At 34.7% G+C, this 144,179-nt stretch overlaps 6 protein-coding genes across 8 annotated transcripts in view; 3 read left to right on the top strand and 3 right to left on the bottom strand.

Annotated features, from left to right (window-relative positions):
• Window positions 1-49,332: 49,332 nt before the first annotated feature.
• MS3_00003876 (uncharacterized protein) lies at window positions 49,333-67,209 on the bottom strand. Its single transcript, XM_051211743.1, has 8 exons — window positions 65,426-67,209; window positions 65,270-65,391; window positions 65,188-65,231; window positions 63,853-63,889; window positions 59,840-59,894; window positions 54,697-55,118; window positions 52,793-53,288; window positions 49,333-49,404 (listed from the first exon to the last, which is right to left on the bottom strand). The coding sequence occupies exons 1-7, from the start codon at window positions 65,555-65,557 to the stop codon at window positions 53,021-53,023; spliced, it is 1,080 nt and encodes a 359-aa protein (XP_051071841.1). The 5' UTR covers window positions 65,558-67,209; the 3' UTR covers window positions 49,333-49,404; window positions 52,793-53,020.
• Window positions 67,210-71,088: 3,879 nt separating this feature from the next.
• Window positions 71,089-72,088, top strand: MS3_00001202 (uncharacterized protein; the record flags this gene model as incomplete). The annotated part of the gene is made up of 1 exon (XM_051208686.1): window positions 71,089-72,088. One exon carries the CDS (start codon window positions 71,089-71,091, stop codon window positions 71,722-71,724), a length of 636 nt encoding a protein of 211 aa, XP_051071840.1. The 3' UTR covers window positions 71,725-72,088.
• Window positions 72,089-74,464: 2,376 nt separating this feature from the next.
• MS3_00003875 (uncharacterized protein) lies at window positions 74,465-75,712 on the top strand (the record flags this gene model as incomplete). Its single annotated transcript, XM_012941706.2, has 1 exon — window positions 74,465-75,712. Exon 1 carries the CDS (start codon window positions 74,477-74,479, stop codon window positions 75,710-75,712), a length of 1,236 nt encoding a protein of 411 aa, XP_012797160.2. The 5' UTR covers window positions 74,465-74,476.
• A 4,070-nt stretch (window positions 75,713-79,782) lies between these two features.
• GEI-8_1 (Gei-8p) lies at window positions 79,783-121,842 on the bottom strand (the record flags this gene model as incomplete). 2 transcript variants are annotated; one of them, XM_051211742.1, is made up of 22 exons in its annotated part: window positions 79,783-81,514; window positions 82,055-82,395; window positions 83,801-83,927; window positions 84,601-84,777; window positions 86,128-86,676; window positions 86,817-87,010; window positions 89,413-89,553; window positions 92,954-93,299; window positions 93,774-94,006; window positions 95,042-95,105; window positions 97,888-98,043; window positions 98,348-98,415; window positions 99,569-99,785; window positions 101,404-101,973; window positions 103,543-103,622; window positions 104,759-104,921; window positions 105,415-105,672; window positions 106,023-106,349; window positions 113,468-114,313; window positions 115,381-115,580; window positions 117,608-118,006; window positions 121,262-121,842. In XM_051211742.1, the coding sequence occupies 22 exons, from the start codon at window positions 121,563-121,565 to the stop codon at window positions 81,260-81,262; spliced, it is 6,015 nt and encodes a 2,004-aa protein (XP_051071839.1). In that variant the 3' UTR covers window positions 79,783-81,259. The 2 variants fall into 2 exon arrangements, with proteins under 2 accessions (XP_051071839.1, XP_035586561.2); XM_035729460.2 differs by having other exon boundaries at window positions 97,888-98,087; window positions 98,344-98,415; window positions 121,262-121,565.
• Window positions 121,843-134,239: 12,397 nt separating this feature from the next.
• On the top strand, window positions 134,240-139,100 carry MS3_00003873 (uncharacterized protein). Its single transcript, XM_051211741.1, has 3 exons — window positions 134,240-134,451; window positions 134,487-134,823; window positions 137,419-139,100. The coding sequence occupies exon 3, from the start codon at window positions 137,825-137,827 to the stop codon at window positions 138,992-138,994; it is 1,170 nt and encodes a 389-aa protein (XP_051071838.1). The 5' UTR covers window positions 134,240-134,451; window positions 134,487-134,823; window positions 137,419-137,824; the 3' UTR covers window positions 138,995-139,100.
• A 2,822-nt stretch (window positions 139,101-141,922) lies between these two features.
• Window positions 141,923-144,179, bottom strand: part of MS3_00003872 (uncharacterized protein) — a gene marked incomplete at its 5' end in the record, with an annotated part of 5,296 nt that continues 3,039 nt past the window's right edge. The window contains one exon of one of the 2 annotated variants that reach the window (XM_051211740.1): window positions 141,923-143,600. In XM_051211740.1, the coding sequence (XP_051071837.1) occupies window positions 142,461-143,234 (774 nt within the window). In that variant the 3' untranslated portion in view covers window positions 141,923-142,460. The remainder of the gene's footprint in view (window positions 143,601-144,179) is intronic. The other variant, XM_012946589.3, reaches the window with a different exon arrangement.

The following is a 144,179-nucleotide window of genomic DNA, read 5'->3' as shown; positions in this document are numbered from 1 at the left end:
AATATAATAAATATATGATTAATATATTATTGTAATGATACATAGTTTTCAAATAAATGTCATAAACTATAATTTTTCTAGGGTATCAGAATAACTAAAAACTATCTAGAAAATAGCCAGTATTAAATGTGTCGGGAAATAAATGATTAAGATTTACAGAAAACATTAGTTTGAATAAAATGAAAATAAGTTGTAAATATGAGTCGATCATGATATGGTGATCAGATATTTTAAGTGTAATGATTTTACCAGACGATATTATTCCTTCAAATCATGGAAGCTGGTTGAAGATTTGCGAAACAAATTGAATTCAATTAACAATGTGGAAATTTGTGGAGATTATAGTATTTTCATAGTTTAAATCAAGGTTTCAAAATACATCTTACTTTTGATTCCGATGAAGTATAATGTTAATAAGGTTTTACCCATTAATAACTAAAATCTCTAATAATATGTAATTCTCACCGTTTAAGGAGTATTTAAAAATAATTAACTTTGAATAAGTATTGACCTTTTTGTCTCATTTCTTTATCTCACTGACCGTAAGGCTTGAAAAGTGTCTAGTCAACTTCAAAGTCGAAAAGCAAATATTCTTCAGAAAGCAGTCCAAGACTGAGTTCAGATGTTAATTTCTTAAGTATTGTTTCTGAGCTCTCATTTGAACTAAACCTTTATGAATTTTAGTCACTCTTTAAGTTATCCGCCTAGAAATAGCTCACTATGATTTTGTCAGTTAGAAACCACAATTTATCAGAACATTTATAGTATTACTTCAGTCTTTTATGTTTATCATCGGTTGCTCTCTTCGTTTAATCGATTTTTGTCTATTCCTATTAACACGTATATCTCATTAGCTTCATCTGTTTTTCGTATACATAACTAATGATAGTAGTTACAGATTTTTGAATCTTTTCTTTATTAATTAAGGATTTAACTTTAAACCATATCTTAGTGCTCTCAGTGCTTGAACTCTTCCGAAATATGTCATACTGGATATAGAGAAAAACAAAGTAGAAAGATCTCTAAGAACTTAACTAAGATTGAAAATATTAAAGATGTGTTCAAATAAAAGTTGAACAGACAAATAATGAAGTAAAAGATAGCTTTTCATAACTTACAATCTACTGTGCAAGCAACAGTAGATGAATATTGGAAATGTAAAAATGGGGTTGAAAAAGAACAGTGGATCTTGACAGTTTCTTTTCAACTAAAAAATTACCTGGAAACTCATTCTTATCAGACTTTGAAAATTAGGAAGAGTTTAATCAACCTAAATTCACGTTAACATATAGTCATTAACACACTTTTTCAAAGAGCTAAAAATTACAAAAATAGATAAATAATATAACCGGTCTAGAACTCAGCACAAACCATATATCAACCCTAGTTACTACACTAATTGAACATCGAAAACGAATTCAAAAATACGAAGAACAATAATAGTTACATCAATAATACAATCAGATTACGGTATGAAAAGAAGATATATACGATAGGACATTAAATCTCAAGATTAAGAAGAAAATATAATGAATGGATCTTCACCATTGTAACTAATCCTGAGCCATGTTGCTTAACGTCTACAACCAGTGATCACGATTATCTGATATACACGAAACATAGTGGACAAGGAAAATTTGTATACAACACAGTTACTAAATATTGAGAACGTTATGGATAAACTTATTCCTATCCAGTGCTCTTTAAATTTAAACGGCTAACTAGTAGATATAAGTTCATTCTGAAAACCATTTATTAAACCGATAGTCCTTGTTATCAATCAAACTTTGTAGTTGATATAAAGAGTTCTTCGTAAAAACTATGACATTTTAGGATACTAAATACTGAAAAAGTACTCGTATTAGTGTTAGAGAACTTGGTAATAAATGTACATCATTAAGTGAACATGTCTGTAAATTAACTGTAAAAGATACATGTAGAAATCTTATTTAAATATTATTATCCTTTTACCTAGATGCAGTACAATAATACAATAAATGTATGATGTACTAACCATAATATATGTATATCACTAATATTTGTATATTAGTGCATATATAAATTACTTTAACGTCTAATTACCATTTAACTTATATTCATAGTATAGACTAAATAATTAACCTACTGTATTTATACATGTGCTAATATGTAACTCATACGTCGGTATACAAATAAATGACATTTTGATACATACACTTACAAACCGGAAGTAACAGTATTAAATTCAATGATTTTTTTCTCTCTCATTTTATGCTACTTAGTACATAATCATCATAAATTTGTGCAGATTATAGCCAGGGTATATGATAAGTAATCGATAATAACAATAATAATATCATTATTATTATCGTTTATACTGGTAATACTTATACAGTGTGATTCCAACGAATGTGGGTGGTGAAATAAACTTAGTTTTCTTGAATCATATAATGTGATGATTCAACCAGCCCTGGTACAACCGAGGGTGGAGAGAGTCCGCTCTTCCTTTCGAAATACTCTCACATGGCAACGCGTAAACGGCCACTGTCAGGGAATTCCTAAACACTGCCTTCTCGTGACGGGAGTGTTGTTCACGAAATTGAGAAGACGAAAAGTGAATATCTGAGGCTTTAACCGGGTTGGTGGATATGGAGGATTCATCTAGGGCAGTTGGAAAACCTTGATTCCAAACCAATGGTGCACATGGACTCTAGGATTCTGAAGGAACAAATGGTGTATGAAGTAATTATTGGCCAGAGGCTATTATGCGGCTACATCTCCTGTCGTTGCTCCATTACCTTGTGAATCAGACCTTTGGATCAAAGGATCCGGGCGTGGCCCCCTAAAAAATTACCTGCTTTGGTTTGGGCACCCAAGCAGTATCACAGACCACACACAAATCAAGTGACTTATGTGGCGCAAATGTATTCGGTGCCCCCTTGTACCAATATTTATGTGTTTAAATAAATAAATAAGTCTGAATACCTAAACAGCAATTCTTTTTTTAATTTGTCGGAATTTTATACTGATAATCTTGGAGAACGTTTCAAAATGTTTTTAGCATAATTTTTAAAACAAATGGATTGTGGGTAGCAGTGAAATACAGGACATACGGATTGTCCTATTCGAGATTCTTCATCTAGATATACTTGTATCTCAGTGTCAATTTTCGTAACGGAACTCACTTCAAATCCCAATTCATAATTCACTGAGGTATTGAAATCAAATCTCTATTAATTTGTCCAATTAATATGGTGTTTATTTATCAAGGTTTAAATTTATCTGATTATTATAAACGTTGGTTTTAATGTGATATAAGCTTTAAGAAAATCTGAAGTAATCACATTGAACAGATCATTTATACTATTCAAGAAAATTGAGACTAATTCTAGTTTATATTCAAATTCTAAGCAGTAGTTTTTAGAAAGCGTAACTGAATTTATTTACAATTTTCATGTAAGATTCTTTGACATCCTAACTGTGTAGTAGATAGATCTTGGCATTCTACTCATTTCCCATACACAAAACCAACTGATGTTTTTTTTCTTTTGTATTTTGGCCAACAGTAGAATCTAGAATGAACAGTTCAGCCCATCTAAAACATATTAAATAAAAACACTTGTATACCAGTGCTCATATGCCCAATTACAATCAAACATTATAACTACCACTTCTACTAGATTACTGATGCACAACAGTCATTAAACATGTATACCAACCTAGATTTGTCAAGTTTAACTCTTAATATCAAAACGGGAAAATACAAATATGATTGTTAACGTATCTAAAATTTGAATATATCATCCCTATTCTATTTTCCTTTCTACTTACCCAATCACTGGAAGGAACAAGGCAAAATTATTGTAACAATTTCTTACAAAACGTAACTGTTACGTTCTTGACCTGTCTGCAAAGATAGCTTATCTGAATCTAGATTAAGACCTTGACAAGATGGTTGACTGGTTTAACATCGAGTTCGAAGTGAGACTAACTGCTTGGGGTAGAAAGATTAAGACTGTTCCATCATCTGATTGACTGATAAGGGCGTGTGAGAGAGAGTGATGAGTTAACTCGATTTATTCCCGATTTCAATTCGCGTTCTGATAGGGTTCCCAATTCAGATTAGTGTAAAAAGATACATGAATAAATAGATGACTAACCAGACCACAACGCACAAACAATTAGGAAAATACAATTATGTCTAAAACTAGGGACTGGGGTAGAAAATAGAGTACAAAAGACTACGTTTAAATTGCAATAGCTTTAGTGTACAAAAGGCTATGGCAGTAAATCATACATCAAATGAAAGCTTATGGTCGGTAGAATAAACTGAAGACAAAAAATATGTTAGTGTTTTACAATCTTTGAATTAAATTAAGTCCCTAAGAATAAATTTCATTGTTTGTCAAGGCCTTACGTTTCTCTGTTCATATCAGTAACATTTCTTACATTATTCCACGTAATAAATATGTAGCCAAGGTAATAAGTGTCCTATTATTGAATATTCAACTACTGAATATTAATAATAAAAAGTACAACCTTGTATCAACTAAATTCAAAAAATCGTTTCTTCATTTTTAACTCCAAAAAGAACATTAAAACCAAGGTTTATCTTGAAAATAAACTTATCCATTGATTGATCTTTATTTGTTTTAATTTATATGAAGTCTGCTACAATTCAAATATTTAAGACTATATTAGCAAATTTCTTTTTAGCGTAGAAATAAGAAACTTTTTTTTAAACAGAATCTAATTAAATTATAAACATTTCACTTGGTTTACAGAGTTTTCTATTGATATCATCTATTGATTTCTACATTTCAAATGATGTCATATTTGAATTTTCAGGATCATATTCAACAATCAGATCTGTATAAATATCCTAAAATACGTAATAATAATAATAAAGACGTAACAGAATTGGAAGTACTCTTGGGTGAGACTATAATTTATAGACGAACCAGTCACGTATAAGATAATAGACCTTGGATTTTGGCGCGAAATTCACTCAGCCATTTGGATAAATAGAGTTTTGGGCATCATAACTGATATCAGTTCGTGATGAAAACCCTAAATCTAATTTCTTACCTTACCCATCAACTGTAAATGATAATGATAATTCCTCACACCGGTTTATAACCCTCATTTGGTTGTTAAGTGGACACTCTCAAGGTCAGTCTAGCGTTGCTCAAATGTCGTCCATAAATTATAGTCTCACCGTAACCTTGTTTAATAAAGTAAAAATTACTACAGGTATGATCTGGTAAATTTTTCTGGGTTCTCTTTAATTTACGACTGTTAACGTTTTTTTTTAAAGTTTGTCTTTTCGATTGGATTTCAACTATAAGAATGTGTTTTTGTATTTGTCCACTTGATAAAAATTATATTGTACTGTTTCATTGAAAAATTGTAGAATTAGGATATATTTGGACCAACTGAAAGGACAGTCACTTCTTTTTAATTCCAATATATACGGTTTAATTACTTTCATATAATTAGTGAAGAACTATTTTATTCTAGATTATATTTGTCACAAACTGACTACAGATATGGTACCATTAAAAACCAAAGAGGATTCTACAGTTGTTTTGTTCTAGTATGCAGTAGTGTGCACCTACGACTTTTTAGAGTATTCATATCTCGTCTTGAGAACTTAGACATTAACACACCGATCAAAAGTGAAATGCCTGTCAGTAGAAGGTTAAGATCAAAAAGAAGAGGACAAGAACAGAGAATGATTGGTATAGAAACGAAGGAACAATCAAGTCTGGGACAATTAATTGACATTTTGCAAATGAGGTATTTATTGTATGACTCTCAGAATTTAGTAAGCGATTCTGTAATTTTGTATTAAAATACATTTAGTCGTCCACAGTTGTGTTCGCACTCACTGCAATACGACGATTTAAGTTCAGAGTGTGATAAATATCACCTACAAATATTCTGTTCATCTTTTTAAGAAAGGATCATGACATCAATTTATAATCAGCATTCAACATAACTATTTTGATATTTGGCAGAATAAGATCTGCAAAAACTTGGTTGAGACTATAATTTATGGACGACATTTGAGCAACGCTAGACTGACCTTGAGAGTGTCCACTTAACAACCAAATGAGGGTTATAAACCGGTGTGAGGAATTATCATTATCATTTACAGTTGATGGGTAAGGTAAGAAATTAGATTTAGGGTTTTCATCACGAACTGATATCAGTTATGATGCCCAAAACTCTATTTATCCAAATGGCTGAGTGAATTTCGCGCCAAAATCCAAGGTCTATTATCTTATACGTGACTGGTTCGTCCATAAACTATAATCTCGTCAAAACTTGTTTAACATTCACCATGTACCCAACACGTTATAGTAATACGTTGAAACAAAAGTGAGTTCATATACATATCTAATTAACTAACTAAATAGTTTAGACTATTTAATAAGATTTAAAAATATTTGAATATTTAACTTGTTTTCTGGAAAAAAATTCAATCTACTAAATACAGCATTATCTCAATCATCGCTTAGTACAAAGAAGAAATTTCATCTACATAATTCAATAACCGAAAAAAATTATTAAGATTTTTATAATTTACGTCACGGACTGACTTTAGTTAGACGACTATTTAAAAACAGGAAGCGCTAAGCAGTTATCTCATTCTAGTATTAAACTTTTTCGTAGTGAATATCTATGACACCATCTCTGATCTGCAAGTCTAACAGTGACCACTTAACATTCAGACCTCTGAGCTAACGTCCAATGGTTTACGTTTCTAACTTGAACTACTTCATGATTAAAACTATCTTATGGTCATTATCTTTACATTCATCAAAATCACACATCTTCCTTCTTCTTTTTCTTTTAATGTTCATTATCATCAGTATCAATCGCGTTAGCATAATACATTTCATCTATTCCACATAATCACCATTTCTATCAATCACAATGACATTTTCATCAACATCCATAAAAATAATTTTACTTCATTCTCCTTTCTTCCCTTCACTTTTCACATCGTTACATTCTTAATTTTTTTTACCCAAAATAGGAAAGAAAAGTTTTTCTTTCATAAAAATTATCACCTTGGGGACAGTTTATCTCTACTTATTTAAAGTAGATGTTTTATTAAACTTGTAACAAATATAACTATATCGGTAAGTGGGTTTATTTATTCCGATGCTTAGTTTTGTGTATTTTCTTTTTAATATTAATTCATAGGTATAGAAAATGTTATATATATCTATAATCATAATTATTTTTTATTTTTCAAATATAGAAGACTTCTTAAAGTGTAGGTTTTAGAATTCAAAGATCATAGTGATGTATATGTCAATAATATTATATCCATCTTTGTATTCTTTTTCATTATCATCACCGTCACTTAGTTTGTGTGATTTTATTTGTATGTGAATATGTGTAATGTTGATTTCTTCTATCATTATAGAGAAGGATTGGTAGTTAGTGTATAGGTGAATATATATATGTTTCTTCTCTAATATTTGGACAGAAGACTAAAATGACTTCGTTGAACATATAGTGCAGCAGACAAAATATAAAATAGGATAGAGATTGATTACTTATTTAAGTGAAAAAATAAATCGGTTTATTATCATTATTATTATTATTATTATTATTATTATTATTATCCCCATTAGTAACCTTGCCACCACTATCAACAGCATTGTGATTGTATATGGCAGACATCATAAGGGAAGTAGCCAGTCATCCGTATGTATGTATGTATGTATGTATGTATGTATGTATGTATGTATGTATGTATGTATGTATGTATGTATGTATGTATGTATGTATGTATGTATGTATGTATGTATGTATGTATGTATGTATGCATATCTCCTTTGTTGCTGCAAGGTAGAGGTTTAAAGAGAAAGAAAAAAAACAGAGTGGAGTAACGAAGGTTGTTATTTGGTTGCTTGTCTATTTATTACTATCACCCAACATCCGTAAGTAGTATTATAATCACTAAGATGAAAAAGAAAACCAATCTAAGAAGAGCTCCTAATGCAAATAAATTTAATGCTTATGATTTTTTTTGGTTTTTAGCGATTTTCTCCTCTATTGTTATTGTCTTCCTTTTCTCTATCAGTTGTATCTTTTTATTCATTCCTTCTAAGGGTTTTATATGCAAATTTTCCTCTCACATTCTTTCCTCATTTCAACAAACCTATAAAATTTGTGTCAAATGAATACTAAAGAAAAATAAAAACACATTTATGGTAGCACAAGAGTATCTACAGTGAGAGAAGATGGAATCTTTTACTTCATCCCACCTATTTTTATCATCATTATCACAAGTGAATTTCTCTTAGAGAAAAATATTATTCTTTTAGTCAGATATTCATTCATCTACTTATCTATCTATCTATCTATCTGTCTACTTAGATATATAATATTTTTCTAGATAAACATGAATGAAATATGCACCTTATGGGTATAGTATAATTTTGAACAGTTTTTTCTGTTTTTCTTTCCTTCGTTTTTTTTATCCATATTGAAATTTCTGTTATTCTTCTCACTTTATTCAATTCTGCCTAAAATAATTCTGTGTGTAATACAGTGTGATGTGTCTAAGACTAATAATAATAATAATTATTATTATTATTATTACAATAACGTATTCTGAAAAGAGATATAGTTAGTTGACAGTCATTTCTATATTTGGATAATAGATTGCATGTATTGAAATATGGTGGAGTATGCTATTATTATTATTATTATTATTATTATTATTATTATTATTATTATTATTATTAGTTTAAAGAAGAGACAATAAACTAGGAACCGAAAAGATGTATACAAAATAAGATTTTGCACTCATATGTCTAATTATATTTATATAAAGCTAAAACAGAATAATTTTTGTATTACAATGATAGATTCAAACAAGTTGTATATGTGAATTTGTTTCTGAAGTTTCTTCCGAATTTTTCTATACATACACAAAATGTTTGTATGTGTGGGTGTGTGTACTAAAGAAAAACTTTTTGTGATGTTTTTTTTTGTTGAACATTTATCTGAGTATTTTCATGTAATATACACTGTGAATATATATCTGCTTGTCAGTGTAGTCATGTATGTGTACATGATAACATGGGGAAAAAATAGTGATAAAAAGATTTATAAGGTGACAGTGAAGATGCCAAATTATTTTAAATACAATAGATAATAGAATGTTATTATGCCTACTTACTGCACTAACTATTCACCTACCCAATCCTTCCAAACTGATATGAATAGATTAGTGATAGGAACTGTAGGAAGAGAGAGAGAGGGTAGGAATAATAATAACTAGTCAGGTACATGAAAAAAACAATATCATTAAACGACTATCATTACAAAATAATCAGAAAATCTTATATAGATTATAAAAATAAAGATGACGAAAGAAGTCTATATTTAGTAAAATCAAAAACGAAACATTTTCTAATATCAATCCAATAATTGTTTATCGTATATTATTCATGGGTAAAAGTAAAGTACGACATATGACTCGAGCAACTCTCATGATGATCGTATAATTTTGAAGCCATTACTCAGCTAATTAATACCAAGTCTACATGAATCGAATGTATTCTGCAACTAACGTAATGAAACCTGTTAAAACGTTTGTTGTAAATAGAGATCTTGAACCGATCGATGTTAGAACACTATCGAAAACCTGAAAATACTGGACTGCCGTTTCGTCCTATTGTGGGACTCCTCAACAGTGTGCATATACGACCCCACTCGCGGGATTCGAACCCAGGGCTCTCAGTCTCGCGCACGAACGCCTAACCTACTGGACTACCGAGCCGGTATTCAACAGTGTTAATGTCTAACCAATGTGTGTTCGTTTCTTACGGCTTCTTTGGAATTTTGTAGAAATATCATTACATAATGTCACTTGTTTGACTTCAAATATATTTGCACAAAAAGTTCTCTTTGATCTTCCTCATAGTAATAACTAGTTATATAGAGGGAATTTATCATCTCACATAAGATCTTTATTAACAAGATTTAGCAAGTTGGAGTATGGGTAAGTAATCAATTTTATCATTCCGAATTCATGTAGTGAACAGCTAATTAATACTTTTTTGCTAGTTTACTATAAACTGAATAAATATAGACAAAAACTGGTCGATTCACTTGTTATGTGAAGAATATACATGTGTCATGTATGCTACTCATGTCGATAGACATAAGTAGTATGTAACACCAGTTAGAAGTGGAAAACCTGGCAAAAGAAGGCTAAAAAGATCGAGTTGAAGAGAATAGAGAAGAAAATAGAAAGGAATAGTGGACTAAAAGAATCATATAGAATGCGAAGGATAAATGATGGAAGTTTGTAAGTGAAGTATTCAGTGTATGGTTCTCATGTTTTACCAAAATAGTCTTCAATTTTTTATTTAGATACATTGGATGTACCACCTGTGTTCTCGTTCATTACATAGGTATAGAAAAGTAAGAGCACTATCATCTTCACCCTATGAATGTCGGAAGAATTTATTCTAACGATTTTAAGCATTATGAGCAATTTTACGTGATTATCTTTATCGTGTACATGTACTGAAAGATATATCATTGATTTCTGAATTTCATGCCAAATTCCTAATACAGGTTTCTTTATTCTAACTAACTTGTTCCTATAACATATTTATCTTAACCTGTCACATTTTCATCACAGAATTAATTCGAATTACACAGTATAATAATAAATCGGTGGCAAATAAATCTTTACCTTGAATTTCCCATTGTCTTTTTTCTGGATTATTTCTTGTGAATTATCAAATTGTCTGTGAATAGAACATAACGTTACATTGAAATACAAACTCGAAGTCAAGATACTGATGGTTATTTTACAGATGTAATATGTAGTGTTTCACTCTTTTGTTTACTGATTTATATTTCAACAGTTATGAACAGTCTTATGATAAACTCCGGCCGATAAATATTACTCCAGTTATTTCTAGGATTATGGAAAAAATTATAAGTGATGAATTCTCCAACCATTTACTTGCGGGAAAATTTATCAATGATACTGAACATGGATTTCTTAAAAAACGTTCTTGCATGACATTTCATTTTGACTTCTTTAACTCAGTCTATTCTCTACATAGCCAAGGATATCTAGTCTTAGTGCTATATCTGGACATTTCTAAAGCCTTTGACATGGTTAGCCATTAACTTCTTATAGGTAAGCCCGCATCTTATGGGGTTCAAAATCCTTTGCTTGCTTGGTTTGATTTCTTTCTCGGCAATCGACATCAAATAGTTAGAATTAATTCTTCATTGTCTAACGCTGTCCCTGTTATAAGTGGTGTAATACAAGGTAGTGTCTTAGGTCCTTTGCTCTTTTTAGTGTTTATCAATGATATTTGTGAAAGTTTTTGTGTCGGTAGCCCCCTTTTATATGCAGATTATCTTAAAGTAATGTATTCATGAGCAGAAAAATATGCAAAATTGCATTAGCATGGAGCTTAACAAGGTAGCACAGTGGTGTTTAAAATGGCAACTCGAGCTCAATACGGCTAAATGTGGATGGATATGCTTCGGCGATACATCACTCAACCTAGACATTACCATAAATGGAGAAGTGTTATCTAGGTTACATACAGTAGTAGACTTAGGACTTAGATACTCCCAAGACTTGTCGTTTACAGAACAGATATTAAAACAGACCTCTAAGTCTCAACGTCTAATATGTTACATAACTCGAAATCTTTACAACACTGAGTCACGTATTCTAATGTACAAAGTTTGTGCTCGACCTCTTCTAGAATATTGCACGTTTATTCTTAGCAGTGCGCGCATAAAGGATAAATTAAGGCTGGAATCAGTACAGAGACGATTTACACTTCGTATTTTTGGAGCTGATTGTACCTTAACTTATAACTCGAGATATAATAAACTTGGGCTAGACCCTTTATGGAGGAGGAGAGTAAAACTAAATCCTATCTTTTGCTTCAAACTACTTTATGAACTATCCTTTACATCCAACCACGTGATTCAATATGCAGAAACTTCTCATTACGACATCCGTAATTCCTTGGCACTAGTGAAACAAACTCATTCTAAATCATCTCTTTGTATGAATTACTTCACCTGGAATAACCTACCACAATCTATCTGTACGATAAAATCACTCCCATTATTTGTTTGCTGCATCGATGCAAGTGTATTTCATTCCACAAGTAGTATTATAGGATCTTTAAATGTTCAGTCATTTTTATTAGTGCATTCCCTAAGTAAAACCACCTAGTTGCTGTCACTTTATGTTAACACCGTCCCTAGCAACTTTAACTAAGTTGAATAATATCTAACATCAACAGTATATCACTGTGTCACATGACACACGCATTTAGGTAGACCTGATTCATATATTTTGGTAATTACTGCTTTGTTGTTCCTTGCTCTCTGTTTTCGTTTTAGTTTCTCGAGTTGTGGATAATTATCATTAATTCGATCTGGCACACGAAATGATCTTAATTACTCTGTTCATAAATCAACGGGCTGTCCATTTAAGAAAAAATAGAAGTTCCCTGTTAATGCATTGGATCGCTGTAATACATGTACTACCTAAATAATTACTGAACTAGTATACTTAAAACTTTCTTCTATCACATGTTTGTTCTGTACATCTAATGTTACTATTTACATCAAATTGATCATGTCTGTAAACTGGAGTGAATTCTGCAATTATTATTTTCAGAATATAAAATTATTATTATTATCTTAAACTGGATTGAGGTAAAATATTTATATTTTGATGTGTATTATCATCAATACCTGTCTAATACCAATTTAAAACTATATTTTATCTAATAATAACATATAATCGATTGACTAATGTCAACTAGAAAATTGTCTACCTCATCTCAAGATACCTTTTGTTATAGAAGTTGGTTGAAAAAAAGATAGAAGCCAGACCAAGAAAAACATCAGTTCGTAAAGTCATTAACTGTCAAGCTGAGCCTTGTATCTAGGTGAAAACTACCTCTTTTGAGACAGTGATGATAGAAACCAATGACTGGAGACGTTGTATGACAAAAGTTAGGATAAGTTTCATTGGTCTTGTCTTACCTTAGATCCTATTCATTACTAAATTTGTGTCAATTTTCCTGTAATTGTTCTGCAAAATCCTAATCGGTAGGATTTATCCGTGTTTCGGAATTGTGATAGATATTATCGATACTGATAACTGATGAATATTTGTTAAATAATGTTGAAGTATGAACTAGTTACTTCCCAAACAGATGTATTGTGCAATGTATTCATTATGAGAGAACTAAAAATTCTTACTTTAATCTCATACGAGGTTACAGAATGTACATTGTTATGGAATGCGAAGCTGAGTCGGAATACACAACTACTTTTGGTTGAATTCTAATATTATTTTCGATCCGATACAAGTTTATCTTAAAATGAAACTAATCTGCTCTTTATAAATTAAACAATTAATCATCATGTGAGTGAAAGTGTTTCTTAATGATCATAACTTGGTAAATCTATGTTTTTGTTCACAAGACAATATCATTAGGACGTGTGATGTCATTAATATGAATGTGTAACATATGATTTGATTATACTTATAAATTCCATACGTTACATACTGATATCAGATGAAAAGTTTATAATCTTGAAATTCCATAGCACTAAAACAAATTATTTTCTTACTTATGCCTGTTACCCCTGGTGGAGGATGATAGAGTGACGACCACGATTTTCCAACCAACTCTGTCCACAGTTGTCCTTTCAAGTACTTGTCAAGTGCTACTGATTCTTTTGATGTCTGCCACCAGTTGCCAGAGAAACATGTTCCTTGGTCCACCTCTTTTCATTCGCCCTTTAGGATCCCAGGTTAGGGCTTGACTCATGATGTGGTTTGATGACTTCCGTAATGTGTGTCTTATCCATCTCAAACGTCTTTTCCTAGTTTCCTCTTCAGTTGGGAAATGGTTTGTTCTCTTCCACAGTAGGTAGCTCCTGATGGTTTCCGTTCACTGAATATGTAATATCTACGATAGAGAACTGTTTATAAATACGGGTACTTTTTTATTATGGTTGTGGTAGTTCTCAAAATCTCCATACGATAGAACTGTCTGGACGTCTTAACTGAGGATTCTGACTTTGATGTAGGCTGTCAGCTGCTTTGAGTTTCGTATGTTCTTCAATTACTGGAATGCTCCACTTGTTTTGTTAATCCTTGTCTTCACCTTTGCATCGGATATTCCATGTTTTTTGATTATGCTGTTCAGGTACGTAAAAGTTTCCACTTCTTTCAGAGCTCGTCCATTAGGCGTGATCGGGTTGGTTCAGGTTGTGTTGTATTTCAGGAGCTTGCTACACTGTCTTCATTTGCATTAAAACTCAGCCTGTAGCCTTTCTTGTGTTACTGCTGGTCCCAATACCAGATGAAGAATGAAGTTTGAGGTGGGGCTAGCAACCCCATCCCGTAGAAAACAGCTTTGCTAAAAAATGCTAGCCAGAAAACCAATATGCGTTTAGTAATAAGATTTCTTGCAAAATAAACAATCAAAAGATATAGTTCCTGTCACTTTTAATTGACAAGAAATGATGTATAAACTCCATACTTGATATGTTCTACATATTACCTATGTGAAATCACTGAGGATGTTCAAAACTTAAAATGTTTTACCAGTCATATTTAAACATATACTACCTTTATTTTACTACATATCTCTTAGCTCCTTTTGCCTATACTGCGTTCTAGTTCTATACTTCTGAAATAAGCTGATAATTATGTTTCTTTTAAGTTAACAATTTTTACAAGCAAATTACAAGTTGTCCTTAAGATGGAGTTTATATTAAATCAAGATATTAGTCGCCCTCTTCAAGTTTTCCAAAAAACACATTTCAACAACAAAGTTGGTTGGAATAAGGATAGTTATCCAGATGAATAAATCAGAGTATTATTTCATACTGAGTTATGGAGATAGAAAATGTCAAGAATTTAGTCTTAACCTATCATCTGATAGATTCTTATAAGATGGAACTAAATTGATTAAACTGTAACAAAAGTGTTAAAACCTACTTTCAATTTCCTACGAAATAAGTATAGAACATTCATACCTAAATTGAATGATCATTAAGTAGTAATTAGTGCTCATTGAGTTCTGTCTATCACACTTCTATTTTATTTACTAGTTTTAATGATTCACTATCGTATCCTCTGTGTCTTGATGTCAAATGATTGAATGCAGAACTCACCAATTACATTCAATCATCTATTACCATACAATTTATAAGAATAGATGTACGACCGATTTGGTTGAAGCATAACAAAAGGTCGATTTACTGAGTTTTTTCTAGGTCTCCTCGGGGTTTTACACCGACAACCTCATCAAGAATCCAGTTAAATTTCTGTGAAATATAATGTAAAACAGATTATTTATTCGAAAATTCTGGTTGATTTTGTTACGACAGTCTTAGTTCAAGTATACTAAAGTAATAATATCAGTAAGAATAATATTGTTAGCAGAAGTAATAATCTATCCACAGAGTTTTGTAACTTGGTGGGTACTGATATGCATTCATATTTATAAATATATATGTATATATAGTAATTCTCATTTAATTATGGATATCTTTCCTATGTAAACAAAATATAATTTTCATTTTACGGTATTTAATCCGTAGACTAACTTTATGGAAGCTATAAAATTGTAATTATTGTTATTATGGCAATAAAACAAATGTAGAATTTGAATGACAAAAAAGCCAATATAACGAGTCAAAAGAAGAAGCATTTCTCCCTTTTTTCCATCTTAACATAGTAATAAAAAAAGAGAAAAGGAAGTTGAAAGGACACAAATGTAGAAGTAAAATATTTATTCAGTAGATAAAAAAGTTGTTTCATTTTGGTAATAATAAAATCAGTTTGAATCATTTGGCGAATCTGTCATTTATATTTGTCATAAATTAATCTAATTTAGGGTACCACTGAAAAATGGGGAGCACTGGACAACAGCTTCGTTCCATATTCGGACTTCATGAATTGAACTCAGGAGCTACTTGTCTTCTAATATATCTTTGTTTATTAGGACTAAATAACTATCAGTTGCTTTTTAGTTTTTAATATTATCCTAACAGAATTCAATCCGTGAAGAATATTACTTACAAAAAAATGATCATCGGAAATCACTTTATATAAATTGCGGAATCTCTGAAAACAAAGGTGGACTGTATGACTGTTTCATCTGAGTTTAGTTGAACGTAACTTGCATCATATTGAACAGTTTTCACAAAACCCTCAGCTTGATGGTAATAGTAACATTGTTAATGAAACCTATATCAATATTTTTCAATGGTAATTTTAATTATAGTTAATATATGCTCAATTATTCCTAGGTTGTATAACCCAACAGTCAATATATGGATCTTATTTTCAGTTAATTATCAAAGCACATGAATTGTCACACTTTATTGAGATATATGTATTTCTATCCGGAAAAAACCTAAACAGTAATATTGAACTTTCAACAATATGTTTGATTACTGTAAATATTTAAATACTAAAGAGTTACCCTACTTCAATAGTTGAAATCATGAGTCAATTGAAGCTAGACCACCATGGAAAACCTGGAAACAGTGGACGGCCGGCTCAGTGGTCTAATAATTAAGAGCTCGTGTGCGAGAGTGATAGGTTCTTGGTTAGAATCTCGAGAGGCGGGATCGTGGATGCGCAGTGCCGAGGAGTCCCATACTAGAACGAAACGGCCAGCCAGTGTTTCCAGGTTTTCCATGGCATTCTAACTTCAATTGACTCATGATTTCAACTACTGAAGTTACCCTATTATTAAATTACTTTTGACAAATATAGATTTAACCTGTAAGTTCTCATGTATTTCAAACAACTTTGATTTATTACTTTTCTTCTACGTATGTTTATTGTAGTCAGTTCACTGAATTTAATATGTAAAATCTAAACATTAATATTGATTCATATTATTAACATAAATGAACTGATTAAAAAAAACAAATGATGTTATTGGTGTGTAGATTAATTCTTAATGTCAGTAATAATGATAACAATATTAATGATTAAGTGACCATTAAATATACATTCAACTACACTTGATGACGTAACTGACAAGTCATTTTTTCAATAATGAATGGCAGTATAAATGAGGAATAAATCAAAGTTAATTTAATATTTATTTTTGTATTATATGAATACAAATGATATAATTGAAAATAAGTTAATTCAATTTCATCTGTTATCTGATTCAATAAGCAATTAAGGAATTTATGAGTCGATCTAAGCTAAAACTACCATGGAAAACCTAGAAGCATTGGATAAGTGCTTAGTCATAGTATGGTACTCCTCAAAAGTGAACATCTATGGGTTTGAGTCCTGCACTGCTTATGACTCTCATACTAGGACGAAACGACCATTCAGTGCTTCCAGGTTTTCAACGGCTGTCTAACTTAAATCAACTCATGAATTCGAATAATATAATTACTACAATCTCCATTGACCTCTACTATGATAAGGGAAAAGAAATTAGACTTAATCAATGAAGAAACTGTTTGTATCATTGATACTTATGACAAATATGGATTCATGCAGTAAAGGGAGATTATCAATTCCTTTACAGATACCTTTTTTGTTTTATAAAAACTACTGGTTGACTGCTCAACTACGATAAATGTTTAAATTATTCTTCAGTCCTTTACGATGTATCAGGTGGAATTAAGTATTTTCAGTAATCATTACAATAGATAAAATACAAAGCTTAATGTATAAAAGTTTTACTCAAATATCAACTAATAGTAATTTTTATTTGATATCCTTATAAAATTCAAGAGTTTCAAAGTGAAGATTGAGTTTTGTATGGTCTTAAAAATGTAACAGATGAACATAAATTTAAGATGTAGAATGTGTGTAAACAATCTTCCAACTAATATCATATTTGAATTATGGTTAGCAGTAAAATCTAGAACCTCTGTTGGATGTTTCTTTATTTCTATGTCAATGTTCCTAGTGATACACGAGACTAGTATCTGTCATTTTCAATTTTAATGAGTTATTCAGTAAGCTACCAAGCCCAGATACTCGTTGACTTGTTCAACGAATATGATGTTTATTCGTTATAGTTTAAATTTTGGTGTTATTGATAAGTAGGACTAAATTTTTATCAGTCTTCTTTGATTTTGATTCATCCTAAGTGAACTGCCTCGATATGAACTTTTATATGCAAATTTTGATGTATTTAAGTCGTTTCAAAATGAAAGAAATAAGCTTTTTAGATCTTACTATCAACCATAATTCAAATATACTAGAACATTAAACAAAAAAATATATCATAGGGTCAACTTGGGGTACACATATCCAATCAGCTTAAGGCCATAATTATTTTAAAAGAGGTTGACATTATTATTCAGCTGTCTAAATTGTAGGTAGTAAAGCAAGGTTTGAATCTGTAACCTAGTGGTTGAAGGAGTATTGCTTTAACCATCAAATTAAAATTCTAATGTGTATAGAAATTAAGGTTTATAGGTGAACTTCTATTGTCTAGTAGTTATTTACCGGCTGAAGATTATTGTTTGCCGTTTCGAGCTTCACGACTTACATAAATGTATTATCAAGCAACAGTGAAAATATTTGATATGCTGACGTCTGAGCCTGAAGTTATTATAAGAATGTACTGTGATGAATTACTAACTTTCCATGCAATTTATGAAATATGTTTTCTTTTCAACATCCATAGATGTACACAAGGATTCTTATCATTTCTGTAGGTTTTATGTTAATTGGCACTCGTTAGTAAAGCAGTACCGTTAGGTGGAATTTAATTAGCTAAAAAGGTCAAATAAACATTACGTTGGATCTGCGGTGATAGAAAATATTTACTCTGCGAATGGATAATTCTGTTGATAACAGAATTAGATTGTTGATTATTCATTGAACAATTAAGGTGAACATCTCAGTTCTGTAGGAATCCAAAGTTGCAGATACACAAAACGTGACTTCATAGCCTTCTGTCATTTATATTCAACCCCATTCCATCGAAAATATCTTCAGAAATTTACAATATAAGTAATTCAGATACAATTTTGCATAATCACGTACGTCAATCATTTATATACATTATATTTTATCTTCTCAATTAACTACTTACGTATCATATATATTATAGAACATTCGGCATTATCACTAGTCGTGATGATATTCGATTAACACTGGTAAAATACAAAAAAATTTCATGTATAGAACTAATTTGCAATACACATTGTGACAATCATTAGTTCGACAATACTAAAATGATCAAGTATTAATTATTCTTCTACACACATTAATTTCAATTGATATCGTGAATGGATGAATGTTAGATCATCATTGAAAATCTAGAAGCACTGGACGGCCGTTTCCTCTTAGTATGGGACTTCTTAGCTGTGTGCATCCATGATCCCACCTCATAAGATTTGAACCCAGGACCTGTCGATCTCGCACGCGAACATTTAACCTCCTAAATCATTAAACTGGCAATCAGTGGTATTAATGTTTAGCTTCAACAAATCTACGATATCGCGCGACCGTTCACCATTGTCTTCAGTTAGTAACTCCATTGATCACAGTTTCTTACTAGAACTCCAAGAAACTCATCTTAAAGCTAATCACTAGTAAGTATTCATCCATTCATGTTACCAACTGAAACTCAACAATCTCAACAACCCTATACTGATACATTAATTTGTTTACACAAACACTTAGATGCATGTGCTTACTTGAATTGAATCAAATAATTTTTCCTTAAAAAAATAATAAATAAATCTGTATTAATAAAAATGAGTCAACAGAAGAAGAAAAAAATGTCTAAGCGTATATACACAAAAAGAAAACCCTTAATTATAAACATTTTAATACATTCATTTATTAATCTTACCCCCCCCTCTCTTTTCTCTCTCTCTTTTCTTATTGGTGGTATTTTGAAGAGAGAAAAATAAAAAATCACTAGTGACCACATTAATTTGATAAAACACAAAGAGAAAAAGGAAAACAAAACAAAAGAAAAGTTGAAAAGACAAAATTGATGTTTATATAAAAATACTTTACTTCTTATAGAATACAAAATGTACATAGGTTGAATGAAGTTAACATAAAAAAGGAAAATTGAAGGATGAATTAGTTCGTATGTATACGTATATGCATGTATTTATGTTTAATTGACTAAATAAGGGTTTCAAGAATGAATGATTCAGTTGATAATTTCAATTACTGTATTCAACAGAAGAATCCATTTGTTTATAGTCACTTATCATATCAACAGCTGAACTATTGTGCTATTAACTTACACAAATTTCTTTTTCATTATCATTTTTCTTAAAAAAATTTTAATATTCATTTTAATATGCAAATAAAACACATTTTGATTTCTTCACAAAAGATTATTGTTTGTTATTGAATAGATATATACTACTTATTTCAATAGTTTTTTTTCACGTTTAGAAAATAGATGAATTAAATCAATGAAACGTTATCACTTTAAAAATTCTTTTTAATATATATATATATCAAAAATGGTGTGTGATAACTCTTCTGACTGAACACTTGATTCGGTTCTGTAAGCTTTTCTAACAACCCATCAACCTGAATCTACACTACAATTTGAACACATGAAAAAAGGCATGAAGTATAGAAAGAACTCTTTATTCCAAGGTTAATTTATGTACAGAAATTTAAGGGTATTTACAGCATTTCAGGTGGCTTTGGACTTCTGGAAGGTTCTGATACCCTACTAAACATAGTAGCAGAATAGGTAATCACAAAATCGGAAATATGACACGTGACTTTTCACTTTCTTCATCTTTCCGAGAAATTTCTACTCAATGCTGATTGAATAAGATGTTTTCCAGTGTTTTCAGGGCTCCAATAGTATGATATAACTAAATTTAAAAACTATGAAATATAATTTTTTATAAGTGACCCTAAATTCATGTTTTCGATTTTAATTTTAGTATGATCACAATAAAAATAACTATCCTTAGAGGTTTTTTGTGAAAGTTGATACATTTTTTAAAAGTATATGCTGCAGAATGATCGATCGGTTTGCGTTGTTGACTATCTTCAGAATCAGTCCTTAGAAGTTCTAGTTCTAAGTTATAACTTCAAATGTATTCTTAAAAGTGTGAATGGAAATGCATACATACATACATACACACACATACACTAATGATAATAGATAAGTAAGCTTTATCATAAACCACTTAAAGATTAAAAATATGAATCAATGATTACAACCAAATAAATGAATTTTTACATGTCTACTATGCGTTTTGTTGATTAAACTTAAACTTCATATCTCTTCAATGATATCCAGTTCTGCTGGTTACTAAATCACAATGTAACACTTTTTCAGTACATATTTCTTATTTATCGATTAGTTATAAATGATTTAAAACAATTAGTTCTTTCAATAGTTGAGATCATGAGTCATTTAAAGTTGAACTACCATGGAAAACCTGAGGGCACTGGACGATCGTTTCGTCCTAGTATGGGACTCCTCAGCATTGCGCATCCACAATCCCGCCTTCTGCGAGATTCGAACCCAGAACCTATCACTGTCGCGCGCGAGGGTTTAAGCACTAGACCACTGAGCCGGCATCCAACGGTGTTAATGTATAACTTCAACCAATCCACGAAATCGAACCACTGCACACGTTTGTCATCAGTGAGTTAATATTTCTGATATTGAAATTATTACAATCTGCACAAAACCCCTTCTGATACGATTAGTTCTGTTGATAAATTGGGATAACACAATGAGAAGGCAAAGATTATCAGAACTATATGATATATTAGTGTAATACAGTTCGAACAATCTGGTCACATATGTCTGGTGAGCAGCCTATACTCCTCCGCGAGAGGTAACAGGCGTAAGTAAATAAGGTCACACATGTGCTTAATATGAATATTTATCTATGAAAAATCAAGAATCATTTAGACAAATAAAGTCTTTTTGTGAAAATGCAAATCCTAATGATGAATTTCAACGTTTGATATTTACATGTCGTTAAAATATTTTTTTCAAACATTTCTATTAAGTACATTATCCTAGTCAATGTCTTTTCTGAAAGAATATCTTATTATTATTATTATGTAGATAATCAGTTTGATCCCATATACTACTATCACTATGATTATTAATAGTATAACGTATGAAATATTAGTAAATAGTTTAAGAAAATTTTAACAATTATTCTGTCATCTCATATCCTTTACTTGTTTATCTTCGAAAATAAAGAAAATTTAGTTCATTTGTTGACAGTCTACTGTTTAACACATCCGGTTTGAAAAAAATGGAGAAAAAAACAACGGAATGTAAAACATGTTAATTAACTCTTTACGACACCGATGACAATAATATTCATTATTATTATCATTACTATTAGTTATAATAATTATCAATATATTAGCACGTGCTTATTTCCCCATATTCCATGTTTTCTATGCGTACACAAAAATAACCGAACTAACACAGCTGTTCATTATTAAAGTTTCTGACAGGAAGTGGATATATATATATATATATATATATATATATATACATTCTTCTCAGTATGATCTTGTTCTAGTACTTTTACACAAATGTACGTGAACATTTACAAATGAACTACTGTACCAGGTGGAAAAAAATTGTATAGATCTAGTTATTTTATTTCATTACTAAAGATTTTATCATAAAACTACAATTAACAAATTATTCTTATTAAAATATAAGACATATGTTAGCTTTTTCAACGTTTATTTGTCTATAAGAATATTTGCTTTCATCATCAGTCAATGATTAAAAATAGTAATAATAAAAGTTGAAAAATGCAGTTTTTTCTAATCCCTATATGCAATGTATTTATCAGTAAATCTAAGCTTTTTAGTAGTTGAATTTATGAGTCGATTGAAGCTAGACCATCATGGAAAACTTGGAAACACTGGACGAACGTTTCATCTCAGTGTGAAAGTTGTGAGCAGTGGACATACATGATCCCACACGCGGGACCCAAATCCACAACCTTCGGTCTCGCGCATGAACGTTTAACCTCTGTGACCACTGAGACAGCATCCAACAGTGTTAATGTCTAACTTCAACTAATCCACATTCTCTCGCGACACTGATAGGTTTTGGGTTTGAAACTCGCGAGGTTGGATCGTAGGTGCCCACTGCTGAGGAGTCCCATACTAAAACGAGACGGCCGTCTAGTGCTTCCAGGTTTCCCATGGTGGTCTAGCTTCAGTAGACTCATGAATTCAACTATGAAATTACTATAATATCCACAACACCCCTTTCTGACAATAATCATCATATGTTCACTACTGACTAGCTTCCTGGAGTTCCAGTAAGAAAAATTGATCAATGGAGTTCAATCGGGTCTGTTGTGAGATAGTAACTCACTGAAGACAATCGTGGATGTGTCACTGAATTTCGTAGATTAGTTGAAGTTAAGCATGAACACCGTTGGATGCCAGCACAGTGGTCTCGATGTTACACATTCGCGCGAGATCAGTACGTCCTGTGTTTGAGTCCCGCAGGGCGAGATTGTAGATGTGCAGTGCAGGGGAGTCTCATACTAAAACGAGATGGCCGTCCAGTGCTTCTATGTTTTCCATGGTTGTCTAACTTCAATTGACTCATGATCTCTACTAAATGCTTTTTGTGAATTAGCGATTTGTATTTGTCATTACAAATTTTTTCAGTTTATCATCGCCTATAATTTAATACTTTGAATGTTTAATATACTTGAGGGAATAATTCGTGTCAGTACAATGTTTGATTTGATGATATTTAAATATTTCATTCATCAGTCATTATGAAAAATGATAAATCTTAAACTGTATTATTTGTATAATTAGTAACTAGTTGGCCTGAAGATTTGAGTTAAACACCCAAGAAACATGTTAGCCCCAGTCATAAATTTATTCCCATTATACGGTGATTTGATACGATATATAAGTTGTATAATTAATCCACAATTAATGAATATTAGTCAAACTTAGGTTTAAACTACGTCATGAAATAACTTTTGATAAATGTAATCACTGGTTACAATTAATTTATACTTATTTTTGCTAACTTTAATTTTATTAAGGAGTAGTTGCTATGTTAATAATATTATGTCATGCCTTAAATTCACTTATTTAATATACACTACTAATTTACTGTTTGCTATAATTCTACACAGATAAACTAAAAATGAATAATGTTATGTATACTCCTGGTTTATATGTCACAGAATATTTTAATCTCTAAGATATCTTAATAAACTCTACTTTGAGCCCCACTAAAGTACTTCTGGCTTTAAGCCCAGTTAAAGAAGCCGAGTTAGACGTAGGATTGTCAACTTCTTATCATAGAATAGACTCCACTACAAAATAATTGATTAGAATAAACTCTGCTTTGAGAGTTGAAATATCTTCATACAGAAAAGTTATAATCCATCATATTGAAAGCTCTGATTCTTCGGAAATAACAAGTCTGATGTCGTTTCTGACAATACATATTTATGAAAGAAAACATTGACTGGTGGTTTCTGTTTGAACTCAAACTTTTTACTTATCAATTTAAACTACTACATACAGACTGTAACTTCATTTTTACAATTTAACATCTCATTTATCTGTTATGTAATTAAGAAATATCTGACTGTTTATTTCTTAACACTGAATTCAATTATGACTGACAAAAAAATATTTCACAGATTGAAATCATGAGTCAGTTGAAGCTCGACCACCATTGAGAACCTGGAAGCACTGGACGGCCGTTTCGCCCTAGTATGGGACTCCTCAGTAGTGCGCATCCACGATAACCTTCCCAATTGATTTTAAATACTTAACATCAACATTTAGAAACATAATTATGTAAAAAGAGAGATCAAACTAAAATTTGTAAAACTCATTTACATGATTAATGAAATAATCATAGTGCATATTTAGCTTTCCAAACTTAAAACATATTTGTCAGGATAATTTATCCATATGATCCAAAATCGATTTCCGTTTGTATCCTATAAATATTTGTCAACAGATTTTATGAACCAACTTCATATAGCTTCTATGTAAACTGGCTAATAAATGAATAATTGATTATTGATGGACAGGATACTCAATGACCAATGTTCAAATCTGGTGTTAGTAATAATACATGATAAGAGTGAACTATCATTAACATGATATAATCAAGGGTTAATAATAAAAAGGCGAAAAGATAATAAATCTTAGTCGATGAAGTTGTTATCTACATGAGACAATTGATTGTAGATAGTTGCATTCTTTTAGTGTCATTTGTACTTTGAAATGATAAAGCTAAGTGAATTTCTTAATGATGAAATATTCTTTGGAATTAGTAACAAAGCAATTGAAAGGTAACAGCAATTTTTTTTCTCAAAAGATTAACGCAAAAAATTATTACACCTTGAACATTATTGTTTCTTATTAAAATATCGATTATCCTTATTAATTCATTTTTGTATTGTTTATTTGAATCTACTTATTAGTATTTAGGACTGTAATCGGTCAGTCTCTTATTGGCTAGTGGCTATCAAGACTCAGTAGCTAAGTAGATAATGTGATGGCCTTTTTAAAAAATGGTACTGGGTCCGAATCCTGTAGTAAACATCAACTATGGGATGCAGATACACCCAGCTGATGAGTCTCGGATAGGACGAAACACTGGTCCTGAATTTCACTGCTAGACACCATCTATCTATGCTTATATTTTGATTAATATTTTGCCCGTAGATTTTTTATTTAATGAAGAGAACTTTACATTTATGTACTGATGCTTAAAGGAAAGAAAATTATCTTATAAGCCGTGTTTTTGTGAGTTCTTGTGCTAAGCTATCGCTTTTTTCAATTCGAACCGTTGGAAGATATTCTCTAACTTGTTAAACTATAGTTCGGATGAGATTTTGAGGAATATTGACATTATTATTCTAATCGCTCGATAAGATAAATTTGGTCTGTGTTCTGTTTTATTGGTTTCCACTTAAATGTTATTACAGTAAGATGATAAAAAATTTTCATGATTTATAGAATATGATGGATTGTAGTTAGAAGTGAAATCAAGGACTACCGTTTAATTCTATTTAGGACATATCACTTGAGTTTCAGGTGAATTATAGTAAATAAATGAATTCTAAATAGAATACTAAATATGTATTAATTTTATTTGTCTATTGCATTCTGAACTGAGTGCTTTAATTATGAAGCTCTTATTATTGATCATGGTAACAACACTAGTGCTTACTTCATGTAGAAGTGAACTGTTTAATTGATCCACCAGAGTCAAATCAACCTGATTTTATGGTGTTGTCTGCGAACGGTTACTTCTGGAAGTTATGTTAGCTTTATTTATCATTGTGTTTATAATGAGCATTTCATTCTGGTGATCTCTGGTCACATAATTTGTTCACCTTTTCCTGAAAGGTTGATATTAACCTCGAAACTGGAAAACAATGACATATCGTTCTTTAGCATCTCTACAAAGTATTCCTGAAGATACTATAGTCATTTCTTAAATCATTTTTTAGACATTTTAAAAGACTGTCATTCATAACATATTTATTTTATTAAGAAAAAGTCAATCAAATATTGAATCCGATAACAGCATATTACTACAATTAAGGGAATACTTCCTATCCCAATTTAAAAATTTACAATCAGTAAATTGAATAAATAATCGAGTAGTAATTAAATTATGAGGTTAATACTAATCACTGAATATCAGCTAAGTAATCTAAAGGTAAAGCACCCACACCAAAACCTGAAATCCCTTGGTCCTATATTCTCCTCCCCATGTTTTCTCGGATGTACACTGCAGATATGAGGATAAAAAAGATGTCCTGTTTGTTTTTAATGATTGTCTGATTGAAATCATACCGCACAATCAATCCTTTTATCGAAGCAATAAGCTTATCAACATGTAATAAGGTTGTAAAGTCAGTAATGGAAAATTGGTATCGTTGTTTTACAATTAGTAAATATTTATTACGAATAATAAATTGTTAATGGTATATAGTAATATAAAAAGCTTATGGAAAAGCACACACAGCAGCATGTCATTATTTTTTTAATATTTCTATCTTATTATTAATAAAACTAGTTTATCATAGTTAAGCGTCCGCGTACGAGACCGAAGATCTCGGGTTCGAATCTCACATGTGAATCGTGGATGAGCACTGCTGAAGAGTCCCATCTTGTGCTTCTACGCTTCTAATAGTGATCTACCTCACATCAACTCAGGAATTCGACTATTACAATTAATACAATCTAGATAAAACCTACATCCTAATAATAAAAATATTTGTTGGTTAGTCAAAGAAAATTTTGTTTGAATTTATCATGTCTTATTCAAGTATTTGTATGCTTGCTATCTATAATCTATTGTACACGTTTATTAGATAAAATGTCATGGAAAATTGCCTAAATACAGTGCATATATTATCACTAAAATACAGATTAGTAAAAGAATTTTGTGAAAATAGTTTGAACTAGACAGGATCCGAATACGCACAGAAGTTATCAAAATGATCACTGAGCGTAAAAAACGATTGAAAATCAATCTTGATATATATATATATATATATATATAATTGTATTCGAATAATGCAGATAATCAATTCTGAATTGTACTTACCTAAGTAATTTCTAGCTTAAGACAAAAAAAACTCGTTTACACTTTGATTTCCAGTGATTCTCTTATTTATCACCCTATTAAAACTGAGACGGACTAGTGCTAACTATATGACGTTCGAAGCAGCAACAAAAAAACGCCGTTTGAATCCCAGTCTGAATATTATTACTTATATCGAACAGATGAGTCTTGCATTCTATCACTGTTTATACTCTATCTGTCCCAATAAGTTACAACAAGCTCAATATGTTGTATAATCTTTTAAAATCTGTTACAGTAATCTTATTGAAAGAACTGATAGTAGTATGTAGGTATCATTACCAAGGTTTGATTTGATAATTCCGAATAGATTGAGCATTGGTTGTTCTGTTGTACTACTTAAACTTGGATTAATTTTAATTTGGTTATTTATTCTCTGAAGAAGTAGCTTACACTAAGTCAAGAAACGTCAGAAAATCTCATTTTTCTATCCATCGGTATATTACAAATATATTATTTATTTATTTATGATAGTAGTATGCTTTATACACCTTGAATAAGTTATGATTACTGTTATTTATTATTATTATTATTATTGATAAATAATCGTTCGAATGAAAAACTACTAGTTCACAGACTAACTGAATAGTTCAAAATTAAACTTTTAAAAAGCTTGTGACTTAAGGTTACATTGAGGCAATCCGCACAGAATGCACATATGCCAATATGAGACTGATCAATTACAGTCCTAAATAACGATAGGAAGGTACAATTAAAACAACACCAAGTGAATTTAAACTTTTAACTATCTATACTATGTACCAAAAATTTTACATTTCATTAGTATTCTATTCTTAGTAAAATGAGTTGAGTGAAAATTATAGACATGTTAGAAGTATAAAATATGCTTTTATTAAACCTATTTACGAAAACTAGTTTTGTAAATATAGTACTTATTATATATATATATATATATATATATATATATATATATCAGACGATGATGCACGTGAATACAAATTTACTAATTCTTTTAAATCAAGTGATATACACATGGATGATTGAAATGGACAGAATTTTATCCAATACAGACAACTTCCTGTATTACAATACTTGACTAATTATTCATTTAATTTATGAGCTAGAAATATATTTATGTGACTGCCTTATTCGAATAATTGATCACTTCCGTTTTTGACGTTTAAATAATTAAGTATATATTAATGTGTATGTGTGTATTAGAAAGAGGACGGAGAGATGAAGAGGTAAATAAGGAGGAGCGGTTAATTTTCATTAAAATTATAAGTTGAATTATTGACTAAGTAACTAATTTTAGTTGATATGAGTGATAGTCTCCTTTAGCTAAATCAATTTCTAGATGTAATATACAAATAAATATTATTTATGTATATATGAAATCATCATGTAAACATTTATCTAATATGAGCTCTTTAGTTGTGTTCTTTATCTTTGAACAGAATAAAAATATCATTCATTTTGTATAAATACATGATTTGTCGTAAAAAAAATTTTAACTAAAGGCTAATGAACTATCACATGACCTTACTTTGATATAGTGATTACGTAACATGATTAGCATAGAATTTCATTAAATTCTTGTTGTTTAGATAGAGCATAATATTAAGACAATGATGTAATGAATAGAATTAATATAAACAAATATTCTATTAGATGAAATCATATTTTCATAGTTAGTGAATACAGTATTCATTATCTTAAACTTTAAATTAGATGGTGATTGGAGGTAGTCAACAGGAGACCCTGGACCCGGGTTTCGTGTTAATTGGCACTCGTCAGCAAGGTGTACCTATAATCTTGAGGGAGCTGGTGCTCCTTGACGGATTCCATCCCGTGTCACCCAGCTCCGCAGTCAGAGATGTTACCACTGAGCTATCCGGGCCGCGATCGACCTCCTGTATGACCGAAATGTAATCACAATTGACTGATCACTTGGTGGTGATCAATGTCATGTGTGTCAAGTCCTTCTTAGTGCAGATCAAATGCTATTGACCAAGTAGGTTAATCTAAATTAACATCGAACAATTGAATTATCAGTTATGGGAAAGTCAAGATACTGACCAGTTTTATATTATTCTAATATCATTATGACAAGTGATAGGATGTCAGAATGCTGGCAAATTATGTCTATGTTTTCGAGAAGTGGTATTTTTGTAAACAGTGATGTCACATCAAAGGAAACCAGCAGTATTTATGTTGTTCATGCTGTTAGCAAATCTTAATTAGTCCTTTAATGTATATGTGGCTAATCGTTGACGAACTGGTTCTAACTTATCCGCCAACCATCATGCAACTTTGTGGTAGGGTGAACTGACCATTGACTGAATAGGTCTAAATGGAATACCTTGTTTATGTATTTTTGGTAAATCATACATGTGGGGCAAGCGAGACCCACGAGGTCGTAGGTTATTGTAAATGCAATTATCGATCATCTTCTTTACTATTTATTATACGATTTATTTAACTAATTATTCTGTTCAAAAACCGAACTATATTTATCGATAATTTGGATATTTCATGATTAAAGAAAAAATCAATAAGAATTCGTTATTGAATATACACTTACAGAAAACAGCATGATTGTAATGATTGACAGATTAACTGTCATATGATTCTTGTATTATTTATTGATTTGTATTTATTATACTTGAAAGGTTAAACTGTATACCACATCAACTTAATGACTTTGTTTATATTAGTAGTAATTCATAGACGAAGTTTACATAGTCACTCAGTTTTCGTATACCTAAATTGCATGAATACTGATAAAATTAATAATAGTTTAGATTGATATCATGAATGAATCAATGTTTGACCATCATCGGAAACCTAAAACCACTAGACGACCGCTTCGTTCTAATATGGAACTCAATAATCTCCACAAACCTTTACTGATAGTTATTAAATTATCAGGAATTAGTGGAAAGAAATAATACACTTATTAGGTAATATTAAATATGGTTCATATGTTGCATACTTGGTTTTAAGATAAAACTAGTGTTAATGATCGACTTATTATATTTCAGAGAATCATTAAGAAATATTGAGTGCCATATCAATACGTACTTACAACCTACGAGGTGATTGAAAGCTAAACTGTAAGGATAGTCTATGAGTAATTTGCCATTGAATCAATAACCAAGAATCTGTTTGTTAACCTCTTTGATGTTCAATTCGATTTGTGATTGAAAACTTGGAGGCACCAGACGGCCGTTTCCTCCTTGTATGAAACTCCTCAGCAGTGCGCTTTCACGATCCCACCCGAGGGGTCCGAACCCGAGACCATCAGTGGACGCTTAACACCTACACCATTGAGTGGGGATCCAACGATGTTACTATCGTTTTTAATTGATATGTACCTGTTCTCATTTCAAAATTTATTTGATTCAATAAATTATTACTTTCGGATGAAATAAAGAAACACTGTAAAAATAACCAGGAATTAAATAGGTAATATTCATTTTATGCAAAATGTAGAAGCTTCCAGTCACAAGCTACAAATCTTAAAGTTCAGTCTGATCTATGATATGCATACCAGAAGTTATGGACTAATTGAACGGTAATTTCTAATAACAGCTAACATCTAATGAACAATAGGTGATCATATTAACTTAGTAACAAAACAATATAGAGCTCGAGAATATTTATAGTTGTAACTGTTAGATTGGTATTCCAAATGAAAAGCTAACAGATCAAATCATACGTATATCATTCACATGATATTTCATTAGAATTGAATCAAATTCATATTCTTTGTTTCTACTACCGACTAGTAACAAATTATATTCATTTTTTGTAGCTTATCATTTAACAATACACACATAAGTATATACTAACTCACTTCCGGTATTATTTTCTTAATAGAATTACTCTAAAGTTTTAATTGGAACTTGACAAATCTCTATAATTAGTAAAATATTAACTCCCCACACACCTCCCAAGAAAAACAATATCTTAATTATTAAAGAATTAAACATGTAAGAGGTTGAATAAGTAAAAGTATGGAGAGTAAAAGAATTTTTAAAGAACAGAAAGGTATTAAAAAAATATAACACCAATGTATCTTGTTAAACATAGCAACAGTGGTAATACAGACATCATGATTTATGTATTTTCATATTACAGACCAAAAATTAATAGATTGAATTTTTATAGATTTTTCATTAATTATTGTCAAATAAATGTATGAACATGACCTTCATTGGTATTAGCCTATATATATATATATATATATCATCATGATTGTACTATTTAGTGTGGTACTTTCCTAGTACACTTGTTATATATATACAAGCTTAAAAAACGACTGAGCGGAAATATGAAAGGAAGATACATATATACTATCGTTATATAAATGGATATTGAAGAAATAATTGGAAGAAGATGACTAAGATTCCATGAGAATCTGACATATACTATGAAAAGTTATCAGATTTTTCATTGTAGCTGTATATGATGATATGCATGTGAGTGTATATTTAAACCTTTTGGTAAATATTTGACAATAGTTATTTTTAATCCTTAAATTTATCCAATCCTTTAAATTTAGTGATATTATGTACAGGTATTAGGATATTTAAATTTAGAAGGGGTTTTGTGGAGATTTTAGTAATTTGAAAACATGAGTCAATTGAAGCTAGACCACCATGGAAAACCTGGAAGCACTGGACGACTCATGATTTCAACTATTAAAATTACTAAAATCTCCACGAAACCCCTTCTGATAATAATCATCTGCTCACTAGTGACTAACTTCAAGAGGCGTTTCCTGGAGTTCTAGTGAGAAGCATTGACCAGTGAAGTTCAATCAGGTCTGTTGTGAGATATCAGCTCACTGAAGACAATCGATTGGTTAAAATTATACATTAACACCGTTGGATGCCGGCCAGCTCAGTGGTCTAGTGGTTAAGCGCTCGCTTGCGAGACTGATAGGTCCTGGGTTCGAATCTCGCGGGGGGCGGGGTCGTGGATGCGCACTAGTGAGGGGTCCCATACTAGAACGAAACGGCCCTTCAATGCTTCCAGGTTTTCCATGGTGATCTAGATTCAATTAACTCATGATTTCAACTACTGAGATTTGAATTCATTTTGTATTGTTTATTTGAATCTTCTTATTAATGTTTAGGACTGTAACTGATCAGTCTCTTATCGGCCAGTGGCTATCTGGACTTAATAGCTAAGTGGATAACGTGATGACTTTCTTAGAGAACGGCAGTGGGTTCGAATCCTGCAGTAAACATCAACTATGAGATGCAGATACATACAGTTGATGAATCCCAAATAGAACGAAACGCATGTCCTGAATTCTACTGCTAGCCATTATCCAGATTTGTTTGTAAATAATGTACATAATTATAATAAATATTAATTCGGTGCATTGCGATTTTTATTCATTCTATAAATTAACATTAAGCATGATTACTGTAACAATAAAAACAAAGCAAAAAAAAACAAGAAAAGCAGAAACCATAAAAATTAATCAACACAAACAACACTTAAAAAGAAAAATTAAACGCAATACAATCATTGAGACATTCAAATTGTTAATTGGAAATAATGGAAATATGCACAAAACGTATAAAAGAAAAGAAAATGTTAATTTGTATCATTAAAATCACAATATAATTACCTTTAAAGCTTTTTTTCTATACTGTGTTCTATTGTTAGAATTACTACTTTGTATTCATCGGGTTTCTCTCCATCTCTTTCTCTTTCCCTCTCTCTCTCGTTCTCGTTTTTGATCACATTATAATAATACTAATGATAGTACATTGTAATACATGAAAACATACATGCTTACAACATATAAACACTTATGTAGTTACCATTCTTTTTATGCACATAAATACACTATATATATTAATATTATATTTTGTATATTTGTAATCACTTTTGGTTGACAAAAAAAGAAACCCAACTAATAGGGACTAATTATTATTACTATTATTATTATTCATCATTATTAATATTATTATTATTGCTGTATAATAAAAATAAGTTTTTGCCCGACATTTAATTAAGCATAATACAACGGAACAATTCACTTGTTTCTATTCATTAATTACTTAAATATTCAAAGAAAATAAAGGCAAAAAGTATAGAAATATTATTAAAAAAGAAACTACAATTTCTTTCCTCTATTTTTGTTTTGCTCATAGATTTTCGTTTGATTTTGTACATAGAAATATGAATCAACTTTCTTTTTCTTGCATAGATATATGTCTTGTATTTGTATGTAAAGATGTAACAGTCTATATGTGTATATGTGTAAGTTAAATGTTCGTCTGTCGATAATAATATAAAATATCAAGATATGCTAAATTAAGTTGTTCTTAATCAAAGAGAAGTACCTTTTACATAGGGACATTTCAATTTACTTGGCGCCATTGATGTCATATATATTCCCGTATAAAATGATTGATTGGAAAATGTTTAATTTCGACATTTTCACCTGTAAACTTTATTATTATAATAATTCGTTTTTGTCTCCTTTAAATGTTGGTTAATTTTCTCTTCCATGAATTAGTATTATTGTATATGTGTAAGAAAACAAACTATAGATATTAGTTACTATCTATGTGATTACTAATAGATAGATAGTGTTAGTCAAAAAGTATATTTCCTTTTGACATTTTTTTCCATAAGGTAGAGGTATTCATTAAAGGAAAAATATGATTCATTTAATGGAAACACTCCTACTTGTCACCCATTCTCTTGTTCATTCATTCAATCCTCCGTTCATTCTTTCACTGGATTAAGACAAGTTTCTTTCTACCACTGTAATAATAATAATAATAATAATAATAAGTGCTACTATCACTAAATATTATTACTTGGATTATTATTGTCATTATTAGAAAGCTTCATTATACTTAAAAACGATTAATAGTAGCATAATAGTATTAAGTACTAAGTTATATCTCATGAAACAATTAAATGCAGATAGCCGAAATAAATAATGAGACCAAAAAGCGATTATATATATTTATATATACATGTACCCTAGGAACTAAATAAAAGATAATAATGTATATGTTTAAAGGGTGAAGAGAGAGAAGTAAAAAAGAAACGAAAACCAAAGGTAAACTAACGAGAAAGAAGAAAGTAATCTACATGGTAACTGACCAGTATGATATTTTCCGTTTTCTAACAATACATATTAATTAATTAATTTACTTTCTACTTGTTGTTGAATCCATGCTACCTTATAGGATTTATAACTACACCAAAATATGATTGTTTTCATTAAATATCCTAAATCAGTTACAATGTACATGCAGTATAATTTCTGTAAAACATCTTCAAACAATTGGAAAACTTTACAAAAGGACTATAATATTCAAAAGTCTCAAGTATTACTTAAGTAGACTTTCATATTAATATTCTAGTTTACAGATGACCTCATATTTCAAGACTCATTTACTTCTAGATGAAGAATCTTATCGGTCGAATACAGATGTAAATGAGAGGAATATAACACCTTTGTTACTGACTTTCATTAGTCATCTGATATTGTTCTTTGAATTCTAGAAGAGCAGTCTGTAGTTAATAAATAATATTTTCTCAAACTGGAGAAAACTTTAAACAAATCATTCAGCTAAATTTTGATCTTGAAGTCCTCTCAATTCATTTCAAATTCTGAATGAAAAAAATTAACGAAAGATCTGGGCGAAATTTATAAATAATATGTTTATAGATTGTCATAGCAGAACAAAATTATATATCTGTATTGATGTCCAACTGATCATTTGAATTGATGTAAAAAGTGTAACTACATGATAATTACTTAACAAAACGCAGTTCATTCAAAATAATCAAACATGTTAAAACACCACTTAAAACAAAAATACATTTTCTGCTTTGCCACAATATACCACCGATATATAATAATATGACCGATGACTGAGAGCATACTACCATTAGACTAGATACTCGATCAATAGACTACATAAGAAATGGTATGACATTATAACAGATACACGATTCATGACAAAATATCGGAAACCAGAGTATAGTGGATTCGATCTCTTTATTCAGCACAAATACAAGTAGATTACACTCAGTGAGTTGATAGTAGAAATCAATGATAGGATAGGAATTACACATTAAATCGTAGGTAAGCTGAGTGTCAGTTTGTCCACTTTCAGTGACTAATCAAACTTTACTGTCATTGGTCACATATCAGGTATAAACTCTGAATACTACTTATTATCATTCCAGATCTATACCCAGTTGCTGAGCTAAATTCTTTCCGGATGTACGACAGCTGCATCCTTTTCTATAACTGTAGCTCGATCGTCCTTTGCAATAATTAGGTTTTATAAGCCCAATAAAACAGTTAAAATCTATTCTATTTACATTCTAGGAAACTATTCCGTGTCATCTTTCTTACACAACAATATGAACGTCCCTCCTCTATATTTCGAAAAATATACTAGTTAGGATTGCTGTATGCTTATTATCACCATTAAGGACTTAGTTAACGATACCATCGATTTCATGTAGGGATGTGACGGTACAGCTTGACAGTAAACATGTCGAAATAAAGATCACTTCAGTTGAATTTCCTGTTGTTAATATTATAATGTCAAACTACCCTATCATTATTGCGCTGACTGGGTTTTATCAATCGGTCTAAGTTCATGCAAGACTACTGATAGAATTTTGTGAACAAGTGTAAACTAGAATGAGAATTAGACTCATGGTTCCCTACTGAACACTTCAAGTCACCTCACCACACTCAACGGAATAAATATGTAATTTTCAAAAATAACCTAGTCTATTAAAACAAATCCTATTTGTCGTCAATAAACAAAGACAATCAATAAGATTGTACAATAGTAGACATAAAAGTTTTGTCATGTAACAACTTATCGGAGATTATTCATGGTAGCAGAATAAATCGGCACAAAAAATACAATAATCTCTTAATTAAACAATATATACATGTAAACAGTTGAAGTGAATATTCACGATACCGGAAGTGGAACTAACTAACCAACACAAAAATCGTCAACATCATCTTCGTCATTATCTTCAGTATCAGTACGATAACTTATCGAAGTAATATTGACAGTATGAATTGATTAGAATAATACTGTGCTTACTATTGGTAGTAGTAATATTAATCATGGATCATAGATTCTGTATTTAGTTACTGGGGCCATAAACTATTTGATTTTTTGCGAGTTAAAAAATTGCACCATTACTACGTTTGTTTATAAATGTGTCTATATAAATCTGTACGTGTGCATGTATGTATACCACATAATGGTATATGGATATTTTCGTGAGTGTCATTATCATAGTTTTTTTCTCATATTAATATAGATAAGTTTAAAAAAATAGAATAAAATAAGTCCTTAGCAGACATAATTGTCAAGCTTAAGTTATATAAATACAATCTCATCTGAAAATTAAAAAAACACTCAGTTAAGTTTATTTCCAGGGTGAATGATTGCATCCGCACACCTGCATACACACATATATATACGTATGCACAACTATGTCTTAAAGTATCATGCTTTGTGTATATGCATTTCATGGTGTGTTGGTGACTGTACTTCTATTTCTTTTAATCAAATTGAATAGGTTGGTGATTAAATTTATCACTATTGAAGTGTTATCCGAAGTGTGTACATATTCGTGGTGGTGGCAGAGGTACTTGTGGGGGTGGATAAGATAATAGAGACAGCACCAGTAATGACAATTTCAAGCGCTTAGTGTGTGTGTCTATGTATATATGAACGATAGCTCTCTATAAACATCTACAATAGACCCTATGAAATGAGTTTGTGATCAAAATTAATGCATTAATTTTTTTAGTCAATTATAGATTCTCATTAATCTAACCAGTAATGTGACCATTAAATTTATTCACAAAATTTTGTCATGTTCAAGTTAGAAGCAATATCATTAGTTGCTATAGTAATGAATGACTTTTCATTACACCCTTCTCTTCTTCATCCTTTGATAATACTTTGAATCTATTTAACTTTCCCATGATTAAAAAAGGTTTTCATATTTTTGATTTATATGATATTTAGTATTCTCCTAATCGATTTATAAGAGACAAATAAAGTTGTCTTGCATATCTAGCTTCATAAGTATAATGGATTTGTGAAACCTGTTGAATTTTACAGTTTACACAACAGACTGACCTAAATTAGACAATCACTGAAAAGCAGGGAGCACTGAAAAGTTTTTTATTCTGATAGCAATCAAAACCAGGACCTGTCACTCTCTCGATGTGCGTTTAATATTAGCACCCAACAGTTTCCACATCTAATTTGAATCGATTCATGACACTGCAAAATCATCTTCTAATGCTACTGATTAGTATATGCTTCACATCAGTCTTACATTTAATTTTATGGATTTTATGACGATAATTATGTTAGTTATACTTACTAATTAAGAACAGTTTCAAATTTAGTTTCTATTGTTGTTGGATATTAACTAGAAGTTGTTGGAAACTATGGAACATTCGATAATTGTGATGATACTTTTGTATAAAATGAAAACTTACACACTTTGGGTATTCTAATAAACATAATGCTATTGAGCCAATGAATCAAAATACATTGATCGTTATCCTAAATTTTCATCAACTCATAATCATACATAAGCAGTATGTCATAGTAATTGGTTGGTAACTGAATGAGCACCAAGTTGATTGGCTTTACATATCATAGATTTTCATTACAATCAGTATAATTCAATGTTTACATGAATCATTTTAAAAACAGCATAGTTTCATTGAAAACGTGTTTTTATCACTGATAAACGTCAACACTAAAGAACTACTCAGATAGAATGAACAAAGAATCTCAGTGAGATCATGGATTGATCTAAGTTAGACTACCATTGAAAAAGGTGGAAGAATTGTCCCACTATGGAATTCCTCTGAAGCGTGTGTTCACGGCCATGTATTCAGGACTACAACCCAGAAAATTCGGTCGTGCATGAGAACGTTTAACCGCAATCGGCATCCAAGAGTGTTAATGTCTAACTTCAATCAACCCACGACATTGAGCGACGATCTTTGTTTGTATGTTTTATTCAGATGTCGAATTCATTGACAATAAGCAATTTTAAGTCAATATAGCGATAAATATTATTTCAAAAATAAGTGAAATCAATAGGAAAAGCTAATAAAAATGGATGAGTCGAGTGACCGAAAATAATGGATTATATAGCATTTGATTCAAGGGACCTTATGAACACGTAGGAATTAATGATACATGTTGAAGCGATTTATACAAAATATTTGATTAATAACTTCAAGTTATTCTCAGAAACTATATTCAGTAAGATGATAATTCTTAGTAGATGAAATAAATCATTTGAAGTCCTAGAATAAAGCTTGGTGCTTCAGATATTCATGTAAACTTTTTCTCCCTAACAGACGTGTGAGTAAAAGAAATGCATGAAGTTGATACATGTTTATTTTTTTGAATTATATAAGTTTCCAGAAATATTTTCAAAGGATTAAATAGTATGATAATGATAAATTTCCAATGACATTTTCGTGTGCTTTCTTAAATTGATATTGCTTATTGACAGGTCAGTTTTCAGAGTTTATCCACATTAAACCTATCTTAAACTGGTCTTGTATTTTTTTGCTGTACAGTTAGATGTATTGCATATCCACACACCTAAACTTACCTAGCACTAATTAGCTAACAACAATGAGGAAGTATTAAATAATAGATCAGTATTAACTCTGTATAAAAACACAGTAAAAAACATCTCAGTTTAGTGAGTATAACTCCGCCTTGAGCCCCTCTGGGGCTACTGCCGGTCCCAAGCTCGGATAAAGGAGAAAGGTTGGGCATGGGGTTAGCGACCCCATCCCGTAAAAAACCAACTCGTTAAAAAACGCTAACCAGAAAAAAGGAGTGAATATAAAACAGTTTCGTGGTAGTTAATATTTAACATCGTAGCGTTACTTCAACCTTGGGAGAATTGATTTTCCCTGTGGGAGTTAAGGAACACAAGTTCAAATCCTTAAAACGAATATCATTTCTCTGAAAATCGTAGGTACACCTTAATCTTAAATAAAATCTATCATGAAATTTGTATTCAGGGTTTCTTCCTGACTATCTTTACCCACCTTAAATGAAAATATAATAAAATCAATGTTCAATCATTTAGACTAATGGGACATATTACGAATTTATCTATAAAATTCATTCGTCACTAAAGATTAGGACAATCATGACATCGATCACTACCTAGTGATTAATCATTAGAAAATGTCACACCATCGAAAAAAGATCGTAGATATTTAAATGGATTAGAAATCAATAATAATCAATGAGATCACCAATATATTTAAAAAAAACTAAAATTAACTTTTATTTTCAAAACTTATTTTAAATTTAATTTGTTTATTTTTTGAACTAATGAATTTATTGCTTTTGTTGTGTTTTATTTATTTATTATTTTTCTTAATTTACATAAATAATATTTGGTTCAGTTAGGTAGATATTAGATTAACATTAATTAAACGATGTATATTTATGAAGCTATCTTACTACTACTACTTACGCCTGTTACTCCTCGTGGAGGAGCAGAGGCCGCTCACCAGCACTCCACCCAACCCTGTCCTGAGCAATCCTTTCCAGCTCTTTCCACTTGTTATTCATCCTTTGCATATCTGCTTCTATCTCTCGACCTAATGTGTTCTTTGGTCTTCCTCTTCTCCACTTCCCTTCAGGATCCTAAGTTAGGGCCAGCTTCGTGATGCAGTTTGATGATTTGCGTAATGTATGTCCTATCCATTTTCATCGTCTTTTCCCAATTTCCTCCTCAGATGGAAGCTGGTTTGTTCTCTCCCACAAAAGGCTGTTGCTGATAGTATCCGGCCAATGAATGTTGAATATCTTGCCTAGACAACCGTTTATAAATGTTTGTACCTTCTTGATGATGGTTGTTGTAGTTCTCGAAGTTTCAGCTCCATACAGTAGAACTGCCTTGACGTTGTTATTGAAGATTCTCACTTTGATATTGCTTAACAGTTGTTTTGAGTTCCATATGTTCTTCAATTGTAGGAATGCGGCGCTTGCTTTGCCAATCCTCACCTTTACGTCTGCATTTGATCCTCCCTAACCATCGATGATGCTTCCCAGGTATGTGAAGGATTCCACGTTTTCTCGAGTTTTGCCATCAAGTCTGATTTGTTTGTTGTTCTCCGTGTTGTATTTGAGGATCTCGCTTTTCCCTTTGTGTATGTTGAGGCCTACTTATTCAGAGGCTGCTGCTTCACTAGTTGTCCTCATCTGCATTTGTCCGTGTGTATGGGATAGGACGGCTAGGTCATCTGCGAAGTCCAAATCGTCTAATTCGTTCTGAAACTACGTAACTATTGATTTGAATTTTATGAAAAACTGACTTAATATCATTGAATAGACTAATCAAATAAGTTCATTATCAAGTGGATTATTTAATGTCAAAATAGGGTGTGTGTGTGCAGAATATAGTACTGTAAAAATTGAATGTATGAGTTGATTTAAGTTAGATCATTTAGAATTGCTTCGTCCTAGTATGGGGCTCTTCAGCACTGCGCATCCACGATCTCGCCCCCGCGAGACTCGAACCCAGGACTTATCAGGTTCGCGCGCGAGTGCTTAACCACTAGACCAATGAGCCGGCACCCAACGGTGTTAATGTCCAACTTCAACTAATCTACGAAATTGCACCACTGTACACCATTTTCTTCAGTGAGCGGGAGGCGGGATCGTGGATGCGCACTTCTGAGAAGTCCCATACTAAGACGAAATGGCAGTTCAGTGCTTCCAGGTTTTCTATGGTGGTCTGGCTTCAATTGACTCATGATTTCAACTATTGAAATTAATAACATCTCCACAAAACCCATTCCGATTATTTTTTATTAATAATTTATCAACAGGTAAACATGCTTACGTTTCAGTTTAGTCCGTCGACCAATATTATATATATATATATATATATATATATATATATATATTAAAGTGTTCTGAAGTATTTTCCAAGGTATGGTCAACTTCAAAACAAATCATCTTCGAACTAAATTCTTCCATTCCATTGCATTTAGTTGAAAATGTTGTTTTTTCTCTTCTAGATAAACATATTGTACAAAATTATAATTATTACTTATTATAATGTAATAGAAACTTACTGTACCCTTGACCCATATTATTTTTTCTTTAAAAAAAATAATAATTTGGTTAAGGAAGATGACAGAAATGAATAAAGGGAATCTTCTTTGAAAATATATATAAAACAAGTGTGAAAATAATCGCTGATCAATCTCTTTTAATATGATATGATATATTTTAATTCGACTTTTGTTTATATGATAATAAAAAAAACACTTTCCACAGCAGGTGTTCTTAATACATTAAGTTGCCACGGTCACATCATATATATTCGTCATTTAATATTTAATAGATAGAAATGAAATTTCACTAGTACATTATCCACTTGAATGAATTTTCTGAAAGTAAACACACAAGCATACACACACATACACATGTACACACTCTTTCAGTAAAAGAACGAAATAGAATGAGACCTCACAATTTCTTCTTTTAACATCTTCATATCTGCTTTCTTATTATTGGTTTTTTTGTTAATACGTAGAAGACAAAAAGAAATTTATATAGACAAATGTCAAATACCAAAAGAAAAAATTGTTATCCTAGTTTCTAACGTATGCTCTTGTAGTTATCTGTCTGTAAATATGCTATAGATGATAATAAATAAACACATGGATATGAGCTTATGCCTGTGAATGTATGTATATATGTGTGTGTACATTTTCAGATAGATAACTGAATTTCAATAAAAATTGTTTATGCATATAATTATAACACTATCTAAATATCATTATATCTATTAGCTGAAATCAAGTGTGAATTGAAATATATACTATGATGCATTAAGCTGACCACTTAAATAACTGTAGTAGGCAAGCAATATTCAAAAAAAACAAATCAAATAACAATATTTACTGACTGACAAAGACTCCCTCTTACTAAGTACATTAATTTTATTATTAGACAATAAGTGACAGATGATTAGAATTCCATTGATCTAGGTTTCATTTTGGTGTTTTTGGCACTGAAGGGTTCGAACCTATGTCATTGCTGTTAGGGAAGTTAATAGTTTACGTCGACCCTTTTAATACGATCTCGTTCTTAATATTGGTAAAATCCCATCAGTTAAATGTCATCATAGTCTTTTATTTTTTAATTAAATACAGATCCAGTCTAGATAGTGGTTGGACGTTTCGTGCTATTTGGCACTCGTCAACAAGGTGTACCTATAATCTTGAGGAAACTGGTGCCCCCTGATGGATTCGATCTAGTGTCATCCTGCTTTACAGTCAGAGACGTTACCGCTGGGCTATCCGGGTCGCGACTGACCTCTTACAGGACTGAGTTGTAATCACAATCGATTGATCACTGGGTGGTGATCAATGACATGTGTGTCAATTCCTTCTTCGTGCAGATCGAATGCACGAAACCCGAGTTCAGGGTTTCCTGTTGACTGCCTCCAACCATCATCTAATCTCAACATAGTACACGCAATGTCGAGTTACCTAGACTAGTGTCCACATTGCAACTTGGTCGATAGCATTCGATCTGCACTAAGAAGGACTTGACACATATGACATTGATCACCACCCAGTGACCAATTAGTTGTGACAGATATAGTCTTCCCGTTGAAATAGTTTTTACAATGATTCTTCAGCAGAAGACATTATAAGCTTCAGAAATATTAAGTATATAAAACAATAACCAAACAATTATTCGGTACTCTTCAATTGTCAATTATTCTCTAGTTATTATCAGCTTATAATAATTATTAGCTTTTAACTATTGGTGAAAACTTCACTTTATTCTACATTAGAAATCTTTTATTTCTTTAACGTTTAGACAGTTTATCTCTAAATACGTAAGTAGTATATGTGCATTAAACAATAAAAAACATGATGCTTTGTTCAACATCGTTATGACAATATTAAGTAACAATTTCAATCACAAGATATCTGGGATTTAATTCAGTTTATGATTCAACAAAATAGTTGACAATATGAGATAAAGTATTTTTAGAAAAATAAATTCAAGCTTGTTTCGTGAAATGATGAAAGTTTTATCATTGACTCATTTAAACAAAAAAAAACATAGTGCCTAATAAAAACAAACTTTTGAACCTATCCTAAAGTATTCTAATTAGAAAAGGGTTTTACAGATATTATAGTAATTTAATAGTTAAATTCATGAGTCAATTGAAGCTAGATTATCATGGAAAACTTGGAAGCATTGAATGTTCATTTCACTCTAGTATAAGACTGATGAATTCAGGTATTAAAATAAAGCATTCTAACGGAAATATCAAATAACATCTAATTTTATATTATTGAAATGTAAGTCAATGTTTTGCTTTTCAAGTGTTTTCTTTTTGTTGAATTGTAATAATTATATTGTTTGATGTTAAGTTATTATTATTATCATTATTGTCAGTACTATTACTACAAATACTACAAGTACTATATGTATACATATATATGCGTTATATTTCCTTGAAACAAGCTTGGACCAGATTGTCAGGTGAAAGATTGAATTTACTTCATATACTTTCACTAAGATTTTACAAATACATTCATCCACTTTAATGTCTACAAGTACTATGCTATAACTTATTACTTAAAAATTTACAATTGCGCATTATAACAAAAAAATTTTCTTAGTTTGTTTTATTATTAACAAATAAAAATATCTTTATACCTGCTGTGAATCCACGTGACATTTTTTTTCTTGAGGATAAGTCATCTTTCTTTCTTTTTTTTGCAAATAGTAGGACACGTCATTTTGGAAATACAATTGGACATTATATCTACTCATAATTTCGGTAATGTTTTCAAGTCTGACGACCAATAACATTATATATATCCACCTCTTTTGATCCGAATTAATCACAGGATGTGGTCACTAGTAAATTTTAGCCTTTACACTAAACTGTAGGGAGTCTCATTACTTTCTTTTGTATATTACATTCATGTCTGTATATACTGATCAATTGTGTGTCTACATTAAAATCATACAAGTAGGTATGAAAACAATTGAAAAAGAAAAGTGTATTTACATTGAAAAGTAACTTACACATATTTTGTCATTCACTTCTATTATATCTATTTACTTGTTGTATATTTAATAATAAATTAATATAAAACTATCATATGAAAAAAAAGAACTTGAATTCTACAATAAGATTTAGTTGATTTATTTAACATTGAAATTTCAGAATGTTTTCTTTTAAAAATAAATAAAAAAAGAATATATATAGATATTTCAATTTTAAAATGTTATCTTGAGTGAATAGTCAAAATAATATCGAAGCAATACTCACAATATGCACATATGCCAATATGAGACTGATCAGTTGCACATCTAAACATCATTGAGAAGATTCAAGTGGATTTAAACTTCATCACATTACACAAGAAAGTGGCTATCAGGACTCAGTAGATAAGTAGATAACGTCATGGTGTTTGAAGTGAACAGTACTGAGTTCTAGTCCCAGAGTGAATATCAAATCTGAGATGCAATTACATCCATCTAACGAGTCCCATATAGGACAAAATGCACATTCTGGATCCCACTATTAATCACTATTCATATTTGCTTAGAATGCTTGTGAATTAAGACAACATGGAGGCAATACGCACAATATGCACATATGTCTACAAGAGACTGATTAATTGCAATGTTAAATATGAAGGAGGAGATTCAAGTAATTAATACTAAATGAATTTAAAACAAGTATATGTTATTATTTATATAATGAATTTCTTAAAGCATATACAATCATAAAATCATTCCAAAGATATATATATAATTGAATAGAAATTGCTGATGAGAATATTTAAGATGAATCTGAAACTCATCTATAAGACAATACATTTTTAGAAATGCGAACAATTATATTAAGTCAACATTTTGTGTGGGGAGGAATGAAATAAATACAATTTCTTATAGATTGAACTATGAAAGATTTATTCTAACTATATTATAAAAATAATAAACAACTTATCAGTATTATAATGTTCAGATATGGATATAATTAGAGCTGAATAAAAACAGTTAACACAGTGATTACTTGGAAATAAATTCTTATCTCTAAAGTTTTCATAACATTAGGGCAATAAAATAGAGTTTTACTTTAGGGGATAACTAGAAATTTAATGATAAACACTAATTCAACAAGATCACGTTTATCATTTAGGTAAAGTATTCATCTCAATTACATCACAGTGTGTACGACTTTTACTTACAATAAGAGTCAATGAAAACGACTTTGATTTTAAGTTCATTTTGTATTATCATAAAGGGTTGTGTGGGGATCTTAGTAATTTTACAGTTGAATTCATGATTCAATTGAAGCTAGATAACCATAAAAAACTTTGAAGCACTGGATAGACATTTCGTCCTAGTATGGAGCTCCTCAGCAGTGCGCATCCATGATCCCGCCGCGTGAACTCACGACTGATAGGTTCTGGGTTAGAATCTCGCGGAGTGAAAACATTTCGTATTGTTTGTGTGAATCTTCCCACAGGTGTTTAGGACTTCAATTGACCAGTCTCTTATTGGCTATTGACTATCAGGATCTAGTAGCCAAGTGAATAACGTGATGGTGTTTGAAGCGTATGGCACTGAGTTCGAGTACCAGAGTGAACATCAAATCTGCGATGCAGTTACGCCCAGCTAACGAGTCCAAAATAGGACGAAAGACGCGTGTCTTGTATTCCACTACTAACCATCATCCATTTTTGCTTATAACTTTGATTTTATTTTCTTCAAATAAAACGATTCGTTTGTTTGTCGATTAGCTGATGGTAAATAAATAAACTAATGGATATGTGTCTAAAAAATAAGTTGATTTTTATACAGGGATAGTAAATTAGGCTTAAAAAGTTTATGTCTCTCTAAAGCTTATAACAACTGGTTAATTCAATATTTCAAAAGTAGCTTTTCATCATTAGTTAAAAAAAGCCCAACGAAAAACAAGCTAATTTAATAACTTTAACATCACTCATTATAGTTAGAAATTCATGATTATTATAATAAAATAACAACGATAAATAAGCTGTAGAGATTTCTAAACTGTTACTAAACAGTTGACTTATCTATGCTTGGATTATCTCATAAATATACACTTAAGAATTGACAGAAAAAGCTACTCTCTCAGCTCTTGCAGACAGTTACAAATTGAAGTGAAAAAAGTATCCAAAGATTCCTAGTCCTCAATAGTTCCTCAACTGATATCATTTTATGATATGAATTATTCTCCGAGTTTATCAGGTTGACATTTAAATACCCTATTAAATAATTCATTAAAGTTATGCTAAAAAAATTTTCTTAGTGTCTCCAGGAATTTTCAAATATTTCATTTCGAACTTAGAATAGGATCTTCATGAAGTTCCATTACTGTAGAAACATTTTTTTCTAATTTTAAAAATGCTTCAGTATCCAGTTATTATTTATTCCGCCATAGGACATATCATGTAATCTTATTTTGTTCTTGCAATAAGCAGAAAAGAATCCTTTAAAAAGGGTTTTATTAATCGTCACAAACCTACACATATTATGCTACATATAAATGAAATATATAAGATGAGCTTCCCTTTCAACAATGATTTCTTATCCCTAATAGAAAGTGGAAGATAGTAAACTACTCGTAACATAGATAAAAACTACATTTATTCTTATCTGTAGACTATTACGTACCAAACGATCAGATTATTTTTTTTACATGGATCATCATTTCTAACCTTAGAGTAAACGTGAAATAATCTTCACCATAAGTTGATGATAAGTCCTGGGTTCGAATCTCGCGGGGGCGGAATCGTGGATGTGCATTGCTGAAGAGTCTCATACTAGGACGAAACGGTCGTCCAGTGATTCCAGGTTTTCAACTATTGGAATTTCTTTTTTTTTTAAACATGAAACAATCATTAACAGAAAGAATAATTATGAATACAAAATAGAAGAGTAGATAAGTGAAATAGGGATGTGAACATTTTCTAGGTATATACGTAGGCGTTAGCTTCATTTAGTGACAGCATGTTTTTAAAAAAACATCTTTCTTAAATAAAAAAATTTTCGAAAGGGATAAAATTACCGTCACGCCTACAATACTTATGGAAAAGAGGGGGAAATTCAATGCCTCTCATCATTCGCATCTTTTTTTGAAAAATTTCTTTTCAACATTACTTTTATTTTAATGATCATTGACAAAGTAATACACCATATGGTATGTTACAACCCCTTGGTGAATATATGTAAATGTCTGTATAAGTAAAACAAGGTACTAGGGAGATCATGTATATATTTCTATGAGTTATGTATAATTTTATTTAATTTACCTAATTAGCTAAAAACAAAATACACTATGTTAATCTATTTCTTTTTGAGAGTAAAGTGTCAACGATGATTCTTTTTTTTAAATCAAAAAGACTAGTTGCCATGCGTTTAACAGTTGTAAAAAGAAATTGATTGAACTTATAATATCATTTCAAGTCATCTCTTCTCTTTGAAATAATATAAAATCATTCAAATGACAACAACAAGTATAACTCTATCATATTACATTTGTAGATAAAAAAAATGATAAACCGATAATTAACAGTACAATTTATCATTTACAGTCTACAATTAGTAATATTACATTTGTTTTATAATTTATCATTTGTAAATGAAATAATTCAGATTATTGTAAGTCATGATAGATGTATGAAACTGTCTACTTGTTCATAAAGAAATTAATGAGTATCTTCATTTGAAACATTATTCAAAGATTATCTCAATAGTTTAATGAACAAGCTAAAATCGATTCTTGTCGTCTTATAATGGTCTCTGATTCGTTTATTTTTGGGAATGTTAGATCCCTAGAACTCACTTGGTAAATGCTTTATTTTTTTAATTTTATATTAAAAATTCAAATTTCTTGTTTTCAAGCCATAAGTGCTCATTTTTATCTTCATGTCGTATTTCCAATTTGGGAGAATCTTAAACTCTATTGGTTTGTTGTATCTTTTCGTATGCCATTTTGTAATGTTTCTCAAGAATATTTTTATGCTGTATATATACGCTTGATTTGTGCTTGTTATTGTAGCTCGTCCTTCTGTCTGCTTGTGAAATATATTTCCTTCTTCTGAACTTGGATTTGTCTTTCTATTTCGTGGGGTTGGAACGTGTCGGAATAACTACGTTATTGGTCATCATATCAAAGAGTCTTCGCTCCATTCCCAGATTAAATGAAATCATTATCTCTTCAAATATAACAGAATATATAGATCTTTCAAAAAAACATTTGTGTCGATAGTTGAAAATTTGTTTCATTTGAGAAAGTTTTAAACTAGTGATTTCATCTGTCATAAGTCAGTTCATTACAGTATACCATAGTCAATCAACACTATAAAACATTCTGATAATATTCTATTGTCATTATACCAATGTTTTTTCCTTATAATCTACAGTTATAGTAAGAAAGTGAACAAGTAAATACCTGAAGTGAACAAATAAAAAGAAGATCAAATTAAACATTCAAATTTTTTTCATGAATAATGATTATTTATGTAATTTAGAAGCACCTCAATTGTTGTTACTATTAATGTAATTCGAATAGATCAACTACACAAATGTAAGTTAAGCTTTAATACTTGATTATTTCACTTCATCTTTTCAAAGCCCCATGATTATGAAGATCGAAAATGCTATAAAAAATAAGAAATAAATTCAGCTGAACAGCTAGATTTAACTAGAATAGAATTAAATTTGTAATTAAAGTCATATATTTCATTTTTAATCAGAATTGAAAATATTTACAAACTTCTGAATAGTTGTATAAGAGTCGTTTATTTTAAACTTATTGCGGAGTACATTTACATAAACATTTATTCAAGAAGTAAGTCTATTATTTTCAACTCTGATGTTACAGCTGTCTAATTGTTATCGAAAGTCACAAGTAGGAAATATTATCAATTATTCGGTTAATTTATTTAAAACAGTTTACTGGTCATTTAAAATTTAGTGAAATAGTATAAATTATTAGCCTAATGATATAGTTTCTGGGACTAGAATTGTAGATCTCAGGCTCAGTATATTGTATGATAAAGGTTGTTCATTGATGATAAATTTCAAATCGTTATTCTGTTTCTCAGGCATCTGAAGTGATTTTCAGAAAACAAATTCACTATTTTAAACAAAGATGGATAGTGGCTAGCAGCGAAGTCCAGAATGAGCGTTTCGTCCTATGTGGGACTCGTCAGATGGGCGTACCCGGGACTAGAACCCAGTACCGTTCGTTTCAAACGCCAACGCGTTATCCAGTTAGCTACTGAGTCCTGATATATATCTTCTAACACTTCGCATTACTTAACCTTCAGGAAGTTATATACTATACTTTGATTTCTGGCAGTATTGAATTCACCTGTTTCCAAAAGAATAATATGAGACTTGTAGATGAATATGAAACTCTTTACCTTAAGTACCCCATAGTTTTTACTAATCAAACGTGATGTGAACTTCAAATTTTACATCATTTGTAAATTATGAGAAACTTTGGAGTCAAGTATGTCCCACATCGTAATAAACTTGTGGCTACACTGAACCGTGATGAATTGTACTTTATCAACTCTAGAGAACAGTAAACATTACATAAGATACTGGAAAATAACGGCGAATCCATGAAAATTATTGATTAATCTTCATGTTACTGAATAATTTAAAAGTAGTACACGTGTCAGATGATAATGTATATAGAAATTTCAACAGACATTTCTACATTTGATGCGTTCATGAAGTTAGAAAATAATTCTAAAAGTATTTGTTTTAAATTTGGACAATTTTTGAAACCAAAATTTCCTGAGATAAACTTGACTTCATTTAAACATATGGTTTAAACAGCAAATCAAGTGTAATAAATTGGAACTACAACGTTTCGATTGTTAACTAGGGTCAAAATTTCTAAAAATTAACTAAATAATGGAAACGTTAGTTCGGTATGCACCATAAATGCATTCTTCATGATCAGTTAACGTCATCAGATAGACACACTTGGTTCTAATAAATTCTTACTTCTCAATTAATATATCCTTTCTGATGAATAATTAAGTTAGTAGAGAACCCACTTGTATACTATTACAGATTATAACCATAATGTATAAAACTCCGCATCAAGATTTCTTTTATGTGCTATGAATTGTGATCAGCCGTTTGAAGTATAAGTCGTCCTAATTTTAAGAGTTCAAGATAATGAGCACTAATATTGGTCAATTCAGGTGCGAAAACTGTAAGATAAACGCCGATTCGGTAAACAGATTTTCAATGGTCAAATTAATACAATTGGAGATATTTGAAATGATGATACTCCTGTTGAGGTTGAATTATGGGGACCACTATCAATTCTCCAAACAATGTATACGGTAATGATATGACTGTGTTACGTCAGTGAGGAGTCTATGCAAGATGAAAACTATTGATCTAAATTAGATTTTGTTAAATAATAATGTCAAGTCCTCAATGTTCATGGCTTTAGGAGTTGTGAGAGGTCACCTACTAGGACGAAATAGTTGTCCAGTGTCCTGTAGTTTCCAATGATACCCCAATTGAGACCAATCTATGACTTCTACATTGATTGTTAGATAAATGGTTATCAAGCTACACACATACGAAATATAGAATAAATATTTCTACTCTTATGTAAACATGTATAATCGAGCTTTCGTGGTCTTCTCATTACATTCAGTTAACAATTTCGTAATAAACTGGATTGATTTACTTTCTAGTTCAGTTTAATACCATGAGTTTCATCAGACGTGACTAATTTATTTCAGTTTGTTAATTAAAAAGGAAATGTTTCAGACAATTAGCTGATGAATTTTACCGACTTCATATTTTATTCTTAATCTTACTACGGAGACAATCTTATTTCAATGACTAAATTAATTTGAGATTATCAATTACCTAACACAGATTTAATTAACAAAATATATACTTATTAATAATCCTTCCAGTAACCGTGTTTTATCAGAAGAAATGAACGCTGTGAAATAAAGATGAAATTCAGAAGAAAATCGAATATGATTTCTATAAATCATATCACATGCTTACAAAACAGATTAACGATCTGAAACTTATCATGAGTGATTAGTAGTTGTCTAAGCTAGATACTCCAGATACGTAGTGGTGTACCATCATCCGCAAAGTACTGTGATAGAAAACAAAGAGTAAAGAACCATAACTTTTACGCTTATGGAAGTAAAATAAGAATATGAAATGATTGGGTATATCTATATTGCACTTCTATTCTCTAATTCGATCTGTGTTATCACTTAGCATATACTGAGTGAAATTCAAATTGTTCCAATCTCCATAATTCTTTATTCTTAATTCAGTAAACGTTACATTCCCTTGTACATAGTATTATGCCACGTGTTGTTTGGAATATTAACAGTGAATAAATGATTATGAAAGATCTATTCGACACATATAAAATATCAATAGTTGAGATGATGAATCAGTTGTACCTGAATCACCGTGGAAAATGTGGAAGCACTGGACGGTCATTTCGTCGCATTGTGAGACTCCTCAACAATGCGCATCCACGATCGCGTCTCACGAGACTCAAACTCACGAACTATCAGTCACGCACGCGAACGCTTAACCCCTAAACCATAGAGTCGGCATCAAATTGACTCATCACCTCAACTATGGAAATTACTACAATATCCAAAAAAATCCCTTCTGATACATATGTAGTTGTTCATTTTATGGGTTTTTTATTGATGCGTGGGAGATATTGAATTTATCGAGTACCGATTCAGTGTTCTAATGATAACACATTGGCTTCCACACCTCAAGATCCTACATTTCATTCCTGTTCGATTTATCAATGTTTACTGTTATTAAGTGTTATATGGCGATGACCATCCATGTCTCCTTAATTTTCAGTGATTGTGTAATTACATTCAATTTGTCTTTTTGCAAATTATGTTTAAACACAAACATAATATGAGTAATGTTGATTGGTTGTAAATAGTTGTTTGGATCAAACCCTATATGTAGATTTCGTGCTAGTATACAACTTGTAGTAGGACATACCTGTAAACTTGAGGGGTTGAAATGAGTTTACCCCAACTTTTTAGTAGAACATACTTGAACAAAAAATCAAATCAAAATGAATACAACCAATTATTTCTTATATTTTATTGAAAATTTTAAAAAAATATTTACAAATTTATTTATTTAATAAATCAATATTATCGATTTAATATCATCAAAATAATTAAATGGAAAAAAACAAATAACAATCAATAATAGAATTGATTTTTAATAATTTCCGCTATCTTGACGCGCTTTTAATATCATTTGTCGAAATTTTTGCGCTGAATTATAACGATTATCATTAGAATATATTTGTTTTATATTACATAATTGATTTGAATCTGATTTATATAATACATTTTGATTGGTTATTTGAGATTTATTGATTGAATAAGATTTTTCTTTTAATTGTTTAAATGAATTTGAAATATCAGGTAAATGAATTTGTTCATCAAATTTTTGATTTGTATCATTTTGTAATTGTTTTGTCTCTCTATTAATAAAAAAAATATAAAAAATAAATCATAAAGGAGTTTTTTGTGTGTAGGTATTATAGTAACTTTTAATAGTTGAAATCATGAGTCAATTGAAGTTAGATTAACATGGAAAATCGGAAAGCACTGAACGGATCATGGATGCTTACTGTTGAAGAGTCCTACAATAGGACGAAACGATCGACTAATGCTATAAAAATATATTATATGTATTGTATTATAGAATAGTAATTGTAATAGTTATTTATCATCATTAATTGTAATGATAATATTCAATTTACAATAACATTTATTCTATAGCATAATAGAAATTGTATGAGGAAAGAAAACACAACTACAGTTATTAAATAATATGAAATCGGATTTGTAGAACAGTAAAAGATAGAAAAACAAATATGTAAAACAAAAAAAATGTGCATGCATACGCTAGTGGATAAGTGAATATTGAAATATTTTATCTATCATATGAATATCGTCTGAATATAAATGATACTCTTAAATAAGTTACACCTAGTTTTACAGAACGGCGAGACTATAATTTATGAACAAACCAATCAGGTCTAAGATAACAGGTCTTGGATTTTGGCGCAAAATTCACTCATCCATTTGACTAAATAGAGTTTTGGCATTTTATCTGATATCAGTTTGTGATGAAAACCCTAATTCTAATTCTTAACTTTAACCATCAACTGCAAATCATAATTCGAATTCCCCACACAGGTTTATAAACCTCATTTGCTCCTAGTTATCAGGTGGATACTCTCAATATCAGTTTAGCGTCGCTCAAAGGTCGTCCGTAAATTATAGTCTCGTTATCTTCTGCTGTCAGTTTTTCCACTTCCGAATGGCGTTACATATTACTTATGTCTGTTGACATAAATAGTGTACACCACAGAATCACTTATAAACATGGAATCATCAAACGTAGTATACATCTCAGAATTTACAATTAATATCTAACATTAATTAAATTAAATAAAACTAATTGTCACACTAGACCAGAACTCCAGGAAATACCTCTTGAAGCCAGACTGTGAGATAGTAACTCACTGAAGACAATGGTGGATGTGTCGCTCAATTTCGTGAATTGGTTGGAGTTAAACATTAACACAGTTAGATGCCGTCCATTTCAATGGTCCTGAGGTTAAGCGTTCAGGCGCAAGAACAACGAGTGCTGGGCTCGAACCTCACGAGGCAGGATCGTGGATGAGCACCCCTGTGGAGACCCACAATAGGACAAAACGGCTGTTCAGTGCTTCCACGTTTTTCATAGTGGTCTAGCTTCAATTAACTCATGATCTCAACTATTGAAATAAACAATCACATAAAATTAGTTTTATTGATCTAAATGTTACAAATGATTGTTCCTATTTATGCTGAATATTCTGTTTGATTTTATTGACTTACGAGGTGGATAATTTGTAGGTAGTTATTGATTTCCGTAGGACATTATTACTATTTGTAATAGCTTTGTTATTTTCTAAAGACAACATTTGCATTTGTCTACAGTGATTCGAATTCTGATGAAGAGACAACGAATCATGAACTGATTTTCTCTTAGATTTATTGGATAAGGATGAAGAAGAGGAAGTGTCACTTGATGATCGATTTGACAATGAAACTGATGAACAAGGAACATTTGAATTGCTAAGTAACCCATTAATTGAATTTTGACTAAGGAGGAACTCTAAACCGCAAGACAGTTTCTGGTTAGTTACTGAATTGTTGTGAACTGGTTTTGGTTTGGATGATATTGAATCTACTTGAAGGGTTTGACTGATATTTTCCTGTTCATGATTTAATGTACTAAAGTTTTCCAAAAGAGAATTCTTAGTGGAATTAAGAAAAACAGAAAAGACAAAGCTTGAAATATTTAAACAAATGTCAGTTTCTGTTTGACAGAGTAATAAATTAAAAAAACTCTGATAAATAATCATTCAGAGTAAATATCTCAGTCTTACAGAAAATAAGTCGGTGACCGAATAACTCGACGGTAAAGTCTCAGAAAGTTAGGGTAAATTAAGCTGATTTCAACCCCTCAAGTTTACAGGTATGTCCTACTACAAGTTGTATACTAGCACGAAATCTACATATAGGGTTTGATCCAAACAACTATTTACAACCAATCAACATTACTCATATTATGTTTGTGTTTAAACATAATTTGCAAAAAGACAAATTGAATGTAATTACACAATCACTGAAAATTAAGGAGACATGGATGGTCATCGCCATATAACACTTAATAACAGTAAACATTGATAAATCGAACAGGAATGAAATGTAGGATCTTGAGGTGTGGAAGCCAATGTGTTATCATTAGAACACTGAATCGGTACTCGATAAATTCAATATCTCCCACGCATCAATAAAAAACCCATAAAATGAACAACTACATATGTATCAGAAGGGATTTTTTTGGATATTGTAGTAATTTCCATAGTTGAGGTGATGAGTCAATTTGATGCCGACTCTATGGTTTAGGGGTTAAGCGTTCGCGTGCGTGACTGATAGTTCGTGAGTTTGAGTCTCGTGAGACGCGATCGTGGATGCGCATTGTTGAGGAGTCTCACAATGCGACGAAATGACCGTCCAGTGCTTCCACATTTTCCACGGTGATTCAGGTACAACTGATTCATCATCTCAACTATTGATATTTTATATGTGTCGAATAGATCTTTCATAATCATTTATTCACTGTTAATATTCCAAACAACACGTGGCATAATACTATGTACAAGGGAATGTAACGTTTACTGAATTAAGAATAAAGAATTATGGAGATTGGAACAATTTGAATTTCACTCAGTATATGCTAAGTGATAACACAGATCGAATTAGAGAATAGAAGTGCAATATAGATATACCCAATCATTTCATATTCTTATTTTATTTCTATGAGCTTAAAAGTCATTGAATTTTCTGTAAAATACATATTCTTCATTTGCGATTCAATTCATTGCTTTTATTTGAAAGGTATCAATAAGTTTTGAATTGGAAATTTGTTACATGCCATATTGTCAATATATAATAATATTTTCCATTAAGACATTGAATAAATAATTCAAAGAAGAAATATTCTTTTTCGATTTGCTCTTTATCATGTCCCTACAGTTATAAATAGGCAAATCTTATTATTTGAAGTAGTAACAATCGACTTGGTGTCCGAAATTATTGCTTAGTTACTTGCACCTGTTACCCCTTGTTGAGAAGCATAGAGTGTCAACCACGACTATCCAATCAACTCCGTAAATGGTTCTGTTTCCCAGTTCTTGTCAAGTGCAACTCATTCTTTTAATGTCTGCCTGCAGTTCTCAGAGCAACGTGTTCCTTGGTTTGCTTCTTCTCCTTTTCCCTTAGGGATTTCGAGTTAGGGTTTGCCTCGTGAAGCAGTTTGATGGTTTTCGTAATGTATGTCCTATCCATCTCCGGCATCTTTGCTTAATTTTCTCTTCAGTTGGAAGCTGATTCGATCGCTCTCATAGTAAGCTGTTGCATTGAGTAGATAATTGTTTATAAATACTTGTACCTTTTATAATGGTTGTAGTAGTTATAGTGGCTCGATATCTGACTCCAACTATATCGTACGAATGATCGCAATTGAATGGTTGTTGTCTAAATGCGCATGTTTCCAATCCCCGTATATAATCATTTACTGAAATCGCGTTACTGAATAACGGAATTAAATATGTCAAGTACAACAATGAGTTTCGAATACGTACATTTCATATAACTGTTGATCCAGATAGACTATCAGAGAAATGAAGTGAAGAAAGCGAAGAGGAAAGAACGAAGCAAAACGGGTCGGAGGAGGCATATGAGCCAACTCGATTTTACCAACCGCGAATCGATATTTATAGTCAAACAAAAATAAGTTACAGACACAATGAATATGGTAAGTAATTAGCACACATACGATCATATAAAAAACAGTTCAGACTAATAAGTGACAGAGTAAAATGTGGCTTAGGCAAAATGAATACATTCATCTGTCCAGAGGCTAAAATAGCCTATCTGGGCTGGACATGGTACCAGCCCCCACAAGTTCTTGAAGTTTTGGCTCCGTAAAATAGAACTATCTTGACGTTCTGGTTTTGATATTGGTTGACAGTTGTTTATAATTCCATGTGTTCTTCACCCGTAGGAATGTTGCCCTTGCTTCGTCAATCCTCTAATTTACGTTTGCATCAGATTCTCCTTGATTATCGATGATGCCGCCCAGGCACGTCAAATTTTCCACTTTTCCAGACCTCGTCCATAATGTGTGATTGGGTTGGTTCTGACTATATTGCACTTCAGGATCTTGCTTTTTTGCCTTTGTATGTTGACGCCTACTGATGTAACGTCTTCTGCTACACTAGTTGTTTTGACCTTCATTTGCTGGTGTGTATGAAATAGAAGACCTATGTCATCTGCAGAGTTCAAATCATCTAGTTGCATCCAATCTGCTCATTGTATTCCATAATTCAATCAACCACTAGAAGAGAGAAATAGTGAGAGTGAGCACTTCTATCTGACTCCGGTACTCATTTGGAATGCATCTATAAACTGCCCTCAATGCACGACTTTGCAGTTTAGTCCGTCGTATGAATTGCGGATGATGTTGGCGATCTTCTCAGCTACTCACAACACTGTTGAAGAAAGTTCCATAAGGTTCTATCCACTCTGTCAAACGCTTTCTCATAGTCAAGGAAGCTGATGTATAGTGACAAATTCCACTGGTTGACTGCTCAAAAATGATCCGTTGTGTCGCAATTCGTTCTGTGCATTATTGATCATTACGGAATCTGTCCTGTTGATCTTGAGGCTTAGTATCTACGGAACCTTTTATCCGGCTCAGCAACACTCTGTTGAAAACTTTTCCTGGTACCGAAAGTAGTGTGATTCCTCCGTAGTCCTCACACTTACTCAGATCTCCTTTTTTGATATCTTGATTAGATATCCTTCTTTCCGGTCTATCGGTGGCACATGTTCTTCCTCCCAAATCTTCCCGAATAGAACGTGGAGCATGTTTGTGGTTACTTCTATGTGCGACTTTAGTGCTTGAGCCGGTATGTTTTCAAGTGCTGCGGCTTTCCCACTGTCGGTATGCTTGGTGGCCATCCTGGTTTCTTCGATCGTTTGTGGAGTGACATCTATAGGAAGGTCTTTGTGTGCTGCTTCGATATTGTGTGGGTTCAGCGTGGCTGGTCTATTCAAGAGTTCTTTAAAGTGTTATACCCAACTGTTCCTCCGTTCTTGAATCTTAGTGATTCTCTTACCTTCTTTATCCTTGATTTGTCTCCCTGGTTTACTACATTTCCCTGATAGTTTATTCGTTGTGTCATACAGTTATTTCATATTTCATTCTCTTGTAGTTCTTTCCGCTGCCATTGCTAGCTCTTCCCCGTATTTCTGCTTATCGGCTCCAATGCTCCTCTTCACTTGCTTGTTTGATTCTGTGTATTCGGTCTGTGCATTGACTTTCTCTGTTCTTGTTCGGCTGTTGTTAATTGCTGTCTTCTTGTTCTTCCTCTATTGAATGCCGTTCGGGGTTTCGATAGGGATCCATTCCTTATGATGATGCTTCTTGCGTCCCGGAACCCTATGGCACGTTCAAGTTGGTGCTTCTTCAGTCCACTTCCAGTTATTTTTCATAATGGTTTCCTCTTTTTCGAGTAGATCTTGTAATGCTTGGGACCTGTTGTTGAGAGCTATGTTGAATTCGTTGGGTTTGTCAGTATCTCGAAGGAAGACTATTAAACCTTTTTAATGCTGTTTCTCCAGTTGTGCAGTTCTTCTTTATCCTTAGTTTCATCTTGGCCATAACCAGGTGGTGATCTGAAGCTATATTAACTGCTCTCTTTGTTCCACGGAGATCCATATAAACCCTTTTCTAAACTTACGCCAATCTAATAAAAGTTCAAGTTTTTGAAATATTCCTATCTTCTACGAATAAATTACTACGTAGCGATATTTGTCACACACTTTATTTTTTAATACTGATCAAACTGTAGAAATAATGTTCTCATTAGGGCCTTCAGGCTTAAAATAAACTTAAGAAATGTTGTTCAATCGGGACTAAAAGCTAGATAAGTGAGAAATGATTATGACCAAACGACCGAATAATGTAACTTATACACTCTTATGCAAAGTCAGTCACTGCTAAAGTAGCTCAATTATGATCTCTAGGACTCTAGAACTGAGTAATGCAGTCTTAAATACGTTCAGAAACAAGTTCTTGGAATCGCTGTTGACCTTTTGTAGATTCTTCTCGGCTGTTTACAACCTAGAAACAATAGTGCTATTGATCAAAAACTCAAGAAGTCTTGGATAAAACTGACTCTGATGTATAAAGATAGAGTAGTAACAGACAATAATTATGGAGGAATTAAAAAGTGCCTAAACGTTTCCTTATCTCTAGATTAAATACATGAATATTCTAAGGTAGAAAACCAGGAAGAGCACAGTTATCCTAATCGATAAAATATAATGAACTAATTCTTTTGGTTTAAAAGATATACAGTCATATTCTTAATTTTCAGAAAATGCAAACAGAAATTGAACATACCTGAATATTTTGTAAGTAAGTTTTCAAATGTGAGATTTCTGCAAGTATAGCATTTCTAAAATAAAATAAATGAAATATTTTACAACCGAACATACAAAAAGTTTCTGATTGAGATCATGAACTGATTGATGTTAGAACACCGTTGAAAACCTGGAAGCACTGGACAACCGTTTCGGCCTATTGTGGGACTCCTCAGCAGTGCGCATCCACCGTCCCACTCGCTGGATTCGAACCCAGGGCTTTCAGTCTCGCGCACAAACGCTTAACCTCTAGACCACTGAGTCGACATCCAATGGTGTTAATATCTAATCTCAATCCATCTTCCATTGTACTGAGGTAGATACCTGTCTCCACTGGTCACGGCTCCCCACTAGAACTTCCTCACGAAGCTAGTCACTAGTGAGCAGATGGTAATTATCAATCGGTTCATGATCTCAGTCAAAAACCTAATAATCTCCACAACCCTATGCTGATAATATAAAATTTTATCAAAAATAAGTACAAAATGGGCTATGTTCAATTTTCTGTATTTCATTTTTGTAAGTGTTTAGCCGTTGATCCTTTGTTTCATTTCATTATCATAAATTATTGCAGTAGGATTTAGAGATTAAGTTGACTGCTTAACGCTCCAAGCTTACCCTCCTCAATATAAAAGTGAGAGATAACAAATAAGTTAATATTACCAGTCTGTTGTGTCCCGATAAGAATAATGAGTGGTAATTTTTTGGGATCTATTTATGGACCAATACTGTGAGTATATTTTTGTCGTATAATTTGTAATTAACTAAACCATTCGTATTCACGTCTATCTTATCATAATAAACGGAATACACCCATTATGACATTAAATAAGAAAGAAAGATTAGTTCAGCGAAGAGTTCTCTTTTCGGCGAATTCATTTTCAAAGCTGTACAATCGCAAATATATATACTTATTTTTATAGGGTGATAATAATACTGATAGTAAACTTCTGTTATATATGGTGACAGTGAGGTTAAATAAACAAAGGTATTAAAATATTTTTTAAACAAGGAAAGTTTAATAATCGTTTGATAGTTAATGGCTGAAGTATTTATTGGGTAAGGATGGCTCAGCATGATAAAATAAAATGTTGAAACAGAGATGAAATGTGACCGGAATGATCGTGGAAATAAAAGCAAGAATACGAAGAATCTGTAACCCCGAGGTCGTAGAGAAAGAATTGAGCCTTTTAAAAGAAATACTTATCAAAAACGGATATCCTTCTATATTCATTGATAAGAACATGAAGCCAAAAAAGCCAAAACCACAAACGATTACAGTAGAAAAGAAAATTTTATACATGAAGATCGATTTCAAAGGTGATAGAGCCGCATATATCTTAAAGAGGAGAATTTCGGATTCTTTAAAAAGAACATTCTTCTCAGCAACATTGCGAATGTTATTCTCCAGCCGATCACTGTTCACCAATAATCTGAAAGATAAATTATCGCATCTGACCAACTCAATGTGCATTTACCAATTTACCTGCTCTTGTGGAGCTAGGTATATAGGTCGTTCGATGCGTATTTTATCCAAAATAATTCAAGAACATTGTCCGGCGTGGCTAAAAAGAGGAGGCAACGGTTCAATAAGAAGTGAACATAGGTCACTCAATCAAGACAGACTCTGCGTTCAAAGTCATCAACAAGGTAAGTAGAAGCCTTCCTAAGACAATTAGACTGCATCTTCTTTGCATTGCCGAGGCAATAGCCATACATTTAAAAAAAAAACCAGAATTGTGTGTACAAAAGAGACTGGTACAACCTGTTCTACTACCATGGTCTTAATGTATTAAATTTTTTTTCTATTTCTTCATACTCTTGTTCCCATACAGCCACCTGCTTCACCTTCCATCTTCCCTTCAAATCTTCTACCCCCAACCGGTTTGTTTTTATTTCCACGATCATTCCGGTCACATTTCATCTCTGTTTCAACATTTTATTTTATCATGCTGAGCCATCCTTACCCAATAAATACTTCAGCCATTAACTATCAAACGATTATTAAACTTTCCTTGTTTAAAAAATATTTTAATACCTTTGTTTATTTAACCTCACTGTCACCATATATAACAGAAGTTTACTATCAGTATTATTATCACCCTATAAAAATAAGTATATATATTTGCGATTGTACAGCTTTGAAAATGAATTCGCCGAAAAGAGAACTCTTCGCTGAACTAATCTTTCTTTCTTATTTAATATCTTGTCATAAGCTTTATTTTGACCTACGAACTGTTATTATACGATTTTCCATTCTTGAATTATTCCCTGTCTATTAATCACTACCTCCCACATTCACAGCCACATTTGGCTAAATCTTGTACACATGTTATTTTCTATTTTATGGTACAATGTGGTCTGCTTGATTGGTGTATAAACAGAGTATATTTGAAATACATGATTCATACCGCAGAGGCTGAGACTTGTGTTCTGGACTTAACTGGCTGGGCTGGGCAAGAAGCAGGGTCAATCAGAACTCTAAGCTGCTCTCAGGTGTTTTACGCGTCATTGGTCCGAACGATAAGTCACTGCTCTCTAATAGGCGGTCACAAGTTATAACAAATGGCGACGGGGTAAAGAGAAATACGATCCAAAGTCAGCCTGTAATTGGACGAAATTCAGTCTAATTATTTCGAGCAGTCAGCATCCAGATTTGTCATCAGTGTCCGTGAACGACATTGGTCATTATTTATATAGTGATTTTCATTATTGGTGCTGATTTAAAAAAAAGACTCTCCCTTCCGATTGATTACAACTGCTATTTGAGCGACAGTTAAAGTTCTGAGTCAAATTACACTCGCAGCTGCTGAATTATCCACGCTCTGGAGATGCAACGGAAGTGGATGGATTGATTTCTCAATCGCACACAGCTGGAAAATGATTTCAGCCTCCATGAATCCTCGATAAACTGTACATCAAGCGAAACAGCAGTCATCCAAGATCCACCCTCCATTAAAAAAACATACACGGCAATGGATTCAAACTCCATTATCCCCGAAACAGCATGTACAGACAATGACGTATACAGCTCACAAAAAGACTTAGTACTTCAACATAGGTGCAAATGGTTTGCTTAGCTTTCACCAGATTACGCAACCAGTAATGCGACATTACTATCCAGATGAGCATGATAAACGGTAGTTTTTCTTGTGTCACTTTACAGCTGTATAACACGATCACTGAAAGAGGATAATGTAAAGCAATCACAAGTAATGAACCATAATCATAGTCAAAATTCTACTCAGTTATCAGATTTTTTATTCAAGACCCACAATAAAGAAACCCAGCCAATAAGTTTATGAACCACCACCAAGCAAGATGAATATATAGAGAATTATATACTGCCTATGACAAATAGCATACTAGCTAGTTTCGAAGTAAGTCGGAGAAAGAATACAATATATAATCGCAGAATATCCTTGGGTTTCTCTACAAATTTTATACAAGATTGTTAAATTTCTAATTGTATTCCTCGAGATAGCTATTTTCTACAGCTGGAAAACTAATAAATTATAAATAAAAATCAAAACTTATAATTATAGGGTTTTGACTTTTATTTTTTTTAACATACTACCCCTGCTACTTTATATATTTATTTATTAATGTTAATGTTTACAATAAAATAACAGCTATTAAACACATCTGTTTTACATTTGTAATAAGAGAATCTATATGAATATATTATTTATAAACAATGTATTGCATAAAAAGGTACTAAGCTGATATGAGTAAATTATGTACTTTTATGAAACTTTTAGTGTTACATCTAATGAAGGTCAGAACATTGATTTCAGAGTTTAACAATTACATCGAGGACTGAATAACCGATTAGTTGTAGGGAAACTACAAAACGAGATAAATACTTTCAAATGCTAAAATGTAACACATACTGAAACATTTGGAAAAATTCTGCCGTATTGATAAAGGATAATAATAATAATAATAATAATAAAGTGATTACTCGAAATTTGACTTCAGTTAATTAGTTACCTTATTTTTCGAGTGTAATATTCAAGTTCAGATTCTTCTAAAATCCAGGAAAATTTTTCAAAAGAAAGCTATACGTAATTAATAACTTCATATTGTAACAAATATGTATATCATTTGACAACAAGTGTCGTTTAGATAATAACATAGCGGCCAAAACTTTATTGCTTGGCTAAAATAAGCGAAATGTTGTTAAACACATCATAGTGCTTCGTTTAATTACTACACTTAAACATAGTAACACATTTTGAATTACATAAGCATTAATTTCCGTATCACTGAAAGTGTTGAGTTTGTATTCACGAGTCATAACTCAGTAATGAATATATATAATTCAAGTCATCACTGATGCTAGAGAGAATTTTGCTATTTAATTCAAAAAGTTATTTATTATTCATTTTATTTGCTAGGTGTATCATCCGTTTCAATGTGTAAATCTTCAAGTGAATATTATACGAGTTATTTTCATGTATGACTGGAACTAAAACTCACAAGTTTTTACACTGTAAATGTGATACAAAACTTTTTTTTTATCATAATAAGTGAAATTCTAAACGTTTTTTTTACGATAATTGTGTTTCATGGTACCAAATTGTTCATCTATTTCTGTTCAAATTGTTTCATCATTGTGTGTTATATTATCTTACCAAATCTGTTGTTATTAATCAAAATATTGCCCGTAGTAAATTGATTTTAATGATGGTAGAATCACTAAATGTAATGTTAGAGAAAACTAAAACCAGAAAACTCATTTATAAATAGTACCATGGAAACTACACTTTTCTAAAAAGCTATAATGACAGCTGATATATTGACTGTCTTGCAAAGTCAGTGATAAATCACCGGAATAAAAAGGTGCATAAAATATTTTCAGTATGGAGATTTGTGGAGATTGTAGTATTTTCACGGTTTAATTCACAAGTCGATTTAAACCAGACCAACATTGAAAACGCAGTAGCACTGGACGGCCGTTTCGTCCTAGTATGGAGCTCCTCAACAGTGGGCATCCGCAATCCAGTTTTTGGGGCTCGAACCTGAGACTTTCGGTCCAACGCGCAAACGCCTGGCCTCTGGGCCATTGAGCCGGCGTCCAACGGCGTTAATGTCCAACTCCAACTGTTCCGTGATCTTGCGCATCGCTGAGGAGCCTCATATTAAGATGAAACAGCCGTCCAATGATTTAAGGTTTTCAATGGTGTTCTAGCTTGGGTCATCTCGTGAATTCAATTATAAAATAGTTCTTAAAAGTAAGAATCTCCATAACATTCGCGACGTTATAAATATGGTAGTTGAAGTTATTTAATTGTAGTCTTTTAAAGGAATTCCCAGAGAGCTCACCTTTCAAACCATCAAATGTTTGATCAGGATTATTGTGCTTCGATCTACTCCATTATCTTTGAGCAAACGGAATTCAACTTACTTTTCGATGGAATTTAAATAAAGGAAAGTGAAATATTCCACGTCAGTTGAGCAATTTGAAGAATCTAGAGAGGTTGGTAGAAAAGAATCGTTATTGTTGGCTAGTTCTAAAACAGAAATAATCTGTCAGCTAGCTTATCAAAATATGATAGCTTACTTCAGATTTTAATTCCAATGTCTGATCAATAAGATCTTCCCCAATGATACAACGGGCTTCATAAAAGTGCACTGGTGGCAAACAGCTCATTATCTGCTCCCATATTAAGCGAGAAAAACAGCTTAATGCCATTACGGTACAAGTTTATTGTTCAACAATATCACAAATTTAAGATCCTTGGTAGTTTAGGATGTGAGAACAATATTTGCAAATTTTATAATCGATCCGAATTCCGATATGTGAACTGAGATAAATAACATAGTTGCATTCCAAGAATAAAATCAATTGTTGTCTTTCTATCATAAACTGAACTATTTAACAATTTCAAAGCCAGAAATCAAAAGTAATCTGAAGGAATCTTGATATTATCACTAATATTTATATCCCTATAAAAAGAACACAACGCAGTTACTAACCTGAGTTCTACCTGATCATTAAAATACATTTTTCGAAAAGAAAACAAAGGGTGAAAATATCAAAGCAAAACGCGGTGCATTTAGAAGTTTTAACACCTGAATTCTGTAAACTCCACGAAGTTAAAATAATTCTTATAGAGATCAAGGTTAATATGTTTAGGATCATTTCATGAGATAGGAAATAAATATATAAAGGCCAATCCAAACAATAGAAAGGTGAAGAATGACAATCAGTACATAAAAACACTAGGTCATGGAATCTACGAACGAAATATAACACATTTTGTTCCTCAAAGCTAGTAACAAACTTTGAAAATTTTGGTTGACTTTAGAGTTACATAGCTTAGAATTGTAATATTCATACAATGAAGAAATCACCACATCGAAAATCCGGTGAAAACTCCAAAGCATCACAAAATGTCAAAAGTGTTACGAAAGCTCGTAAACCCGAATTAAAATATAAAATGTATAAATTAATCTTGAGAGACTAGTCTTTTCAAACTGTGATAAAAACTGAGATAGCACTTAAAAACCTGTTTATCTATCATAAAGATGTGCGACAAAACATAATTTCTGAAGAAAGAGACTGTCTTATTTAATATTTAGGGTTTTATGCTGTCGTTCTAATTTTGATGGCCTAATATGAAAGTAAATACGACATACAGTATGTGATATTCAAAACATTTGTCCCTATGTTTTAGAGACCGTTGTAAATTGGCTAGAAACTGTTATATAGACACCTGGTAGAGCAACGTTTGCAAACACATTGAAGATCTAAATTTCTCCTGATGAGATGACCCGAGCCTTATATAGAAGAGGCGGATGACGGTCGGCAGCGTAATGTGAAACCTCTACGCTAGTATTTACAACAGGAGAAGCATCTTGTAATAAGTTAAAACTGGGTCTGACGTGTATACGTGATCGAGTATCTTCAGCTGGCCAGTGTTTTGTAACACTAAAACGGTCAGCATCAATGTTGAGTGCTTACAAAACAATTCATTCTTTGGAGTTATCTACCAATACGGCTTTTTTTCCCTGTCATTACTCATAGAAAAAAAGGTTCTATAAAATAGGTTCGAAAAATCATAAAACTTGCTGGCAAAAGTTTTGGCGCCGTTTAAGACGGTCTCTACATCAAAAATCAAGTGAAACCAAATTGTTTAGATCACCGTCAGTAAATATATCAAGTTAAAATGACCTAGAAAATCCGTTGGTTCTGAAATCTAGATTATCAAAAAGTACCAGGTTGCTTCAGAATTCCTAGATTTGCAAAACGAGGGATCCATACAAAACATAAATTCAACTGTTTAGTTAAAACTAATTATGCTTAACAACAAGTAGACACATTTTGACTTCGTTCACTGCATATTCTACTCGAAATCAAATAAACGTAAAGGAGTACTTTAACTACAAACGTAAAATTTACTGAATTTTTAGCCATAATAATATATAAACACAGTTTAACGAGGTCATTGAATTTTGTTAAAAGCGACCAATGGAAAAAATAAGGAACTAACCAACAAACTTGACGTGAAAATAGAATATTAATGTTCAAGTAGTGGAATTGCTTAAGGATGTCTGAAATTAACAACATTACTCGAAATAATAAATTTACAACAAGTAAACCAAACACAGTTAACCAGTTGAGGCGTTCACTAGCTAAAATCTGTGTAACGAAAACCACCATATCAATATGTTGATCAACAGAATTCTGTATCTGTGTATAGTTGTAAACCTTTAATAATTTTTCTCACAGTAAACCGCGCGCTATTTAAAAAGGACAGTGGTATTTTTCCTCGCTGAGTAAATTTCATTGTTTTGATCGTTTATTACGTATCAAGACTACTGTTTTCACTTCAATTGAATTTATTTCAGTTAAAGTATTCGACTAGAGTATCGTTCTGTTAGTACTTTTGGTCCTAGCAATCTACAGCTCTTCACTTTTTTGGTCATTGATAATTTTTTTGGTTCTGGGTATCATCGCATATTGAAAAAAACCCCTCCTAAATGACCGGACAGTGTAAAAAAAGCAGTTGCCAACGTCCGGGTTGTCGTTATCCTGTTGAAAGCGGCATGCAGTGCGACGAGTGCAAAGGCTGGTACCACGAAGTTTGCACGAACTTAACGCCTGCTGCTTTCAAACGGTTCAGTAAGAAGGGTTGTTTATGGCTTTGTCAACAGTGCTGCTCGGATGCAAACAGCTTGTTAACCGAGGCCATCTCACTGGTTGATGCTGCAAAGAAGTGTTTTAGCAAGCATTGTCAGAACGCGTCAAACAGCACTCAATCTGTTGACACGCAAATCAACGTGAAGGAAACTAAGGTTAGTCCGATGATAGATGACTCACGCCCGTCAAAGAAGGAAAAGCAGTCTCCAATGGGGCCTGCCTTAAACAAAAGCTCAAGAAAAGTGGGGTCTTCTGTTCCCCGTCTCCCAGATGGGATCCAACAGGAAACACCTAGAAGCCGCAATCGCAAGGCTCGATCGGTTTCAAGCGGTAACCATAACCCGACCTCTCAGGTCGTCGACAACCCCCCAAAATCCAACACTAGGTTTGATGCAACTGTTATTGCTTCTACCAGCACCGTTGACGAATGGGTACAGGTTGTAAGGAAGAAAAGTAGGGATATAAAAGGGAACCCTGCCCCCGTAAAAGTAGTTGAAAAATCGAAAGCTGATCATAGCGACAGATCAGCTATTTTTCATAGAATCAAGGAGAGCGAGAGCCCTGAACCTAAAGCTCGCTTTGAGCATGACACTGTACTGATTAGGCAGCTGCTTAATCAACTCATGCCTCAAAATATGACCGGGGTCGCCTTGCTAAAGGTGTACAGACTAGGGAGTCTAGCGGACTCGAAACTAAATCATTCCAGACTGCTTAAAGTGGTATTCGGCTCTTCGAACGAACGTGACCTGATTTTACAAAATGGACACAAATTAAAGGGTTCAGGAGTCTTTATCCGAAAGGACCTACCGTTGGCACACCGTGTTAAGAGACAGGAAGCCGAGAAAGAACTACAACTTAGGTTAGACGCTGGCTAAAAGGACCTGAAAATTGTAAATTTTCGGGTTGTAAGACTTCGACAGAGAATGATGCCGAAGCCACTCTGGGTGAAGCACGAAGGCACTTAAACAGGCTTCGGATCTGTTACACCAACGCACGAAGCTTACTTAATAAGCGATCGGAACTAGGTGTACAGATTGACTCTACAAAGCCAGACATAATTGCAGTAACAGAAACCTGGCTGACACAGGCTATAGACAGTATGGAACTTGATTTCAAGGGTTTTACGTTAGTAAGGGCTGACACAACACAAAAGCGCAAAGGAGGGGGAGTAGCTCTATTCATTAGGAATGCTATCCCATTTGCCATTATCGATAGTGTATCCCATGAAAGTGGGACGTGTGAATTAGTTAGTCTTCGCTTAAAATGCAAGGGACAAGAGCTGCTGATTGGTTTGGTCTATCGCAGTCCAAGCTGTGAGGCAAATGAGATCCTGTTAAGCAGTTTCAATACTTGGTCCCAAAGTGGTCGATGTCTAATCCTAGGGGACTTCAATGCACTTATGGTAGACTGGGAAAATCTGCGAACTAAATCGTCGGAGAATTCTTTCGAGCAGGAACTAGTTGATGCGGTTATCACATGTGCTCTAGTGCAACATGTGAAAGAAGCGACAAGGTACGATCCGGACACTGAATCATCCTTATTAGATCTTATACTGACTCACTATGAGGACGATGTTGCGAACCTCCACCATATGCCACCCCTAGGTAAAAGTGACCACGCAGTTTTAACTTTCAACTTCCATATAACTGCCAGTCACGAGCACGCGTCAGTCCAGTCCAGACCCAACGTCTGGAAAGCAAACATACCAGACATCATGCATTCAGCATCGTTAATAGATTGGACAATAGACCCAGAGTCCTCCATTGAAACGGCCTGGGACGCATTTCGAAATTCATACTTAAAAGTTACCACACCTCATATCCCTTGGACTATACCAAAGGGGCCGAAAAGCTCACCACCATGGCTCAGTAGGGAGGTCCGTATCCTTCTCCGTAAGAAAAGGAAAATGTGAGATAGATTTAGGTTATTGGGGACTGATGAGTCAAAATCTCAGTATCGAAAGGCTCGGAATACTTGTGCCTCGACCCTCCGTAAGTCTAGAAAGTTGTACGAAGAAAAGATTGTTAAGGACTCCGTAGAATGTCCTAAACGCTTGTATTCTTATATAAACCAAAGGACAAAGAGAAGAGGAAATATTCCTGCTCTATGGGGAGACAGTACTGCTTCATCATTAGTGGAAGACGACTTTGGTAAGGCTCAAGTGTTCTCGAACTACTTTAGCAATGTATATACCATAGAAGCGCACTTCCCGTCAGCGTATACAGATCCCCCCATACATACACTGGATAGCGTGACCATTAAAGAACTCGATGTCTTTGGTCTGCTAAATAAGCTTGACATAGGTAAATCCACGGGGCCCGATGAATTACATCCTATGCTTTAACCTATCCGTAACGCAGGGTCGTTTACCCAAATACTGAAAAAACTCCATAGTAAGTACTGTCTTCAAAACAGGTACGAAACACAAACCTGAGAACTACCGCCCCGTTAGCCTAACTAGTGTGGTTGTTAAAATATTAGAAAAGATTATTAGGAAGGAGCTGTTTAAGTATCACGATAAAAATCGGATCCTCTAGGAGAAGCAGCACGGCTTCAGAATAGGTTACTCTTGTCTCACTAACTTACTAGTGGCTCATGAAAGCTGGTGCGCTCTTAAGGACCAAAAGCTACCTGTAGACGTCGCCTTCATTGATTTCAGTAAAGCTTTTGACAAAGTTCCGCACAACCGGCTGTTATATAAGTTAAGAAATGTCGGGATTGGAGGTAATTTATTGATGTGGATAAAAGACTTCTTAGTTGGGCGTCAACAAAGAGTAAGGGTGAACTCAAAGTTATCTAGCTGGGAAACTGTGCTTAGTGGAGTGCCCTAGGGTACAGTTTTGGGGCCAGTGCTATTCCTCTTATATGTAAATGACCTTCCTTGTCTCCTATCATCATCGGTCTTGCTATATGCTGACGATGTCAAGATATGGAAAACGATACGATGTAAGAGTGATAGCTTAGAACTTCAAAATGACCTGAAGAAGTTATCTGAATGATCTCAAACCTGGCAGTTGCCGATAAATACTTCCAAGTGTGTTGTGATGCATATCGGTCATCAAGGTACAGATACATACACGATGAATAACACTGAGCTACCCGTCGTCCAGACATATAATGACTTAGAAGTTATCGTTAGTCAAGACTTAAAGACTACTGCACACTGCCGTGCAATAGCCGCCAAGGGTTTTAGAACGTTATGGTCAATACGTAGGGCTTTTAGTCATGTCGACGCTAAGACGTTTTTGACTTTGTATACAGTGTTCTCACGTCCTAAATTTGAGTACTGCATACAAGCGACCAGCCCCTGCTTTAAAAAAGACAGTAAGCTTCTGGAAAAGGTTCAGAGAACGGCAACTAAGTTGATTCCCGGAATAGCGAAGCTTCCGTATGAAGCTCGATTGGCCAAGCTGAACCTTTTCCCGTTGTCATATCGCAGAACTAGAGGCGACCTGATTACAGTTTTCAAATTGCTTAGTGCCAAATTCGCACCTGATATGCCCTCATTTTTCCTGTCTTCCAAAACAGAGAATTTACGAGAGCACTCCAAAAAAGTTCACAAGCCAAGAACAAATTACTTGTCAGCTGACTATCGACATTCCCATAGAATCATCAACGAGTGGAATTCACTACCTCAGCACGTGGTTGAGGCTCCATCCGTCGACTCTTTCAAAAGAAAGTTGGATCAACTGAAAGACCACCATTGCCAGGACTAACATAGGCCATCGAGCCTCCTGTCCTTCCCAAACTGAAACTGAAACTGAAGTATGAAAAGAAATTAAAGACACATCTTGCGCTGCACATAATTTTTAATTGATAACGTTAGCAACATAAGTAACACCTCTACTCACGATACGAGACACACTGACCCAATTTCCCAGTTTTCGGACAAATTTGACCCCTTTTCGAGAAGCTGCTATAGAAAAATGTTTCTACTAATAGATCAATAAAAAATTCGAATTCAAAGTCTAAAGACTTTTTATACACTGCAAAACTAATATCAACGTATTTTAATAAGGGTAAAACCAATTTATTTTGAGAACTTCAAAAGACAACGAACATGTCAGTATAACAACTACATTGAAAAGAAAATTGAATTACCGCACTGTCAGTAAATGGAAACAGTGAATTATTTGAAACAGTAAAACAAAGATTGTACGAATTCTGTAAGTACATTAAAAAGAGGATGTAGGCATCTCCTACACATAATTACATATAAGTCCCACATATTTCTATTGTCTTAGTTTAAAAACATTATTTACATTCTGAATTTTAGTGCGATCCTGATAGATATGTGTGCTTGAAAATGATCAGAAACACCATAAATATTTTGGTTGTTTTTTGAATAATTTCGAAATTTTTTTATAAAATATACAAAGACCTTCATTTAAAAACACATAATACCGTCGAATCCTAAATGCTTACAAATGGTTCAGTTGGGAACTACGATTTGTCTGTAATCCAATGTAAAGAAAAACATGACGTCGTTCAAGAATTAGAAAGTAAAACGTCCATCTTGAGAAGCTTATGCTATACATATTCGCAAAGTTTATCAATTAATGTATCGGCCACTTTCTGTAATTGTTTTTCCAACTAACTAATAGTAAATGGGAGCATTAACAAGGGATGTTAATCGCAACACCGTAAGTTTTATTGGAAATCAGTAACCCAAAATCGTCGTTTGGATATACCGAGAGGATTCCACTTTGGATAATAAGAGAGACATCAGCCACTTTAGATGTTAATTTAAAAAATACTATATACCATAATCACAGTTATTGTTTTTATATAGATCCCTTTCGGTGAACCACAATTATCTGCAGATTGAGAAAGTTTGGTTTATTTGTGGACGAAGAATTTAGCTGCCCTGTTCTCCAGGTAACTGAATTATGTGAAATTATGTTGATCTCGCTTCCGAATGAAAAAGCAACACCCTTCTCTTGATCATATAAATGGGGCGGCATTGATTTTGCAAACCAGTCCCCATTCTACACAAACTAGCTTTTGGTAATTTACTACGTATTGTCTCCAGCAGGATAACTGTCCTCGTTTGAACCACCCGTTTGAGTGTGCGTGTGCAGCTTCTGATGAAGATGAACGTAATTCAAAAGAACATTTATAAAAGGTCATAAAAATATACATTTAATTCAAAGAAATAGTGATTAGACAAACTCGGACTATCAGGTCGTTCATTCTCAATTTTTAAAATGCCTGTTCTTGCGAACAAATTACGAAGGATTATGGGCCTGTCTGACTTAGAAACGAAGAATTATTTGACTGATAATATAAGATTGTGGTTCGAGATGTTTTTTACAAATGAAAAAGCATCCACTAACGATGACTGACAGAACTATTTATTTTAGGGGCTTATTTACTGCTACGGACTTTTATTTGGAATCCTGGATAAAGTTTATACACTACAAATCAGTGAACAATTAGAACTCTGATTACATGTGAATAAGTAAGATAAACTTTGAGTATGATTTTAAAAATACGGTTTTTGAGTGTAATGGTAGATTGAGAATACGAAGTTTGCCCACCTTGATTGATACTCCAAAAGCAATTGTTTCATAGAGTTCAGCTTATTGATGGTTAAGGGAAATTTATTGTAATCGATGAGGACGAATGACTGAAAATTGTAGCTCTTTACTAATTTTTATTAACTTACAAATCAGATCACTGATGAGACCTGTTTTTTCCTTCAATCAAAGATGATCATACTATGGAATTCACTTATATAGTCCTTAGCCCTTTAACATCGAACATAAAGAAAAAGACAAATCGAGGTATTTGACTAGAGAACATACGATGATAGTATTACAAACACAGGTAATACAATAATTTCAGTCAAAAATACGAGAAAAACAGACCTTTTTTGTATGGACAAGATGTGATTTACTTTCATCCATGAACGCTTTTAATCGACCAATAAGGGAAGGAAAGTACAATGTAATAAGTTTAATGTATAGTATATTAGTTTAGTTCTTCTTCGAAACCAAATTCTAAACATTGTTTCAACTGTATGAAGTAAAATAGGTCACACGTTAAGTTTTACAGCCAAATTTGGCAACAAATGTCTAATTTGACTACCCGTATGTTCACGATTAGTCAAATGGAGAACAATTAGGTTAATTCGTATTATTAAAAAATTGTGAATTACTCTCAAACCATAAAAATTTCGTTTTATTGTTCTAATTGAAAGGAATTGTCACTGACTTCCCATCTGCTGCTTTTTGTATAAATTTCAACTGAACTAAGAGAAACATTTCTAGCAGTTCGAACTATATACAGCATTACGGTCCCAATTGATTAAATAGTATAAACGACTAAAACTGATAAGGTTGAGGTTATTTTTACTGTCCAAATGCTATATTATCTCTCTGATTGAACATCGATTGTTTATCTACTCCAATAAATTGAATTTCAATTATACCGCTATTTTAAGTTTCGAACTATATATCGTGATCTATGCAACATCACACAGGTAACTCATTATCAAAAAATGGAAAAAGGTCGGAAAGATATACACAGAAAGAACTGAGATTTTTACTCGAGGAAGTTCAGAAGTATCCAAATATTATAGAGTCACCGAATACTCATAGTGAGACAAAACACAGAAAGTTTGTATTATGGCAGCACATTTCAAAAAAGTTGCAAAACAAATTTCCTGATTCTAGCTGCAAATCCTCAATTCAGCTCAGAAATTGGTGGAAAAGAACTAAAAGTAGGGCTAAACAACGTCTTTCGTGTGGACCATTTTCGATGGAAAAATGTAAATTCACTGAAAATGGTATCAGAGAAGTTCATGAAAACAGCCGAGGATACCTGGAGACAATTTTTTCTGAAATCTGTGAGTTCAGGCGTCAGATAATGACTTCTTATACACCGGAGAAAGAAGATTCTGAATTTATGAAATTTTTAGAGGAAATATCAGAAGATTATAGTTCAGAAGATGGAGAACGCGTGAGTGGACCTTCAGAATCTAGTGAGTTTGAAAACGATTCATTGAAAGAATCACTTGGAGCCTTTGCACGTGGAAAAATCTTATCTTTTAGTTGCAATCGCAGCATAGATTTGCTAGAAAATAATCACGTTCGAAGTTCAAGTCCCAAAGTTGCTCATAAAGAGACTAATATTTCTCCTCAAAATTTTTTCGATTACGACCCAACCGAAACAATTCTAAAAAATTATAATGAAGGTGAATCTATATCACAGAAAGATAATACTAATGGTCTACTTAGCCAGATTTTCACAAACGCAGCAGCGAATTTTCTATCAAACTATAAACATTTAATTGAGAATCCATCACTTTGTAGTACGAGCGGAATATATTATTCCGACACAAATGTGTCGTATAAAAATTCTGATGAAAACAGTGGTGACGGTTTGACAGAAGAACCAAGTTTGAGTGGTAATTCGTCTTCGTTCTTGACCGAAGCTTCTAAAAACCTTGAACTGTCAACGAATGAAAATAATGTGTTTTGCATTCCTTCAGTTTCAAATCATTCTAACTGTATGCCAATGCTAAATGCGTCTAACTCATTCAGAAACATTAATAATGGCTCTGACTGTTCGTTTTTGTGGCTGGAACTGATGCAAATAGATAATGAAATACTTAAACTTAAGAAGCGAAAACTGGATCTAGAAATTACTATTTCAGATGACTGCCTAAATAATTATCTGCAAAAACTACATGTACCGTAAATGAATAACAGCGTATCGATGACTGAAATAATTATAAATAAAGTTTTTTTCAGCCAGTATATTTATATATGCCAGTACATGCCGGATTTGGATAAATGTGCCCATGTTAATATATAGGTTAGAACACTTAGCCAAAATCTTGCATTGATGTATAAGAATGTTAGGCCAACATTAACTTGCCACTGATCAAGGAAGTTTCGCTGGAATATTAATGTCACATCAATGTCTTTGAACTCTCGGCGATATGATTTTGCCGACAGTTGATTATTTGAGAATTCCATACCGCATGTTGTTGAATGAAGTATTTACTGTTGACTAAATAGAGAAACAGCTAGATGACCTACTGTGCAAGTTGAATAAAGCGTTGTAACAATTAAGTTTATAACGAGTTTAGGAGTTACTTAGTTCATTTAATTTGTGAGGGAAGCTAATTGTTTAGTTCCATAGTACGTTAGCTCATTTTTTGTCGTAAATTATTCCTTTCGTCAAAGTCAAAAGAATACATTAATCACAAATATCTTTTTAATTTAACATTTTTTAAACAGGCTTTTGTTTTAAACATATATTACCCCAAGTGTTTGGTGGCTGAGGTATGAAAAATCGTTTTTCCGCCATGAAATAACTAATTAATTAAGACCACAAGCGTTTTAAATTTAATAAGAAACACATTGTTCCTAATATTTTCCAGTATAAGCTGAAAATCTCGTTAGTATTCCATATACATTGTCAATTTATGGTGCCTTATGTGTTAGTATATGGAAAAGCTGATAAAATTATATTAGAAACAGTGTCTTTTGTAATTATCATCCGAACCAATTTTAAAATAAACGTATATATTTAGTTACATACGCAAGTAGTTAGGAGAGAGTTTTATGGTTATTAGAGTGCTACAAAACCTAATATGCAATTTTCATCGAAATCTTTACGAATCATAAATAGTTAGAAAAACTGAAGCGTCATATGACGCATGATTTGTGGGCAAACTTTTAAAAACATCACAAATACAACTTAAAAATGCATAACAATAAAGTAACTAGTAGTATTTATAAAATAAAAGCTAAAAGTAGGAATCATGAGTGAGTGCAGGCCATTTTTTCATTTCTTTTTTCTAATTGAACGCTTATTTGCCCATAGCTAAAATAATAAACATTATTACTAACACTCAATGTTCAATCTTCCCTACAAGACATATTTTTACTCATATACCAGACTAGAATAACAAGCTTGTCCTTTCAATGCTTGATGTGGGTTGGATCACTTATTGAGAAAACGGCGCCAAATAATCTTTCAATATACATAAGCGCGGAACAAAAATAAGTTAAAGTATACTTCAGTACTTGTCTATTTTTATTTAAACCCCAAAAACAAACCATGTACTAGCTTCCAAAATGTAGTTTTATCAAAATTTCGCTTTCCCAGTGAGTTATAATTTGACTTTGAAGAAACGATGGGATGTTACGGTCTTTAGGTCATGGTATTAAGTCGAAGAAACTCTAAACCAATACGTATACATAAATAAAGTTATAAGGGTGTGTTTTTGATATAACTTTCAATATGTAGAGATTTTATACCCGTATTAAAACAGCAGTTTGTGATGCATTTGAATAGATTTTATATCGTTTGAACTCTCTCGAAAACCGATTGATCAAGTTCTGCTAATAAAGAGAAAAATGGCGAGTTATTGTAAACACAACGTCCCCTTGTAGCTATATAACTTATTGAAGCCAGTTGGCTTATCTGGACACTGATGACAACACAAATACTAAGGTCTAATAACTGCTTTTTTCTTGATCTTACCTCTTCTCATTTCATATCCAACGATCGCAGACCATTTTTGAACCCTATAGTGTTAATCATCTGCACGTTGCTCTTTTTCACATTCATCGAGACATCACTGTCCTATGTATTGTCGTTCGCTGTCCAAATCCATTTATTTTTTGTAGACGATATGACTTTATGTGTCATAACAGCCATCCTTGTATTTTTTTACCTGAGACAATATTTTACTACACATGCATAGATATCTATTTTTATGGTTGGGATGTCTAAACAGTTATTGCTTAGGCGCTCTTGTGCCTGCACAATTCTTTATATAGGCCTTCCGTAACTTGAGCTCGCTTTATATCGTGCTGTTCATTATTTTCCACATGATAGTATTCTTTCTTTATTTGTCCGTGTCCCATAAGTTCAGGCTCTTTTGTCTAATTTTCTCAGTTTAGTAGCATTATGTTCTCTTTTGGTTAATCTACTTTTCATAATTGATCTTCAGAATCATCCTCACAGTATTCAACACTGTTTCTAAAGACATCTACTGTTTCTGACACCGAAAAGCTCAAATGAAGTTCTATTGTGATAGCCATAAGTACATCATACTTACTGAATTACGTAAAATGCATCCTAAACAGAATTATAGACAAAATATAGTGGTGCTTCTTAAATTTGAATGATATCTCGCTCAAAAACTTTCAAGTTATCTCAGCATATTAGGTGAATATTAACAGGTAAATACGTACAGGCCACTTAACTGTTATTATAAAGCTAATAACATTGAAGAAAGCACTTCAAGATTTCTCACGTTCGTTTCCAGAGTTCAGTACCATATAACATCAGGAAAGCACCGACCAGATTTATTTTGTAGCCGCATAATAAGCGCCGGCAATATGCTTTGTTTCATTTATCAGAATCATACAATTATTTTAGTGTTCATTGAAGCATGAATTATCTACATCTCACAAAGCCAACTTTTCCTAAACAATTTGTGTTTCAATACCTATTTCATTCTCTAGACAACACTTTTATAATATGCTTTTAATGCACGTATCATGTCTCACGAAGTTTGTAAAGCATCAACAAATTCACTATAGGATTCTAGACAACTAGCTATTTAGTAAGGATTTTAATTTATAGTTACAGATACAAAGGATCAGCTTCTGTTGTTATATATGCATCCAGAGTGACTCTGTAGCTAAGTGTATAATGCGTTGACACTTTAAGTCAAATGTACTGGGTTATTATAGCGATTACTAACTTTCCGGTACAGGTAGATCCAGCTGAATAATCTTAAATAAAATGAAACACAGTTAGTTACATAGCAAATATACTAGAATTAGCTAGTTGATTTAAAAAAAAAACTGTTGTTCATTAGGTTTCTCTTTTTATTTCAACCTCATATTCGAAGTCATGAACACAGAGTGTAAGGTTGCAAACTGCTCTTTGATAATGTATGAGGGATGAAAAGTCCAGCCAGAATGTAAGGGCGATATACGATTTCATAACCGACGAATATTTACACTTTCAAAAAATTACCAAATTATGTCTTTTTGTAACTACAGGTACTTATCATACACTTATTTATGAAAATATGTTGTTGTTAGCACCACTTAGGTGGATAATTGATATGCTTAGATTACACATCGGTTGAACGTTTACAGTACGAGTAAAACTGTAATTTGGTGATTCTTAACAAACCTAGTTTTGAGTGGTCTTAACTAATCTCAACAAAATGAACGGGACTTTAAATACATTCAAAAGTGTATAACATCTGACACCGTTTTGACGACTTTCTATATTGTTCACAAACTCCATATAACTATCACCCAACGAAAAATATAATTCAGGAATTAGCAAGTGATTGCAATTAACTCTCAGGTGAGATCATGATCTGCTGCAAGAAAACGATCTGATGAACAGGCAGACTGCTGCACTATAATTCAGTGTTTGCCACAAAACCTAAAGACGCTGGATTTGACCCCATATTAGGTAGTAAGCGGCTACTACGGAATAATTCCCTTGTGAAATTGGCCAGTGCTTCTTGCTACTCAATAGTTACCGAACTGATATTTTTTTTAAGAATTGCTCTTAAAATTCAAGGGAATCTACACAAGAGCATCTTTTACGGTACATTGACATATATCAAGACGAATGAAAATTCCGTGAATGTATTGTAGATTAGGATAACCATTTCATTTGCTAAGTGATGATGGAAACAAAAGTCAATTTTTGATCGGTTTACTCATTATGAGTTTAGTCCAAGAGTACTTCCGTTTTGATTCAATGTAATGATTAGTCAATGTAGTATTCGGCTTTGTTTCGTCGTATGATATTTTATTCTGTATAATATACTATATTCTTGTATTTCATTGACATGAACTGTGCTCAGTCTGTGATTTGTTATAACCCTAAATATATTTCATATATGTGATTTCATCCTAATTATTAATCAAAATGGGTGTACTAGTCATCGTGTTTTGTGGTTAATAAATCATCATTTATACCAGTCTTTGTGTTCTTACTTTCGCGTCGTGGGAATTGCTGAGGTCCCTCGTTCCGAGTATAATTGATAAGCGTTTCCGACATAACAATCAGCGACGACCAGATACAAAAAGTAGCATTAAAAGAGCCAAGACAATAAGCATTCAAACGACAAATTATAACAGTAAGCATGTTGTTCTATAAGTGCAGTTACTGATCTAAATGTTTGAAAGTGATTCCACAACAACAACCGTCTCAGTAAACGGAGGCCCATAAAATGTCTTACAAGATTGGTCCAACAACCAAGGCTATAGTAAACAGAAAGCATTCTATATTCGCAACCATATCACGTTCAATAAAAATACAATTATACTGTCATATAGGTAACAAAATGTCAAAATGCAAGTATAACAATAATGTGGAAGAGAGGAAATCACATCGTTGTTGTGCTAATTATAATAAATCTAAACAGGATAACAATGAAAATAAGTAAACCGAGCGTTTTTCGAAGGAAACCTGTTTAAAATTTGGAAATAAATCAAACATGAACTTAAAACTACACAAAAGGCAAATGATTATAAAGTAACGTAAATAAGAGGAAAAACGACTAGTATGAGTAAACATTAGAACAATTCTATTTCATACAATCACTTAAAACAGTATTGTTAATTGTTATTATAAACCTGATTAACAATTAATATCAATATGAAACTAGTAAAATAGAAGTTTAATTGTTTTTTTTTGTGCATACATTACTCGAACTACGTTGATGCACCCTTTTTGTTATTGTATGCGATAAGTTAGTCGATTTAGACAAACAGAACTTTAAACCGGTATGTTTCAAAAGCGGGAATAGAGTACGTTGAGGACAACACAGAGATAGAAAAAGAGGGAGTTGGAAAATGAAACAAAGTTGTCCATGGGGCAACATACATACACATATATTAGAGACATGTGTCATTAAAATAAAATTTGTTGCACTGTCTGTAAGCCAACAGCATTCATGTATTCAAAAAATTACAAAAAATGTGAACTACAAAAAGGAAAACATAAGTGCAAAATAATAAACTATATCCGATGAATCGATAGGACACACATCAAAAATGATACTGAAATTTAAAGTTTGGCGATTTGATATTTTAAATAAATGTCAGATTAAAACAAGCAGATTTGGAACCAAATCAGTTTAAAAAGAAAAACTAAAATTCCAACATTTTTTTACAGTACATATATAACCATGGCAACGTTTCAAAACATATTAATATATTTCTTTATTCATAAATACAAAATAGACGTTTATAGCGAGTTTAACGGAGCTGAATCCAATGAGTCGACATCATAATTTCCTAGCAATCCCGTCGAACTATGATTGCAGTCTATACTGTTCTCATTTCCATATGTATGTGACCACCGATCTAGGGAATCATCACGTCCGCATTCTTTAACAGATTGAATACAATTAGAACTAGTATTGCATGACAATAAGTGAGGAACATCCTTAAGATGTGAATTCATTGCACCCGACACAACCTTAGGTGAAAAATCAGAGGCCTAGAAAAGAATATATGATAAAACACAAAAATAAGACAATGAAATTGGTAATGTAATGATTGGTTCATTAAGACAAGGTCAGTACTTAAGACTTTAAATCCAGTCAATGGTGTATTTTGTCCAGCGATTTGTTCCCAACGTCAATTATTATATCTGTGTATAAACGTACTTAGTTAAATTTACAGTAGATTTATGTCCAGTAAGGAACGCAAAAATACTTTTTTGACAATCTTAATGTCTAAGTATGAGACCATGCAAGAAATCTGACGAAACATTTGAGAATACATAGCAGATACATGTCCTAACAGGTAGTACGAAATATGACCCACTGATGTGACACTTAAATATCACACGTCTTAGGGGATTGACCTCGCAACAGTAACTTCACAGAAATGTACACTCACTTTGGAATCACGAAAAATAAATCCGATTATTTTAGATGAATGAACGAAAAATATATCTTTATTAGAATAAAGTATAAAAATCAATATAACAATGATAAACTTGAAGGGTTATATTCAGATAAAATTAAAAACTTACAGCTAAGTCTATTTGTAATAATCCTGGAGATTCTGTACCACCATCTGGCGAAGTAGAATGGTCTACTGCAGAGTCAATATTACTAGACAATGAATTACTTTTGACCATTTCAGATACTTTTCGCTTCTGTGCATGACCTTTTTGATTTGATTTATTTAAAAAGTCTTCATTGTTAGCAGCAGGAAGTTTTGTCGTAAGAAGTTCAGGTGCTGGGATTTTAGAAGTAGAATTTTTGAAAGAATCTCTAGAACCTGATATCATTGAACTGTTCACCATACCGGGAGAGCGCGAAATAGAACGATCCTGCTTCTTCAGCGGAACATTTAAATGAAATTGAGAATCTATATTTGCATAAAAGTAGAATTCCGATATTAACACGTTAAAATAAAACTCAATTTCAAAAATTTCGAATCAATATATACTTAAGAAAGAGCAAATTCACAAAGTTTGGGTATACAATGCCCAAATTTTCTATTATTGCCAAAACATTTTTACACATGTTTGTGAAATATAATAGCTAAGAGACTAAATGTAATAGTAAAATTCAGCAAAATAATCATGCTGAAATAACAGAAAAATTTTACATGCCCATTTTTCAGTTACTTGTAAGTAGTGTGAGATTAAATCGTTAATAATGACTGGGATAAGCTTATTATTTTAAAAAACGAGAAATTAAACTAATGGTACAAAAAGATAAAAGATACGAATATAATATCATCATTTGAATACGTTACATATGAAATGTATATACACGAAGATGTAGCAAAATAACTCACAACATAATAGATTATTCACCAAAAAAATAATCATAATTTCAATAGTTGAGTTCATGAGTCAATTGAAGCTAGACTACCACGGAAAACCTGGAAGCACTGGACGACCGCTTCGTCCTATTGTAGAATTCCTCAGCAGTGAGTATCCACGATCCCAACTAATGAGATTCAAACCCAGGACATATCGTTCTCGCACGCGAACGCTTAACCACTAAACCACTGAGCCGGCATACAATGGTGTTAATGTCAACCTTCAACTAATCCACGAAATTGAACGACACATCCACCATTGTCTTCATTGAGTTACTATATCCACTGATCACTTCTCATCAAAACCTCAAGAAATACTTCTTGAAGCCAGTCACTAGTGAACATATGCTGATTAGTATTAGAATGATAATAGTCAGGTGGTGATAAATTAAATACTAAATTTGGTAATAAATTGACTTATAGTTGGAGACGTTCGATACGATAGCAACGCATCCGATTACAGTGACCTAGAAACATCTCTTTTTTCCGAAAGTTCTTACCTCTTATCCTTCAAATGGATTTTTTTCTTCTCTAAGCATATAATCTATGCCTAACTATGTTTTTACTTATACGAATTCTATTACTCTGGGCATTTGTCTGGGTAATTTCATTTCGCTGTTCTGATGTGTTATGGTAACGCAAACTGATCCACACATGAGCCGGGTTAAAAGTCAAATCAATAATGCTATCTAATTCCATTGCATTTAATGAACAGAAAAATGACATAATAAAGTGGTCAATATTGATGAAAAATAGCATAATATCTAAATCTCATGTTCTCTTCCATGAACAATATCAGTAACCAGATCACAAAAGTCCATTAGTTTTTTTTTTGTCAGATATATACCGAATACCAAAGTTAGCTAAATAATATAGTGCTTTATAAACAAAACGTAATATATTAACAACCAATGATTAGACATAAAACTTCATGCACACAAACCTGAATTACGTGTGGAATGGTGTTTGCTAATAGGTGATGGAGTCCTGGGTAGATGAGGCGAACATATATTGTGTGGAAAAAATGAGTTTCTTGAAATTGTTTGAGCTCGTATTTCCTCTGTAATAGCCTGAAATAAATAGTGTATGAACTTTTGAACTAGTAGTCAAAAATATCATGGAAGAACGAAATGACGAAGAATACTGACAACTTTAACAGTTCCAATTATTAACTTACACAAAATACAGTAGTCGTGATAAAACTAACTTCTAGTTAATTCTCTTCAAAACTAATGGAACTAAGCATGGTATATATTTAAAGAAATCTAATCATATATCTAAACAGAAGTAGCATTAAATTTATATCCCAACATTTGAAAATCGAATGTTTAAAGCACTCGACCTACAATTCCATTTCACTGGTCTTACGAAATAAGATGTATGCTATAACTTATTGTTCCTGAAGCAAAAGATAATCATATGAGAAATCGCCTCATTGAAAAAGCATTGTTCTGACATTTCGCATTCGATAGTTATAAAATTTATTATTATTATTATTATTACAGACTAGTTTAAAGATTTCAACACAAAAAGGTTCACCAATATGGACTTATTCAATACGTAGAAAAATGCCAGCAAATTAGGACGCGTATAAACTAAGTAATGATATAATTTTGGGTTATCAATTTAGTGTTTAACGATTATAATTATGATTGTCGTAAACGGAAAAAACAGCACCGAATATCAGAGAGAAACACTTTTTTTACCCAAAGATTTAAAAATATACAAAAGAATCTACATTACCTTATTAATATGGCTTTCTAGTGTATTCAAACCCCCATGCACAGACGAACGCTTGCTTGTATTAGAGGAAACATGAGAATCTATATTATTAACCGGGTTGATAGAATCTGATACAAATTGACTGAGTTCAATTGGATTACTAGATGTTTGTATGCGATCGTTTTGACCTTTAGATGGCTGAGTTTATGAACAAGCACATTACAAAAATAAAAGGGTGAATAGTGCTTAGAAAATTTTATATGTAAAGAATATCGACAAATTTTAACTGGAAATGAAGAGATTGTAAAAAATTGCAAACACTCTTGCGTTACAGAAAACCAAAACATTAGTGATTTAAATGACAAAAACTTGTCTCGAATAAAGTTGTCATCTACTGGTTATTCATCCTCTGATCACTGAGTTGCTGATTAAGTAATCAATCAATCCCTCGCTAAGTCGTTTTGTTACCCTATATTATAACTTATTCTCTTCCCAAACTTGACTAATTTCGCTAAAATGTACCAAGAGTGTAAAACGTTCGGTTGCGTCATTCTAAGCCAAAAAATAACACAAAAAAGAATTAGGTACATTATACGTCAATGATATAAGTAGGATGTATTTAAACGAACAATTCGGTTTTTATATAAACTCAGTAAATACTTAATTTACTTAGATGATTGTACTAGCATTAGTTGGAATATAGGAGCGATACACAGTTCTAAACTTCTGAGAAAATACTGATCGGTAATAGAGCTATACGACACGAATTACACCGAAACGAGTTACTTGAAGTGAAAAAGTAGCACAATTTAAGAACATTTTTATTCTCAATTGTGTTTAATTCATATAGACACGTATAAAACTCAAATTCTCATTTCAATGAGAACAGAGTTTGTTAAGCTGTAGTAAGCCCATTCAACTTTTGTATTATTTGTCTGCTCACTGTAATTTAGACACAATCCACTATGTAAAATCATGTGTGAGTCTGATTGAGCGCGTGTCTGCATATCAATCTTTATCCATTTTCATTTTAGGTATCATTGCCAAGGTTTGACTTAATAATTGATAATCTCTGTCTTACCATAAACCGTGAGATTACTTTATACCTTTCTCCATACGAACTAATTCTTTCTCCCTGTATCATATCTTTATATACAATCCTTTTGTATATATAACAGTCATTAAAGGAGATTATTCTATGAATTTGGTGTTCATCTTGTTATGCTAATGAGGTGTGACAACTTGGACGAATGCATATATGCGCCTGGTCCCACGTCGTAGCTGAGTGACTGAATAACCTTCCTCCCATGTAACTTAGCGGGGACACATACGGTATCTATGATCTTGAAGCTTTCGGAAGTTATATTACTATTAAAGCTAATAACTATTGCATTGTCTATTAAAATTAAATTAATTTAGCAAGGTTATAAATACTACTAGTTCATAAATCACAAAAAGCATCAGCAATTTACAAGGAAAAACCACTGTGAATATTCCGATATTCAGTGAATAAAGGGATAGCATCAAAGCGAAAAGAATCTTACTTACTATACATCTTGGAGTTCCTCTTGATAATTCACTTTTCACGTATGAACGAAATGTATGATTACCGGCACCCTCAGATGAATGTGGACGTGGTAGACACATACCCATATATTCCGACTGCTGATCTCTAAAATTCAGATTTGGAATGTTGATATTAGTAACAGACACATTGCAAGCACTTGGAAGGTGGAGAGAACTACTTTCCTCCTTTGGCTGCCGTAACTGTTGTATAACACCATAAAACTGAGAAGATTCGTTATCCTTTAGAGTCCGTATAGGATTAGATCGATCACGAGAAGTATACGACCCAAGTTCTTCTAGATATAATTTATTAGCGTTTGCAATAAATGATGCCACCTGATCTGAATTTATGGACATGTTAGGATCATTTTCTGGTTTGAAAGATATAGAATTAAGACTATTATCTAGCTGGCGAGTAAATGAAGATGTTGATTGGTGATTGGTATCATTTCTAGAAACTGGAACTCCCAAAAGTGGATTAGGTTGACACGGAGAAGTAGAATGGTTGGCAGGTGGCAATAAACTATCAGCCTAAAAAGAAAAATTGATACAAAACTATACATATTTTTGAGATTTTACGCAAATTCAAAGAGATATCTATCGAATAACTAGAAAATATTGCAATGAAACCATACATTTTGGGATAGCTATAAACAAAAAGTACATCTTACTTTAACAGGACTTGGAGACAGAGGTGAGTATACACAGCGTTCTGGACCACTAAAATTGTTTTCTGACACAGATGAACTACGACCATCAAACTGACTAACCGATGACGACGCAGCTGCTGCTGCAGCGGCAGCTTTGGCATGTATAGCCAACCTAATAGCATGTTCAGCGAGGATATCACTACCCAAGCATTTTTCTATTTAAAACAAGGGAAAAATAAAAATCAGTAAAATTTGTCATAAAAATAATATAAAGTTAATTGGTAGATTGTAATAAGACCGTACACAAAGTGAAAGTTTACACTGAAACTCTTACAATACGGAAAATAAAATTTCATCCACCTTTTAACAAGATCATGACTACTTTGAAATTGGAAATGTCTTAGAACAGTATTCGAGTAACTTTAGTGAGCAACAACTGGACCAGCCACCTTTTTATGCTATTATCAAATGAACTGCTCCAGTAGAGCATAATGCATCGCTAGATATTTTAGGAATTCACATACCTGTGTTGCGAATACCTTCCAAAGTTACTAAGCGAAGGCGTAGTTAGAACTGTCAACAGTTGTATATAACTCCATTTAGCGATCAAGTGATAGGGAGAATTGTTGATATCCAGTATAGGACGTCCTGACGGTTTATTACAGAGATCGATATACAGAAAACCCACTTGGAATGAACAATACACGAACTTCCACAGTTGGGTTCCATTAATTAGAAAAAGGAATTTAATTCATTCTTTATCCTCAAGGATCAGGCGAATTCGTTCCAATGACACAATAGATGGGGAACTATTTTATCTTCGACAGACCCTCATCAAAAATGGTTATCCACCGAGATTCATCGATAGAAACTTGGTACCTAGACCTCATGACAAAGCATTGACAGTAGAGAAAAGGAACTCTATTTATGAATATGGAATTTAAGAGAGATACGGCTGCTGAAATCCTAAATAAACGGATTTCGAAATCATTGAATAAAACATTCCACGCAGCTAAGCTTCGAATCATCTTCTCTAGCCAACCTACCATTCTGGGGTGTGTTAAGGACAAACTTTCGCTTTGGGCCACTTCAATGTGTATCTATAAATTTACTTGCTCATGTGGGGCATGTTACATAGGCCGCACAAAGCGATCATTATCCAAACGCATCTCGGAACATTATCCGGCTTGGCTCTTGAAAGGGGAGCGAAAAACAATCACGAGTTCTATACAGGAGCACTTAATCAACTGTGGACATATCGCTCCAAAAGACTCTTCGTTTAAAATAGTTTACAGAGTCAAAGGAACTGGATCGAAGGGGGATTCGAATCAATATTTTATGCACCGCAGAGGCATTGGCAATCCACAAACTAAAGCCTGAACTTTGCGTGCAGAAACGATTTGTCCAACCTCTCATCCTTCCCTGGCCCTAATTCCCTTAATGGGTATGTTTCTAGGTGTTTTTTTAATGCACTTTTATTATTACTATTTTACACTTTAAACTCTAATCATTTATTATTATTACCTTTTACAAGTTTTCTTGATTATTATTCAGTCTTTTCACAGATTGAACTCATGAGTCAGTTGAAGCTAGACCACCATTGAAAACCTGGAAGCAATGGACGGCCGTTTCGTCCTAGTATGGGACTCCTCAGCAGTGCGCATCCACGACCCCGCGCCACCCGGGGCTCGAACCCAGGACCTACGGGTGGTGCGGGGTCGTGGATGCGCACTGCTGAGGAGTTCCATACTAGGACGAAACGGCCGTCCAGTGCTTCCAGGTTTTCAATGGTGGTCTAGCTTCAACTGACTCATGAGTTCAATCTGTGAAAATTTCTAAAAATCTCCACAAAACACATTCTGATAATAACAATCACCTGCTCACTAGTGACTGACTTCAGGAGACACTTCTGAAGTTCTAGTGAGAAGTCGTTACCAGTGGAGTTCAACCAGGTCTGTTGTGAGATAGGAACTCACTGAAGACAATGGTGTACGGTAGCGCAACTTCGTGGATTGGTTGAAGTTAGACATTAACACCGTTGGATGCCGGCTCAGTGGTCTAATGGTTAAGTGCTCGCGCGCAAAGCCAGTAGGTCCTGGGTTCGAGCCCCGGGTGGTGCGGGGTCGTGGATGCGCACTGCTGAGGAGTCCCATACTAGGACGAAACGGCCGTCCATTGCTTCCAGGTTTTCAATGGTGGTCTAGCTTCAACTGACTCATGAGTTCAATCTGTGAAAATTTCTAAAAATCTCCACAAAACACATTCTGATATTATTCAGTCTATTATTATGACCTTTGTTGTTTTGTCATTTTTCTTCATATCTGTCAATTGGACTATTATCTGACCCTTAAATTTTGTTCTCCCTTACCCCTTGATTAGTACGTTAACCTCATTTGTTATTTATTGTCGAATCCATTTTTGTGATACAATCCATTCTATCCTACTATAGACATACATTTTCCATATAACTATATATACGAATGTACAGCTTAAGTAAATGATTTCGTCGAAAAGAAAATTTTCTTCGCTGAATTCTTCTTTTTCTTATTCAATGAATAGAATATTTTTCATTTAGTTCAAAATCTTGGTTTCTAATATAAGGGGAAAAAATACTTACCAGAAACACTTGATGATGTTCGAAAATCTGATACTGGGTGACAATCAAAATTCCCATAAGCTGCAGAAATATGACTAACACAGACAGGTAAGGTAGATGGATCAATAGATCTAGAAACTTGATAGGATCCAGCGTAATCAGCTGCATGAAAGAAATATGACAAAAATATGATATATAAGTGAACTAAAATTTTGACAAAAAAACACAGCAAAGAGTCTTCAATCAAAAAGGATTCTAAAATATAAATGAAAACAACCAAAGGTCTCTTATATTCACCAGCTTTTTTGTTTTATCTTTATAAGGATTACAGAATACTTATATGAACTAAACTATTTCCAAATTGAAGGACTACGCTAATATTTTACTAGAATTCTCTTTATAAAAATCCAAAGAAAATCCTTCTCTTATATTTCTTTGATGATTGATAATTTATCGAGACTTTCACAATTTTAGACCTAGTGTGTTGGGTGCTATTGAAGTCGAAAGATATAAATAGTATGTATCATCAAACGAAAGGGAAATGTGTGGTGGCAGAAGTTTAAGAAGATCGAAGAAAAGAGAATGAGAACGAAGAATGATTGATGTAGAATCAAAAGAACAATGAATTCTGAGACGATTGACTGACATTTGCAGAAGGAACATCGAAGTTTGAGACAACTGATTGACATTTTACAAATGAAGTATCTAAAAGACTAATATCTGAATGAAGAATATTCTTTCCGATAAATTCTCTTTAGGTTCTACAATTATATATCCAAATTTGTAAACTGAAAAATTGCCAATTTTAAGGCACACCTCCCAGTGTGGCTAAGCAAAGGTCTGGTGAAGAAAGTGAACAGCTCGATATTGGCCCATCTAGTGCAAACTGGTCATAATGTCAGTATAAACCAATCCTTTTCAGTTATTTATCGGGTCAGAGAATCTTTGGCAAAGCTTATCAGACTTGAAGTCCTTCAGTAGCTGTAGCGATCCGGATGAAAAAAACAGGAGGTATGTGTACAAAAGAAATATCTTCAATCGCTTCCCTCCGTTCTACAACCGCAACGCCAATCAATTAATAGTAATCTTAACCATTGAATGACTAATTTGACTATTATACGTATGACCTTTTGTAGTCAAATGTAATTGTCTGTTATATTTACGCACAAATCTTTGTATTATTATTAGTAGTACTATTGGTGAAACATCATTATTAATCTCCCCAATACATGATTAATACACATCACATCCATCCCACCTTACCAAAAAATTTTCTACATAATATATTCTTCCACTAAACATTTGATCGAATTGTAATTTTACTATTATTTCTCTCACCCTATCTGACCCATATTTATTCTGATCATGAATCTTAAATTTTCACTTAACGCATAAGCTGGTTCAAGTTAACATTGTATATGAGTCTTGTCAACATTAACAATTTTATTGTATTCTGTTTAACAATCCTAAATTCACATGCTTTAAACGATGCATTTTTCCCTTGACATGGCCGTTTTTCGGATTATTAATTTGGATATATAATCATAGAAATTGAACAGAACTTATCGAAAAGAATATTCTTCGTTCAATTATTAGTTTTTTTAAAAATATGATGGGGATCTTTAAACGATTAAAATGAAGTATTTACTTTATGGTTGTTAGATTTTGTATTCAAATACATTCGATTGTCCCCACTTGTGTTCTCGTCCACTACCCAGTATTAATTATTTTCTACTTTTCGGTCAGTGTTTAGATGAAGAACGGGAAGTTGGACCTAAGCAACTAATATAGTGTTAGAAATTTAATTTGGACCTTATAAGTCGCTGATTCGAACCTAAGTTTGTCTATCTTAATTCAAGTCAGCAAGTCATTTGCAACGTAGAACCTAACATATCCACATCAGTTCAAGCTGCCACAACATATCAACACGGCGAGATAAAATTACCAAGACAAAATTTAATGTAGTAGAATCATCAACAGTATCAGCAGCAATTGAAAATATGAATATAGATGATACAACTCAGGAAAGAATGGGTTCATGAAAATAAAAAAGCACAGGACAATTTCGAAACTCGAGATTTAAGATGTAACAAAAAGTGCATCTGCGCCATTGCAGTCGATTTTGAGACACATCACCCAGTCATTCATGACGATAAACACCTGGACCCCAAATTGGTTGTCTGAACCTACCACAACGGTTCAGCCCAGCAGTCAGTGACCTCATGAATTCGTACCAACATTTGGTTTGACCACCCCTAATGTCTATCAAAAAATTGCTATGCCAGTTATTATTATGCGCCGATGTACGTGGTAGATAGTAGTTAGCTATATGTACTGCTTCGGTTTGGGCACCCGGGCAGTATCACAGCCCTCACACATATCGAATGAGATTTGTGTGGCGCATATGTATTTGATGCCTCCTTGTACCAATATCTATGTGTTAAAATAAATAAATAGCCATATGTAACAAATGTCAGTGAAGACTTACTACCCTATAAACCGATTGCCATTTCCATCTAATACTTTGAATCTAACCTCTGCATCGTTCTAATATACCCAAACAATGTACCGAAGGGATTCATAAACGAATAACAGTAACCCATGGATATTCTCTAAGGAAACGTCTATCAGCCATAAATTAAAACAAGTTGAACGTCTGGGTAGTATACTCATCCTGTATATGGATTTCACTTATGCCATATGTAACATAAGTTCGCACAAGCCAAACAACTTATTGTAAATACGTACTGAAGTTTAGGTAGTTGCGAAATATTAAGCTAGAGTTACAGCTACGGATTTGTTCTCAAACTTTGGCAAAATTTGAAAACCCCAACGGTTTTTTCCAGAAATCTTTCATTGGATTTTATTATTTTTGAATGATCATCGTTCATATTCAAAGCAAATAAACTGACATACTTGTAGAAAAAAACTGCCCCGATATATAATGATATGGGTTCACTCGGATTATAATAATGAACACGTTCATTTACATTTTAATTAGCACCAGTATTACCATAAATTGAGTTGTGTTGTTCATGAAAATCACTGAAGCAATAGCAGTTTGTAAGGTAGAATAATACAGGATATTCAGTTGTAAAATGCATTACATTTAATGAACCGCAAGCAAGTCGGTGAATTAAAATTATTTATACCATGCCAACACACTTTTCATTGAATTTCAACGATGATTGCTGTCGAAGACAGGTGTTATATGAAGAAACTACAATGCTCGAGCAAAGAAAACCTACCTCTAAAGAAGTTAGATCTTCACAAATGAAAAGTTCAATAAATAGATAAGAAACATCACCGGAAGCACTTATTCAATTATATATGTTAGTAATGACACGGAACAATAACCCTACTTGTATTTTGTCCTTCGATTACGTGCATTGTGTTGATTAGGTCAAGAAAAAACTGTTTATTTTTTCGATACCCACATATTCTCAAAGTAAACAAACAATAAACTACTCAGATATACATCAAGCATGACAGCTTACATAAAAACATAAGTTTAATCGAAGATCATATAGACCTGATTAAATATTTTTTTAAAAAACATTACCTTGGCGTGAATTTGAGTGATTGCCACCCCAATTAGATGAATCGGCACGATCGAGTTGTTGCGCAGTTAAAAAATCTCCGATAAGAATTGCTTTACTAGAAGCAGATGGATCCATGAAACGACTATCAGAAGTTTGATGAGAAAGACTTAAAGAACCACATGATGGGACAAATGAAGACATCCATTTTTTTGCTGCATCCACGCTAGGAAAATCAGACAGTTCTGATTTTGAATGTAGGTTACTTGATAAGGAAGCAGTAGATACAGATGACTCATTAACATCCAGTTTATGACTTCCGGAAGAATCAACCGTGGACGAAACAGACATCACTGATGGATCGGTATTCTGAAAGCATTTTAAATTATTTTGACGTTAAATTCGATTCGTGAATTAGCAAAAAATTCAGTAAAATGTGTGAAATACATTAACTGTTAGGAAATTCATCGGTTTTCGTAATAGTAATGAGGGAAAACAACGTAATAGCAACCTAGGAAATAACTTGAAGTTATCTAATGATTGTCATTTAATATTTTACTGAAATTTTTTTTGATATTTTTCTCTTACAAAGAAGGTAATCCAAACTAAGCCAGTTATAAACGTAAACAAAGAAAAATTGTTTTAAAAATATGACTAAGTTTGATAAAGAAATGAATTAGCAGTTATTTGAATACCAAACAAAACAGTGAGTTATTGATTACAATGCAATATAAACGTACATAAGTGAAATACTAATTAGATAACTTCTACAGGTCAAACATAAATTACAATCAAACTATTTAATGGTTATATGAAAAATGTAGTAACAACCATACCACTCACCATTCCACAAACGCTAGCGCTAACAGCTGCAAATCGTGCAGCAGCTGCGTAAATCTCAGCTGCCGTTGTCGATGGAAAAACAATAGATGTATCTGAATTATCCGTAACCATATGACTAGAGACTAGACAACTTGGGATCACAGTTGAAATTGAAGTTGAAGGGTTTTTATTATGCTTAGAGTTTGTAATTAAACTTGCCATATTAGTTGAAGTAGATTGAGAGGAACTAGGACCTGTAAATTATGGACATCATTTATCAATACAAAAATGTTTATTATCTAAAATGATAACTGAGCATGGATGATTTTATGCAATGTCAACACCAACAAGAAATCAAACAAAAACTAAACTTATTAGAAGTCCATAGAGTTACCTTTAATAAATACAATTTAGCAAACAAGTACATATTTATGAAATCAGCTTTAAGTCGTATTTTCTATAAGAACTACTGATACTACTAAGTAACTTAAACAGAATCTGGAATTGCTACCTAATGATTGGTACTCGAGTGTTTTAGGCGTAAGGTGTTTGCTGATCAGTAGGTATATCTATGGAGAACTTAAATGTGCGAAGTTAACAGCACTTTTTGACATAATAATTATATCAGATCATTTAATTCACAAAGCAAAACGTTGTGTTATTGTTAGAACTATGAGGTTTACTTATAATTTCTTTATATCTGAAAAATCAATAATAAAACACAGAAATATATGAAACCGAGTCAATTTGATAAAACCACTTGATAAGTTACACAGTAAAAATATGTAGAATGAGTTAATAATAGCGACACTAGGGAATCAAAGAAATCCTAACCTTAGAACAACCTATTAAATGTACAGTAATTAGCAATTTATTTTTGAAAATGAGTGTTGTTTTATTACTAAAAATGTTAAGCGATAAAACTCGGCAGAAATCTAGTGAAATCAAAATGGAGTGATGGAGATGCTAGATAAGTGACTTGAAATAATAAACAACATTTTCAGTGGGAAATATGCGAACGTACACCAATCTAATAAGCAACCCTGATATTAACAACATATTTAATGCCATGATATTATCTGTTAAAAATATAACAAAATGTTTATGTGTTTATTCGTACCTTTTACAAGTTATTAATTTATACTTATAATCTAATTTTATCGTCAAAGATAAAGTACTCGGATAAAATCCACTTTAATCAAATTTTCGTTTAAAAAAAGAATAGAGCATGTATTAAGCAACCGTACAGAAAATAGAAAAATGAAAGTCCATAAATAAAAACATCTCACCTATCGAGGAGATACGGGAAGACAAAGTTTCAGTTGTGGTTACTTGATTATCACATGATGAAGGCTGAGGTAATACAATAATAATACAATACAATTATAATAAAGAAATTAAAATAAAACTTACATAACAAAAGTTTCAGCTTTTAGAAAACATGTCGGCAGGATATTTCTCGGCTTGTGTCAGTTAACGGTAATAACTAATCCAAAGTTAACTGAGTTTCCATAAATAACGTAATTTAATAAGACAACTATGTGTCATACTAAAAAGTATTTCGAATCTAAAATACTAGTCGTTCGTAAGAAGAACACCTGATTCATAACTGAGTATCATCCCGCACAATGAGATGAAAATGTTTAATAGTGCTCAATAAGATTTTAAAGTTAAATAAACATATACATGATCTGAATAGAACCATTGGGTTTCTAAGAAACTAACATAATCTGCACAACTTCTGTAGCACAGTATCTATTAATATTTCTAGTCAGTAAGTCATGTACAATGTATAACAATACTTATGTACGACAGCCCAGACTGATACATCATATTAGCACAACCACATAACACTAAGAAGACGTTTCTCAGAATAGTAAACATTGTAATAGTATAGGGACTTTGGGATTCAAGTTTTAAGGGAAAACGAGTGAATGCATTTGCGCATACGCAAGAGATTCTGAGTTGCATCCAGTGATTACGATGGTCACGTGGACCCCGGTCAGAAAATCTGCACTTAACTGCATGGCTCAGTTCAATAGTCAGTCAGTCAGCTAAAACGTAGGGCCAGGCACATATATGCGTCGGTCCAAGTTGCCATACAGCATTAGCACAACAAGATGAACACCGGATTCATAGGAGTGGTTAAGTCAATGGTGGTAATATATAAAAGAAAGATTGCATATAAGGAGAAAGAATTAGTTCGTAGAAAGGAAAATATGAAATAATTATTACTTCAATGGTAGTAAGAAAAGATATCCTATTAAGATATGATAAAGGGAGAAAGAATTAGTTCGTATAGAGAAAGGTATAAATTAAGTTTAATCTCACGGTTCAAGGGAGGACAAAGAGTGTATAAACCTACACCATTGTGATCGATTCTGAACCATGTCACCAAGAGTCTCCAACCATTGGTTACGATAGTCACGCGGACCCCAATCAAGTAGTCCGCATCTACCAACATGGCTCAGACTAGAAGTTAGTGTCTTCAAGCACTGATGTCAATCCCTTGATGAACTGATCATATGTTTTGGTTTGGTCAACCTTAGCTTTCTACCAACCTCATGATGGTTGAGGATAAGTCACATGTTCCAAAAACCTCAGTTGGTGGAGATTCACCACTTCGTCAGTTGATTTGTTATTTTTACCTAGCACCTTATGCTTGATATGAGCATTGCTCATTTGGTGGCTCCAAAACGAATGGTTCGGAGACAACTATGGTCGAACAATATACCTTACGAGTGATTTTGTTTCTTAATGGTCATACCTCATAACCAAACAGTAGAACAGAGCAATTTCCTGTGCAGTAAACTAGTCCTTTGGTTGACAGAAAAATATCTCAAATACACCACCAGTGACGAAAGTTGACAAAAGCCAATCGACATTTCTGAATCCGTGTCGAGATTTTGTCAGACACCGACGTGATTAATAGGAGATTATATTGGTATATCAACGTAAATACACCCTTATTTCCAAAGTGAGAAGTAAGATAGATTTGTTTTTACATTTCGTAGTTAAAAAGTCCAGTTGACTAAGATATTGAAGCTTACTTTTAACAGATTTAATTATAGGTCGATTGAGAAGTATCATATAATGTCTAAGTATCCAGTTCTGCGATGAAAATTTTCCGTTAGATAGGTCATTATTAATCTGCTGTAAATCAAAATGATTAGTCTACAAATGTCTGTGTTCTTACATTTAAGCCATTTACCAACGGCTTGTTTGAAAATAAGTAGTCTACATAAACGTTTTCAGACAATATTTATTTCGATTAGGGATTGATATTTATTCAAAAATTATAATTGTACTAGACCCAATGTGAAACAGTGGTTTAGTGAATATAACACTCAGCTTATAACCGTTAAGCCTCATATTCGACCTCAGACCACCTACAACGGTTTGAGCAGCTGGGGGGAGGAGCGTGGCGTGTACTACCTATATCGACATGAGTAGTATATGACGATAGTCAGGATTAGAATGTCTGACAGAAGGAAAAAAGGGAAAAGAAAGCAACTGGTATGAAAATGCAGGAAAATGAAGCCTGAAACGACTGATTGACTTTTTGCAGAAGGAACAGTCAAAATTAAGACAATTGATTAGTATTTTGCAAATTAAGTATTAACTGTATGGTTCTCAGATTTTAGTAAGATGTTCTGTAATTTCGATTGTTCCCACGTATGTTCTCGTTAACTACAGTACCACTAACCAAAATTAATCAAGCCGAGTTAACAAATATTTATTTAGTAAACGAATTGCATTTGATTTTCAATTAGATCAGCGGAACTATTTTTTTCCAACCCCATTTTTAGGAAAATAAGTGTGCATGAAGACCTTCAATGGGTATATGAATTAAATAACCGTTATTTATTGTGAAATGAGATTTGAAGTCGCTGGATAAGATGAAGTGAAATGTCTTTTACTAACTTTTGACAGCTGGTGATATTTAGAGCTCAAATTAGAACTTTGATAATGCACTTAGGAAAACTTAATAGAAATATCTACATCATAATAAAGGCTTGTCTATCAAACGAAATACGATCAGTAAATACAATTGTGAAGATAAGTATTTTGTTTAGAAATTGCTAATTGTAACAATAGTTTCATGCGCTACTATTTAATATACTCAAAATAATACCTTGGTAAGATTTTTTTCAATAGCAAAGTGAATCAAATCCTTGATGCGTGTTGAAGAACTGGAAACCACTGCAGGATGTGTTCGGGGTTGAGCCAGTTTATTTGAATCAGTCACAGATTCTGCACACTGAGAATTAGCATTAGAAGAAACGGTTATCTGTTTAAAAGAATGAAAAGTCCATAAGATTTGGAACAATATTTCTTAGTGATAGTTTGTTCATCGCCGGGCAGAAACTTGGGCAGTAACATATTTTCCAACAGCATGGCAATACGTAAACATTGAACATCAGAAATTATTAATTACTAAGTTCACGTTACTGTCCTGTCCTACAGAACATAAAGAAATGTGTTAAAGCATAACATGTCCACCTACAGATGGAAACTCTACTGATTCAGTTATATGAACTTATTGGGAAGCTTTCCCCTGGAAAAAGTAAGAAAACTATTCAAATATCACTTACATGTACTCCAGACCGTGATTCTTTGTCGATCGTAGGAACCAGAGTATCATGTTCAGGTACCTTGACATCTACATTCAGGGGAGAAAAAAATTTCGATGTAGTCTGCACTTAAAAACAAATCGATGACAGTAACAAAGACTGAAATAAATTTGTTAGCCTGTTAGAATTACACTACTGATAAGTAACCTAAGCAATATGTAATAAAACAGATTTCCAATAATATCAAAATAGATCATAAAAATGTGTTTCATTAAATTAACACAGCTCATGATAAAACAGTCCGTCAGTCATAATCACCGTCAAACCTGACACACTTGTGTGTAGGCCCAAGTTGTCACACCATATTAGCAAAGAAGAATGAACAAAGAAGTAGATGGAACGACAGTAGTGTTAGTGAAGGTGAGAAAGTCTAAACAAAGAGGATCTATTCCGAAAAAATGAAATGGAATAACGGAGTAGAAGGTATGAAATGAAACTGAAACCCTAAAGTACTGTGATCGATTTTTAGCCATGTCAGATATATGTTTAGTTGTACACAGAAATTGGTTTTGTTACCCATTATTAAAGAGAACATACAACTCCAAACCAAATACATAACAGGCGATACTAGATTAACCACATAAACAAGGCTAACATCCACTGTTATCTATTTTTTATCAAGCCTAGCATATATACTTTTGCAAATACACAAGAACAGAGACCACTTATTACAACTTACAAAAAACATCAATTAAACATATGAGAACGACCATCTTGTTTCCACTGATGGTCTTGCATTTATCTGTTCAAACTAAAGTGTAATTTATCTGTGTTATGAGACTTTAATTAATCACATATATATACTTCTATGTAAAATTTAAACGTTAATAAGGTAGTTTATGCTCAGACCCATTGAGGGGTAAACGCAATCATAAGTTTATCTTATATATAAGGATAAATTTCAAAAGCAACATCGTTAGTAATATTTTCGCATGTTTATAGTGTGAATTCATTGGAAAGATGTTTAATACTATTAGATAATAACCAGATTTATTCATGCATTCTTATATGGCGAGTAACAAATACTACCATATGAAAGACAAACCACTCTTGATTACAATAAATCTCATCCAAAAGTGATGTGAAAGTAGAGAAAATCAATCTAACTACTTACATATCCAAAACAGGTATGAATATTTTCAAAAAAAAAACGGTACAGATGAATCTTCGACTTGTACTTACCCGAAGGAACGTGAACACTATGAGGTTCGACGTTATTTCGAGTACTGTTATTACCACCACGATTTCGCCCATGAGATCCAACATTGTGGTTATCGATATTAGAATGATTTGTATGTTGTGGTGGACGACCCCGTCCAGCTCTATTTCTTGCACCAGTACTCCCACCGCTACCACCATGATGCGTCTCTTTCTTATTATTTCTGTATCCATCAGCATCCTGAAAATAAATAGGGAAAATGCATCAGTATATGTTCAGTGATCTTCAGAATATGAAGAGTAAAGAAATTATGTTTGATTGTACTACACTACCCATTGAAATTTGATCCTTAGGTGTATATATATATATATACATCATTGTTAATATGGTTAGAAAAGATATCTAAGATGGCATTAAAACGATAAATGAGAGGGAGTATCTAAGCTGCATGTAAAACAATACTGATAAGAAAATATTGTGATAAAAAATTACAAAGCCTAATGAATAAAGTCAGGTGAACAAGAGAAGTTCGTGTATCTGGGTAGCTGCGTAAGTGCTGGTGTTGGCGTGAGTAATGAGATGAATTCGTGTACAGTGAAAGTCAGAGCGGTTTATGCAAACCTGGGCCATCTTTGGCGCCTTTGTAATGTTAGTCTGGCTGCAGAAGATAGGATCTACAACACGTTCTATGCTTGTGAAACCTGCCCTCTCCAAGTTGAGGATGTTGGACGACTCTCTGTGTTTGATCATCGTCGTCTCCAAAAGATTGCTGACATCCAGTGGCAACACCATTTAGTAATGCAAAGGTTCGGCATCGTGAAATAAGATAGAGCAACGATAATTCATTTGGAGTCAATCACTATCTGTGATCAAATACAAGTAACATACGAGAATAATCTACTCTTAATGACCACGTTTCGCAGTCGTAAAGTAAAAAAGAACGAACTACTGCGCAATATACGCATCCCTTAATTGATAGACGGATATCTCGCCCAGGCCAAAAGTGACGTAAGTCGGTAAAAGGCAAACGAGCCTTTCGAATTTGTACAGAGATTTCGTCAGACACCAAACCATTAGTGCTGATCAGACTTTCAAGATAAGTTAAGCTGTCGATGCGGTCGATCACTTCATTTCCTAAACCTAGTTCAGGCGTTGACGCAGGCCAGTCCTGAAGCAATAATTCTCATTTAGAGAGGAAGAAACGCAATCTAAACATCCTGATATTGTTGCCTGGTGCTACCAAAAGATTCTTCATCAATCTAAGTTAGATATAAGACATTGTCCTGAAGCAAATAGTACAAGCTAAACACGGGAAATCCGATTTGGTAAACAGATCTTGATATAATTGTAACGCCAAAACTCACGAAGACAATTAGTTACAGAAACAAACGTAAGACAAATAAGTGATCACTCCACGATTATTATCAAGAAAATTCTAATAAAAACAAATAATTCATTGAAAGCAAAGGAATAAATAGCATTCTTTCTTTGGGTAGTTCAAGTTCTAAATAAATCTTTGCGTTATCACCTAGTGGTTCATATCAATTTACGATATGGCTTACAGGGTAAAAAGAAATCCAAATATCCCAGATTTAGGAACCGAGACCAAAAATAGTGAGACATTTTCAGATGTTCAAAACACAACAGTAGTCTAACAAAAGGAACCATATACTGCTTATTGATACTCCGTAGTTATCTATCTTGATGTAGCCCAAATGAAGTTTAAATTCAACATCTTAAATTCGGAAGTCGATTTTTGAAGCCAAACTGAATGTAGATATTAATAAAGTATTAACGCTCGTTTAACAGTTACTTACAATGTAAAGCAAATTGAAGAATATGATGTGAATAATTTTACCTTATGCTCAGCTGTTTCATTAGATTCAGGAAACCCAGAAGAATCAGTTTGTGAATTTTTTAATCCACCTGGATCTTTTTCATCTGCTTCATTACGCTCTCCACGAGGGGAATTTATATTCGTATGCCCATTTTGGCAATTACTAGAAGATGGAGGGATCGAGTTTATATTAGTATTACTATGGCTTCCGCTACTCCCGCCAGCATTTGAATTGCTAGCAGCTCCACCAGCACTACCGCCCCCTCCACGTTCAGTCTGAGCTGCTCGGCGTCGACGAGCATTATGCTTCTTCAACAGCTGTTTATAACCTTCTTTCTTTTTGGATAAATAGTAATAGTGGATACAGTCTGCAACAGATTTCCGCTCTAAGTATGAAGCTATCGAAGTAAAATTTTTAGGAGTGACTAAATAGCGTTCTTTAAATATTTGCTTTTCTTCTTCCGACCACTTCGACAGATCTTGATTCTCTTGGAGCTGAGCACGACAATCTGTGACTAAACCTGATTCACATATGAATTGATATCGACGCTGCCAAGGTGCAAGCATAACTGGAGGATCAATCGCATATTCCTAGATACACAAAATTATTACGACATACAATTTCGAGGAAATCTTGAACGTAATGATTATTGTAGGAATGTGTAAAAAATAATATAACACATTAATCTAGCTATGAAAATACATATCCTATAAAGAAAAACATGGAAAAGACTATATAGTTAAGTTATGCTGTGTGATTTTACCAACAAGCGTTATTTTGATCATAAAAGCCAGATTGGAGTGTTTGCTCAGCTGTTAACTACAGTTTGATTATGATGCAACATGAAGAAATTTAAAGATGGCCACAACACGATAGACTCAAGAGGAATGTTATCAACTTAATATACTTATGTTTTACGACTGCAGCTGAAAAAATCAGTTGGTGCTAATCCTTGACTATTCGTTATGTACAGATTTTAAAGGGATAAAATATTAGTTATTTTTTCTAAAGTGGCTCAAAATGTTTCAGTGGCGCAAACGCGTTCATTTCTTTTCTTCCACTCTATATTTTGTGTTTCACTATTAGTTCTTACATTTTATTCGAACCATATTCACCATATATTTAGTCTTACTGTTGACTGATACTACTTTCATTCCAACTCCTTTACCATTCACTTACTCTATTTTAGGTCAGTGTAATGATCCAGTGTGGCAATTTAAGCACATGGATATCTCTTCCAAATCATACGTTGCTAACGTTAAACTAAATAATCGAAGTCACATAAAAATATCGTGTGTAAGATATTGTTATGTTATATTTTATTACGACCTAGCCACTCTTATTGCTTAGTATTCTTGGACACTGTACTTTCTCGATAAGTCCCCAAATCAGAACACGGTTGAACAGGAACGTAATGATATTTCAAATAAACAAGGTTGGATATAAGTAGGAATCACAATAAAAAAACGTTGGTAAATTTATAATTTTACACAATATTCAAGAGTCTTCCTCAAGTATCCACTCGGGAGGGGTTAGCTAAATGACCAATCAACGTATCCCAACACCATCCTGCACGGAAAATGCTTTAACTCAATCTATTTCCCGCTAACAGATATATTCGACTATTTTAGAGTAAATACAAGTGATTTATCGGGTATTGAACAAATAACTAGCGACTGCACTTCAACTTACAAACAGACAAGGTAACCCAGTTATCAAATGTTTTTAGCCACATTCACTTTAGGACAAACTGTTTATTATGGACCAAGAAATGTCAGATTATTTCGCCATATCAGACGATGACGAAATTTGTATTACCAGAATCAAAGGGAAATTGTAAATAATTATCTAATCAAATACCTTAAATTCACCTATTTGGACATATGCATCGTGCTAAGACAAAAGTATCATCAGCATTACAGTCTATGTACAAAGTGACCAGTGGAGTGGAAATTTCACACTTAGTAGTTTTGACAGATTTACATCGATAATAGTTAAGGAATGAGATTCTGGCTATAAAATAAACTATAGTATTAACTTCTGAATATCCTTAACGACGTAATCTTAGTGACCTTAACAAATAAAAATAAATTACTCTAAAGACTATAGTTTGAAGATTATTTATAGGAAAAAAGAGAAACCGTTTATTAAGAAATCACCTTTAATTTATTCATCTCTTCGATAGCATCGTAGGGAGTAGTCTGAGAACCATCAGTTAGGTTAGAAACCCCGCCAGAATCTTTTTGGCAAACAAAGCAAATAGAAAGACACAGAAAAGTTTATTTAGTGAATGAATACAGAACCCGTTTGAAGGAAGAATTATTCAGAAACGAATCATTACAAAGGTCGGACTTCATAATTTCAAATAAATTGAGCGTTCTGTAGAGTCTTAGTAATAAAATATTTTTTGAGAGAAACTAGAATTTCTGACGTTTCGTGTGAGACACTTCTTCATAATAAATAACTAGACGAACACGAGTTTGAACAGTATGGTGGAACAGGCAAAATATTTAGTTAACTCAAAATCTAAATAGGTCTGATTACGTTAATGTCATATATTTCTTGGTCTAGGTGATTTTGTGTGAGATCACCGTGTATACTTGTGAGTATACTAGATGAGAAGTAGAGTTGAAATTTGTATGCATTTATGTGCATTAATGGTCTGAAAAATGAATAGAACTAAATGTGGTTGTTTGAAAACATGGACCAAGTTGAATGGATAACCAGACCATTCCTCTAATTGAGGACAGAGGAATTAAAAGTTATACGAAACGCTTTCTAATCGGAAAAATTATTCTGAATTATCTTGATATTTTTAATACCGATTTGGTGGTTATTGAAAGCACACTAACAGTTCCTCAAAAAACAGGAGCACAATCAGAAATAAACAGGTCTCCATCCTAACTATTGGTATTACTAAGATGAAAAAGTGGCGCTAAGCAGTTGGATACTTGAATTTTCGTCACGATCTGACCTTTTGTTTGTTTATTTATACCTCATTTTGAAAATGAGTAAACTTATATTTCAGCAAGGGTAGATTTGTACTCACGGCTTTAAACCACGCCATAAGAGAAGTAGTGATTTAGTGGTTAAGGAGCCCAAATTTCAGCTACTAAGTCGTAGGTTTAAATCCCACTTTAATTCAGTTTGGGCAACCGAGAACTATCACTAGTTCTCACAACTGAAGAGTGAACCGAAGCCAAGTACAACAATAGATACACGATAATGGGTTAATAATAAGACTCATCACAATAATGTTCACCTAACAAGGTTAAAAATACATAAGTTCAAGTCAATAATAAAAAACCTTATCATAAGATTTTGTGTGATATGATATAAAACAAGCACAAACTAATTTAACAAAAATAAACATACCATCCTCGATCCCTGGTTTAGTGTATTCCGTGTTTCCCATCTCCCTGTCTTCGCGATTTTTTTTAACTTCCGGCATCGCTTTCTCAAAAATATCTCGATGACGAAGATCACGTTGACGACGTTTGGTCGTACTGAGTAATTTGTCCATCTTTTTGGTAAATATCTGTAAATAAATAAGCACATTATATGAATAATTAAAACACAAGGTTAAGTACTGCGCATCGTTAATTCTACATATATCTTAAAAATCATATTTACCAGGTACGAACAGGAATGATCAAGGTGTATACGATGTATAGTAAGCGGGATGTAACGATCACTTTAAATAATTTGGAAAATCCAACTTACAACATTAATTACAATCACGTTAGAATAAAATTATTCCGTACGACACAATTTATTATGAAACAAATATATGTGTCCAAACAGAAACGGTACAAAGGATTCACCATGCCGACTGATCAGCATACGATACAGAAATACAAAGAATTCAACACTGTGACAAAATATAAGCATATTTAATCCACAGTGATATCTCAATTCTACTAGGGTTATGTTGATACTTAGTCGTAATATTATTTTATTAGAAACGCTATACTACTGAATACCCGCTTATAAAATCGATTATACGACGCTCATAGGATGTATGAACATACTCTAGAATTTCGTCCGTATTGTTGAGCCAAAAAACTGATACGACTTTGTTCAGCACGGAGACGTCTTTGAAGATAAACAACAAGTTTTGGACGGAAATGGTTGCGAAAGTTGGATTGTATAGCCCTTACACTTGACAAGTCGGATGGTTGGCGATAAAATGGCAGGGCATGTGGTCCAGGTCGAACTTTGGGACCACAAAGTCTTGTGAAAATGAGATGACGCTGACGAGTGCGTTGGCGGTTGTCAGAAATAATTGCCTGAAATCAAAAGAGCACGAAATTAAGAAATATAATTCGAAGGCAACGAAAATAGTTTGCATCTGTAAATAGAACACCAGCTAGTTTTACTGCCATATGAGACTATAAGAGCGAACAATAACTGATCCATCCTCCGAATTAGCATGGCAACAGACACGTATAATCACTTTTAAAACTGAACCTAGTGACCTCAAATTTTGTTTTAACTTCACCATAAGTAATGGAACACAAAGTTTACTTATTAATGGTTGATAATAAGTAACTCTCGTACTTCAGCTTATAGACCTTACATTTGTTTTTAGCACGAAATGCTCAGTAATACAATTTACATAAAGTTACAAAAGTATTACCTGTATTGGATTTTCGTAATTTCGTTCGAAACCGGTTTTACAAGTGAAAGATACTTCCGGAACAGCAAGATCCCCTTTATCTGATTTACTTTCATAATCGTTACCGTTCAAATTATTGTTCGATGTATCGCGTGCAGGTGCTACCGCAAGTCGAGCTGTTAGACGAGCCTCCCGTTCACACAGATTTCTTAGATGTGATTCTTGTTTATTAATATCAGCATCTAATACTGTCAGTTGACGGTTAATTTCTTCCCTTTCACGATGAAGCTTTGCATCTTGGGCATCCACTAGACGAGACTCATCAGGAGCAGGGGATATGGCTTCAACCTAAAAAAAATATTCATAAACAGATTTGCAATATCTACAGAAAAAATGAAAAGAACAACCAATTGTTTACTGATTAGTACCTATAGGCGACTTAATAAGGAGCTTGTTGGTAAAGAATGGAAACTACTATAACATCCGTGCTGAAGTTCACAGATAGTTATAGAAACTGGAATTAGCTACATAAGTATGTGTTCTAATAAGCTTAAAGTAAGAAAGCCATATTATTATGAGGTAAGAAGCTGAGATTATTCATTTACTACATCGGCATACGAAGAAAGTTAGGGGTGGTCGAACCAAAACGTGGCATCAGTCCTTGAAGTCACTTTCTTCTGGCCCGAGCCATGTTGGTAGGTGCAATGGTTGGAGACTTTAGGTGAAATGGCTCAGAATCGATCACAATAGCGTACGTGTATACACTATTTGTCCTCCCTTAAACCGTGAGATTAAACTTACTTTATACCTTTCTTTATACAAACTAGTTCTTTCTCCCTGTATCATATCCTTATATGCAATCTTTCTTTACATATTACTACTAACTAATTCTATGAATTTGGTGTTCATCCTGTGCTAATGAGTTGTGGCAACTTGGACCGATAAATATATGTACATGGTCCACCGCTGTAGCTGACTGATAGTTTCATGACTGGTAGCAAAATTTTATAACCTTGGAAAACGTGTTTTTAAATCAACAACGAACACTTATATTACTTGGGATTGTGGTAAACACTAATTTAATTTTTAACGTTACCGACAACTGTGATGATCAATTTAACCATAGTAAAATAATCACCTGGAAATGAGAATTAAGTGAAGCAAATTTCACTTTATATCCACAGTCAATCTGAATTGATGTATCTAGCAGTGATTTAACAAATAACATATATTATAACACCTTCATAAATTTAATAGTACCTCAGAGGGGTACAGGAAAAATGCAATGAAGATCCAAGAGAAAATAAATGCGCACGCAGATGAATCAAATTCTTAAGATTTCTCCACGTCATATTACTTGAATTATATCACAATTGGCGAATTTTAACTCTTCCTATAGCTCTTTTAGGGTCACCGATGGTCCCAAGCCCAGGTAAAGGAGGAGGGTTGGGTATGGGGTCAGCAAACGCATCCTATAGAAAGCAACCTTGATAAACGCTAACCAGAATAAACAAGTCAAACTATTTAAACTCTGTCCTCCGGTTTGAAGGATCTTCATTCAAAAGAATTACGACGCCTCATAGTGAAGGTCGATACTCTTCGGAAGTCATGAGACTGATCCTCCTAACATGGGGGGTGAGTAGCTGAGAAGATCGCCAACATCATCCGCAATTCATACGACGGACTAAACTGCAAAGTCGTGCATTGAGAGCAGTTTATAGATGCATTCCAAATGAGTACCGGAGTCAGACAGAAGTGTTCACTCTCATTATTTCTCTCTTCTAGTGGTTGACTGAATTACGGAATACAATGGACATATTGGATGCAACTAGATGATTTGGACTCTGCAGATGACATAGGTCTTCTATTTCATACACACCAGCAAATGAAGGTCAAAACAACTAGTGTAGCAGAAGACGTTGCATCAGTAGGCCTCAACATACACAAGAGAAAAAACCAAGATCATCAGATACGACACGGAGAACACCAACCCAACCACACTTCATGGAGAAACTCTGGAAGAGGTGGAAACCCATTTACCTGGGTAGCGGCATCTTCCATGAACAAGGAGGATCGGACGCAGACGTAAAGGTAAGGATTGGTAAATTAAGGGCACCATTCTTACAGTTGAAGAACATATGGAACAACTGTCTGCAAGCCAACATCAAAGTCAGAATCCTCAACACGAACGTCAAGGCAGCTCTGTTGTACATAGCCTAAACTTTGAGAACTACCACAACCATAATCAAAAACATACAAATGTATATAAACAATTGTCTAAGCAAGATACTCAAAGTTCTTTGTTGGTCGGATATCATCAACAACAGCCTATTGTGGCAGAGAACAAACCAGCTTTCAAATGAAGAGGAAATTAGGAAAAGATGTTGGAAGTGGATAGGACATACATTGAGGAAGTCACCAAACTGCTTCATGAGGTAATCGCTAACTTGGAATCCCGAAGGAAAACGGAAAAAAGGATGGCCAAGAAACACACTGGGCCGAAAATTGGAGGCAAATATAAAAAGGATCAATAGCAACTGTAAAGGATAGAGTTGAACGGAGATTGTTGGTGGGTGGTTTATGCTCCTACATCAGGCGTAAGTTGAGAATTAGGTTTCAAACTGTAAAGCTGGTTGTCGACAGTTTGGTAAATTTCCAGTCGGTTTTATCAAGTTATAGCGTACGCATAAGGTTAGCTACGTGTGAGGTCAAGTGCCCGACGGTAGCTGCTACCTTGACGCGGTGGTCGGGCTTGCCTATCGTGATGACCCAACCGAGCTATATTGGCTGGAACATATGTTCCTTTAGGTTCTACCATGCCAGGAAGGTCGATTGGTGAACGGTAAGACTAAAAGCAGCAACTCAAGGTCTGAGGGCGAAGTCGTACTGCTGACTGTAGAGGGGTGTGACAACAATAAGGTTTCCCTTGGACAACCAGCATGACAGCGATGCTGCCTTCTCACAAGGAAGGGGTTACAAAAGGTTGATCCCAAAAATGTCACACCTCACCTTACCTCACGGATTTCCGTCTCCGGCGGTAAGGTCCTTTGAAGAACGGAGCTAACACATTAAAAACCTCCCACAAGAGGACCGTGCGCGACCGGCCTCAAGCAGTTGTCCCTTGGGCTCTGCGGTCACGCTCCCAGGTCGTTAAGGCCAACATTAATACAACTTCCTTTTCAGGTTCCTCAAGAAATACCCTTCCACGGTGTGGGCGGCCGGGAAGCGATATCAGCCCACATACCCGTAACAGCACAAGAGACCAAGTTGGTCACATTCAAATCCTTCCTACATCTCTTAATAACTCTCTTATCTCCACGAATAACCCTTCTCACGTCCCTTTATCACTTCGCACCGCTAGGGCAAACGATTCGAGTACGTGGAACACCATTCCTAGTCTCCTTAAACCACGCTCCAAACTACATGTAGGAGCTTTTAACGTCCGAACACTGTGCCAATCAGGACAGCAGGCTTCCTTAGCTAAAACTTTAGAATCTCGCGCCATCGATGTGTGCTGCGTCTCCGAAACGCGCATACAGGATCCAAGTAGCGTCATTCATTTGACCTCACCATGCCAAAATAAAGAACCGACTCGACTTACGCTTCGTGTATCTGGAAGCCCTGATTCTGCTTCCCGTGGCCTCGCCGGCGTAGGTATAGCATTGAGTTCTAGGGCAGAACTAGTCCTCTTAGACTGGATCCCAGTAGACAGTCGTTTGTGCGCTGTCCGACTGAACGGAACAGTAAGAATCCGGAAAGATAGGTACACTCGTCGTTGCCTCTTCGTCGTCTCTGCCTATTCTCCCACTGACTGCAGCTCAGATGATGTAAAAGATGAGTTTTACAGAAAGCTTTCGGACCTTCTCCGAAAAGCTAAGCGCTCGGATGTAGTAATAGTGGCCGGTGACTTTAATGCTCAAGTAGGTAAACTAAGCGATAGGGAAAGACACCTAGGTGGATCTTATGGTGTCGTGGCTCAAAGAACAGATAATGGCGACCGTCTGTTGCAGCTATGCTCAGATAACCGCCTGTTCCTTGCAAATACTAACTTTAAGCATAAGGAAAAACATCTTTTAACATGGCGACCCCCTAATTCGTCCCAACGTTGGACCCAAATAGATCACATCGCTATCAGCCACCGATGGAGGGGCTCGATAGAAGACTGTCGCTCATTCTGGAGCACATGCCTAGATTCAGATCATGCTCTAGTGCGAGCGCGTATTTGCTTGCGTCTTACTGGACGTAGGAAAGATGCTGCAAGGAAACCTCTTAGGGGCCTACTTAATGATAGTCAAGCTAAGAGTATATTTCAGGAACAACTACGAAAACAGTTAGGCAGCCATGTATGTGATGCCCACCCCGATGCAGCATGGAATGATATCCGAAAAGCTGTGGAAACAGCAGTGATATCTGCTAGTAAGGTAAACCAGAAGGTTAGGGAGCAACACTGGATCTCAGCAGCATCTATCGCACTGATAGATGCTCGGAAACTCATTCCACCCGGCTCTGAACATAATGAAGAGCGGAGTCAGCTTAAGCGCAAGCTGACAAGAAGTCTACGCAATGATCGTGAACAGTGGTGGGTAGCGAAAGCAAGAGAGATGGAAAAGGCAGCGGCAATAGGTAATAGCAGACAATTGTTCAGACTCGTTAAGGAAACCGGAATTAGGAACCCGACCGTTAGCGAAACAATCTCAGAGAAAGATGGACATATTATTCATTCTCAATCCAGGAGATTGGATCGATCGATAGGCAGAACACTTTAGGGATCAGTTCAACTGGCTTTCAGCCACACTTCGGTTTCCCACGATCTCTAGTCAACCTGAATGGCAAGTTAATGTAGGTCCTCCGTCTCTTTACGAAGTTGAAAAAGCCATAGGAAATCTGAAACGAGGGAGAGCAGCAGGCCCTGACAGGTTTACTCCTGAGATTTTTAAGGATGGTGGTCCAGTATTAGCAATGAGATTAACTGAGGTCATAGGTAGAATTTGGGAACTGGACGTAATCCCATCTGACTGGTCTCAATCACTGATTGTGCCAGTCTATAAGAAAGGACGAAAGTCCTCCTGTGACAATCACAGAGGAATCAGTTTGACTAATATAGTGTCTAAAATATTAGCTTCAATAATACTTCGACGCCTAATCAAAGCTCGTGAAGAGCAGATTAGAGACAACCAGGCCGGTTTTCGACCTGGACGTGGTTGTATAGATCAGATATTCACACTACGTCAGGTTCTAGAACACAGACACACATTCAGACGCCCCACAATGGTAGTATTTCTCGACCTTAAGGCGGCATTCGACTCTGTTGATCGTGAGGTTCTATGGCAGTGTTTGTCACTGAAAGGAGTACCAAAGAAGTACATTAACCTTATAAAGGCTCTCTACTCGAACACAACTGGTCGAGTGAGAGCTTATGGCGAACTGTCATCAGAATTGATTACCTCGAGTGGTGTTCGTCAGGGCTGCCCACTCTCTCCATTCTTGTTCAACTTTGTCGTCGACGTACTTTTAGAGATAACACTCTCCTCATCTAAATTTACAGGGGTTGAACTTCTACCAGGAGGTTCACTTGTTGACTTAGAATATGCAGATGACATAGTTTTATTTGGTGAAGACGCTGACAAAATGCAGAGTCTTCTGACCACTCTAAGCAACAATGCAAGTATGTTCGGGATGCGATTCTCTCCCTCGAAATGCAAAATGTTGCTTCAGGATTGGGTTACATCGACACCCGAACTAATGATAGGGAGTGAAGTAGTTGAGTGTGTCGACCACTTCACTTATCTTGGAAGTCTCATCAGCCCTTGTGGTTTAGTGTGTGACGAAATCTCAGCACGGATACAGAAGGCTCGACTAGCTTTTGCCAACTTGCGTCATTTATGGCGTAGGCGAGATATCCGTCTATCAACCAAAGGACGTGTTTACTGCGCAGCTGTTCGTTCCGTCCTACTTTATGGCAGTGAAACATGGCCGGTAAGAGTAGAGGATATCCGTAGGCTACTAGTATTTGATCATAGGTGTCTTCGAAACATTGCTCGTATATCATGGGACCATCGAGTAAGTAACACAGTTGTTAGGAAACGGGTACTAGGTAAGGATGGCAAATCAATTGATGAAGTAGTGAAACTTCATCAGTTGAGATGGCTGGGACACGTGTTACGTACGCCCAACGACCGACTGCCTCGACGTGCTATGTTCAGTGGTATACGAGTAGGTTGGAAGAAAGCTAGGGGCGGCCAAACCAAAACATGGCACAAGTCCATGAAGTCACTGACAAGTGAACTGAGTCATGTTGGTAGGTGTAGACTACCTGGTTGGGGACCGCGAGATGATAGCAACCGATGGTTAGAGACCCTGAATGACATGGCTCAAAATCGTTTGCAATGGCGCAGGTGCATCCACTCTCTGTGTTCTCCCAAATTCTAATCTTCTGAATCCTTCATGTCCCTTTTTTCCTCTTTCCAAATTTATTTCACTGGATTATACTCTTTAAATAACATCTCCAAACCCTAATCTTCCCGATTACTGCTTATACTCTTATTACCTCTACCACTACGGGATTTGAATCGACAACTGCATCTCTGTGCTAATGTGGTGTGGCAACTCGAACTGATGTACGTACGTACGAAGTTCTACGTTGTTAGTGACTGACTGACTGACTAACCGGATTCCAAACCAATGGTGCACATGGGCTTCAGTATCCTGACCGGACAAATGGCGTATGAACCAATCGTTGGTCACCGGCTACCATGGGACTGCATCTCCTCACGATGCTCCACTGCCTTGTGGGTTAGACCTTCAGGTTGAAGGCTCCGGGTGTGGCCCCCTAAGAAAACCACCTGCTTCGGTCTGGGCACCCGGGCAGTATCACAGCTCTCACACATATCAAACGAGATTTGTGTGGCGCATATGTATTTGGTGCTTCCTTGTACCAATATCTATGTGTTAAAATAAATAAGTAATAGCAACCGATGGTTAGAGACCCTGAATGACACGACTCAAAATCGTTTGCAATGGCGCAGGTGCATCCACTCTCTGTGTTCTCCCAAATTCTAATCTTCTGAATCCTTCATGTCCCTTTTTTCCTCTTTCCAAATGTATTTCAATGGATTATATTCTTTGAATAACATCTTCAAACCCTAATCTTTCCGATTACTGTTTATACTTTTACTACCTCTATCAGTACGGGATTTGAATTGACAATTGTATCTGTGTGCTAATGTGGTATGGCAACTCGAACTGATGTACGTACGTACGAAGTTCTACGTTTTTACCGACTGACTGAGCTCAAGTACATAGGAATAAAAAATCTTCACATGAACCTAAGAAACGTCAATATTCCCGACATAAAAAGCTTTGAAACAATATTACGAATTTGGGTTAAATAAAAATTCACTGAAGTAGCAGTCGTACAAAAAAACTGGCGAAATCTAATTTTAAAATATCAGGAAACAAACACGTACCTGTGGGTGATAAGCCGGTTCTTTAGTCTGCTGTCGAAGTACACCACTCCCCTGAGGGAGATTAGAATGCCCCATCACATGATGTTGAGAACCTGGTTGTGGTAAAGGATGATTTGACTGGTGGAAACTGCCTTGACTAGGATGAGTAGCAGCAGGTGGATGATGAAGATGGCCAGAAATCAGGCGAGAAGGAATTTGGGAGACTGATGTTGGATGTGATGCTTTCGCTGGCATATGTGACAATGGAGGCTGACTAGTTACAGTTTGTGATCCCAAGACAGGTACACTAACTAGGGCTTGCCCGGAAGTTATCGCCTGGGTAGACGCAGTTGCATGAGGAAATGGTCTGTTATTGTACGAGGTTAGAAGTGAACCAGGTAAGGTACCCATCAGTGAACCTGGATACGCCGAACTGGAAGATGGCAAAACATGTTGTTGGTTGAATAAATGAGTGCCAGAAGTTGAATTACTACCGAATGAACCATGATGTTGAATATGCGGTTGATAAGCAGCTTGATTTGGAGTGACGACAGATGATGGGTTCGATAAGCTACTATTATTAATGGATGTATAAAAAGGTGTGAGGGCTGCTGCGGCTGCAGCGGCAACTTCTGTGGCTGCAGAATAGGCGTTTGGATTAAGAAAGTTAGAACCAGCTGCAATACTTGCCATCGCCTTACTAGCAACAACACTCCCCAACAAAGCTTCCATCTCAGCTGGTGCAATTGTATTTGTTACATGAGCAGAAGGTAAGGATGAAATGGAGTGTGGTAGTTGGGATCCTAAGGAAATACGAGGTCTTTTGTTTGGATGAGTTGAAGGGGGGGCCAGTTGTGAACGACGATTCTGAAAATGTTTGAAGCGTATAAAAAGACGAAAACTGAGTAGCCTAACAATTAGTAGTTAGAACGTCATTGAAATACAAGGTAAGACGACAATCAGACATAGAACTATGTGTCAGCTGTTCAAGTAGCAGAAAAAAAATCCTGTATATACCACATATAGCATTTACACAGGTCTAATGTATAAATCAGCAATTGGAAAGATATGAAGGTTGTTGTATGTAAATAACAGTACAAAATGTAGCTGAACACCTGATCCACTGAAAAGGGAATGAATATGTCTTTTCGACACGTAACTAACGCAACAACTTGAAGTTTTGTACCAACTTAACTAAGATGTAATCAAAAATGATTGGATGTGGGGTGATAAGGTTCAAAATATCGCAATGGTTCAGATGTACACATCCTTTATTCTCCTCGAAACCCTGAGTTTTCATGCCTTTTACTCCCTCAATGTTACTCTTTCTATGTGATGCTTCTTGTTATAAACGAGACCACTACCATAATGACTGCTCTGCTACAAATCTTTCCTTCCTGTGTGTGCACTGATGTAGTGCAGTAAGTGAGGGCTATGCACATTTATGCCAATTCGTAAACTGCTTATGATTGACTGAACACACTGAAAACAATAAGTATGTCTGATTAAGATAGGTTTTGAGTGTAGCAGAAAGAGAAAAACAGTTGATGCCACTTTTAACTAACTTTTGTTGTTAAAGTAAATCTCGTTACAATTTTGGATATCGAGCAAACAACACTTGACAATCATATGATAAAGGCTATATGTCAGAATATATCAGATAACTCCTGATAAGATTATAGACAAATTTATTAATATCTGGACTACTGTGAAGCAACAATTTTAGCGTCAAAATCATTATATCCGGCGACGTAAATGTTTCGCTAATTCTACAATTTAGGTTAACTTTACTTGTTGACTAGAAGGGAATTTTGAAAGATATTTACAAAAATATATACATTCTATTTTTAATTGTTACACCTTACAGTTAATAAAGGATCAGTAAAGGATATTTCAATTATTGCCTTGGTGATACCTACGAAAAAAACACTAACTTGGTAAATATTGCTTCCAGGACTGGGTGATAGTGATGGTGAAGCCCTTGTCTGATGATGTGCATTGTGCAAATTATGATCCAGATGTGAGGTAATTGGCTGTGATGGACTGACGTGAGAACTCATTGTCCCGAATCCTGAAGGACCTGGATGACTTCCGCGATGATGAAGGACAGCCTGAGACGCTGAAGCTGGACGAGCTAAAATAAAAATTAACCTTTATGCAGTCAGTTGAATTTAACCGTAACTGTCTACAAACAAAACTACATAGCAGTCTTGGGTGCTGTTAGAGGTATGAGGGCGGTTATCACTTCCCGGTTGCCCACATCGTGGAAGGGTTCTTCTGGAGGTACCTGAAAAGGAAATTGGATTAGAGGCGGTCTCAGTGACCTGAGAGCGTGACCGCAGTGCCCAAGGGACAACTGCTTGAGGCCGGTCGCGCACGGCCTTTTTGTGGAAGGTTTTTGACGTGTTAGCTCCGTTCTTCAAAGGGTCTTACCGCCGGAGACGGAAATCCGTGAGGTAAGGTGAGGTGTGACATTTTTAGGGTCGACCTTTTCTAACCTCACCCCTCCTTGTGGGAAGGCAGCATCGCTGTCATGCTGGTTGTCTGAAGGAAACACCTTACTGCTGTCACACCTCTGTACAGTCAGCAGTACGACTTCGCCTTCGGACCTTGGGTTTGTTGCTTTTAGTCTTACCGCTCTTCAACCGACCTGTCTGACATGGTAGGACCTTGAGGAACGGTTGTTCCAGCCAGTATAGCTCGGTCGCTTCATCACGATAGGCTGGGATCACCGGGTAAGTAATAGTGAGGTTAGACGTAGGTTATTAGGGAATGACGGTAAATCAGTTGATGAGGTTATGAATCTTCATCGACTGAGATGGTTGGGTCACGTGTTACGTATGCCTGAACACCGATTACCACGACGTGCAATGCTATCCGGTATTGGAAATGGTTGGAAGAAAGTTAGGGGTGGCCAAACCAAAACGTGGCATCAGTGCTTGAAGACACTAACTTCTAGTCTGAGCCATGTTGGTAGATGCAGACTACTTGGTTGGGGTCCGCGTGACTTTCGTAACCAATGGTTGGAGACTCTTGGTGACATGGCTCAGAATCGATCACAATGGCGTCGGTGTATACACTCCCTGTCTTCCCTTAAACTAAGAGATTAAAATCACTTCATATCTTTCTTTCTACGAACCAATTCTTTCTTCTTGTACTATATCTCTATATGCAATCTTTCTCTTATATATTACCACCTTTGATCTAACCACTGCTATGAATCCGGTGTTCATCTCGTTGTGCTGATGCGGTATGGCAACCTGGACCGATGCACATAAGTGCCTGGTCCTACGTTGTAGCTGACTGACTGACTGACATAGCAGTCAGTCAGTCATCTACGATGTAGAACCAGGCACACATAACACACCACGACAAAACTTTAAATCATGCCATTTTATTCAAACTGTGATGATCGTACCAGAACATAGAATTACTCATAGAATCAGAAACTAGGGACAATAAATAGATCTTTCAGTGTGGGAATTCATAATCGAGCATATCAGTTTGAAATTCTGGATAAATGGTTATATAAGATTTAAATAGACGAAGACTAAGTAAAAAGGATGCACTGTGACTCAGTAACTACGGTAGCTGTCAAGCGCCCGTAGCCACCGAATCCGAAAACCGGCAAAGTACTTCGAACCAGCTTCACTCACAAACAATGATCTTTTTGTCTAAATTTGTTTTTTTTTCAACTCTTAAACTTACATGTAACCTTAGTGAGGTAGAATATATGTTCTGAATGATTTAGAAATCTCTGTGTAAACAAGTGTGTATTGGTATGACTGAGTGCTCAGCATACTGAAAATGAATCCTAATTACCTTGCTCGGTAGTATATACACAAATTTATCAGAGACTATATGAGCAACTTGTAACGTTGTCAATGGCATCGAAAGTGATGTAATGATGAAATTACAATAGCCATGATAGGTTTTTTTTCGATAGACACCAGCTCCTAAAACGTAGCTTGCACGGTTCATGAAGCTTATAACATTGTTGGGATAAAAACACCAGTAACAAGATCCACATGAACCACACAGAAGTCAGTAAAGTACTTGGTCATAATACATATGCGTAAGTTAAGAATAGCTCTAGAAAAAAAGAGTAACATCTTATCATAACAGATGAAAAACATAATAGCTATTATTGGCAACACTTACTACCAGATGTAGTTGAACCCATTTGAATAGGATGTCCTGAGTGAAACTGTGACTGACCACTAGGGGGGCGTTTTTGGTTCCCTTGATGCATAGGTGTTTGAACTGAATGGACCGGCAATCGAGGTGACTGTTGAGAGCTGTGAACACTGAGAGGAATAGTAGGAGATGATGACTTCGATACAGATGTAACAGCCGCTAGAGCCTGTGCAAATGTAATTCCTGGGACGTGACCAAGTGTTGAAGTTCCTGAAGCAGTTGGACCAACGGAACGTTGAATTTGTTGCTGTTGTTGATGGTAAGCAGCCGCCAGAGCGTTGAGTTGTGACTGACTTAGATGGCTACAAATCTGTGCTGCAGCAAGCATATCTTCCGGAGTTAACAACCCTGCATGAGGCCCAGCTGATGTAATACAAAGTTTAAAGATATAAACAAGATTCGATTGATAACCTTGGATACTTATTTCAAGAAATCACACAATCACTAAAGACACATATAGATCGAGACAATTTTACAAGCCTAATGGTTAAACTTACTACACTCTTCAATTGTAAGAGATTAAAGGTAAAACTGTAGCGAAATAAGCGAGAAAGAAGTGGATAGGGAACAGCACGTCAAGGATTTAAAGGTCAAGAGTGATTAAATGTGTTATTTCGAAATGCTTCAATGTCATAGGATTTCTAACCGATTTCCATCATGGTGAAGATCGCATCGAAAACGTTCACCTCTGACTACACAAACTTTCCATTTATTTAAGCTATTACTGTACATTGGGATGTCAGAAAATGGATGGTACTGTACTTGTACTAGTTAAATGAATTACAGACAGAACTAAACGTTAAAACACCTCATTTACATTCAGCACATATCCAGAAGCCCTTGAGGACAAATTGAAATTTTTGAATAAGATTTAAGTAAGGAATCGATGATGAGCAACACAATAAGCGAGATTTTTGACAAGCAGTTGGTGACCTGGGTAAGATGAAACATTCAGCAAAACTAGCAATTTGTAGCTGCTAGATTTCTGAACTTTCTTTACACCTAACATGTGATAGTGTATCCTGGCAAACTAACAGTATAACAATATATAAGCCCTTTTTATAGAAACTTTCAGTGAGAACTTAGGAACCTTAAAAGCCAGTGGTTAGAACACGACGTCGATATAGGCGTAACATCCTCGCCTAGTGAATATCAGTAGCTTTCCCACTTCACCCGAACCAAAGCCAGGTATAGGTGAAACAATCTATCAAATTGATGATACGAAAAGAACAATTCAGAGCTTCCTTTGGAGGTTTGTGGCACACCTCCCAGGACACTAGTCGGGTTGTCTAAAGTGACACACCAGTCTGAAATAAACTGGTTTTACAAACCCATCTTTAAAAAACCTCAAGATGCCCTGGTACAGCCAAGATTGAGTCCGCTCTTCTTTCCGAAATCCTCCTACATTACCACGCGTATACAGCCATCTCCAGGCAAGTCCTACTCACTGCCTTCTCGCGGAGGGGGTTATTTACTTTATTTGAACACATAAACGTTGTTACAAGGGGGCACCAAATGTATATGCACCACACAATAACAATGAGGCCAGTAGCAGCTATTATTGGTTTGTGTGAGGTCTGTTATACTGCCCGGGTGCCCAGACCGAACCTGAGGGTGTTGTTTACGAAGTCGAGAGGACGAAAAGCGAATGTCCGGCGTTCTAACCGCGTTGATAGATATGGAGGATCCACCTAGGGGATTGGAAAACCTCTATTACAAACCAATGGTGCGCATGGGCTCCAGAATTCTAAGGGGACAAATGATGTATGAGCCTATTGTTGGTCATTGGCTACCGAGGGACTGCATCTTTGGACGTTGCTCCACTGCCTTGTGGGTTAGACCTCTAGATCGAAAGCTCGAAGAGTGGCCTGAGAAAACCACTTGTTTCGGTCTGGACGCCCGAGCAGTATTCCAGCCGTCACAAATTGAATGACGGAGGGGGGTGTATATATATTTGGTGCCACCTTGTATTAATGATTAAGTTAATCTTCAAAAAAGCATACATACTGCATGTGATTATCGCATGCATATATTCCGACACCCCAAACATCGACTTCGTCATATTGCACAGATTTTGCGAAATGTCTACAGATGATTTTGTTTAAAGAGGGTATAGGCGCACCACTACAGTTCACAATGTCGCTACTTAACATCAGGTCAGTTTTGATATAGTTGGTCAGGATTGTTTTCCAAAATGTTTAAGAGGAAAGTGAGTTGATTAACATATCGAAAATACTTGATATATACGCACTTTGTACAGGAAATATCTGAACGCATTTAGTCGTTATTTACGAAACTAGCAGTGAGGCTGTGCATAGTTGACCACTCATACCTCTCTGAAGGCTCACCCATCACATCATGCGAGTGACCCAGAAGTGCATAGCAGTGTAAATCATTTACCCAAAGATGTCTTGTTATGCTTGGCTTACACGCTATTGAAATCAATCCTTTGTAAACACCAGGTTAAATAACTTCAACAGGGCTAACAGGAACATGTATCTGCATTTACTCTCGGTAGTTGGCCTTCTAAACATAATCGAGCTCATCCGCACAGGTGGCTGCATAAACGCTGATACCCAATGTAATTTGACACAGAAGCTGAAGGTTATCGTGTTGAAGCATTTAATCACTCCTAAACAGGAAGACAAGGTTACGCAGTAAGCGAAATCTACTTGTTGTTTATATACAAACTGTTTTTAATAATGAGCTCTCGTCTCTTCTTTTATTCCCTCAAAACTAATTTTGTTTTATGCTGATTCATTTTCCCTACAAGTGGTAAGATCAGATAATACAGCTTAAAACTGATGGAATGGAAATGCTGTCATCCAACTATCCTAAAATAAGCGCTACCGTTAAGGACCAGCAACAATGCGTAAACAGTCACAATATTACGTATTTTGGCATCTCATAACTACCCACTGCACTTCCGCCAGATGTACATCATCCCTGACTAATGTAAGAAACAATCGCCAGAAGTCCCACACCGCTTGAACTCTGCAGATCATTAGACTGATGAATCCAAGAACAATACATTGGGATAACAAGTGTAAATGACTAAATCACCATCTACACAAACGGTTTGCTCAACATGTAATAAGACACCTAGAGGGGTTAGGACGGAACCTAGGATTATATGATGTATATTTTGTCGTGACGTCAGTTTTATCAACACTAAGTATCTTCAGTCACTCCGAGTCGAGGCAAGTTTTAGAGCCAAATGAAAAGCAAGCTACCATCCAACTAGTGTTGAAACTTATGAAGCAAAACTCCGAACTAACCAAACCACTTGATAAGTCGTCCTAAAATAAATGGTCCAAACAAACTGCATAAATCTGTACTGCCACTGAAGATGTGAATCCAGGTCGTGCAATGACAGGACACAAGCTGTATGGCACAATGTTACTAGTCTGCATACCGTTTGTTGAGTCGTTCTACATTTCCCCAGTTACTCTGCCAAATCTATAGAATACACTCCCCTAATATCACACATACAGGACAAGCACTAACACGTAACAACCGTATTCGACATCTTTACTGACTGGAACTTAAATATTTGGCATTCAGAGAAGATATACATATATTTTTCGTCAGGCAAATTAAGATAAACAAAGAACTTACTTGTGAGCACCGGACCTCCACTTGGAAAACTATCAGACCTTCCATTCCGATTAATACTACTGGCATAACCCTGTTCAGGGCTGGGGGCAATCCGCGAACCTGGTGGTGGGGCGTTCGAGGGTAAATGATTTTCGGATTGTAAGCGGGATATTGTGTCACACATATTAGATAGAAAGCCAGCTGTTGCTGCAGAAGCACTCGGGACATTGCTTTCCCTTGACCTAGCATGTTGAGTACCAACAGCAGGAACACCGGGATGTGATTGAGAATTCCCACTCTCCGGTTTAGAGCAAAACTCTCCCATAGACGAACCAACTGCGAAGACTGCGTCGAACCTAGCGCCCTTTACTTATGAAGTAGCAAATACAAACAAGCACAACAGATCATAGCGTGTATTTCGAATAGTTTTGTGATATCACTTATTTTCATATCATGACACTCGCCGTTGTTTCACATGAGTAAATGCAAGGAAATTTGTCTCGGGATTTTCAGACCAGATAAAATGCACAGAATAAATACCACTAACTGAAAAACTGAAATAAGTTTCAGCAAAATTAGTCCCACATATGCACAAATCTATAATATGTTGACCAACAAAGAGACGACTTCAGAACTCTCAGCTCCTTAAGTCTCTAGGAATATAGAAAATACAAAATTTACTACAAACTATCAGATCTCCAGTGTCTGTACTCATGTGTGTTTATGTGTGCAGGTGAGAAGATCCCTACCATATGTACCGTGTTTTTCAGTCACTTTTTTGCCCTAGAAACAATATCACCCCACCCATCCACTAATTTTTATACACTGCCTGCTTTCTGACTCGAGACAAGGTTGTAGCGGTAAATAAATCACCAAAGCAAATAGTTCTGTGTCTTCGACATTGACACTGACCTCATTAGTTTTACTGGACACAATCTAGCTGGAACCGCCTGGTCGCGCATACATGCCAGGTCGCGAGTGAGTATGCCAAGCTACTCATCCCTTGCAACTACAATCCAGCTTATATACAACTAATATCAACATATCAACAACCTTCCAAATATGTATTCAAGTTCATTCATCCAAAAATTTCAATTTGATGAGGTTGGTATCCCTCAGTTCGAAGGGTGTTACATACGAAGGCGTTGACAAACGCTGAATTTCTGTGGCATCTTGAAGGTCATCATGTATATTTACTTACAACTTTGCCCCTTTGCTTTTGCAGTATCTCCGAGATGAAATCAACTCATCTTATCTGGCCTCTTCAGTCAGTAATCGCTATCCTGATTGGCTGTTTTGATATTCACCTTTGGACTGGGTGAACTGACTTATCTCTTTCGAATAGAACATTGTTTTTTGCATGGCATTAACGTCTTATAACAATTAGAAGTATTCGAATTATTGTATTAACTGGGATTTCTCGAAATAGTGCGATTCAATTCAAATGGAACTAGGAGAGTACAGATGAACGCACTAAATTTAGAATTCGGAATCAATCAAAGAGATCCAGATTACCTGTTACTCCTCGTGAAGGAGCATAGGTCGCTCACCAGCATTCTCCATCCAACCCTGTCCTGGGCAATCCTTTCCAGCTCCTTCCAGTTGTAATTCATCCTTTTCATATCTGCTTCTATTATCCGACGTAACGTGTTCTTTGGCCTTCCTCTTTTCCGCTTCCCTTCAGGATTCCAAGTTAGAGCTTGCCTCGTGATGCAGTTTGACGATTTGCGTAATGTATGTCCTATCCATTTCCATCGTCTTTTCCTAATTTCCTCTTCAGCTGGAAGTTGGTTTGTTCTCTCCCACAGAAGGCTATTGCTGATGGTATCCGGCCAATGGATGTTGAGTATCTTGCGTAGACAGCTATTTATAAATACTTGTACTTTCTTGATTGTGGTTGTTGTAGTTCTCCAAGTTTCAGCTCCATACAGTAGAATTACCTTGACGTTCGTATTGAAGATTCTCACTTTGATATTGGTTGAAAGTTGTTTTGAGTTCCATATGTTCTTCAATTGTAGGAATGCGGCCCTTGCTTTGCCAATCCTCGCCTTTACGTCTGCATCTGAACCTCCATGTCTATCGACGATACTTCCCAGATATGTGAAGGATTCTACATCTTCCAGAGTTTCGCCATCAAGGGTGATTGGATTGCTGTTCTCCGCTTTGAATTTGAGGACCTTGGTTTTCCCTTTGTGTATACTGAGGCCTACTGATGCAGAGACTGCTGCTACATTGGCTGTCTTTATCTGAATCTGTTCACGTGTACGTGATAGGTGGGCTAGGTCATCTGCGAAGTCCAGATCGTCTAATTGGTTCTGAGCTGTCCATTGTATTCCGTGTTTTCCTTCAGATGTTGAGGTCTTCATAATCCAGTCGACCACCAGAAGAAAGAGGAAGGGAGAGAGTAAACAGCCTTGTCTGACTCCGGTCCTTACTTGGAATGCATCTGTCAGCTGTCCTTCATGCATGAGTTTGCACTGTAGTCCGTCGTATGAGTTCCGGATAATATTGACAATCTTCTCAGGAACTCCGTAGTGTCGAAGAAGTTTCCATAATGTCCTCCTATCTACACTGTCGAATGCCTTTTCATAATCAATGAAGTTGATGTATAGTGACGAGTTCCACTCAACTGATTGTTCGACGATGATCCGTAGTGTTGCAATTTGGTCTGTGCACGACCGATCCTTTCGGAATCCAGCTTGTTGATCTCGAAGTTGGGCATCTACTGCATCCTTCATCCGGTTCAGCAACACCCTGTTGAAGACTTTCCCTGGTATTGACAGTAGTGTAATGCCTCTGTAGTTTTCACATTTGCTCAGATCTCCTTTCTTTGGAATCTTGATGAGGTGTCCTTCTTTCCAGTCCATTGGCACTTGTTTCTCCTCCCAAATCTTTTTGAATAGAGGGTAAAGCATGCTTGTGGTTACTTCGACGTCTGATTTCAGTGCTTCAGCTGGTATGTTGTCGGGTCCTGCTGCTTTCCCGTTCTTGATTTGTCTGACGGCCATTCTAATTTCTTCCGTCGTTGGTGGGTTGACATCTATAGGAAGATCTGTGTGTGCTACTTCGATGTTCGGTGGATTCATTGGAGCCGGCCTATTCAGGAGTTCCTCGAAGTATTCTACCCATCTGTTTCGCTGTTGTTGAATTTCAGTGATTGGCTTGCCTTCTTTGTCTTTGACCGGCCTCTCTGGTTTACTGTATTTCCCTGATAGTTTCTTCGTTGTATCGTAGAGCTGTTTCATATTTCCTTCTCTAGCAGCTTTTTCTGCCGTCGTTGCTAATTCTTCCACGTATTTCTTCCTGTCGGCTCTAATGCTCCTCTTCATTTGCTTGTTTGCTTCTATGTATTCAGCTTGTGCTTGGACTTTCTCTGCTCGTGTTTGGCTGTTGTTAATTGCTGTCTTCTTGTTCTTCCTTTCTTTGATCTTGTCCAGTGTTTCTATAGAGATCCATTCCTTATGATGGTGTTTCTTTAGGCCCAGAACCTCTTGACACGTTGAAGTCAATGTTTCTTTGATGCCTTTCCAGTTGTCCTCCATGGTAGTTTCTTCTTCCTTCAGTAGATCTTGAAAGGCTTGGAATCTGTTGTTGAGAGCTATCTTGAATTCATTGAGTTTGTCAGTATCTCGAAGGAAGGCTGTATGGAACCTTTGTAGTGCTGTTTGTCCACTTGTCCAGTTCTTTTTTAGCTTCAGTTTTAAATTGGCTACAACTAGGTGGTGATCTGAAGCTACGTCAGCTCCTCTCCTGGTTCTCACATCTTCCATTGTCCTTCGGAATTTTTTTTTATGCAAATATGGTCTATCTGGTTCTCTGTAGTGTGGTCCGGTGAGATCCATGTAGCTTTGTGTATACGTTTGTGTGGAAATATTGTGCCTCCTATGACTAATTTGTTGAATGCACACAAATTTGCAAATCTTTCTCCATTTTCGTTCCTCTCTCCCAGTCCATGTCGTCCCATAATATCTTCATATCCAGTGTTGTCTATTCCGACCTTGGCATTTAGATCTCCCATCAGAATGGTGAGGTCCTTTCTTGAGCATTTCTCTATGATTGACTGCAGCCGCTCGTAGAATTGATCTTTAATGTCGTCGTTGCTACCATTGGTGGGTGCATTACATTGGATAATATTCATTAAGATCCCCTCCTTCTTTGTTTTGAATGATGCTTTGATGATTCTGGATCCGTGGGATTCCCATCCTACAAGTGCATTTCGTGCTACTTTGGACAGCATTAGAGCAACTCCCTGAGTGTGTGGAGCATTTTCCTCTTCGTGACCGGAGTATAGCAGCATCTCTCCCGTAGCTAGCCTTTTCTGTCCAGCTTGGGTCCAGTGGGTTTCGCTGATTCCCAGTACTGCTAAGTTGTATCTCCTCATTTCCGTTGCAAGTTGACTGGTCTTCCCGGTTTCCCACATTGTTCTAACGTTCCATGTACCTATAAAAATTTTTGCTCTGGTTGTTAAAAGGGGCATCGGCCTCGTGACTTCCGAAGGAACTCGGCTTTCACCGTGAAGCGTCATAATTCTTCTAAATGAAGGTCTTCTAACTCTCAGGGCAGAGTTAAAATGGTTTGAATTATTTTTTCTGGTAAGCGTTGTTTTAGCGAGTTAGTTTTCTACGGGATGGGGACGCTAACCCCATGCCCAACCCTCCTCCTTTACCCGGGCTTGGGACCGGCAGTAACTCTAGAAGAGCTACAGGCGGAGTTGAATCAATCAAAAATCAAGTGCAAAACAATCATTAGTTCATGCAAATGTCGCATTTCTAGTTGGAATCTTAATTTCTGCATTCGATTATATGTCTTACGTTCACTGTATGTCTGTCAGAGTGTATATTGGATGTAGATTCTGTATGATCTAGAACATACTCATTAGTATTAGAATCAACAGCCGAAATAGGAGCAGACTCACCTGGTTCCTGGAATTATATTTGATCAAAATGTCGGTTGTGCATATTTAAATCATAGATATCTAAATTTCGGACTAAAGATTTCCTGACTTTCTTCACCGCAATCCCCGTGGCTGGTCGAAGATCATTCACACGATAATATGCAAATTCAGCAGACCCTAAACATCTCATATCCGAAAGAGGAATCCTTCCTTTTAATAGCTTTGATGGAGTCTCTTCCGTTACAGAATGTTTAGTATTTCCATATTGCAGTAGAAATGTATGTACTCCCCTCTTCAGTTCATTAAATGTTGAAGCAACAATAGAATAAATAGCAGTACCCAATGTCCTAAGAAATTCTCTGCCTGACCACTAGAACAAAGGTGTCTCGGGGCATTGAACAGATTTCTGCACCCCATACAACCACGTAGTGACTGCATCCACAGCAAAATGAGAGCCATTATCAGTCACCAACAACATGGGAACCACTTCTGGACTAAACACCTTTCTTAATACTTCGATTGTAAAGTCAGAATTAAGTAAAGTTGTGAAAAAAACTTCAGGCCACTTCGAAAAATGACTACAAGAGCATAGTATTTGACAAGAAATGGACCACAATATTCTGCATGAATTTTCTTCAAGGCCTCAGATGATACTTCCATGAAGTCCGCTTCAAGAGCTGAATTTTAAATTTATGACATTTTCTACATATATCTGCATTTACTTCCTACCACCAACAGGTGAGCCTTACCAAGGATTTCATTTTCTCAACACCTAAATGTCCACTATGAAGATCTGTAGTGGCATTGGACCATAACCACACAATCCTCAAAGGTGAACACGAGACTACTCGGAAAATAGATATTCAATGTTTAACGCGGAGAAATACTTAACGATGGAAAATGCGGGAACAATGAGTTTTATTAATTCGAGTTGATCAGGTGGTATGGCTCGGCCATGCAGGCGTGGTCCCTGCGGAATTTTACCTTATATATTTTATTCATATTAAATATATTGTTCTTTCTTTAGCCTAAGCTTGTTCCCCATCATGTATTGGTAATTGTTACGATACAGTTGGTTGGTGTTGACGATGGTGTGACTTCCACGTAAGATCATATAGATTAGGTAGGTATATCATGACAAATTTACAGTTTTAGGATTAACTATTATTAGAGCAGTACTAATATAGTAGAAGATTATAATTCCACAGATCTACAAGGAGAGATTTACTCAATGAAGACAGAATAACAACACGATCATTTGAACACCAAATATCATCACGAATAGTGGATAGCTCATCCCGCTTTGATAAGTAGACAGAAAATCTGTTGCTTAGTTCATCATTCCAACATTTCTGTATAGCACTGAGTATACATCCAAAGTATTAACGAGTTTCTCCAAGCAGATCTGGCAGCGACACCAAATGTAGTGAGCAAGAACACCAGTGGGGACAATCGAATGTATTTGACTCACAATTACAGGACTTGTTAATAAAATCTAACAATCAAATAGTAAATACATAATTTGCAAACTGTCCATAAATTGTCTCATAATGACTCAAACTTCATTGTTCTTGTATTTTCATGCAAATTGCATTCTGTTTCCATTCTGTACTTTTCGATCCTCTTGCCTCTCTGCTGCCAGACCTTCTGTTTACGAGTGACATCATAAACTACTTATGTCAGTATAAGTAGCACACACCACACTCGTCCCCTCTTTAAAAGCAGTCGTTCTTGCAGTGGTTCATGACCGCCGTGCCACATCCTTCTTCTCTACAGTTGCGCTACGTCCTCAGTCAAAATGTTGAATCTGCGGTGCGCCGACATTCACAGCTCCGTCGACCTGCCGAGGCACCAACATCCGACATCCACCCGGCACCTGGGTCGTTTAACACTCGTGCTCCACCGGCCTGCCGAGCCATCTACATCTGATGTCCGCCCAGCAGCCGCACGTCTTACCGTCCCTCTCAGTCGGCATTACCCGGTACAGCCAACACCGCCGCGCCAGAACACTCCACCAGACACCACCTCTCCGCACCAGACTGCTCCACTGACACTGTAAGATCAATTTTGAATGTTTTGTGTGTTGGTGAAAATCCCTCCATGTATATACTTGTACTTTGTTCCTATTGATCCCCTTAGTTGTACATTGTTGTCTTTTGATTACATTTGAATTGTTAACACTTGTATTTTTTATTATAGTTTTTGTTTTTCTTACGCATTCACTAAGTTTGTGTTTCTTCCCGAACTGCATCTGTGTTGTTTTACTGGACACTTGCTCTTGGCGGTAGCCATATTGATTCGCTCCTCTTTTTGTGTGTGTTCTATCCAGTCAGGATAGAATAACGTTCATTTGTTGTGACAGGTAATTTTCCCTCATCTTCTATCAACTTCTTTATTTATTGTAATTTAGATTTGATTGATTGAAAAATTATTGGTTGAATAGCCGGGTGGTAATATTTGTTTAGATAACGATTTACATTTAAATTTATGATGAATTATAGAATCGCTATTTACCCGATTACTTGTTTTGATTTCTACGGGCAAGGGCGCGTGTCTAACGTACCTGGACGGTTATTCTTCAACATCAAAACCGTAGTTTGGATTCTACAGACACTTCAGCCCCAGACCCTCAACGGCGTTCTCAGAACAGCACTCTTTCCTTCTCCTGATTGGCAGCGACACCAAATGTAGTGAAGAAGAACTCAGAAATATTTGGTAAAATAGAAAAACCATACTATAATACCTAATTTGCAAAATGTTGAATAATTGTCTCGAACATAATTGTTCTTGCATTTTATATACTAATTGCTTTCTATTGCCGTTCTTCCTTTCTTCATCTTCCTAATCTTCTGCTGCCGGACATTACATCACTGACTCGCGTTATATACTACTTATGTCAATATAAGTAGCACGCATTACAGTCTCACCAGTAAATGTTACACTAACAAACAGTCTGAAGTGTTAGCAAACCTATCCTGAAATAACTGTAGAGATATGTAGTCAACATTTTGAACTTGTTGGACACTCCTGCGCTGAATCATATAGTCATTGGCACTCAGAGCTATACTATATCGTCGTATCATAGCAGCTGAGGAATGTGCTAAGGATTTTTCAGGATGATGAATGAACTTTAAAGTCTCATGATCAGTAAGAACAGTGAATTCCTTTCTGAATAAATATTTGTGAAGTCTTTTGACGGCCAAAAACGCAGCTAATACTTCTCTCTACGATTGTGAATAACCTTGTGCAGTAGCAGTAAGTTTGTGTGAAACGTAGGTTACTGGTATATCTCCCTGCTCAAAACCTCACCAATACCCGCAGGTGATGCATCAGTAATAAGCACAGAATGTGCACTAGAGACAGTAAGTCTGAAGAACAGCATCACTTTGAAGAAACTTTGGTAAACTTTTTAAGCATGACTCATGTTCCTCACCCAATTTAAATGAATTGGATGTCAAAATACTAACTAAAAAATTGGCACGACAAGAAAAATTCGTAAATAAACCAGGAATACTATTAAAGAGAACTCATTAATGAACGCAGCTTCGTAAGATTTTTTGGAGATGGTACATTTGTCAGTGGATTTAGTCGCTACATATCTGGTTTAAGACCTTCGCCGTCAACTAAGTATCCAACATATCCAAAACTAGATACACAAAATAAACACTTATTTGGATTCACCACAATATTCTTCTCAATTATACAACGCAATAAAGCAATGAGTCTCCGGTCATAAACCACAATGTCAGAACCATAAATGATAACATAATCTTCGTAAACTCCAATACCTTCATCACTTCCTGAAATATGCCTGGAAGATAACTTATACCAAATAGAAGAAAGTTGAACAGGACAAACGGGGTGTTAATTATCGTCAAAATATAGGTGAAGTTGATATGAAGAGATTTAAAGATGAGCATTTTCAAGTCAACTTTCGAGAATAACTTACAACCATGTAGTCGATTAACAATATATTTGGCTTCCACCGTAGCTTCAACAAACGGGAGTTCAGTGTTAATCTATTATTACCACATGTTCTCGGTGACTTCACATCAAAATTCAAAGGCATAACGGTAGAATTACCACATGCAAAAGACTAGATCGGTTCAAGTATGCATTTTGCACACAAATCGCTCAATGTCTTATGCACTGCTTCTCAAAAACTATAAGACATCATTCGTCTTTTAAGAAAGACTGGATCACCTCGTACTTGAGTTTTTATAATTCGAATTCTCAAACCTCCATTGTGCGTACAGCACACAGCTATCAAATCTTTAGGCAAAACATCAGAATCTTCTTTACAAACTAATGAAGACAACTCCAGTTTAAGCCTTCCAAATTTTGAAAACACAGTATTGACTGTCCTGCATCACTAACTAAACACTCATAGGGCATGTATGAAGAATCGTCATCTCTAATTAGCAATTCAGGACACTCTCGTACATGCAGTTTGTGTTCAGTAATCCCCAATGACGATACTTTGGTGGGTCGGCCTACAACACTCAAAATCCGAAGATTTCAGACTCCTGAGTGAAACAATAGGCTCATTACTACCTGTCTTAATAATAAGGGCATGAAATGAACCAAGGGATATATGTAATCGCTTCTAAACCTGGACATGATCTTTTGAAATCGCGGATAAGGTCAACTGATCATGAGAAATACACCGGTCAGTTAGATCTGAATTACAAAGTGTGGTATTGCATGCGGCAGAATGAACGGTAGTCTTACAACTAGCTGGATGTGTCTAATTTCAGCATATTTAAAACATTTGTTATTATGAAATACACACGAATTACGCAAATGAAATTTGCCATGGTACAAACATTCGCCAAACTTGTGCTCAACTTTGTGACCTGCTTTGAAATTCTTTGTTGAATCATTTTTCATATTTTCACGAGAATATTAACCATTAATGATCAAACGCAAGCTTGGGAACCTGAGGGTGTAGTTCATCACGAAGACTGAGAAGAGTATTGTAAACTTTCGGCTGGAAACCAATCACATTCACTGGCTCATAGTTTATTCATGCTGTTTCAATTTCTTAGAAAGAACTTTAGTGTTTATAAAATAATCTCCCCTTAAATTCAGATTATTTATCCCAATGATCAACCAATCATGAGATGGAATTTACAGATGGTCCCAAAAATTGCACTCCGCGGCCTCTTTTGTAGTTCAAGTATGAAGTTTAACTTTCTGATCATTCTATCACACCATTTTATGAGACTTCAATCTCTCTCCACACTCGAAGCTAGCACACTGCACATGACTTAGTAGTAACTCTTTGAAAGATTTGTATGACAATGAAGCTGGTTTCTCTGGAAAAGCCATATTCTTTTGCAGATTATGAGCAAGTTTGCTGATTAAGGTCAGAATATAAGCTGTGGACTTATCATTATTAATATCTTTTCTAGTCATGCACCTGATTTTAAACCGCTCCATGTAGTTTTCGAGGTCGTTCTCAACTGAATTAATGTCCAACTGTCCAAGATTTGACTCCGTAGCGTCGCTAATATGATAATTAGAAGTATTCGAATTATTGTATTAACTGGGATTTCTCGAAATAGCACAATTTAATTCGAATGGGACTAGGTGGGCTTAAATGAACCTATAGAATAATGGTAGCTCACAAACGAACAGAACATAGTCGACGAAAATATGTAGCCATCGAGGTTGACGGTCACCGTGCCCGCCCGCAGCTTGGCACTGCTTCCGACTCCACACTCATTAGCCGAAAAACATAGAAGCATATTGAAAACCCCAGTCGCTCTCAACAACCCAGTTAGCTCTTAGTGCATCTGGAGAGAAGTTAAATATTTTTGGATAGGTATGCCGTGTGGTTTCAAAGGGAACTGCGAAGCCCAATGTGACATTACGCCTTACAGAGAGCCTGTGACCAGATTTGCTGGGTCTAGACCTAATAGAAACATGGCAGTCAGCAAACCACTCCATTAATCATATATGCCGTTGCTTGAGGACCAACAAACAAGCGGAGAAGAATTTTAGGAACGTTGCTTCGGAGAACCATAGTCACGTGTTCACGGAAGAACTGGGGGATACATAAAGTAAAAGTAACACCACTTCTTAAACCCGGTGCCACTTCTTTTTCAGACCAAAATGCCATTATCTTATGCAGAGCTACCTATTTTGAACAAGAATGAGAGCGCCTGCAAAGAAGTGGATTTTTCGTGCCTTAAGGTAACCCTCGTGCTATTGATAGAAGAAACCAGACAAGTAGTGATAGGTCTTTATTTCGATCTTCGCGCAGTCACAGTGGAGCGTGGGGTTATTTAATCAGACAAACAAAGCCTCTCAACATTCAATATAAGATAATAGGAAATATAACGCTTATACAAAATAAGGAAGTGAATAAATATGTGAACTATATTGTTTTGGCATATGCTTGGTTGTTTGAGGTGAACTGTTAACCAACCAACCTAAGCTGTTACAGAATCATAGAACCGGTCAGTGTTTCTGATTGGGCAGCATCAAAGTGATTGCCAAGTAACGCAATGAAAGTATCTGGCTATATGCAGACTATTATACTGGATTAAACAAAGCCCATCACTACCTTCTGTCGTTACCAGAAGACTTATTTGTGAAACTGAATGAGGGGATGTAATTTGCGAAATTGGATTTATTAGAAGCTTATCTACAGATTCCAGTAGCCGTAGAGTACAAGCATTACCTGACCATAATCATCTGCAGAGTTCAAATCATCTAGTTGCATCCAGTCTGTTCATTGTATTCCATAATTCAGTCAACCAATAGAAGAGATAAATAGTGAGAGTGAGCACTTCTGTCTGACTCCGGTACTCATTTGGAATGCATCTATAAACTGCCCTCAATGGACGACTTTGCAGTTTAGTCCGTCGTATGAATTGCGGATGATGTTGGCGATTTTCTCAGCTACTCACAACACTGTTGAAGAAAGTTCCATAAGGTTCTATCCACTTTGTCAAAAGCTTTCTCATAGTCACGGAAGTTGATCTATAGTCTAGTGGCCCTATGTTTGACTTCAGTTAAATCGTTTGTTGACCGTTATCGAAATATATATGCTGCCAACCCTCGCATCTAATTATTGACTTAATCCACGTTAGTGAATAACGGAGTTTAGATAACTCGAATACGAGAATAGACTTGGGATACGTATATTTCATTTTGTCGCTACTCTGAATGGACAGTCAAGGAAACACAGAGAAGGAGGCAAACAGGAGAGAGCGAAACGAAATCAAATGAGGCGGAGTGGAGAAGGCGAGTGAGTCAACTAAATTTAATCAGGCGTTACTCAATATTTATGGCCAGACTAAAAAGTAAATTACAGAAACATAATGAACAAGTTACGCAATCAACAGCGTCAGAATGTGGTTTGAGAAGAACGAATAAATTAGTAAGTTAAGAAACGAGATTAGCCTATATATGCAGCTGTGTATTTGTGAGTGACAATCAACTGTTTATGCTATTTGTGTTCACATATCAGAACGGAGGGTCAAAGGTCGTGCTATAATTTTTAAACGGCAATTTTACGACCAATAATGGTGATCGTACAGGTTATGTGAATTAATGAAAAGAATAGAACTAATAACAAAAACGAATCACGAGACAATTCTATGTTAACCATCTCCACAAGTCAATCATAACACATTTACGGATAGCTGCTTTGGCCCTATCCCTGAAAATGTGTGTCAGATATAACAAACACCGGCTATCATCCGGGATCCTTGTAAATACGTCCATCTCAACTTGCCAAATAAACTTCCTATACGTTCTTACCACCCCAGTTATTCGACTAATAATTGTCCAACGAATAATCAGATCCAAATTAAATTAGGTAGATAAATTGATGATAGATATGATACGACTATCAGTTTTAACGAACAAACATTTCTATTGATACAGGGATACTATTCAACACTTTCTGGACAGATCACGTAGTGTTGGAAAGGTAATATTTAGCTAATTTAAACTATGGACAACAAATTTAGCAAGAATCACTCATCGCAGTAGTGTTCTTTTTAACTTACGAGAGTGTGATTTTTCACTGCTTTTCTGGAACGAAGATTTGGGTTGTTTGTAAGGCTGTTATACATTGTACAATTGACAATGGACTTGAGTTTTGAATTTGCGCGGGCATGTCGTACCATGTTTTTGTTCTTGGTTATTTTCTATCTTTGTTTGAAGTTGGCTCATACTATTCAGTCTAGCTTGGATCTATCGTGTGAAAATCTTTTACCGGGACAGTACATCTGTGACTCCCCTCTCATAGACGAGCTTACCCAGCAGCCAAGGAATTGCTCTCTCTTTTTGAAAGCTCCAGGTACTTTAAAAGTTTCATACCCTACTCTGTGTAAGTTAACTGCAAACCGGCTCCAGGAATCCATTGTAGTGGGAAGCTCTACAGTGGTACGGAAATTGGTTTTCAAAAGCTAATAGATTGCCGTCGAGTGTAGTTTGACCATAATTTGTAATGTTAACTATATTTCTGTATAGGACTGGATATAAGTTTGATCTGGCATTATTGCTTTCAGTATTTGGTGGACTGTTTGGCTTAGACCGATTTTATCTTGGGTACCCAGCTCTGGGTTAGTTAGCTTATTAAATATATTCTTGCACAGGTTGCTTGAAATTCTTCACATTCGGTGGCTTCGGTCTCTGGTATCTCATCGATATACTACTAATTTCGGTTGAAGTGAGTATGAATATTTCACCATTTGTTTAGGGTAATAGTTTCAAGTCAGTATTGAACATGGTTACTGTTGTTTGTCTTTGTCTAATTTGGAACGCTAAACTGTTGTATGTTGTACTCAATGAAATATGATTCGAGTTGAAATCCTGAGTATTCTTGCACATATTTGGCAAAATATCTTTAAAAATGTAATGCGACAAAATGATTTAAATATCCAAGGAGTTTCGCCCCATACTCAATATACATTTAAAACTGAAACCTTTCGAGATTGGTTGTTCATATCATGTAACCCAATATGTGGATAGGTGATTATAAGCAGGCTTCCAGATTCTTAGGGAAAAAGTCGAGATTTTATGGTAGTGACCAAAAACACCCGTTGAAGGGCTCGTAAAAAATCATTCAAATGAATATAATTTGTTGATGTTCTCAAAAGATTAAACTGTTTTGCTTACCCTTATTTCATGTGCTGATACGGGGTGATTTTAGTTTACTTTATCTTCTTGGATTAATCTCTTACACAAATAGTTTCAGGTAAAGACAAAAAGATGTAAGGTTTTTGGACGTCTTCAACAAAATTTTAAGAATGGTTATCTATTTCACGCCTTCCAAAAGTAAATGCTCAGCTAGTCTATACCGACAACTAAGATTAGAGAAGCAACTGAATGAGTTTATCAAGAGTAGGAAATCAGGTAGGTGTACAGACCACCTATTTGCAGAGTCGCCTCACCTTTCGTTCCCGACAAGATCATAGCACAGGTACAATAATTCGATTCAACAATTGTTCACATAGTATCAACTCGATATTTGCCTGAGTATATTGCATCAGTGTTTGATAAGCTGTATAATTTGTAGGTTCTCAGTCATATGCTCCATCACACCACCGCTAAAGTTTAAGCCACCGTGTTAGCAGTGTTAAACAGACTTCGATTGCAGATAGGAAGAACGTATTGGTCGAAAATTTGCTAGATCCCCACTGGCTGACGTGGGTTAGCTATTTGACAGTCATACAAACTCACTGGGTCTATAAACCAAACTTGTTAAAGTAGAATTAGAAAAAATAAAACCTAGATATCCTTTTACTGGTACATATTCGCTACAAGAAGTCGTCATCACCATCATTCCCTAGACGCAGGGTATTAGGGAATGATGGTAAATCAGTCGATGAGGTTGTGAATCTTCATCGACTGAGATGGTTGGGCCACGTGTTACGTATGCCCGAACACCGATTACCACGACGTGCAATGCTAACCGGCGTTCGGGATGGTTGGAAGAAAGTTAGGGGTGGTCAAACCAAAACGTGGCATCAGTGCTTGAAGTCACTAACTTCTAGTCTGAGCCACGTTGGTAGATGCAGACTACTTGGTTGGGGTCCACGTGACTATCGTAACCAATGGTTGGAGACTTGGTGACATGGCTCAGAATCGATCACAATGGCGTCGGTGTATACACTTTCTATCTTCCCTTAAACTAAGAGATTAAAATTGCTTCATATCTTTCTACGAACTAATTCTTTCTTCCTGTACTATATCCTTATTGCAATCTTTCTTTTATATATTACCACCTCTGAATTAACAACTTTTATGAATCCGGCGTCCATCTTGTTGTGTTAATGAGGTATGGCAACTTGGACCGATGCATAAATGTGCCTGGTCCTACGTTGTAGCTGACTGACTGACAAGAAGTCATCACTCCGATATTGACATCCTAGGTAGTGGTACGATAAATCCGTACAGCTCGTGCTCTTTGATTCATTTTTAATTGTTTTGCTAGCTCTAAAATCTAAATACTGGGTAAATTCATTCTTGAGTTGTTAAATCAAAATTTCAAACTCTGTCAGCGTTTCTAGTTTCGTTTCTCCACAGTTTGAGTTTAGGCTTTTAAAAATATGCGGTTTTCCTGAAGTCTCTGATGTCATTCACTAATTGGACACAAACTAATGCTAGTGATGGAAATGTACTTAATCCGTGATTACCGTATTTTCATACATGTCGATTTTTCTACTACTTTCTTATTGTTTTGACTAATTGCAACTAACATTTTTGTTTCCTTCGTGTCTTTCCCTTTTTGTTTATGTAGTAATTCTTACTTCCACATAACCATAACTCAATTTATCTTTGTCTGTTTGAATGTAAACGAGTATAAAATCTGAATTCAAAGTTTCCTACTAGTTGTATCCAACTATATAGATATAATACCCACATTCCATTCAATTAGCAATTTTCCTCGTAAACACCCAATTTGACGCTCATTATTGAAAATGTGACGCAAAAGATTCATTCTAATAACAACAAACCCATAATTCGTTGGCTTTCATACTAAGTGTTAACAAACTAGGTCATATTAGTCAGAAACTCACTTTTTCGTGTTTGCGATAAGGTACGTCATTTACTCGTTTTCGATAAATTTGTCTTCGAAGTTCATAAACGTGTTTCACCACACATTTTCTCACATGTTATCTAATTCATTACGATCGGAGGAGGTAAATAATCTGTATGTGATATCAATTGCCTTGATTAGAACATTTTAGTCTCACATATTAGTACTAAACTACTTTTATCATTGTGTCTTCTGTAAACATAGTTTCCAATTTGTTTCTAGACTGTTGGACCTGCCGACGGATCGTCGTTTCTCCGACCATACTACGATCCTATAGTGAAACTTCTCTGCCGGACTAACTTCACAGTGTATGCTGGTTGAATGTCTAGTATTCACCATCTAGGAACAAACGAAAAAGAATCGAGCTCCTTTCTGCGTTTGCGGTACTTGTCCCTGCTGCAGAAAATTAGTAGAGACTGCTCAGTTCTGCTTTATTTAACGGATTTGAAGGAACCTCTCAAGGCCACCCTAAATATTTGGTGCCCTTCAGATATAAGAATTAACCCAAAGACGAAGTTAGAACCAGGATTCATTTGTGTAAAAGATCTGCATACTCCGTTGGGTGTGGTTTGCAAAGCTCGTATTCGTGAATCTGACGTGTTAGCTATTCAGGCCTTTTCGGATTAAAATGTCTGAAAATTCGTTCCGGATTGGTGACACACCTGTGCCGCCTAAAAAACGTGCCCGACTGGATGTATCAACGGTTGACACTGTTAACGGTTCGACGGATGCTACCTCTTTTCGTCCTGAGAATATGCATTTAATATCTGTTCTTCAAAACGATCTTCGAAATAAGTGTTTAGTGTTACATACTCGTTTTGGCGATGATCCAAAGGAAGCTATTGTTACACTTCAGAAATCATCATTCCCAAATGATCCAAACACTTTAAAACGTTGTAAAGTAGTTAATAAGCTCATTGGTCTCCATATTTCCGACGATATTGATGACCAATGCCATAAAAAAGATAAAACTGACGAGACTGAAAATGATACTTTTCCCCAATGGCAAGCCAAGTCCATTATGAAGAACGATATTTATCATCGCTTCCTTATAACAAATGGTCTAGAGTCCATTAATGGTATTGAAATGACTGTGACGTATCCTGCAGAATCACATCACTTTAGTAGATATGCCAACTCCCCTCGTCATATTATTCAGGAGACTCCTGTGTTGTATAAGGATGTCATTCTCCCTTTTTTGTCCCAGAAACCCAAGGATCTTACTTGGATTGATAATGTAGTAGCAGGAATCGCTGAACAAGATCGTACTCTTCACAATGATGCTGATGAAATGTTTGGTTTTACTTTAGTATTAGATTACCGATGGGATGGGTTACGCATCCAAGAACTTCATTGTTTGGGTATTGCTCACGACCAAAAGCTAACTTGTCTACGGGATCTCCGTAGCTGCCATGTTCCAATGCTAAAAAGGATTTTGCAGCTGGGTCGTGATACACTCTTTCACAAATATTCTAAATCAGAAACATCCGATAATCAAATGTCCGGTGATAATCCGAAAATTATTTTATCAAAAGACCAGATTCTTGCTTATATACATTATCCACCGACCTTTTATAGATTTCATATTCACTTTGTGCACATAGATTCTGGAGACAACTATGGCACTAATGCATGTAGAGCACATATACTCGAAGAAGTTATTCGAAATCTCGAACAAGATGATCTGTACTATGCAAATCGTACAATAACTATGTTTCTGCATGCTAATAATCCCATATTTGCAGCTATTTGTCAGAACAGTTCCCATATATCTATTGTCGGTTCAGCTCCTGATTAAATTCCACATATAGTGTTTTATTTTAGGAGAAATGTAAGATTCAGCACTATTCAAACTTTGTAATAAAATCGTCTTAGTAAATACAAATAAACTTTTCCGATTATGACTTCATGTCACTTTGTATGACAGTTGGTTAACTTAAATTCTCTACAAAATCCCAGATTGTTATTGATGAATTAGTCTTGCGGATTATGTCTTGCGTTTACATTTTCGTATAATCATTTTATGTTGCTGTATATATTTGTTTCAAGACAGTTATGAATTCAGAAAACATTCCCATCATCAAGTAATGACTTGCGACCGTTTATCGTGCTCTGATACAACTCTAGTGGGAATAGTTTGTAGTAGTCTAGGTGTTACCCAAGGAAGGCCCTAATGATATTGAGCATGCATGCTATATGGTTTTGTTATTACTGTGGTATATTGGCTACCGGGAGCATCACCAGATTAGTTGTGGTTAGTACTCGTGTCGTATGTGCTTTGCAACACGGGCGTGTCAAGTCCCTCTGTATGGTCGCTAAGGTGCAATGCCATACAAAGATAACATTGTTTGAAGTTGTGCTAACCACTATCCAACGACCTCAGTGACCGGATTATTTCTAAGTTACTTTCACTCTCAGCACTGTCTAATGACGTTGAAATCGAGTATGGGTTGTAAAAGCGGTTGCCTTATAATGTGATGCCGTGTCTGAAGTTGGCTTATTACAACTTCCGCATTAGTAACCTTGAGACTACCCAGCTCCTTGAATTAAGGTCACGTAACACCGGAAACTGACTTAACCATTGATCTTACTATGCTTCTGACGCTAAACAGACGTAATAGAGCTTGCCAAGCCCTAGAAACATGGTATCTGGTGTGCATGCACATGGTATATGTGAATTTGAAATAGTTTGACAAAATACGGCTGATCCCAATAAGCCTAGGGCTTCGACGAGACAAGCAGTAACTCGAATATGAAGTACGCAGCATGAGATTGTATTGCGCTGTTACAACAGAACAGAATATTTAGTTGTGTAGTGAATGTATTAGCTATTTGCCACATGTGTTTGTAATATGGCCTTGGCTTATTCACAATTTTGCCAGATCTCAATTATCCTGCATACTGATCTGTCTGACATTCAGTATTATCTTAAGTCATTATCAACAAGGGGATCATTAGAATCGCGAGAGAACATTTACAAGATGAGAAACAAATGAAGAGAGATAATAAAGTCAGTGGGAGTTAAAGCGAAAGATATATGAAGATGGAAAAAAGGATCAGAAAGTCAAGTTTTGAAGGATAAACGAGAATGGATGCAACTGTATCCAGATTTCAAATAAGTCACACAATTTAGGGAAGGTATGGTTAGTACATCTATTGATTTACTGTAAGAAGTCATAAGATTATTTACTTGAATGTAGTGTCTACAAATCTACGACCCATGAGTGGTTATTCAAGCTCCTTAATGAAACTAATCTCACATCGTCAATCTGCTTAGTAAGGGCTATGTTTGTGTTCCTTGTCGGAAGTAACTTCTAAAATCTCCCCTGTTTCCTACTCAGTTGTTAAATCATTGCAGATATGGCAATTCTTTTCTGAGGTTTCCGAAAATAACTACCGATTTAACGAAGTATATACACTATGAATGTGAACTAACAACCTATGTTGAAGTAAACATAGCTCGAATGTATAGTAAGATACCACTTGTCTAAATCGTAAAAGATTGTTAGAAATAGTTTCTGACACACTAAATAAAAATGATATACTTAGTGATACATAGGAATACCAGAAAATTAGCAAATAAATACATACATAAATCATCCCATTCATGGTATAAGGGAGTGGCTTAAGAATCTATAGTGCAACTAAGATAAAACATTCCTATCCGCTCAAAATCCCTTTGTGATCTAGATCGAAGTATAACTACTGCATGCCCAGCCTCCTTAAATAACTCATCAAAAATCTTATACATGTTACTTTAAATGGATCATCACTCGGTCAATAGATGAGAAAGTATCGTGTGTTCTAATCAGTCGTTTTCCCAGTTAGCTGATAATTGCTACTAATTAATGGACTGTAAGGACACTTTCAGTAAGATAAAGCATTCAATTTGTCTATTCTAAAATTTTCATAAACAATGAGGCTGAGATTATTCCCCATTTCCAAGGTGGATTTTCATATTATGAACCGCTTCATATGTACTTTCAGTCTTGGTAATAAGAAAACTAAACTATTCTTATTAAACTGTCGTTCAGGATGTACGTAATAGTTTAGTCCATTTGAAGCTATGCATAAAGCATTAATAGTTAAGTGTACATTAAAGCTCCCAGTCGTGTGAAATATCATTGCTACTAATTTTTAACCAACAACTACTACAGTAATCTAGATAAAGCTCATATTAAGGATCATGATAACACAGTTATATCGTTTGCCAAAAACGTGAAGGATTTAAATTTCTCTACAAACCACATAATGGTTCGCCCGTGGCATTACTGTAAGTCGTCACTAGCTAATTACAGCGAATCCCTATGCATAAATATACTAATTTTTAGCAATTAGTAACAACTATTTGTTACAGTTATACAGATTAATCGAGCTTGAGTCTGACACGCTGGTCCTGCATATCACGTAATGAAGCAACAAGTTACGTCTGCTCAACTCAAAAAATCAATTCCTACCATCGATAGGATGATTTGTAAATATGGAAAATGAGTGTATTGTGAATTACGGGACACGAGCCTAGTCACCGAAATGCCATGTAATGGAACCCAGGTCCAAGGTTTCCTTTTCAACCGCCTCCAACTACAACACAAATCCACTAATTTTCCGGGAAATGGTACATTTGTTTAAGTTATTGAATTCCGTGTGACAAAGACTAACTGTAAGTATTCACCACTGATCTCTTCTACGCAGGTTATTTTTCATATAAATCATACGACTGGTTCCTAGTAACCATATTGGGGTACATCAGCGTAGATGCTTACAACGAGTCCCATTGATTTCGAGTGCATGCTACAAGTCTCTGTTTATGGATTAATATGCATTTGAACCTATGAATAGCAAAAGACTTGACTATTAACTTCTAAATTACTGTCAATTAAGACGAAATTCAACACAAAAACACTCATGTAAAACAAGATATTAATTCCAGATTGGAAAGTCCCTTAATTGCCTAAAAAAAGTGCACATTTGGTGTTTGATAATCAACTCGAAATGCCATAAAATAGGATATTTATTTTTTACAAGGGAAATTACAAACTTAATTTATCAAGTATATTAGGTGTGAAAAGAATTTGTTGAAATGTATCGAAAGAAATAGATACTGTTCCCTAAAAGTATGTGAAGTTAAATATTATTTTAAAACTGAATGATTAATGTATTATGAGCAACTGGGAGTAGGTGTTTTAGCTTTCAAAGTGGGTAGCACGTGCACTCCACAAGTCATCTGTCTTTCGAATAAGATTAAGTACTCAGAGGTATTTAAATTATTTCAGAGAATGAGTCGCAGGCCAACGATGAGACCACCAAACGAGAAACTGATAAAAGCGAGGAAGATGGATCTTTTTCATTTGTAATCCATATGGTTCAACTGAACGGGGAGATGAGGTTGGGTCACTAAATTGTTGTTGTGGTGGTGGCAAATATCGACGACATTGTGATAAAGCTGCTGTTTCTGCATCTTCCGCCGTGATGTCACCTTCATTGCCTTCACTTAGTGCTTCACCGGTGGAATGTACTTCTTCCTCGTCGAAAGCATCCAGATAGAATTCAAGATTGTTCCTGGAAGATATATCATAACCTTCTTGAACTCTTAAAATAGCTTTTAATAGCTCTGTTGTAGCTTGAGGATCAATATAGATTGACTTCATTGGTGGACACGCCAACCCCATCCCAGCAGCTTCCGCTTGCAAACGCCACAATGCAAGAACAATTAAATCATCTGAATGACCCAGAGCACGTGCATTTTCTACTGGCCATCCTTGAGGAGCTGGAGACGCAGTCATTATATGAGCTATCGCATATAATCTATCTGCCAAAGATGGATATTCGCAAGATGAGTTTTGAGAAGATTGGTCAGTGAAATGTACTACAGGCCGAGAAATTACTCCAGGAAGACCTCGGACAGATTGCGTTTGTCCAACCGGAACCAAAGACTTACGAGCAAGAGGAATTTCGGAAACAAGAAGACGATGGACAATAAGATAAAGACATGGTATAGTTGGGATAGGTGAGCGATAATGTCCGTCACCCGAACCCATTTCTATGGCAGCTGTTGCGGCAGCCGAATATGCGATATGACACGCTTCAGGTTGATCTGTGGCCTGCCAATCACGTAGCCCCAAACCACAAGCAGGGCAGATAGTTTCGTCTCCAGAACCAGTGTGAAAAAAGCCTGCTGAAGCCAGCTCAGAAGGAGATGGAACTGGAGACTTTGACCGGCAAATTGTTGAATCATTCGCAGAATCCTTTGAATGAATTATTTTTGGAAATGAATCTAACCGCGCCTGATGAAATGCATAACGAGGTGTGCGGGAATGAATTTGTAATAATCCAGCTGTATGAGAAACAAGCAAAATTGGATGAAGCAGTTACTAAACAAAGAGGCTTGGAAGTCAAAAATTCCACTAGACAGTAGAAACAAAAAAAAAACGAAAAGGAATTACCGTCCCTAATAAACCAGTGATTGCAGTAAAATATGGCGAAAAATTTCCTGTATAAATAAAGCTGGATTTTACAGTAGCAATGTGACACAAATAAATAGCTTTAAGTGATTAAATAATCTCGTAGGAGACGTCCACTTGAAATAAATTATGTAGAATATATTTAAACGAGAAATAAAGTCACCAAGGAAGAGTATTTAAGGTAATCTGACCTTAGATGAGATCAGCAGATATTGCGATGAAAAGTTTATAAGTATTTTTTTAGTAAAAGTTCACAAACCCACGAATTTCCCGAAACAACTTCAGACTTTCTTCAGATGAATGTGAGGCATCGTATACTAAATGAACCATCAGACTGGAAACAATATATGGAATTGTATATGGGTTTATTAAACCGGGTTATGAAACAATAATCCTAAAAAGTCACCAATGATAATAGCGGATAGGCTCATATTTTTAGTTTGGTGATATTGGTGTTGAATTTATAAGACTAGCTACTTGGAAGCCGTGCTGTCCTTGCAAACACTGTACTGTACTTTAGTT

This window comes from Schistosoma haematobium, chromosome ZW, assembly GCF_000699445.3.
Source record: "Schistosoma haematobium chromosome ZW, whole genome shotgun sequence".
Classification (NCBI taxonomy): Eukaryota; Metazoa; Platyhelminthes; class Trematoda; order Strigeidida; family Schistosomatidae; genus Schistosoma; species Schistosoma haematobium.
This window is presented reverse-complemented; position numbering and strand designations above follow the sequence as displayed.

Bases quoted from the DNA above. Each gene is read 5' to 3' on its own strand.
- MS3_00003876 (XM_051211743.1), bottom strand. From the start codon at position 65,557: ATGGCATTAAGCTGTTTTTCTCGCTTAATATGGGAGCAGATAATGAGC. The intron at 65,392-65,425 runs GTAAGCTATCAT...GCTAGCTGACAG, and splicing joins CATTGGAATTAAAATCTGAA to ATTATTTCTGTTTTAGAACT. The intron at 63,890-65,187 runs GTGAGCTCTCTG...CCTGGATTTTAG, and splicing joins AACATTTGATGGTTTGAAAG to AAGAATCTGAACTTGAATAT.
- MS3_00003873 (XM_051211741.1), top strand. From the start codon at position 137,825: ATGTCTGAAAATTCGTTCCGGATTGGTGACACACCTGTGCCGCCTAAA.